Source organism: Lycorma delicatula, chromosome 2, assembly GCF_047948215.1.
Source record: "Lycorma delicatula isolate Av1 chromosome 2, ASM4794821v1, whole genome shotgun sequence".
NCBI classification, from domain to species: domain Eukaryota; kingdom Metazoa; phylum Arthropoda; class Insecta; order Hemiptera; family Fulgoridae; genus Lycorma; species Lycorma delicatula.
In genome coordinates, this window is record NC_134456.1 from 224527505 (window position 1) to 224661044 (window position 133540).

The 133540-nt window shown below is 30.9% G+C and overlaps 1 protein-coding gene across 4 annotated transcripts; it reads left to right on the forward strand.

The window, feature by feature from the left end:
* Positions 1-32706: 32706 nt before the first annotated feature.
* LOC142319699 (esterase FE4-like) lies at positions 32707-112329 on the forward strand. 4 transcript variants are annotated; one of them, XM_075357269.1, is made up of 11 exons: positions 32707-33066; positions 79607-79750; positions 81450-81594; positions 84824-85009; positions 87546-87742; positions 88695-88848; positions 93040-93227; positions 101271-101409; positions 104277-104412; positions 109366-109567; positions 112078-112329. In XM_075357269.1, exons 2-10 carry the CDS (start codon positions 79670-79672, stop codon positions 109559-109561), a joined length of 1422 nt encoding a protein of 473 aa, XP_075213384.1. In that variant the 5' UTR covers positions 32707-33066; positions 79607-79669; the 3' UTR covers positions 109562-109567; positions 112078-112329. The 4 variants fall into 4 exon arrangements, with proteins under 4 accessions (XP_075213384.1, XP_075213383.1, XP_075213387.1 ...); XM_075357268.1 differs by lacking the exon at positions 32707-33066 and adding an exon at positions 49306-49578; XM_075357272.1 differs by lacking the exons at positions 32707-33066; positions 93040-93227; positions 101271-101409 and adding an exon at positions 49306-49578.
* Positions 112330-133540: the final 21211 nt, after the last annotated feature.

The following is a 133540-nucleotide window of genomic DNA, read 5'->3' on the forward strand; positions in this document are numbered from 1 at the left end:
GAACTAGTTAAAGGAAATAAAATTTGAATCAATTTTGTTTATAAAATTTTTCGTGATGTTTTTCTTCTATGCAATAAGATTCTGTAATGTTAAAACTTGATTTATTCATCTCGTTAAGAATATGTCATAGCTTGATTGCAAATTTCATTTTTAAAACGAATAAATTTTGCTTTCAGCAATTGAACTGATTTTTATATTATTTCGTTTCCGTTTTTTTTTTCTTATTTCATTTCCTTCTTGATAATTTTACTTCCAGTAAATCTTCTTTTTAATGAATATAAGAAATATAATCGTATTTATATATATGTATATTTAACAGAACAAGTGTTGCAATTTAAATTTAAAATTGCGTAACTAAGACGCCTTCATATTTATATATCATTTTAAATAAATTTTTATCTCTCATTTATATATGTTTTATATTTTTTATTTTGACGAATTAACAATTATTTACGATATTTTAAAATAATATTTCTTGTCATAATTAAATTAAAAATATCAACTATTACGAAGGTTGTTTAATGTTATAATTAAATGATTTCTTGTTATAAATATTGTTTTCATTTGGCTTTATTAAAATTTATATAAATTATAACCGAATTGAAACGCTTAAAAATATTTTATAATAGTAGTGATATAATACACTTAATTCATTCCATGTTTTAAAAATCTTCCGATGAAATTCAGAATTAACTGAAATATTTAGCATAAATTTTAATTAATTAACCAGTGATGTTAACTTCAGTAAATATATCTTTTTTAATATTTCTTATACATACACGTAAAATTCTTGAAAGAAAATTTCCTTTACATAAAATTTATGTATTAACTAGCAGCCCGGCAATGTTTCGCTGTTGCTAAATTTAATTAGATAGATAGATAGATTATACAAACCGGTGTGTAATATTTACGAAAAAGGGGAATTTCCGTCAGACTTCAAAACAAGTGTTATAGTAATGATACCAAAGAAAGCAGGGGCAGATAAATGTGAAGAATACAGAACAATTAGTTTAACAAGTCATAAATCAAAAATCTTAACTAGAATTCTATACAGAAGAATTGAGAGGAGAGTGGAGGAAGTGTTAGGAGAAGACCAATTTGGTTTCAGGAAAAGTATAGGGACAAGGGAAGCAATTTTAGGCCTCAGATTAATAGTAGAAGGAAGATTAAAGAAAAACAAACCGACATACTTGGTGTTTATAGACCTAGAAAAGGCATTCGATAACGTAGACTGGAATAAAATGTTCAGCATTTTAAAAAACATTAGGGTTCAAATACAGAGATAGAAGAACAACTGCTAACATGTACAGGAACCAAACAGCAACAGTAATAATTGAAGAACATAAGAAAGAAGCCGTAATAAGAAAGGGAGTTCTACAAGGATGTTCCCTATCTCCGTTACTTTTTAATCTTTACATGGATCTAGCAGTTAATGATGTTAAAGAACAATTTAGATTCAGAGTAACAGTACAAGGTGAAAAGTTAAAGACGCTACGATTTGCTGATGATATAGTAATTCTAGCCGAGAATAAAAAGGATTTAGAAGAAACAATGAACGGCATAGATGAAGTCCTACGCAAGAACTATCGCGTGAAAATAAACAAGAACAAAACAAAAGTAATGAAATGTAGTAGAAATAAGAAAGATGGACCGCTGAATGTGAAAATAGGAGGAGAAAAGATTATGGAGGTAGAAGAATTTTGTTATTTGGGAAGTAGAATTACTAAAGATGGACGAAGCAGGAGCTATATAAAATGCCGAATAGCACAAGCGAAACGAGCCTTCTGTAAGCAATATAATTTGTTTACATCAAAAATTAATTTAAATGTCAGGAAAAGATTTTTGAAAGTATATGTTTGGAGTGTCGCTTTATATGGAAGTGAAACGTGGACGATCGGAGTATCTGAGAAGAAAAGACAACAAGTTTTGACGTTTTCCGAAAAATGAATAAAATTGAAGTTCAAACTTTTCCTCTTGTTTTAAAATGTTTAATTCCGAGAGACGTATAGAGTTAGATTCCAATTTGAAGGATTTTCCTTCGTTTTCTAGGGTAAAAAAGCGGGATTCTGAATTAAAACGTAGTCTTACATCCGTACCAGATGACTAACGAAGGTAATAATTTAAAACAAAATATAATTATTTAAACGTAATGTTTTTAAATGCGGTACAAAATGGGATTTTATTTTTTCTTCATCGCCTCAATTCAATAATATAATCTTTCGTAAAAAATATTATATAAATAAGATTTGATTTAATTTTAAATTTATAAATGACTAAGAATTATTGGTTTGAGAATTTATTCCTTTTACAATTAAATAATATAAAAACCATCTTGTATGAACTCGGAATGGAATGCAAAGTTGGCAGGAGTCTATTACTCCCTACTTTATCGCAGAACCTGGACAGAGTCCCTTGCTGCTGGATCTTTCTAATCGGGCTTGTTTTTAAAAGGGTTATTTTTTTTTAATCTCGGATCTAATTTTTCAAGTTTTGTCTATTATTATTTTAGTGAATTTAAGACGGATTTAATTGCATTCCAATCCGTTGTTAAACCAGCGTTATCGAACCCATTTCATGGGCCGACCGCGGAAGGCTAGGCTTATAAAGCCTGTCCTCCCGACGTAATTCCCCTTCAGACCGTCCACTGAAGTCCTTTCGGTGCTAACTCTTTAATAGGCTAGCAGGAATACGCCACAACGGGGCACTACCTGTAAGGAGGGAGCAATGCGTCCCCTTTTCCGGAGGAGTCGCAATTGCTGGGTTATTTTGTCTTATTGTAAGTTTTGAAAGTATGAACTCCGAGATGCTCTTTCAGTCTGTATAAAAAAAAAAAATGCTTAAAAATTAAAATACGCGTATCGATTTATTACAAATTGTATTTTTATTTTTAGCAATAATTCTAATATAATAATCCGGTATACGTTTTTACACTTAGTATTTAATAAGTAAATAAAAAAAAAAAGGTATATTGCTACTGTTGCATCAGTCATGTCCTTAACGATACTGAATTGTAAATTGTGAACGACTTACTTTCAGAATCAACGTAACGAAATATCATTTATAATTAACGTTCAGACTATTTAAGTATATTTATAGATGTTATTACGTGGATTATTGAATTAAATATTCATTATTAATCCATAAAATCGCCTGTAAGTTGTTTTTACATGCACCTGTTAATTTATCTTTTTTTTCATTTTTCTGTTTAGCCTCTGGAACCACCGTAAGGTATTACTTCATAGAATGAATGGACGAATGAATGTAATGAAATATAGTCTTGTACAATCTCAGGGCGACCTTTCCTAATCCACCGGAACGGTCTAGAGGTGAACGCGTCTTCCCAAATCGGCTGATTTGGAAGTCGGGAGTTCCAGCGTTGAAGTCCTAGTAAATACAGTTACTTTTATACGGATTACAATACTATATCGTGGATACCGGTGTTCTTTGGCGGTCGGGTTTCAAATAACCACACATCTCAGGAACGGTCGAACTGAGACTGTACAAGTGTGCACTACATTTACACTCGTACATATCATCCTCTGAAGTAATATCTGAACGGTAATTCCCGTTCAAGTAAAGCCTTGCGAGATTGAAACCTGAAGAACCTAGTCCACACGATACTCACCAGATTTGGTGTCCTTTGTTTTTTTTTTTTACTTCATCCGACGATGAACTGAGGGACACGGTGAGATTCTGGATGAAGAAAAGACTGCCGTATTCTTAAATAACGAAATGAAAAAAAAACAGTATCACCGTCGGGAGAAATGTATAGCTGTTAATCGGTAACTACTTGGATAAATAAATGTAAGTTTTTGTAGCGAGTAAAATGTATTTTTATGCCGTATTTATTTCGTTTGACTATCTCTTTTCATTTGCAAATTATGAGCCGCTATGGGTTACATTTCATCCACGCTTCTTATTTCTGATGCCCGTACGGTAAAGGTTTGGGCGTCTATAGTTTTAGACGATAAAATTTATTTATTTTCGAACAAGACCGCATCATTTTTTTCGCTTTGATATTTTAATAAAATACAAATCTTGTTGCGATAATCGTTATTTATTTTGCGAGCGAATTACTTTTTGAAGAAATAACTTGGAGCTTTATCAAAAAGTCAGAATTAATTTTCAGGATACAAATGCGGAGACTATTAGATTTATGAATTGTAAAATTGACTATTATAAACGGATTATTTTTTGTAAAATAAAAACGTTAACTTTTCCCGACTCAATAAATATGAATTTATCTTCGTTAAAAAAAATAAAGATTTTAATTCCTATCAAAATAGACAACACAACTATTTTCGTGTTCATAATAGTTCGGTCAACGAGAAAAGATCTTTTTCTCGTAGTTATAAAAAGAAGGATTATCTAACGATCTAAAAGATCTTCCTACCTAATTATATATTTAAAATAAACATAAAGGTTATTTTCGAAGCAATATTATTCTACTGACGAGATTTTAAATAATATTCACAATAAATAAACCTGTGCGAATTAAATTTAAATAAATTTTTTAAATATTTAAGAATAAATAAATATTTCTAAAAAAAATTGTCCTTGTAGACCGATTTTATTTATCTTTCTCACAAAATTACTTCCTTATTGCGGTAAATTATCGCTATTTTTATGTATTAATATATACGTTTAATAAATTGTCTATAATTACTATAGACAATACATCAATGTAGATTTACTTTTAAAAAATAATTGTTAGTCGCTAATTACTCGCTTTGATTAATTAATCGATAATAATCCCTATTAGCCATTATAAGTGGCTGAACATTTAATATCTGTAAATAAAAAAATAATTTATGATTACATATTCCGCGACAATGCGTATGATGTACAACAAAAACGCTTCTAAAAATCCGATTAGATGATGTATTGTGTAGATTTAAAACAGCAGATTTGTATAACAAACAGATATCTTCAAATATAAATTATTACATAATCTTTAACAGACATTTTCCATCTCCAAAGAAGTTGTTTTAAGAATAAATAAATAGATACGAGTACGTGTATATATATATATATATAATATACAGAATTAATATAAATTATTCAACGAATTTCAGGAGTTAATAAAAAATGAACAAAATATATCGCGCGTTGTTTTTTCCAAACATTGTACGTAGGTATTGCCCACCGGATTGGTCTACTTGTTATTGTTAACTCGTCATCGCAAATTAGCTGATTTCGAAGTCGAGAAATCTAAGGTACAACTCCTAGTAGTTACTTATATACGGATTTGAATACTAGATCGCCGGTACCAGTGTGTTCATTGGCGGTTGGGTTTCGATTAACCACACATCTCAGAAACGGTCGACCTTAGACTGTACAGTCTACACTTCACTTACTTTCATACACATTCATTCTCTGAAGTACCTGACGGTGACTCCCGGAGACTAAACAGGAAAAAGGAAGAATTACCGATGACCTTGAATGAAAACGCCAGCGCAATGTAACGACAGGGAGATCGTCGGTTGAGCAATGGCTACCATGCAGGAGAAAACGTCGTGCGTATCGCAGTTTCAAGAAAGCGGATCTGTTATTACTGTTGGTAGACGTTTAGGTACGGTCGTGATCCTCCCGATAGACTATTTAAACATCGGTATCGATAGTTTAAGGATATAAAAATTTTATTATACAAAATATCGATAATTAAATGTAATTTGCAAAATATTCCTGATTTTTTGCTAATTTTAAAACTTTATTACCCAGACGCTTACCAAATAATAATTTGATTCCTCTACCCGAACTTGAGATATCAATTTTTATATAAAAATAACAAAATGACGGACATGGGGAGACGAAGGAGAAAATGCCATTTTTCCGAAGAATATTTTTGTTTAGTTTGACTTGAGTAGAATCCGAAAAACTATAGTCAGCCCACCATTTTAGAAACACTCTATGTATATAAGTATCTGTGAATATACGAGGTGTGATAAAAAAATACGGTGAATGAATTTTTATAGCGGCAACTGCCGACGCTACATCCATATGCTGTAATTTGTCCAATAGCGTGATCAACTGAGACAGGCAGGGACACGTTCGAGCTTGCCATCAGCAGCCAGAGCCGCTAGAATGAGGTTGTGTTTATCGTGTCTGTCGCGCAACATGGATTTTGAACAACGCATTAACATTAAGTTTTGTTTTAAGTCGCAAAAGAGTGCCAAAGAAGCTCACGAAATGTTAGAATCGGTGTACGGCGATAATGTGGTAACTTTGAAAACTGTGTACAAGTGGTATGACCGATTTAAAAACGGAAATGAATCTGTTGAAGACGAGCAGCGTGCGGGACGTCCAATAACCTCAAAGACAATTGAAAATGTGCGAAAAGTGGAAACAGTGGTTCGTTCAAACAGGCGAATGACTATTCGAGAGCTATCGGAAGACCTTAACATCTCGTACGCAAGCATCTCGTAAGCATTTTAACTAATGAATTGCAAATGAGACGAGCGAGTGCAAAATTTGTTTCCAGAATTTTGATTGATGAACAGAAGGAAAATCGTGTGTCAATTTGCACGGAGTTGAAGGGAAAACCCACACGCAATTGTCGAGAAACAATGCGATTCGCTTAAAGTTAATGTTTGATGTGGTGTGATGAAAAATCACAAAAAAAAGGCGAATCGCGTTGTTTGTCAATAATTGCGTGTGGGTTTTCAAAGCCCCATATTCGTGAATTGTGTCTGTTAACGCATCCATTCACAAGGAATAGGAATGTAGCTTTGTCTGTAAAAATTATATCGTCTAAAAATGATTCGTTTTCACTTATTCTGTCCGACATTTCAACAGCGAAATTTTAACGTTTTACACCATCATCGGGTTTCAATTCCTGCAGTATCTGGATTTTATAAGCGTGTAATTTCAGTTTTTTATTTAAAACTTTGTGAACTCTTGATTTTGGAATACCTAAATCAACGCTTCGACGGGGGATGGACTTCCCAGGACTTCTAATTGGCGATCGTCTAATTAGTGCAGCCGTTTCGTCTGGTACACTTGGTCTGCCGGTTGATTTCTGTTTCTTAACCGATCCGGTTTCTTCGAATCGTTTGAAACGACGTGTTATGTTATTTTTGTGTGGTGGATCTCTTCCGAATTCACGTCGAAACGTACGTTGAACAAAAATTACGGATTTTAATTCAGCCATCAATAAAATAAACTTTGCTTTGTCTTTATCCGAGAACATGACTTCAAAAACGGTAAGCATTTGTCGACAAAATTGTAATCGCTGCGTGAAATCTTGCTCGTTTAACTGCTGCACGACGGCTATCTTGTAAGGATGGAAATGCAGGTCTGTATGCAGAATTCGTCTTACCGTACTTGTGCTCATTTGAAGCGCTGCTGAATGCCTCTGAATAGAATGGCGCGGGCTTCTGACAATGGCTTCCCTTACTCGTTCGATGTTCTCCGGAGTGCTAGCAGTTCGTCGGGGACCCGGTGGTTTTTTCTTCAATATTGAACCGCTTGTTCGTAGGTTGTTTACCCGTCGCGATATTGTGTTACGAGAAGGGACACTTGCATTACGATGGATATTAAACTGACGGCGGAAATCTCGCTGAACAGCAGTTACGGATTTGTCATTTCGCACAAAACTATCATACGCGTACAGGCGTTGTTCTAGCGTCCACGGCCCATCTCAACGACTAAAATGTAAATGCTATGAACAAAGGAAACATCAGATACCAGCCACGTGCCCCTCCCACCAGACGCCCGAGTACAACCCACTTCAAAAACTGGGTTGTACTAAAACTTTCATTTAATGAAACTGTGTTCATTAGTGTAATTAGATCATGATAAACTGAATGCAATATTTGATTTTTTTTATTCATCATTCTGGCAAATCTTCTTAAACCGTACAACATACTACTACATTACTGTATAAGTTGTCAACATATTTATCCTATGATACATATCTCATACCTTCTGTATGGAAAGATATCATTAACCATATGCACCGCTCTGGCACATTATTTAATTCTAATCCACTTTTACTTAGGCATGCATGGGCTGCTTATAAATCTCTCTGATAGTATTTAGTGAGCAAATGTAAACTTTTATCTGAAAATTTACTTGCTAATTTTGTCAATAAGTTAGTTTGAGTTCTTTATATAATGAGTTTCTTGAACTGTTAAGTTATAATTTAACTAGTAGTTCTATTATATCGAATAACAATGTTCTTTTTAATTAAGTATTTTTGATAAATGGTCTTGTTTTCTTAGATCAATAAATAAATAAATAGATACACAAGCTCTTTTAAGTCACTCTTTTAAATCATAAAATTGAATCATAACACTGTTATAGAACAGCTATGAATTAGATAGTATGTTTTTTCTTAATGCTAGTAAATAAATAAATATATAATACTAACATTGTTCTTTTTATCTTTTGTTGCAGGTACAACAACGATTACTTACATAGGTTAAGAGTGAACAGCGTAAATGTGGCTTAACTAATTAGTTTTATAATAACAATTAAAGGGAGGACTACTTTGTAACTGGTGCTCATTTTCCAGTAGGATTAAGTTTTTTTTTTTCAGGTAATTATATACACTTGTTTTGTTTTGTAAACATGTGCATATTAGAGTAAATTTGCATGTTAGAATTAAGGAAAAATCGCGTTTCCCCAGTAGGCCCCTCACTAGGTTATAATTGTTTTTTAATTATGTTATATGTGTTGTGTTTTTTTACAGGTTTATTGTATTTTAAGTTAGAATTAATTATGTTCGCGTTCCATACCCCCATCCACAGTAGGCCCAATTATGAAGTGAGATATTATTTTAAAAATGCTTTGTTACATTTATTTAAGATCAGATTAAGTGCATGCTGTTAAGCCATGTTAACCTGAAGGGAATTTTCCCAAAGTACTGTTTTATTTATTATGTATATATATTTCAAGTACATCAAACTGTATTTCTATCAATCGTCTTGATATTTTTACTAATTTTGTTTCAGAAAATTTAAGTTTGTTTCAGGAATAGATGATGGTAATATTTTAACTAATCAATGATGAAAAAAATGGTGCGATAAAGAATAAAAAAGGAAAAATGGATTCCAAGAGAATTGAAATATTAATAATTTGTATTAATTTATTTTACTATTTTTATACTAATTTTTCTCCAGAGAGTTTAAAGTTTGTTTCAGGTAAAGAAAATTGTGGTATTTTAACTAAATAATGCTGGAACAACACACTAAAGTGATGCTTAGAAAATTGTAAATGTGACGATGAATGTATAACAAAAAATAAGATGAAAAGGCCAATTTGAAAAGAGTCAAATGATGATCAGATTAAGAATAAGACAGTCAACATCTAGATGACATGAGCAAGTATAATTTTAAATTTAATTAGATTATAGTAAAACAATGTACGATCAGATTTCTTTTACAAAATAAGTGAAGAGTTTTTTTTTTTAAAAGAAAGTTAATTTTTTACTTCATACACGGTAAAACATTTCATGGAATGCTGCATTTGAGTTTAAATAGTTTTAAGATGTTGCTGATACCCTATTTTTAGCAGTAAAAGAGTTGCTGTATTCAGTATAGATACATTATGTTAATCATGTAAGCATTATAAATCTGCATTTGCAGTTTTATTTTACGTCACATTAAAGATGGGCACTCTCTTTTTCTGTTTAGCTTTTGGAACCACTTTGAGGTATTACTTCAGAGGATGAATGAGGATGATATGTATGAATGTAAATCAAGTGTTGTAGTCTGGTACAGTTTCATGTCAACCATTCCTAAGATGTATGGTTAATTAAGACCCAACCAACCACCAAACACCAGTATCCACAATCTAGTATTTAAATCCGTATAAAACTAACTCCTTTTGTTAGGATTTGAATCTTAGAATTCTCAACTTTGAAATCAGCTGATTTGCAATGAGTTAACCACTAGACCAGCTCGGGGGGCTATTAAAGAAGGGCTGCTTTCTACCAACAGCACTGCTAACCTGGTAAGTTAACTGTTATTTAGCAAACTCACTGGACCTCCTCTTATAAGTAATCGGTCTCTGTTTGCATTATGTTGCACGAGTTTTGTTCGTATGACATTAAAAATTGCTAATCTGAACAGAAGGCTGAACAAATACTTTGGACAGTGCAATATCAGATAGGTACAAGACAGTACAGTATACCAGGCAGTACAAGTAGTTTAATGAGGTAAAGCAAAAAGAAAAATAACATTGTCCCTCTTGTTTTGAATTTTTTATTGGCATATTTTGAAATTAAATTAGGAAATAAAAAAAAACATGGGATTTGCATGTCTTCTGTATATCTTGAGCTGAAAATTTAATACAGTAATACAAAGGGTATACGGTAATACAGTAATTCATTCATCTATGCTGTTTGGTATGAATGGTATAGTGTGTAAAACAAAATCATTTCAATTTTTTGTTTGCAAAATATGTGTAGTTAAAAAAAAGTTGCTATTCATTTCATTAATCTACCATTGACATTAAGACCTGTACTTCATGGACAGGATACTTCTATTTAAGACTTCAATCTGTGTTACCAGGCAATAAAATTTCATCCACCTGGCATATAGAAAAAGTTGATACAATTTCTTCACTGGCCTTTGAAGATTAGAATCTATAGCCATCCAAAGATGGAGGAGTTTGTTCACAATTTGCGTCTTACTAAAAAAATTAATAAACTTTTAGATTCAATATTGAATGGAAAAATATTCTAGTTTCTGGATAAAATTTTACTGATACAGATATAACAGGAAAAATTCTAATTGTTCAGCAGATCCTTGTCTTAATCTGTCGGTCATTTAGAAATACGTAACTTATGATCAACACACAATGATCAACATTGTTTATTGACTCAAAGTAGTCTAAAAGATATTCTCTCGATGGAAACAAACTTACTTTAGTATCAACTGTGCATTCAATATCCATTAAAGAAATTTTCCTTACCTGCCTTGCCCCACATTGACTTGAAAATCTACCAGGTTGTAGGATTCTCCTGGCAACATCAAAAATTAATTTTGTATTTTCCTCTCTTCCAAAATACTATGAAGCATTTTTTTTTTTACTAAATTAGTTTAAATCTTCTGAAACAGAATAATAATAATAACAATAATAAATAACAAACTTTGAATTCTATATAGAATATTTATTACTGTAATTTATTAAAAAAAAAAATCATAATACATACTAAGAAATTCTTCTTTTTTTTCAGAATTTTAATTAACTGGATTATAATATTTTATATAATCAATTCAGTATTTCTCTATGAAAATTATTTAAACTTAATGAAGAATTCTTTTGTAATTTGAACAAAATATACTACTGATGGTAAAATGCAATATATGTATCAAAGAACAAAGATCGCATGAGAAAAAAAAAGAATAGTGTAGATAAACAAAACTTAGGAAGAAGTAGCCAAACATTAATAATTTTTTCATTATTGACATTACACTTTATATAAATATTATAAATTAAGAGTAAGAAATATAGTGAATTATAATAAAGAATCGTTCAATATATAGAGACAAACATCTTTAGTTAAAAATATATCTAAATAGATGTGTGTTCTTAGTTGAGGTCAGGTGGGATATACTGGCCAGTTCTTCAATGAGGTTGTGGTCAGCGGATGGTTCACGTGTGACCGCTGGGTATTTTGCAGTGAAATATCGCAGTACGATGGCTTTAGGCTACATGCAAGCCTGTCTAGGTCCCCTGTTTGTGGTCAGGTTGCAGAGGCACCTGCTGAAGAGGATGGTCTAATTGAATTCAGGAGTCAGCGCCTGGGGAAGAAGATGGTGGATCCTATGGGACATGGATCTGACACTGAGGTGTTGAAGGCAGACAGGGTGGTTGATGTGTGGGGGCTACAAGATATTGATGAAGACGTTTGTTCGTTCCATCCCCATTCTGCAGAGAGAGTGCCTGGTGGATTGTTTCGAAAAGCTATTCCCAAAGGCTGATTGGGTGCCTTGGCAGGAAATTGCTGTGGAAGGTACAGTGTACAGTATTTTAATTGAAATCATGCACCTATATACAACTCTAAAATAATAGTTATGAATTTGTAATTTTCAGAATTCCTAAAGATTCTCTTCAAACTCTAACAACAATAAATACACACAAAAGAAAAAGTATAATGTATTGTATCGCAGATTTACTATTATTTATTCCTGGTTTGTGAAATATAACTTTTCAAATAGAAGAGTCTTTGTTATAATGATACTATAATTTATTTTCACCTGTCTGATGGCATGGCTTAGACCCGGTCTAAATTAATGAAGTTTCTTTTGCATTACTACTTTAATAGAATAAAAAAATCATATATTAAAATGATTTTTCATAATTCTGACAAAAAAATCAAAGAAATACAGTATTTATATTTTTAGTTACAAGTCATTATAAGTTGTAAGAAACGAATAAACTCACTCGCACGTATTATATTTAACGCTCAGGGTAATAATCACTTAGAAAGCAAGGCAGAAATTTTTTCTGAATTCTTTCAAATTTTAGTTCATTTGTTCCATATTTTATACTACCTCTCTCTTTCTTTCTTTGCAACATTAGAATTTCATTTCTAGTTTTATAAACTAGAACTCAGAAACCTAAAAATTCTATAGTTTTTTTTTTTTTACTAATGGATCACTTCTGAATAATAATTACATATTTTTTATGTTGGTAAACAGATTTTATGATTTTTAAATTCAGGAATTAACATTATCTTTTATTACAGCATTCATTATTTTCAATAATTTTATTCATAGTTTTTATTTTTATAGAAACCCTTTTGTTATGAATTCAACTGTAATTTGGTAATAAATGTAATCGATTCAACCAAACGGAAAAATTAAAAAAATAATAATAAATAACGCTTTAAAAAAATGGAAAAAACATTCACGTTTAATTAAAAACAAAAAATTATATATAATTAAACATTAAAAATTGAAACTAATCGGGACATAGATAATTTGAATTCTCAATACATTCAAATTTTTGAACATACAGTATATTGTTATAAAATAACATTATATAAGAGAAAACTAAAATTAATTATGGAAAAACAATAAATACACAAGTCATTTATACATTTTTATTGTGGGTAGGAGAAAGTTGAACCTTGAACAATATAAATTGATAAGTTGAATAAATTGCACAGAAATACCTTACAGCAGGCAACAGTAGAGTATTTTTTTGATGGACATTATCATAATTAATAGACTGACTATTTACAAAATATTTATTTTTAACAAATGAATAGTTATTTGAAATATCCGCAAATTTTTTGATGCATCATTAACTTACATTTTATTACAGCTAGATTTTTAACTTTTAAATCAAGAGTAGCCGCACAAGATCTTTAACAAGACTTGTAATGAGTTTTTAAGGCTCAATGTTGATGTCATCTTTGTCAGAATCATTTTGACTAGTGTAAATTTATTTTACGAATTTTCCAATCGCATAATTTTTTTTTTTTTCATTTTAATCATACTTATATCTCAACCCAAGAATTGAATGATTGAGGATTCATTCATCTCTTTAACTCTTTATAGAGCATAACTCTGGGCCTAAAAAAAATTTTTTTTTTACTTTGCTAGTAGACTTAGGCATTAAATAATGCATTTCCATCAAAATTAGACATCCATTACCAAATTAGGCCCTGGAACACACATTTGTACCAAGGACCATCCGCAGTCAGTGCATTTAACATGTGGGCAGTAGTACATATGTATACCATATAAGTTTTTAGTCATTTTTTGTGACATTCTTTTTTTTATTTTAAAAATAAAATAAGAAGAAAATTGGTAATACAAAATGTCTTACCCGTAAAAATATTATTAATTATGTAGGTTAAACTTTTTATATTCCATTTTTAATTTCTCTGTACATAAATATCTTATCTATATACACACACAAATAATATTCTTTCAGTCTCCGCAAAGCACAGAATTAGAGAAACATTCTTACCTTTAATCTTTTGTTCCAACAAAGCGCTTTCAAGCCTAAGCCCATCCTCAGTGATTTTTTTATAATTTTTAAAACTGTTTACATTCATACAATAAAATTTTTAGCGTTTTACATTTTGTAAAAATTGTTTGTTTAAAAATAAAAGATTTTAAAAACATTTAAAATTTAGAACAAAAATTTTTCAGTCAAGAATGAAAAGGAATTACAATAAGAAAAAGTATTATAATAATTATTAATTTATCATATCTTATCTTGTATACAAACTTAAATAATTTCAATAAGAATGTCCACATCAAATTCTGTTTACAGATTTATAAGGCTGAATTCATGTTTACATACAATTTTTATATTGTTATGTGAACATGAATTCTGTTATATTATATGTACACAATTTTTCTAAAATTTCCAATTTTTTATTACTATTTTCATTTTCAATATATTTTTTTGACTATTTACAAATTATCTTCTAAAGTAGTTATATCATGATTACTATTTATCAAATGGTCAGCAACATTTAAGAAACACAGATCATTTCAGAATAGAAAGATGGGTTTCTCAAATGTTGCTGACCATTTGACAAATAATAATGATATAACTAGTTTAGAAGATCATTTGGAAATAGTTGAAAAAGTAAATATTTTAGATGAAAATAGTAATAAAAAATTGGAAATCTAAAAAAAATTGTATAATATAAATGTGAATTCAGACTTATAAATCTGCAAATAGAATTTGATGGGGACATTCTTATTAAAATTATTTAAGTTTGTGTACAAGATAAGATACGATATGATAAATGAATAATTATCGTAATACTTTTTCATTCCTTTTCATTCTTGATTGAAAGATTTGTGTTCTATATTTTAAATGATTTTAAAATCGTTTACTTTTATTTTATTTTTAAACAAACAATTTTTACAAAATGTAAAACGGTAAAAATTTTATTGTATGAATATAAACAGTTTTAAAAATTATAAAAAATATCACTGTGGATGGGCTTTGGCCTGAAACCTTGGATGGAACAAAAGATTAAATGTTAAGAGTGTTTCTCTAATTCTGTGCTTTGCAGAGGCTGAAAGAATATTACATTGTATATATAAAAATATTATATATTTCAAAAACATTACATAAAATATAAAAACCACTCAAGAGAATTGCTAATTCAAAATTTTTCTTACCAATAAAAATAGTAATAAAAGACATAAAATTAAAATAAATAATAAATATATAACAAGATATGAAATGAAACATTCTATTTGTAACCCTACTTCACAGCTGACACATTATACTTGAACACTTCTGTTCCTTTGTTGTGCTGCAATATGCGAATATTCTTCTTGTTCCAGTCGCTGGTAAGTGTTTACATTTGGAAGTGTGGCCCAACCATCAGGAACATTTCTCTTTCTCCCTCTTCCACTTTGAGTTCTTGGTCCTGGTTTCTTCTGCACAGAAGTCTCCGATCAACTCATCTACCATACATGACCGAAATTTCAAATGTGTAAGGTGCTTGCTGTTCGGTTGAGCCGCTTATGCTATATTCTTATACAATAAAAATGAATTTACAATTGATGTATCAATAAGCTAATAAAATAACTTCATCCACCATAGTCAAGATTTCCAACTTATATTATAAGCACAGTGAAGCTGATCAAACTGATCAACTCCACCCATATATCTGTTGACAGTTTCTTGTACTCCCTGTTTGTTTGTACGTAATACTTGCCTTTGCTCTTCAGCATTGTCCGAACAACACAGACACACATTTTCTTCCTCTGCCTTTCCATTTTGAAACCACAATGTCCCTGCTTCTAGCAGAGTCCATTTCACCCATTTTCATTTTTTCATCATCTTTTAGAAGATTTTTAGGGAATAGCTTTCTAGTCTGTCAAATTGTAGCGCAGAGAAATAAATTTTTTTGTAATAATTGTTCAATCATTTCAATATTTGAAAAGAAATTGTCAAAGAAGAGGCAGTAACCCATCTTCTCAAATATGTTTGCAATCGACTTCATAATCATCGCTCACAGAGTGAGGTTTCAGCAGAATTGGTTCCTTTACCTTCATACATGTACATTCCCAGGTAACAAACAGTTGTGGCACAGGTTATAACCCACACCTTGAATCCCCCCTTTTTCACCTTCATTGGCAAGTATTGTTACAAGAAGCTTCTCCCCTTAAATTTCACCATCGATTCATCAGCTGACAGGTATCTAGAGGGATGAAAAATATTTTTCAAAATGGTATTGAGATGGTCCTGAAACAGCTTAAATTTATATGTTCTGTAATCCGGGTGATTTAATTGCAATTATAATTTAGATGGATGAAATGTAATATTTAAAAAATCTTTTTAGTGGCATAATTTTTGCAATTCTGGGCTTGTAAAAGGTCATGACTGTACTCCAGTCATGTACTGGGTAATGTGTTGAAACCCATTGTAATCAGCATGCCAATAAAAGCCTTAAGTTCAATTGACAAGTTAAGTTGTATGTTATTTTAATTTGCATATAAATTAGACTGATTGACAGTGTAAGTCAAAAATGGTAATTGAATAGAGGTCTATGAAGTCTACTTCAACACTATCCTTGACTCATACTTAAAGGTAGGTTCATCACACTTAAAGTTAGAAAACTGTTAAGGTACTTGCCCAATTTTAGTCTAATGAAGGTCTTCATTACCAGAATAATCTTCAGGTGAAGATGCTCGTTGTCATTATCATGGCCACGTTCAACCAACGGATCAATCACATCACCTTCAGCAATACTCGTCAACAAATGACTGTTGCACTATGTCCACCTCATTAGAAGAACCATCGATAGATATGTTGATAGACAAGTTATCCTCTGCATCGAAATCTCCATCTACATCAGAATTTTCAGCCATTTCTTCTGTTATGTATAACAGTATGTCATCATCGTTAAGACTTTTAGGGAAGATTGTCGCCAAATCTAAAATTCAAATAAAGAAACCCCATTTAGTTGAAAGTAATGAATGCTACAAATAAAAGCAATTTATGTCCAATAACTTAAAATAATAAATAAATATATTCACTTTCAAAATAATAAATAGGCCGCTTAGAATAGAGGCGAGCTTCAAAAATTAATTAAAAAATAAGTAGAATTATTTGTAATAAATTTGCATATTAGTTAGTTATTAGATGCATATTAGTTATTTATTTCATATTTTACAAAATTATATTTGGAATTTTTGTATATTAAAATAAAATAAAATAGCTTTTTATTAGCATATATAGCTGCTAGTAATATTTTATTTACAATAAGAGCAAAACAGAGTGTAATTTTTTGAAGCCCTATATGCATCATGTAATGATTTAATTTATGCATATAATTAAATATGATAAATTTTTACACCTAAAATCAGATCAAATTAATAAAGAATATTACATTATAGGTTCCAGTTTATTAAGTTTCGATAAATCCCTTCAGTATTCGCAAAAAGCAGCACGATTTTGTTGGCGGTCAAAAAGGAATTGACGTAACCTAAGTTTTGTGCAGGTTCATGACTTCAGTTTTATAAGATCTTGTAAAGATCACAAAAACTCCACATATTTTTTTTTATATCACTTCAAACTAGAATATTCAAGGAGTCTTTTGAATTAATTTTACAACATTCAAATTGTTAGTACCTTCTGTAAATTGCATTTCAAAAACATGTAAACAACACCTCATTTATAGGTTATATGATAATGCTGTATATATTCATCCGTAATTACAATAATTTCTTAAAATCCTTTAAAAGTAATACATAATAGTTAAAATATATTATCTTTCTATCAGCTATTAAGTTACCTTGTTAAAATAGAAGATACTGCAGACGTACACGCAAAAATAACGCACTACCACAAAACGCACGTATGGTTCTTCCTCAACAGACCGTTGGTATAATAGTGCACCGCTTTTAAGTAAAGCAATCTATTATCCATAGAAGCGGGAAAATTAAAATGCCGTGTGCGACTGTACGAAAGAGCGTTTATACAATCTAAATGGGGTTAAATAAACATAATTAATATATTTAATCTTGTAACTCAATGATGTTTTGGTTTATGAGGAGGACTTTATTGAGTTTCCTTTGGTATTTTTAATAGATTACCTAACATTTAAAAAATCCTTTTTAACAATTTATTTAAAATACAATTAAAAAATGTAGTTTTTAAAAAACAATATAACCTTATCGATTTCTAAATAATACTAATAAAAAAATTAAAAAGCCCTGAGGTTTTTTATCTCAATTATATAAATGTGATCAAATAACGCCTTTAAAATTGTGATTTATTTTGTAATTATTTTTTACGTTTAGTATTTTCATATAATTTCATACCTTAATATTATTTCACCAGTTTATATTATAAATAGTTAATATATATATATAAAATACGACCCCCCCCCCCCCCAACCTTACCAGTAAAGAATGAAAATGGTAAACTGGCCCATTACAATAAAGACTATGTGTTAATCTTAGCTTAATATTTCAACAAACTCCTAAATTGCGAAGGACCGACAGAACTCATAAAATTCAACAACACCACCAAAAAACATCAACCCTTCCACAATAAAAGAAGTTTACCAAGAACCGGGTGAGATGAAGAATTACAAAGAAGTGGGAGAAGATCAGCAAAAATTGCCCTTCAACAGCTTGTCAACATCTGGATCAAAGAAGTACTACGAACACTGGACGATAGCCCTCGTCCTTCCGCTACACAAAAAGGGGAAAACAGACCCTAATCATTACAGGGGAAACCCACTGATACATACAACATACAAAATTCTTTCAAGAATCATCCTCAACAGGATCGGTTCACAACTCTAGAAAGAACTAGGAGAATACCAGGGAAGTTTCAGACCATGGAGGAACTGTGTTTCAGACCAGATCATGAATTTGAAGCCGATAATAGATTACAACAGGAAAACAAACAGAAATGTGGTGATAACATTTGTAGAGTTCAAGGAAGCTTATGACTGCATCCACAGAGATCCCAAATAAAAATTCTAAGACGCCTAGGACTACATACCAAATTAATAAACATCATAAAACTGACCCTCACAAACACAAAGTTGAAAGTAAAATTCCGAGGCGAGCTCTCGGAACCGTTTGAGATCAAAACAGGATTGCGTCACGGGAACGGGTTCTCACCGCTATTATTCAACTGCGCTCTAGAAACGGTAAAAATGAGCGAATGGTTCAAAACATTCCCTCCAAAAATAAAAATAGGCCGATAAATCAAAACAAACTGTCTCTGTTTCCCCGACGACTTGTTACTACTAGCAAACGACACTGACAAAGCTGAATCACAGATATTAGAACTTCAAAACATTGAAAATAAAATTGGCTTCAAAAATCATTTGAAAAGACAGAAATTGCGCCCATTAAACCAAGATGATCAAATTAAATAAGCATAAAATGTAATAAAATCAAAATATTAACCCGTCTAAATACCTCAGAGAAATAATAACAAACAACCTAAACGGAAAAACCTCGATGCAAATAAGAAGAAACAAATTAGCTAATATTGTTTACATTTTTATCTCGAACCGATCACACTAGATTACGTAATTGTAAATTTCTGTGTTTGAGTTTATTTCAGAACTTTCATTCCGTTAATCCATATATCGATTACAATCAATGTTAATTTTCCACAAATTACATAAGCCTTTTTTTAATATTTTATCAAAAATGTATTTATAATCGATCGTAAGTACTGAATTAATATACTCGTGCTTGTAATGAACCACCGTGACACATAATGTGTTTTTTTTACTCTATTCTTTTTATATTCTCTTAAAGGCGGGTGTAACAAGTGAAAACCTTTCGATATATTTTATTGATAAGAGGTTATACATCATTATTATAATAATTTTTGTTTTGTTTTTTCTTCAGGGAAAAACGATGGATATCAGATGTGGAAGAAATTTATAAATCATAAAGATTTATTATAACAAAAATTTTAATATTATCACAACATATATAAGTTGTTTTTACTATGTTATAAGCCTGTAATCTGATAATTTATCGTAGACATAAATATTGTTAGGTTGTTCTTATCAAACCCACCGGCTTGGTCTAGTGGTGAACGCGTCTTCCAAAATCAACTGATTTGGAAGCCGAGAGTTCCAGCGTTCAAGTCCTAGTAAAAGTAAAGCCTATCTTTACACGGATTTGAATACTAGATCGCGGATACCGGTATTCTTTGGTGGTTGGGTTTCAATTAACCACACATCTCAGGAACGGTCGAACTGAGAATGTACAAGACTACACTTCATTTACACTCGTACATATCATCCTCATTCATACTCTGAAGAATTATCTAAACGGTAGTTACCGGAGGCTAAACAGGAAAAAGAAAGAAAAGGCTGTTCTTATCAAGGTTTTACCACGGTTTCCCTTGATACGATAGGGCGAATGCCGGAACAGTTCATTTAGTTTTCCGTAGAATTTAATGTTTGATATCCTTAGTCGCACTTAAAATAATAAAAATAAATATTATTTATTTATTTATTTGTTGTAATTTTTTTTATAACCTGCTTAAGCCGAATTAATGTGACCCCCGTTAACGATTAAAAATTGAAATTTAGCTCAAATGTTGCGGTATATCTACAAATAAATATAAGAAATTTGATAACGTAAATTTTTGAACTTATTTAAAGGAGCGGGGTACGTATCGCCGTTTAAAAATTTTAAATTTTTGTCGAGGCGTCATAGGATCTAAAAATTTGGTACAGCGCTGTACGAGTTGTTTACAGTAATGTCGGTCGATCGTACTTAGGGGTGGAAATATTTCCATCCCTAAGTACGGTATTCTTTGGTGGTTGGGTTTCAATTAACCACACATCTCAGGAACGGTCAGACTGAGACTGTACAAGACTACACTTCATTTACATTCATACATATCGTCCTCGTTCATCCTCTGAAATACCTGAACGGGAAATTCCCGGAGGTTAAACAGAAAAAGAAATGTACTACTGTATGTTCTATCGCGAAAGTTATCGATTATGTTTTTACACGTTGTTGTATTAATGTTTAGTTTTGTTCTGCGGTATGAAGTTCAACGCGGGACAATACCTAGAAGAGTAGCGATTGTTAGGTACTAAATGTTTTTTTGTAATAGCGTTCGTTTTTATTTCACTTTTTTATTTTAATTTAGTTAAAATCATCGAATTGGTAAACGGAAAAATATTACACTTGACTAAAATAATAAATAATTTAAACTACGTTGTGTGTGTAAGCCGTGCATCAGAATTACAAATATCCGTTAATTGAAGCCTACGGATTATAAAATTCACAGTCCGCTTATCTTATTCTATTCCTATAAAAAATTATATTTTATTTATAGATTTTATATTTTTTTTTTTTTTTTAGTAAAAACAAAACTAGTAAACTGTTTAATAACTTCCCCTGATTTCCTCTTGACTGATTTTTTTTTCAAGTACGCCATATGATTTTTAAATATTAATGACTTAATATGTAGAGTACAAATGCTAAATATTTTTAAATATCGAGTAATAAAATTTGAGTCCCATTTGAACCCCTTTTCCAAATTACGTTTTTACCGTAAAAATTATGCAGTATTGAAAGTAGAATCGAGGAAAAACTCAAATCTCTTAGTAAAACATTTTGTTTCCTAGTCGACCTCTTTCATCAAATGCTTTCTTTATCGTCAAATTAAACTGTGTTTTAGAATATTTATAATTAAAATATATATATATATATATATATATATTTTACAACAAAAAAAAAGCTGTAATGAAGATTACTTGAAATTACAAAAATAACAATCATTAACTCCTCAAAAAAAAATTATGTTTCTTCAATTAAAAATTTAGATACGCTAACATTCAAATAGTTTTAAAAATTACATTTTCTTGGTTAGCGAGTCTTATCTGGCGAAAACTTTTACCTTCATTTTTGCCAGTTTGGTAAAATTCATCCAGACTGTAGATCCATTTTTATTAAAGAGTAAATGCGATAGTTTTTTTCTTTTCTTTATGAAATTTGAAGTGAAAAATCGAAAGAAATTGGTATCAGAACTGTATTTTTAGTAGTTTTATGAGAAATCACGGGTTAAAAGACAAAAGAACGGGTCGTAATACACAACTATTTTAGGTTTGGTGTAAAATAACTTTGATTAAAGGGTAATAAAACACATGAAGGTTTTTATATGTTTATGGCTGGAATTACGATTCCGTTACTGAACTATTTTAAAAAAAAGTAAATTATTTATTTAAAAAACAATTAAATGATTTTATTTAACGGAAACAATATTACTGCGTCGATAAATTTTTAAACGATACCGATTTAAAATTAAAAAATACCTCAATTTTCTGTATCCTGTTGATCGTGTAAACAAATACATATGCTCAAATAATTTTCATTAACGCCTTCTGAATTGTGAATTATTTTATACTTTTACTTTTATATTTACTTCCTTCATTTATTTATGTCAATATTATTTTTTCTATTTTTATATTTTAAATAATTAATACGGACATTAATCACATCTAATTTTATTTTGTAATCGGTAGTAAAATTTATCATGCCGTTCTGATTAAGGTTTCACTACGGTTTCCCTTGATCCAGCCAAGAAAATGCTGGGACAATTCGTTTTTTTATATTTACGCATTCCTGAGTATTATATACTCATTTATAATATATTATTCTACACTGATCAAAATAAAAAAATTATTTAATTAAACCCCATAAGAAACATTATATTAAAAGTACACGATTAACTTTAGGTGACAGAACAATCAGATAATGTAGTGTGGTTGTTATTGCCGTGGTGTGTAGCTTTTATTTTACTCGATTTGATTCATGGTAAGGGTGTGACATTTTTTATCGTATCATCTACATAGATTCTTTATAAATGTTGAATCTATCTCTAGATAAACTGAATTTCCACATTTCTGTTATATCAAACAGACGTAATAACAACTTCCTGATTACCACGCATGGTGGCTGAATCCGTCACTTTTACCATATATACGATGTTTATTGATCATTTATTTATTTATTTCGATCGATGAACTAATTCACTGCAGAAGCTTACAAAGAAGCTTGTAACGTAAGAAGCTTGTAAGTGGGAACGTGAAAATGGATATTGTAGCGTATGAAAAATGCTATATCTGGCCGGGATTAGAACCCGGTACTCTGAATGAAAGGCCGAGACGTTGCCGCTCCGTACGGAAATCGAGTAATTAATTTTATTTTTCGCTTTTAAGTCGGTTCAACTATTAACTCTGTTTTTATTGTCTTGTTATACATTTCCCATAACTAAGCCGGAATCCAACCCACGACTTTCAGTGTAAAAGGGGGAGCAGTTCTTTTCCCGTTGTTGCTATCTTCATTCGTTTTACTTATTTAATAAAAAATTTTTAATATTTAGCGATATGTGGTATCAAATTTCTATGCGCGCGCGTGCTATTGTTTTAATGTGCACTTTTATATTGATAATAAAGATTTAGTCAGAAACCGAACATTAAATAAACTGCAAATGTCAGTTACCGATCCGTTCTGTTTATTTATCGTAAATACAGACTGATTTAGGAGGAAAGGTAAATAATTTTGGAACCGATTCTAGATCTTGAAATAAAGAAAAAAGTTCATATAAAACATATGTCCGAAAACGCTTCTTTGTCGAGTTACGGCTAGCGTAGAGTTCGCTCGGATTTCAGTTCCCCGGTGAAATGAGCTCATAGTGAAATTTTTAAGACGTTATATAAGGGGTAAACTTGATGATTTCTCATGTTTTTTTGACCAGAAAGATCGAATAAAACAAACCCCAGAACTATCATCCCTTGTTTTCACGATATCCAGCGTAGAATAGAAAAGTTCAGTAACGAAAAACACGTTTTTTAGGTTTGAAGTAGAATAACTTTGTTAAACAAACTTGTAGAGAGTTTAATTCTTAGAAAATCATTGGAAAAAATTAACAGAAAAGTTTTAAGGATTTATAAAAATTACAAACAACCGTTTTTTTTTCTTTTTTTAGTAAAATATGTTTAAACCGAAATTAAATAAATAAATATATATATATATATATATAGTAATAAATAAATGCGTTAATAAAACAACAGTATTTCGATAGCCAATGATAAAATAAAACAATAATTTATAAAATTGTATCTGTCATACACTGACAGAGGACTTTTGCTAAGAATATTAGAGGTAATTATTTTTTATTTAATTTTTTTGGGATGACGCATCAGTAAAAACATTTGTCTGTCTGTGTCTAATGTGGTGATGGTGTGAGGTAGTGAGGGGGGAAGAAACAACAACAGGTGGCTTCCTTCGCTCTGATTGGCTACCGTCGGACAGTACTGATCACACTATGGTACAATTCAAACACAACCTTAAACTGCGTACATGTGTACATGTGTGTATTGCTGTCTAGTACAAAGTTAATATTTCTTATGTAGACGTTCCATATAATTAAATTAAATCAAGATTTGTCGATTATATTATATTTATTACATTTTATTTAAAATAATAATTAATCTCCCTTAATTTTAATAAATTTATTAAAAATATTACTACAAAGTTTATCCGTTTTGTAAAGTAAATTACAAAAAAAAAAAAGTCTAATATTACATAATAACAGTTAAAATTTTTCCAGTTTTATTTACAATTCCACTTCGTAATACCCTACACGTGTATTTTAACGAGCGAAGAATATGCCGTATTAATGAGATATTAAAAAAAACAAATTTTTGCCTACAATCAAACTCGGTAGATTTAGAAGCTACCATGCTAACAACTATATCGACTGATGGACCGGTTTTTTATACGATAAACTGTTATAAACTTATTTATAAAATGAAATAGAGCATTGGAGGGTAAAAAAATGAATATGCAAAACTTGTAACTAACTCGATTATATTTAAGGTTCTAGTAATAAAAGTAAGAGACGTCCAGATAAATACAACAGTATTGCGTTAGACGCTATAAGCAACCTACATTTATGTAATCCTTTTATGTTTATAAGAACAGAAAATATAATGTTATTTAATACTTCAACAAGCATCAACTAAACCGTTTGCCGACCATTCTCCTAGATGGAATCTTGCGTCGTCCGGAAGGTCCCGGGTTCGAATTTCAGTCGCTGTTGGAATTTTTAATTTAATTTAATATAATGTACGTTATAGATTTGTTTAATTATTTATTAAAATATGATTTATGTTGTAGCGTGTAAGACCTGTGTTTAGAGAAGCGTTTAACGTTCACGATTAGACTGTCGGAATGGAAGGACGGTGTTATCTCCACAGCATCGCGGCTACCGAAGGTTGATAGTCGCTTCACATTATCTTTATTAATGCTATTCCTAACACATATTAATACCTAATACATTTTTCTATTTATTTATTTGTATAGGCAATAGATTGACATCCAGTTCGTCATTTACTTTTATTTTAAATTTTAATAAAGACTATTAAAAAGATAATTCTGACCGGAATTTGAATCCAGAACTTTCTGTCTACCAGTATTACCTACAATTCTGGTATATTTTGCCATAAAGTTTTATATTACTATTTTTGTTTTTGCTCTTTATTCTCGTACATACAAGTTTAAGATTATAATTTATCACCGGTAATTTCAAACATTTTTAAATACGAAATTTATTATTTCACAAGCGAATAAAAATGAATACAAAATACCGTAAGAATTTGGTATGAAAACATATACTTATTTAGAGAATACGATTATCAAAATAAGAGTCGCTCTTGGAAAGTAATCTAACATCACAATCACTATCATTACCCCCTCCCTCTCTTAAACCTCACTCTGTCCCAGAGAGCGCGAAAATTCTCTAACACACACTCTCTCTTTCATTCTCTCTGTGGGTGCGTGTGCGCGCGCAAATTTTAACGGATCTAACTTCTCAAGGGCGCTTTCAATTTCCACCCTCCACGATATTTATGCCTATTCGCAGTTCTGTTAAATATTACAAGGAATAAATATAGCCAAATCAAATATAATTCTAATCTCTGACATATTTTTTTACGTATTTATAACAATTCTATGAAATTATTTCATAAGTACAAAAATTACATTTCTCACTGTGAGAGAGAGTAATCCCGTCTAAATTTTTTAAACGTTCAAGTTCATCGTCACATCGAATTTATAAATTTTATTAACACTTTTCGTGAAGAAATTATTTTATCATAAATGATGTTTTTAAAAGATAATTTTATTAAATGTAAATTATACATTTTATATTTGCGTATTTTTATTTTACATTTTAATTTGTGTAATTAAATATATATATACACACACACACAAGATGATTTAGAAGGAAAGAGAAATAATTTGGGAACCGATTTTAGAGCTTGAAATTAAGAAGAAGGGTTCGTGCAAACATATGTCCGAAAAGTTTGTAATCGAGTTACAGCTAGCAAATTCTTTAAGAAGAATTAGGAAGAAGCCGTTTCCCGTTAGATTCTTTACTTAGCTAACATATGATGTCGTTTAATAAGTTAATTTTTAGTAAAATGCATAAAAATGTTGTGACTTCCAAATTACTTTCCTATAATCTTTATTTTTACGAAGGAGCATCCTGAGTGTGGAAATGCAGAAAAAACCTTTTGTGAATTGAATAGCCGAGGAATCGATTACTATTTAAATTAACGGGTCGGCTAATTAGCTTTATTTTTGTTACGATTTAATAATTAGTTGATGAATAAAAAATGATGAAAAAATGTGGACCTATACCTAGCGCAAATATAAAACAGAATAATAATATTTCCTGAATGAAGCTGAGGAAATTCGCACAACGGAAAGAGTGGTAGCGTCAATGGAAAGTTCTGGGTTTAATCCCAGCAAGAATGATACTTTTCATACCCTACAAATCTACGATTGAGGAAGATAAAAGTAATAAAGTGAAATGCTAGCACATTACGTCACTGTTTACCATTGGCTGTGAAATTAAATAACAAATACTTTCGTTATAAATACACTCTTGGTTCAAGAAATTTTTTTTTTTCAGTATTTAAAAAAATTATTTTTCTCTTAGATTTGTCATCGCTTTTAAGTCGCTAAATGTTTGACGTATGGAGGTCCGAATAATCGACGTTTTAATAAACATACATCTCAGATTATAACTAATTTGAATCAGAATTAATTTCTAAATTTTATTCCAAAAAAATCTCTCTGATAATTCGAGTACTTAAAACAAGCAATAATTTATGTAAATTTTACGGATAAATAAAATATGTAAGTCCGGTTAACTAAGAGGTCGGATGTATAAGATCAGTGATTATTTTACTAACTGAAATTACAACATAAAAATTAAAATAAACAAAAAAGTTATTCAGTATGATTTTTTAAGTTTTTAATACTACTTCATAAACGACAAATACTTCATTAATAGTACAACCATCAAATGGAGAATTTAACACGATTTTAAATATTTTAGGAAAATTGTTTTTTTTTTTTTTATATAAATAATAGTAAAATTATAATATATTGATTCGTTATTAGATTTAAGAAAATAAATAATAAAAATGATTTTTTTTTATTCATCTTCCTTAACTGGTTTGGAAGCTTGGAAGATTTATATGTATTGAATAAGGCAAACGCAACGCAGCGATTTATCTAATACCGAACTTGGCGGATACGTTGGGAAGGGTGAAGAAAAAAATCAGTTTAAATGGCAACATAGCAAATTTAGCCAATCGCTAAATGTTAGAACTGTGTTATATGAACACAACCTCCCTATTAAGAATAGTATTCTTTGTACATTAACCGAAGCGAACGGGTGACTTACATAATTATGAAATTTTCAGTTTCAGTAAACCTTATTACCTCTTAAATAATATATTAAATTATTTATTTATTTGTATACTCACACACACGCGCGCGCACAATTTTAATTATATATAAATACTGAAATATACTGTTCTACATAAATATACTTTTTTTTTCTCACTCAAAATCTGTTTTAGTTAAACCTGTGTAATTACAAAAATAAAAATCGATAAAATTCTGTAATTTTTTTATAAACTTCGTTAAAATTGGTAAGTACTGTTTACGAATAATTTCTTCTTTAAATATTATGTATGCATAATTATTAAGATGATATATGATGATACCGAACCCTTACCGGGATTCGAACTCTGAACCTTACGTGAATTATAAAGTATTGGTTGCTCTTTTACAAACTCACTACCGATCCTTTTCCTCTCTTACAATTATTTTTATTAAATATAAATGTTATATAAAAACTACATCCAGTAAATTTATAGAAATATTTTTACAAATTTATTAAAATGTTTATTTGTTGCTTTCTTTCCTAGTAAAAGTAAGGTTTTTTCAATTTTTTTTTTGTGTGTTATTCCTGAATATAAATTCATTCATTTATGAATATTTAACGACACGAATGAGATCGGTGAACAAATAGTACGCTATTTGGGAATCGAACCCAGGATTCCGATTAAATCGGTATATTTTTGATAACGATACGAATTTTTGTCTTGCTTAGCACGCTTCATTCTCGTTACCCGACTTAAAACTTGTTAATATATCTAAAATTAAATGTTAAATTCCATATTTAAAAACTCTTTTTACTAATGAAATACACTTTACTTATAACAATATTAAATTTGATATACAATATATTTTACTTCCCTTGTTAATTAATGGTCAAATAACCAAACATATAACTTGCTATTTAGGTACATTGTTAAGATAAATAATTATTAATTTATTTTGTAAAAATAAACGAGTGTAAACTGGGTTCTAACATTTTTAATCTAATAAATATTTTAAAAATGGAATATTTGAGTACGCTAATTTAGTAAATACGATGACAGGTAGTTTATTTATTGCGTGTAAATAAAGGCGGTTTTCTGGTGTAATATCGCACTTAATAAAAACTTGTGTGTGTGAGATTTTATTTAAATTAGCTTGAAGTACATTTACATTATACTGAAGTATGTTTTAGTAATTCTAATCTTTCTACGAAAGAATTTCTGTTAAAAAGATTGTTTAATTTACACGTATTTTATTTGAACAATACAAACAAGAATAAAACAACAGCAAATTTTGTTTCAAAAATTGTAATAATATTAAAAAAAAAAAATAAATAATAAAACTTACCTTAATCAGTAATAAGGAATTATGTCAATAAAAAGATGTACATTGGATTCGTTACAAGGAGATTAGGTTACGTTAAACAACAACGCTGTTCGCTCGAGGCTTTAAAGGTACTACGAACTCAGAAATCTATGGCCGACAATTTCCCGCCAATAACTACAAGACAAAACAATTGCCTGGTTTCTTAAGTTTACACGCATAACGTTTGTCTGTCTTCCCCCCTCCGCTCCTACTCAAGGACATTCACAGATAGACTCAACAACCACACTTTTAAACAACAAAATTATTCCATCTAAGATTTGTTTCTCAAACTGTTTCTTTCACCATCAATTTTTTTCGACAATTGACCATCCATTATACGTTGTCTAATATTAAATTACTTTTGTTGTTTTTAATATTTATTATCAATCTTGCGAACTATTAATGAGAATAAATTTTCACTTTTACTATAAATGTACGTATTATTATAACAGCCAACCACACACAAAGGGGTTATAACGAGATTTTCACTTATTATTTAATTACACCTAATAATCAGTTTATATAAGTAATAAAGCTCATGTAAATACAGACCCGCACCCGCGCGCACATAAATTTTGTTATTAACTATTACTGTATTTATCTAAATATGAAATCTGGGATTAAAAAAAAAAATAGTAGTATTAATTTTTTTTAGATGTAACGTGACCTCTACGCTATTAGAGAGGTAGTTGTTTACCTGCTAGACTAAAAGTTCCGGATTCGATACCCGGTTAGCGCACTCTCTAATTACTTTAATAGTTATCGGCTCAAAAAGAAAAATAACAGAGCCGCATCTTTTATGATATAGATTATAGAAACTATAAATTGTACGTAAGGAGGTAATGATTAGTATTATATCTAAATTTCTAAGTTATCATATCTAGCCGACTTCCTTACTTTACGGTGAAGCCCGTCTACAATATCCAAATCAAATTGATATTGTACGCGCGTATATACACCCACACATCTATTTATTAATATATTTTATTACACGTGTAAATCCTAATTTAATTTTATTTAAATCTTTTAAAATATATTTCGTCGTTCTTAAACAATACTTGGCTCTCGAAGAATGAAACAATTTAATCCAAAAATTATATTGAAAGTTCATTAAATAACGTGGAATTAAATTTTGTCGGATCTCGGATTTTGTTGAATTTTTTTCATCTATTTTGTCACCTCCGTAACAGAAAAACCGAATGATATACTGAGGGTTTTGGGTTCGATTCTTGGCTTGGACGCTAGCTGGCATGTTTAATGCTTTTCTGGGTATTGCCAATTAAAAAAAACGTTACCCTTAGACTGAAGATCTAAGAGTTTTTCTCAGCTTGGAGAAAGTTCGCAGCGTAATGTGCTTATCCGGGTATCAGTTTTATTTATATCATTAAGACCGTGTATTTAACTATTACTTTCCGCTCAGAATCGGGTGCGTAATGTTTCTCTCTCAGATCGCTTATATTCATATAAATACTAGATACGGAATCGATTTATTTTTCAAGCAATTCAATTTTACTTACGTAAGAATTATCTCTAAATAAGTTCACGATAAAAATTTTAAAAAAGAACCGATTGGATACGCTGGAAGTCTCTGGTTCGATTTTCAATTTAGATGTATAAACTTGCAAATTTACAGGTTAACCGAATTAAAAAAAAAAAACAACTGAAGATACTGGGTTTCGCTCTTTGAATTAGCGTTTTTTTTTTTAATATGTCATTCTTATTTTGCACATAAAAATAATTCTTAAGGCGACAACAAATTCAAAAATAAATAAATAAAAACCATCAGAGTGAAAGCGAACGTAAAGGGTAGAGTTGCATGTTTTATTTAACGTTTTTGAATTTGTTAATGTATTTTATATGAAACCATATTCGATCCTACTTTCGCGAAAAAACTGGATTAAAGCGGTAATTTGTTAGCCTTGAAGTTCGTAGTCATAACAACTGTGTTTAAAAACGGAAGCTAGCCAGACAGCCCGGCAAGGAACTTTTATCATCACGCATTAGTAAAACAAATATTCATAATCTATTTTATCTTAAATAATTTATTAATTTTAATCGACAACAAATTATTATCCGGTTATTTTTTTTGTCTTAATTATGAAATGAATTTTTAGGGTTATAGTACAGGCAATTTGTCATCAAAATAGGAGGATGTATTTGAAAATCCTTACCTACCGATTGATCTTTTGTCCATGCGTTACGGGTGATGAGGGAAGCTTAACTCCAATTGTAGAGGAGAATGTCCTCTACATTTTTTGTTTGAAAAACCTTTCTCTAAAATGCATAGATTCAGAGAAAAACGTATTTCAAAAACCTTTTGAGTATTTCGAGTTTTTCAAAAATCTATGGGAGGGGATGTTAAAAATTTGGAGTTAAGCTTCCCTCATCATCCCTAATATATGAAAAAAATTATCAATCGGTAGGTAAAGATTTTCAAATAAAAATACAAATTGACTGTACTATTAAAAATATCGAACCTGACTGGGATTCGAAACCAAAACCCTTTGCAACATATCTTTATTTTCAAACTGTTTTTTAAACACAAGAATCAGCACTATAATTTATTCATTAATCTATCTTATCGTACGCTGTTTAAAATTTAACAATTGTATTAGTTAAAATGAAATATTTGAGTAGACACTAATTTAGTAAATACAATTAACAGGTAGTTTATTTTGAAAAAAATTATTAATTACACTTAAAAAATACATTTTTAAATATATTATATTGAAAATAGTTTAAAAGTATTTTACTATAAAAACTATTAACTCGAAAATTAAAACTAATTAATGCAAATTAATAAGGAAGTAATAGTAAAAAATCTGACGTGAACACCACATGACTTTCTTATACGCCTGTATAAGATTTTCTTATACCCATTTTTAAAAGTACATAAAATTTTATTTCGCTAATAACTTTTCTTTTTTTTTAATGTTAATATTGAATTATTATTTACTGTAAAACTTTTTTTACGACTTTTTTAAAGGTTAATAATTATTAATAAATCAATATATTAAAATTAAAAAAAAGGTTAAAAAAAGGAGATGAAGTCTGATTTGAACCGATGTGCCTTCCCCTTGTAAGATGCAAATATTTCATTAAGTAAAATTTTATTTGGCTAATTCTGGAACCGATGAAAATAAGTATCACTTATGATATATCGTTGAAATTCTCTCATTGAGGGCTTATTACTGCAGTTAAGAAAAAGTTCAAATTTCAAATTTTTTGGACGTTATCGGTCAAATCGATCGCGATCAAATGGTGAGGTGCACAACTAGATGTTACAACAGTTCTAAATCCAAAATTTCAACATCCTACCGGTAATCGTTTTTGATTTATGCGAGATACATAAGTACGTACATACGCACGCCGAACTAGTCAGAATGGATATTTCCGTTGAAATTTGAAAACAGGAATTTTTCGTGATCAAAATACTTCCTTTATTTAGAAGTAAAAAAGCCTAACAGTATAAAATAAAGAGGTGGGTGGCTTCCGAACAAAGACAATTTTTTTTCTTTCACTCTAACTAATAAGTTTGTTCATAGTTTTGATTGTGAGAGGGAGTGTGTATAGAGAATGGCACAAGATAGCGTTAGTTGCTATGAGTGCATCCGACTCTCTCGTCCTTACCCCTAATTCGTGCCGCAATTCGTCAAAACAACTGCGTGTGTCGAACTACGTGCTACGTTGATGAAAAATTATATTTGTTTGTAATATTATTAGAGCTCCTTCCATTATATACAGCGGTATGGTGAAAATTAACAAAACTTACGTAGTATATTATGTGATATTTTCTTTCTGGTAACTTATTAATCTAATGTAAGTGTTATTAACGACCAAAATAAACGTTGTGATTATCGTTGTCAAATACAGTAATAATATTTATTTTTTTACGATATGTAGTAGCGTGTTTAAAACCGTATTCAATTTTGTTTATTTGTATTTAAGAATTCAGTATTTATAGGAATATTTTATATGAATCTAAACGACGGTTCAGAAAAGAATTCTACACGTAAACCAGGTAAGTTCTTGGAATAACAATATTTTTTATTAAGAAAAATAGTACACGATTAAATATTGCGATTAATTATAAGGTTAACGTATTAGCAGGAATTATAGGAATTTAATGAACTAAACGATTTATAATTTGCACACTTTGTAAGGCTTTAAAATATATTTTTTTAACCAAATATATTTTTATTCTTGTTATTTTAATTTAAATTAAATTAAATTTATTATAGATTAGTTACTCGATAAGTGTTCGATTCCCGACAAGTTCTCAGATTTTTTCATTTGTCATTTTATTTATTTCATCTTCATCGTTTTTATAGTATAATAAAAGTAATTTAAACGTATTATTCACTCGTATTCCAGTCCGTGCGCTCAACGCGCTGTGTGCTACTATTTTGACCTTGCCCCAAAATGCCAACGATGTTTTAAGATTTTAGTACGTAAGTTCAAGCAACCTTTCAATCTCATTCCCTCTCCCTCTATTTTTCTCTCTCTCTCTCTGTCTGTATATCTGTCAACGGGTGTATGTGAAATATTTTTAATAAATTACATCCCAGAAGCAACATAATTATTTATAAAAAATTAAATTTTCCGCTTACCGGTTTATGTATTCCTCAACGTTGTTTACATTCGCAGAATGCAAATATTTTTATTTGCAAAATTTGGAATAAAAAGCACTACTAGTTAAACTATTAATATTTTAGCGAGGTATGTTTATCACCTAGTAACTTGATGAACGTAAAATGAAATTATCTGCATCTCTTTGATGTTAATTTCAAGTATTTTTTAAACTTAATTTCAACAAAAACCTTCTAATATATATTAAAATTTCAGTTTCAAAATATTAAACATTTTTACAGCGCGCACGCGCGCACACATACACACTTTTTTTTTAATAGTATTATTTTCATATGTATTATAGAAAATAATTTTTAATCAAAAAAGCATTATTCTTTTTTAATGTATTTCTGTGAGGGCCGTGGAACTAAGTTTTAAAAAAAGGGAAAAAATGTAAGGTGGACAACACATGACTTCCTTGTACGCTTAAACTTCTAAATTTCACTAAAAACTTCTGATTTTTTTTCATCTGTTTTTGTTATTGAATTATTATTCTTTGTAAAAGTTTATTTACAGCAAGACGTTAAAATATTAATAAATCGATATATTTAAATTAAAAAAAAAAGAAAGTAGATGAAGTCTGATTCGAACCGATGTGCCTTCCCCTAAGATCGAAATATTTCATTAATTAAAACTTTATTTGGCTATAAGTCTGGAACCGATGAAAATAATACCATTTATGATATAGTTAAAAAGCTCTCGGTGAGGGCTTATTACTGCAGTTAAGAAAAAGTCCAAACTCCAATTTTTTGGGGATTTTGCCTTTTTTTTTTTGGTTCAGTCGATTGTATTCAAAGGGGGGTGTGCACAATTGGATGTTACAACAGTCCTAAATGTAAAATTTGAATATCCTACGTCTAATCGTTTTTGAGTTATGCGAGGTACATACGTACGTACAGACGTCACGCAGAAACTAGTCAAAACGGAATCAGGGTTGGGCAAACTGGATATTTCCGTTGTGATATGGTACTGAAAAATAAATTAAAAACGTTTTGTTTGATGTGACTTGTTTGATGGTGTCGTCATGTCAAGAGCACATTACAAATAACGACTGCGTCAGTAGTTTGTACGTAATACACAATACTGTATTTATTATTTTGTTATGATTATGAAAAAAAGTTCTGATGTAACCAATAATATTTTCTTTCCGTTATCGGTTTGTTATTAAAACATTGGTTTCATTAAAACAGTTTCTCAACCTTTTAGTATTTGCGACCCAATTTTCAATCACGATTTTCATCGCACCTCTTCTCATACAATAATAATGTATTTTGAGTATTTTGATGTTAAAGCTACACACAACCTTAATTATTAACACTAAAAATTGCCAAGAATAAGTAAATTTACTGAATAATACGAGAACTCAAACTAAATAATACTATTAATAAATGTCTTACTATTTTTAATAAAAATTAGTAAGCAAAGGAAAGAGTTTTACTCTTTCCTTTGCGCGCGAGTGTGCGTGAGTGAACTCATGTACTACTGGTGAACACATGCACGCATACAGTTTTTTCAAGCCGGAAGAACATTAGATATGATTTAATAAGAAAAAATGATACGTAATTAATATGAACGAGCAACAATCGCATATTTACTTCTATATGCTCAGGCCATTTTCCGATATTATCTAAGTATCGGTATTATCTATATTATCTAATTATCTCGGTATCGGGCAGCAGACGATATCGGTCTCTGTCTCTTAAGCTATCGAGATCCATGTTTATAGATGCAGATACAGACTCTGATTGAGTTGACGTTGGAATCTTCAGGAACGACGTCAACATTCGTAACAGGTACCAGATCAACAGTGTCAAGTTGTATTTTTTCAGCGTGTTCTGGGTTTGAAGCAGCAGTATCCTTTGACGAATTTAAGCCCAACGTGGAATCTGACGTCTCAGGAACAGGACCTTTCACATATTTTAGTGTACTTCCCTCATTTCTTTTAATATTTTCTTCTTTAGTTCTTCTTTTATTACAGTAAGCAGCCCCGCTTTCTTTTACTCTTTTCATTTTTGATGCTAAAACAAAACTATATAATATTGACACATTGTAACTGACTAAATATCAAAGTTTTCGTATCGTAAAAAATTTCAAAATAAGTAATATATTTAACAAAAATAAAAGAATAGTACTTAATAAAATTTATCTCTTTTGATTTCTTTACTTTAATTAAGTAAAGCTTGGGCGACGTAGTATGTAGTAGAAGCTGCAAACAAACGAATTATGTTGATTGTCCATCGGTAATTGTATTTACACTAAAATTTGGGTTTCCAAAATTACGGATATGTAAATTACGTAATTATTAAGAAATTTATGGGTTTAAATTACGTAACTGACCCGTTATTTTTATAAAAAAATGGATATTAATTGTTAATAAAAGTCAGATTATATTTATATTCAGGTTTTTTTTTTGTCTTCAGTCATTTGACTGGTTTGATGCAGCTCTCCAAGATTCCCTATCTAGTGCTAGTCGTTTCATTTCAGTATACCCTCTGCATCCTACATCCCTAACAATTTGTTTTACATATTCCAAACGTGGCCTGCCTATACAATTTTTTCCTTCTACCTGTCCTTCCAATATTAAAGCGACTATTCCAGGATGCCTTAGTATGTGGCCTATAAGTCTGTCTCTTCTTTTAACTATGTTTTTCCAAACGCTTCTTTCTTCATCTATTTGCCGCAATACCTCTTCATTTGTCACTTTATCCACCCGTCTGATTTTTAACATTCTCCTATAGCACCGCATTTCAAAAGCTTCTAATCTTTTCTTCTCAGATACTCCGATCGTCCAAGTTTCACTTCCATATAAAGCGACGCTCCAAACATACACTTTCAAAAATCTTTTCCTGACATTTAAATTAATTTTTGATGTAAACAAATTATATTTCTTACTGAAGGCTCGTTTCGCTTGTGCTGTTCGACATTTTATATCGCTCCTGCTTCGTCCATCTTTAGTAATTCTACTTCCCAAATAACAAAATTCTTCTACCTCCATAATCTTTTCTCCTCCTATTTTCACATTCAGCGGTCCATCTTTGTTATTTCTACTACATTTCATTACTTTTGTTTTGTTCTTGTTTATTTTCACGCGATAGTTCTTGCGTAGGACTTCATCTATGCCGTTCATTGTTTCTTCTAAATCCTTTTTACTCTCGGCTATATTCAGGTATACTTTACATTGAATTATCACTATATCCTAATCTAATTAATGTAGGTACATAGATATTGGTTATTGCCTATAAAATTGACCGTATAGTATAAAGTAAATATTTCTAACTAGAAGATAAACAAAAATAAAAATTGTAATACTCACGGTTGTATGTATACCAAAAGACGACAATATAGACCGTCGATTTATAGTTTACATACAATTTTTCGACAAAGTTCAATAATTTAACAATTACAAATCACAACACGCACTTAAAGAAAATCATGAATTGAGATTAATCGAGTCGATGTGAATTGGACGACCGATGTTGCAGGTTTTATTAGACAATATTGAACTCTATTATTTATATAAAAGAATTAATTCTCGCTGAATATTCGTCGTGAACAATCCGACTGCAAAATAAAACGCCTGGAATTACCGCAAGGCAACCGATTAATACAGACGGTGTTGACAGTCGCTAGACCGAGCGAGATGACTACACTCACTTAAACAAAAGGGATTCCCCGATTCCGTCACAGATTAAATAATAAAAGGTTCCGTGCTCATTTTAATCGGTCCGATTTGTAGATGTGACAAAAATACGAAAAGAAATGTTGAAATTTTTAGTTCAGATTTCAAGATATTATTATTACTTATTGTAAAATTTTGCTTCCCCCAATAAGTACCGTCCGGGGCGAGCCGCCTCTACCGCCCCCGCTACGTGATACCACTGGTTGGTGGTTAGGGTTCAATTAATCATAGAAATCAGAATGTAGACTACACTCATTTACATATCGTACATATTATCCTCATCTCATTCGTTCGTAAGCTTATCGTTGCTTATTGTTCAGTTTCTTTTTTTCTGTATAATCTTCGGAACCACAGTAAGGTATTACTTCGGAGGATGAATGACGATGATGCGTATGAATGTAAATGAAGCGTAGTGTTATACAGCCTCAGATCGACCGTTCCTGAGATGTTTGGTTAATTGAAACCCGACCACCAAAGAACACCGGTATTTATAAATTTATAAATTCGTATAAAAGTAACACTCCCTTTACTAGCGTTTGAACTTCAGAACTCTCGATTTCAAAATCAGCTGATCTGCGATTACGACTTCACTGCTAGACCAACCTCGTGGGTTGCTTATTGTTCGCTAGTTGAATAGAATGCAACGTACACATTAGAAAAATAAACTTATATCTAGCAATTTTGTTTAAATTTATTTTTTTAACTCCTGACCGTAGCGAAATGTAAATAAAGGTGTTTTGAGTTTCACCTGTGCGGTGTATGATCACGTTTTCGGTATTTATTCTTCGTTCTTGGCCTGCATAGATTGGAAAGTCATTCGATTATTTGTCAGCCTTTTTTTATACTATATAATGGCATTAATGTAATTAATACTTTGAAAATATATTAATAAATGAAATGAGAAAGCTATTTAGCGAAATTAAAATTACTTAGGCTTATTTATCAAAATTAAGAAATGCTAAAACTATATTGAATTTTTTTTTGAATGTGTAAAAATTGAATGAACAAAATGCAGCTCTGATTAAAATTGTCCAAATATAATTTTAAAATCGTAGTACAGTCAACCTCTCTATTTCGAATCTCAAGGGACCAATTTTTTTTTTTCATTTAGTGAGGTTTCTATTTAGCGAGGTAAAATAATGAAAATCTAAAATTGTACAGAAAAATTTCATAATTTAATGAAAATTTACGTTATCTCTATAATAATGTACCACAGTACTAAATTACGTTAGGAAAGACAAAATGCGTGTAGTATTATGTAAAAATAAAAAATAAAAACAGCAAAATACTTTTAATTATTTCTTGAAAAAAGTGTCTGTAATTTTTTTTGAGCTTTCTCTGGAAAATTTCATTCTTCCACGCTTTGTCAGTGAAACGTACAGTCTGTAACATAGTTATACACGTTTTCCTGCCGCCTTAAATATCTGCTATAATTTCACGCACAACTTCTTTTCTGTAGATAGTTTCCACTACTACGGTGACAGAAATAAACAAGTCGGATGTTCATTAATATTAGGCATATAGTACCGGATAAAATTCACAGTTTACACTAACGATCGCTACACACTATTTTTTTTTGTAGTGGTGAGGAACCCCATTTACGGGCGCTTAAGTAGTGTCGGGCTCGCAGGATGTTATTAAGTGTGTATGTATACCGGGGGGGGGGGGGGTTAACGCCCTCACATACATCTTTGGTCACACCACAAGGAAAACATCAAAGCCATATTATCACAAAAGGATATCAAACACTGTTCCAATCAAGCACAAACACTCCTACAGGCACATGAGACCTCCTCAAACACACACATATACACAGACACCCACACACATGGGTACAGACCCCGCCAACACACAGACACAGATATCGCAAACACTCAAGTGGAGAGAAACACCGAGATATATATACTATTCTAGAAATACCAAGCTATACACTATTAAAGTGAATTTACTGCTATCTACGCTTCTTTGGAAATCGTGTAAATTCTTTATTGAAAACATTTAAAAAAACGTTCTCATCAAAGAAAAAATAAGTATATCAAGTCCTTGAAATTTTCGAATAAAGGAGATTATTTAATTCGATTTAAATAGCATTTTTTAAGGGATTAAACTAGATATTCGATTTTGGGAATTATTCGAATTAAGGAAGTTCAATTTAGGGAGGTTTAACTATATAGTGCTCAAGATTGACCATTTCCCTTCACGTACTGCCTTCCCTTCATTATCTGCGATGGGTAACTGGTAAATCATCACTTCCTAAGAAACCGCACAATTACATTCATAAATATTATTTTTGAAAAAAAATAATACTTTGTAATTAATAATTATTTTATTTTATTTGAAAAGAAATCGATATGATTATCTCTTTAAAGAGAAATACAGAGTGTCCCATAGAAAACGCAACCCAACCTTATATTGGTAGGTATTGAAATAATAAAAATACATGTATAAATGTAAATGTAATTTTTATTATTACCATCCATTACCTTACATTTAGAGTAAATGTTGGAAGTGGCCGCCATTTTCTTGAATACAAGCTTCAATTCTTTTTACAGCGTTTCTTGCAACTTTTTTTATAGTTTGTGGCTGGATATTTAATACAGCTTGTTCAATAGACTTTCAATTATTCAAGTGTTCGTGGTTTGTTGCTGTGGGCTTTTACTTTGAGGTAACCCGGTAGAAAATAATTCACCGCAGTCAAATCTGGAGATCTTGGTGGCCACAAGCCTCGACTGATAACACGATTACCAAACAATTCCTCGACGAAATCAGAAGTTGAACCTGCGTAGTGCGATGTCGCATCGTCATGTTGTAGCCGGCAGCGTCTGTCTTCCTCTTCCAAGAGTGCGATGAACCGAAATAAAATATCCTGATATCGTTCTGCATTAACGGTGTACTCGAAAAAAATAGGACCGATTATTTTCTTCCGCGATATCGCGCACCACACGCCCGACTTCTGCGGGTGTAATTGTTTTTCGTGATAAACGTGGGGATTTTCAGCGCTCCAAATTCTACTGTGTTGGCTGTTTACGTAGCCGTCCGAATGAAACCGTGCTTCATCTGTGAAAAATAACGAATCCATAACGTTAATTCCCTCGCGCAGAAATCGACGGAACCGTTGACAATATTGTAGCAGTTTTTCTTTGTCGGGCTCAAGAAGTCGATGAACCGTTTGAATGCGATAAGGTCGTAATTGTAATTCTTTGGTCGCCCGATGAACAGTCGATTTAGACAAATTAATTTCAGCTGACTAACGTCTGATCGATTTACTTGGCGAAGCGAGTAATCGGTCTTTCATCTCAGTGACTGTATCTGTATTCAACACTGACGCAGATCTTTTGTGTTCCTTGTTATTAACAGAACCGGTCTCTCTAAATTTTGCAACTAACCTTAATACTGATGTTTTGTTAGGAGCCGGTTTATCTGGGTACTTATGGCAAAAACAAATCTTGCACTGCAACCGCTGATTTCGTACTGAAGTACGACTCAACGATAAAAACACGTTCATCTAGCGAAAACACCATCTTGTCTTTACCGATACACTGAACGTTATGATTGCATTGTTGTTACTATCGGTAGTGTTCCACTGCGTCGCCGCGATGTTCAGATGTTGGACGAGTCCATTTCAGTAACGAGTAGGGAAGTAAGCTTGACTTTTGAAATTTCATGGATGAGTGATTGATGGGTTGCGTTTTATATGGGACACTCTGTAGTTAAAATCGTGGAAATATTGCCATACTTCATCTAATTTAACGTCATACTTTGGAATCTACTATTGTTATTTTGAGCCGAATTAAAGTAATTCTGAATTCCATTAAGCGAGTTTAATTTTAATATAATTAATTAATAATGATTTTAAAGTTTTATGTTATTCTAATTGTATTCTTTAGGAAATATCCTTAAAGGCAATAGTAGTTTATAAAAGATCAAAAACCATTTAAATGTGATGCTTTATTTAGAAAAATAACAGTAAATTTTATATGATGCTAATGAATATTGGTATTACCTCTAAAAACTATTCATTCCATTAATTTACTCGTTTATTACAGCCTTTCGATTCATTTAAATATACATTCTCTTTTTTAATAATGCAAGACATCTAAATAAGTTTTGATCTTCTTACATACGTAAGAATTTTTCAAGCGTAATAAAAATTGAGCCACACGTAATATAGATGATTACATCTCTTTATTATCACAAATTTTATAAAAGTTAGTACAAGCCGTATTTTCCTTTTTTAATAAAATTTTATTTCATTATACTTGTAACTTAATTCTTTTCTTATAATTACAAAATTTCTTTGTAAGGGTAATTTCATTATTTCATAATTTAAGTTTTATTAATATAATAGCGCATTGTTGTCTTATTCATCCGTCGGTCAATTTCCTAATCTATTACATAGTTTCACCGCATTATTCTTATAGTTTATATGGATTTTTATATTAAGATAAATATTCAAACGGCAACGTTTTCAGTTAAACGACTGAAATGTATATCGACTGAGAATATTTATCTTCCAGGCACAAATGTATATCGTCCAGGCACTGTAGTCTGTAGGGGTATAACCCGGTCTTAGATACATCTGTGTTCCATTTTTTTCATTTGACGTTAAATAAAAATTTTAAGTAGAAATGCATTGTACAGAATATGTAGATGTGCGATGTCAAATCAAATTACAACGTTATGATTTACAGGGTTTACGAAAAAGTAGGATTTACGGTTTTCTTACTATATTTTTATGAACCGTGCGTCTTAATCTGACTTTACACGATACATTTGTTCTGTTCTGACGATCCTCTAAAATAGGTTAATGTTTAGAGCGAGGGAATATACCACATGACGTCTGATGACGTACGGTAATCAGATTAAGATTAACCGTTCATAAAGGTACAGGATGTACATCATCGTACTTTATTGTTCATAAAGATGTCATAGATCATAAAAAAATTATATTACAAGTTAAAATCTGTTACAACTTTCTGGAAGCTCTCTCTCTCTCTCTCTCTCTCTCTCTCTCTCTCTCTCTCTCTCTCTCTCTCTCTCCCTCCCTCTCTCTAATAATTTGTTCAGTTAATAGTTTTATCTTCAGTCGAAAGAATAATTTCCTTTACATCCAAAATTTTTGATTTATTTCAAACCACGAATTAACATCAGCTTTTGTTGAGTAACCGCTGAGGGCGCTCCGTCCCCAAAACGGGCTTCTTTACACTTCTACCGTATAAACAATACAATAGCAAACAAGTAGTGACGCAGAAAACGGACGTTCTGCCGCCGTCTTACTTATATGCAATCAATAGACTATCTATGTTTTTACTGTTAAAATATGATACTTTATTTAAATATAAGAAAACTGTTCCCAATATCTCGTGTTTCAAGCGAATTAAACTTGTATCTGTCATCCAAAAATTAAAAATTAATTTCATATTTATTACGTGTAGTTTCACTGAGCTTGTGGGAACCTGAAAAAAAGGATATTATTCCATAAATTTCAAATGCCTGTGTCAAGTATGAGCGGCGGAAAAACAGAAGAGAGTTGTATTTAACTAAATGAATCATACGTAAATGAAAGTTTTAACATTTGTAAGAAGGAAGGTGGTACTAGCGGCTGTCAGAAAAGATAAAAAAGATAAAGTATTCAAATATTTGTGGATTAGAGAAAGTTTATATTGTTACGAAAATTTGAGATGAGAAGGTCAAAAAATAATTAAAAAAACATTATAAGTAAATGTAATTAAGTATTTTTTATGAACGAAACTTCTTTTGGTGTACAACTTTCTTTATCAATCAATGAATGCTGTTTGAGACGCCGTATTGAAGCTGTACTTTAGTTTTCGATCTAGAGTAATGAGATTTTGTAGTAATCATTGGTAACAACTGACATCGAATTACTATGACAACTGCTCTCCCAGTAATAGTCAGACGTGTTGCTATGACGATAACTCCTACCTATCTTTTTGTGGACGCCTTTCTTTAAAAATATTTCAGTATCAATAAATTTAGGACATTACCTATAGAATGTTCCCAACTGAACTAAACTATGTTAATCGAGAACTTGTTCCTTTAATGGCGAAGGCAAGTTTTACACATTACTACAATGTAAAATTTGTATTAACCGTATTCAAAGCGATGCTATTCTCTTGAGAAAGACTAATTACCCGATCAAACCAAATTAGAGCACTGCTGTATTAAATTTATTTTTTTTTGTAAAAATCTGGTTTGAATTCAGCGTTCACAAAATAAACGATTCGTTCGTACGTTTACTACTTCTAAGAAAACCTGTTTGGAATAAGAATATAAAATTACGACTTGCAGAAATATATGTATATTTATAGTTCTTTTTATTTTGCTCACTTTTATGTTACAACAACACTTTTCAAATATATTCAAAATTAAAAATGAATACTAATCCATTTGTAAATCTTGTTGCGTGTGAAAATATCAAGCCTGACCGGTATTCGAACCCCGGACTCCGACAATAAAACCGAGACGCTACCACTCGCGCCACAGAGACCGGCAACACCATTTGACTAAAACAAAGTCAGTTAAGCGGAGTTCTACTCTACGTAAATATAACAGGTTTTACTGGGAGAGTAATAAAATAAATTACGGAAGAGCGTAAAATAAAAACTTGTTTCCGTTAATATCGTGTATTTTCAATTTGTTTAATTTCATCACAACTCTAGTTCATTTCATAATTTTGAACCTTTCTTGAAAATTGCGCACAGCGTAATTGTATAATAGGCAAACCATCAATCTTCAACAGGCTTACACGACATTCACAGATTTTTTCTAAATTACTTTATCATAATTATATTGTATTTAGACTTGGATTTTAGAAGTTAAATCTCTCCTATTTGTGCGACTACAACTTGAAGGTATGAAAGTTGTCACAAATATAAAAATAAGCGGAATTTTAGTTTTTTTTATTACATTTAGGACTGTAAAAAATAAACGTTAGTGTTATTATTATTTCCAAAAAAAAGAGGAATTCAAATTGGACAATTCTATTTTGTTCTAAAATGTAGTTAAATACATATGAATTATGTATCGTTACTTTTTAGTAATAGTATTAATTTCATATATATATAATTCAGTGATTCTCAATCATTTCAGCTCCACGACCCGCAAAAAGTAAAGAAAAATTTAATGAATATTTCACGATCCCCGAACCCCAACATAATAAAATCTTTAAAAAATATTTAGCTGCGTTGATAGCGAAGGGTGTGGAACATGCACGTATGAAATGTACAAATATGAGCAATTTACAGGTTCCATCTTTGAAGTGTACGTGTTCCTTGTAATTTGGCCTGCTTATATAATATTCGCTGTGAGAGCGTCATGCTCGAACATGCTTATGACAAGTTTGAAGACGTCGTGCTCTTAGCAAAATAAAAGAGGTGTAACGGATTCGTTTTTAAAAGAGTAGTTTAGTTGAAAATATTACAAATTGTTACGATTTTTTTAGTGTGCGGTCAAACGATGTAACTGTTTATTTTTTTCAATTAATTTCTTAAGAAAAATGGATAAATTTGTAAAAAACAAAACGAAGAAAGCCACTACATTCAGTGAATCGATCGGTAAAAAGACGAGATTGTACAATGACAGTTATTTAAATTATAGTTTTACCTCATCGGATGGAAAGCCACAGTGCGTTATTTGCTTTCAAGTCCTCTCTGATGAAAGCATGAAGCCATCAAAATTAATTCGACACATTGGAACTAAACATTCGGATTATAAAAGCAAATCTTTCGAATTTCTCGAAAGAAAACTACATACTGTGTGTATTCAACAAGCTTCTGTTTGTAAATCAAGCCGTACTGATATAAGTGCACTTGAAGCATCTTATTTCGTAGTATTAAGGGCAGCTAAGATATCCAAACCCCATACAATCGCAGAAAACCTCATATTACCTGCTGCAATTGATACGGTTAGTGTTTTATCAGGCGGGGAAGAAGCAAAAAATTTCTAACGACGCATTATCAAGTCGAATCGAGACATGGCTGCCGATGTTCGCGATCAGATAATTCAGCAAGTGATTTCAAACGCATTATTTAATATTCAACTTGATGAATCAACAGGTGTGCTAAACATTTTTCACTTCTTATGTTTTGAGATATGAATGCGGTAGGGACAACAAATCAATCGAAGAAAATATATTGTTTTGCAAATCAATACCTGGTCGTGCATCAGAACAATGTATTTTTGATGTTTTTTTTATGAAGTTATTAAAAACTGTAATACAGATTGGACAAAATGTATTGCAGTGTATAGTGATGGTGCAAAGGCTATAACGTGGATTTCTGAAAAAAATAAAAGATCGTCTTATATCAAGGAAAAAATGGACGCACTGCTTCCTTCACAGACATGCTCTTCCCAAAAAAAATATGCTGGAAAACCTCAAACAAACTCTTTGTAAAGCTGTAAAAATGATTAATTTTATTAAAAGTTAATCGTAACAGAATAGGCTGTTTGCTGAACTGTGCGATCAAATGGCCGAAAAGAAAAAAATCTCTTCAAGAGATAATAAAAATAAAAGTTCATGCTTTTATTATTATTTGCCTTCAAAACAAAAATTTTTATATGTTTCCGCTCACTTCCGATTATATTGAGAAACATTTGGCTAAAGAAGACGCTTTTATTCATCACAGTCTAGATAGCAAGAAGATGCATTTGTGTGAGCTAAAAATTTAATCGGCAAAGTATTTCCCGGAAGGTAAAAATGATTTCTCGAAGAGTCGGGTACTGAATACATTTAAATGAAAATGTTGTTGCAGCTGCTAAGTTGCAGTTGAGATTCACGACCGGTTCGTCGAAATGTCTGCCGATGAAACTTTACAACTACCACTCGCTTCTGAAGATTTAGATACGTTTTCTGGGTTTGCTCCTCGAAGTGAATATGGAAATTTAGTCACAGAAGCGTTGAAAATATTAATCCCTTTCGCCAGGTCTTACTTCTGTGAAAAGGTTTTTCGTCTGTGGTTGCGCTAAAAACCAACTACTTTTGTATGTTTCTAACGTAGATCCACGCACGGAAAAACTTTTAAATGAAAAACAAACGCAACCACTCATTAATTTATTTTCTTACATGCGTTCTTATAAATAAATGTAAGTAAAATGTTTATAATAGATTATCTTTTTTTCATAAAATGATTTCATTATTATTTACGTTTAAATTTTTAGGCTAATTTCGTGACTTCGCTTTCACATCACCGCGACCCCCAGGTTGAGAAACGCTGCTATAATGAATGATTCCAAAGAAAATCTAGGAAAATACTTTCTTGTTATTGTTGCGCTAGTAGACATATCGGGCCTATCCAAGTTAAAATTGAAGTGGTTCAGACTTTTTTTAATGCAGTCGAATCTCCCTAAATTGAACCTCCTTAATTCGAATAACTCGAATATTTACTTTGTCCCCTTGAAAAATCCTCTTTAAATCGATTTAATCACATCCTTTATTCGAAAATTTCGAGGACTTAATATATATATATTATTTCTTTGATAAAAACGTTTTAAAAAAAGGATTTACATACTGTACACGATTTCCAAAGAAGCATAAATAGCAGTAAATTAAGTTTATTAGTGCATAGCGATCATTAGCGTGGAATGTGAATTTTATCCGGTACTGTATGCCTAATGTTAATCAACTTCCGATTTCTTTATTTCTTCGCCAGTCGCCGGAGTAGTCGATAAGAAAACTACGTGCACGGTGTCACTGTATGATGAATAATATCCGGTCTTCGCTGACAAAGCGCGGAGGAATTTCTGCCCGAAACAATTGTTAATTGCTTCAAAAGTTGTGGATTTTCATACGGAAAAATCAAGATGAATTTGTAGACCCTTTGCCAATTTCAGAAGAAGAATGGAGTGTAATTTGTAAAAACTTATCATTAGCATGGACGACGCCCACACTTTGATGATGACATTGCAATTAGTACCATTCCAACCGATGATGATATCATCGCGTGTGTGTCATATTCAACCATTCATAAGGAAGACGAAACGGAACAAGTAGAAATTAAAATTACAACAAAAGACGCGAAATCGGCAATAAATAACCTTCGAACATTCTTCGAAAGTTTAAACGAAGTAGATGGTGTATTTAGTGCATTAGTGAAAATTGAAAATTCCCTTGATTTTCAAATCTGCAAATAGAAACTTAAAAAAAATTACAAACTTTTTCAAGAAATAATTTAAGGTATCTTAATATTTTTTATTTTTATACAATTATATACACATTTTGTCTTTTCTATCGTAATTTAGTGCTGTAGTACATTATTATAGATTAACGTAAATTTTTATTAAATAATGAAATTTTTTTGAGTTTCATTATTTTATCTCTTTAAATAGAAAACTACCCAAATCGAAAAAATAATTGGTCTATTACTATTCGAATTAGAGAAGTTTGACTGAATAATTTTTTGCTTTCTTTTCGAATTGTCTAAATCGGTACTATATAGTTTTTGTTTTATAAAAAAGAAATCATAAGTTTACTACCTGATTGGAATTACTTAAGAATTGTTTAAATTATATTTTTATTTAAAATACATATTCGAAAATTACTTAAATAAATATTCCTTATTTTACTGAACGAAACTGAAAAGAATTTATCTATAATTGAGATAGGGTAGGGGTGATGAAACTGAGTCGATGGTCTTCTTAGAAGAATGGAAACCGATCTTGTTGTGGATCACATTATTTCATTAAACAAATATAAAAATCAAAACTTTCATTCCTGAAAGCGTCGTAATTATTCCTAAAAATAAGAGTAAAAAAAAGAGAGGAGAATATGAAATGAAACTGTTTCCTTTCGTCTTTTTCGTTGAGCTGATACATTGCTGCTTATGACAGGCCCTTAGATATGTAGTGTTATTCAGCAGTACAAGCGAGATAATTTTTTCTGTTCACCACAGGGACTAGTTGTACAATAAACTGTTCAATTGGTCTTACAGAAAGCAGCTCTGATCAGTTACAATTTTTCACAGCCATAAGAAAGAAGGGTTCATCTACTGATTAATCAGATTTGTTTTATTTTACCGTAGAACAAATTATTTTATCAGTTCATCGACAGACTTGTAAATTATGTGCAAGTGTATCTACTGGGTCAATGCGCGATTAGACGAAGTGAAGAGAGCCGTCGCTTGAGAAATTTAGATGTTGCACCTAACTAAATTTACTCTAAAATTTTTTCTTCTAAGATTTTCTGCCCGGGGAGCCGGGTAAAATAATTAAGAGGAAAAATATTTTTTCTTTTAACTGTTGAATGTTTTAAAATACCATCGGTTGATTTTCACTATCGCTCATTAGAGAATGTGTCACGAGCTTCTCTTGGCTTCGCCTCATTTCAGTGGTCGAAGAGTCGTGATGTTTCTCTCTTTTCTTTCTTCGTCTTACCACTGCGGGCGAGCACTTCATAGTTTTCCTATATTTCTTATTATTAGTATAGTAAAAACTAGACGTTAAGAGAGAAAATTTTAAAGGCCATTGACTTTTTTCGCTGGAAAATATACTTTTACTTATCAATATTCTGGAGACTTCTGTCTCTATTATGGAGGTCGGTAAAAATGAGATTTTTACAAATATAAAAAAAGGCTTTGAGCTTTCTTAAAGTTCTCTTTTTCAAAATTTCCTTCAATTTTGTTTTTTCGAATTCGCACGTTAAAAAATCGCCGCGGTAACGACGTTCATAAACTCTAAATAGCATTTATTACTAATATTTTATTGGATGTTACTTTTCTGATTTTGTATGGATACTTAGATCGAATTTCCGAGTTGTGAGGGCCGAAATAAAGCCAAATCTGATATATAAAACTAAGTTTGTTATATTTTTTTTAATATAAATAATCGATGAAAAAGAATTAGTTTTGTTCATAGCAGTGATTTCGTTTAGGGAGGGAGTAAATGATAAAAACACAGTTACGTTGAATTGTGGGAAGGAGCAGGTAAGCCAGTTTAGTTGCTTGCTAGTAAGTCAGTCGGATGTCAAGGCTGAACGGGTTTAGAGTTCTTAAGTCAGTGCAGTAAAGGAAGTTGTTTTTTCGAGTGTTGAATATGAATTTGTTTTTAAATTTCTTTATCTGTCTAATTATTCGTTTTATTAATGCGCATACAATTTCAACGCCACAGGGTGATATTAAAGGCACCATAATAAAAACAATAAACGGCCGTGAAATTCAAGCATTTACTGGAATACCTTACGGTAAACCTCCAGTTGGAGATTTAAGATTTAAGGTCAGTTAAATTTCAGATTTATTAAGCTTTCATTGCAGATAGGGGTTACTGCTTCCATGAATTTCAGATCAGTATTTATAATATATAATATTTCTTAATGGGGTTTTTCAGTCGCTATATATAAAAGAATTGTGTTTAATTGCGCTCTTGTTATCTGTGATCCTTTTTTATTCCTGTGACCCAGGAATAATTTATCATCGAAGGTTTTCGTAATACGAAACTTGTTACTAGAATAAAAAATTAATTTTAATTATTTTCTTAATATTCATAATCACTTGCCGGTAATACAATTTAACTCAAATTAAATCAAACACTGTTACACATGAACAAACGTACGCAAATCGTGAAAAAAAAAAAATTAAAATCTACTTACTAAAAATAAATTGAGTATTAAAAAATAAAAATAAATTCGAATTAAATATTGAAAGAAAAAAATTACTCGGTTCTTTAAATTTCGATCTTTTGAAATCGGCGCCGAATTAAAACAACCAGCAATCCTTAAATTGGCGCTGAATTCAAAACATCGAAATTTATAGAATTGAATTACATTTTATTTTTGAAATTAGTTTTTATTACTTTTTTTAAGTTTATTCAGTTTAAATGTTTTTAGCATTAATTCTATTCAAATATAGTTTATAAAAGAACTCTGTTCTTTTGAAAAAAAGAACCGGTGGTAAGAAACGTAAAAGGTATGCACGACCTATTCGGAATGCAGGAATATTTATTAATATTTTTATCTCAAGTTTTCCTATTAATTTCCGTGAAATTTCGTAAAAATTCTTTGAATATCCGAAAAAAATTATGTAATGTATATATATATAAATTTTTTTAAAAGTATTTTTTATTGATCATATCTGGAAGAAACGATCTGAATTACCAGAGGAACTTCCTCAACGCAATAAAAATAGAATCATCATAAACGGTGCAATTGGTACTAAGACTAGAGGATAGATAAAAAAACAAAAAAAAAAAAGTTTGAGAAGTTTTGAGACTAGGTATCTGAAAGTATTTCATAGAAAATGAATAAATTTTCAGTCAAATGTTAAACCAGAAAAAACCGGATACAATTGGGGCAAAAGTTGTTTGTATTGTTTATTGCAGCGGTAATACTTTTTTTTGGGGAAAAAGCTAATATTTGACTTTACCGTGGTCTCGTTGAGAGAGCAGATCTTAATTGTTCGGAAACGCTAAATAAAACATCAAACTCCGTTACGGAGGTGGGTGTTTGTAATATATTACTGGTTTTGAAAGGGTAGTAAAGTTATATTTGATGTAATATACGCAAAACGAACTAAACGAGAAATAAAGGCTAAAGAAATATAGTATGACCCAGCTACAAGAAGACCATCCAGAGACAATTATTACATCTACGTTATTGGCTAACCGCGTTATTTTGGAGATTAATTAATAACAGAAAAAAAAAACAGTGCCTACTGAATTAATATTAACAATTAAAATATTACCGGATGTTATAGTTAAAAATTAAATTATTATGAGAGAAAATAAAATGTACAAATATGAGTATACAGTATTGAGTTTTGTCAATACTTAACGTTTTGTAAGCGCTGTACTGTACTGTACTTTCGTGCTTACCTTATGTCTAATGTTTTTGTCGCTAGCGATTTATAATAAAAAGTAGTTTCATCTCAACTGTAAATCTGTTCGTCACTATAGTTATTTTCAGCTATAACCTTTGCAATACTTAGAAAAATTCATCTGCTGCTGGGGCATCGGCTGATCGAATTTTCCTTCGATGTTTATTCGGTTTATGACATTTAGGATTTTCCATCGCGATAACCATCTGCTATGTGTATTAATATTCATCGCCGCTGTTGATATGCGAATGAAACTTAGGGCTTGAGCTTGAATAACGACCTGATAAGCCTGACTACACTTCTGCAAAAACCAAACATAAAAATATTCATTAACGGCGTTAATATTACGAATATGAACTTTTTTCCTATAAGTTTATCCACAGTATCGATGTTTTTATCCACAGTATCGATAAACGAACGAAGTTTATCTCCTCTTTGATCCATTCACGAATACCGCTTTCAGATACATCTAATTAATGCTAGCTTTAGGCCGGTCCGTTTATCTTTGTCGATGATTTTCAGTTTGTCATTAACCGAGTAGGTTTATCGTTTAGCATATATATTTCAGAATTACAAAGCGATGTAAAAAAAGAAAATTAAATTTAAGTAAGAATAGTAAAATAATCGTTAGAAAAACCGTACTGTATTAACACTGCATTAACTGTATTAAAATACGGTATTGTCGCTTACACCCCTGACTAAATTAATTAAATGTAATCAAAAACTCAAAAATCGAGCATTTAAAAGAAAAACGCAAAAAGATCGGCTGTAAACGAATCACAAATTTTACAAAACCGTAATTATGGTAGATTAACTACGATTGTCGAATACGACACGGTTTTTAAATACGTAAGTGCTTGGCATTCTGTATTTTTTACCGGACATGAATCACGCGTGAAACATTTCTAATAGATTATTATAATCTGATTATAAAATACGTACTGTAATGATTGCTATCGTGCGGTAAAGTAATTTTAAAAATAAGCGTAGAAGAAAAAAAAGGAAGTTAACATAAATTTTTGATATCGTTATTTTATATTATTGACTTCCTGTTTATATAGTACAGTTAAGTAATTTTACAGAGCTAAATGTATTACCGTATTTATTTATTCTGTTCAATTTACGACTAAATCGTATACGTAGTTAAAATGCCTCTCTATATACCTAATAAAACGTAGAAACTTCTTTTTTGTATTTAATAACAGATTATTTTGGAGGACATCATTCTATCCGGGTTATTTTGGGCTGCGTTAAAGGGCATTATACTGTAATAAGTGCAGAAGACGATATTCTTCATGAGAAAATGACATAACGCCGAATTTTGGAAAACGAGTAAATAATAATGTAATTTTTTTTTTTGCTTTTACGACCTTATAGGATCGCTTTAGTTCAATTTCGGGCCAGCCCATTGTGAGTTGTTTTAATTTTGTTTCTTTCCTTTTTGCCCACATCTTTTTAGGCGTTCTGATCTTTGACGCCTGTCCTCGTCTGAATACACCCTGTTGGATTTCTTTTTGATTTTAGGTTCAAATGTTATCACATAATACTATAACTATAGGAAATAATACGTAAGTAAAGTTTAATAAAATGAATCTAACTAAAACTTACTTGATAGAAACATATTATAATCTGATAATTTTGTTCTCACAAACATAAATGTGAATACAATTAGGTAATAAAATAAAATATGTAAATAAAAAAAAAGACCATTTTTTTCTGAGCGGATTAGTCTTCAAGGACAACGCAAATATCATTTCGTGTATTTTAGTTCTTCATTCTTTCAAACTGTTTAGCTCTTTCTTTATTCAGTTCATTCTCCTATGCTCGGTTTTTCTTTTCATCTGTAGGAACCTTTCTTTAATTCAAACATTTTTTTTCTTTTCTTTTCGTTCAAGATTTTTTGTACTGTTGAACTTTTCCAGTTCTTCTTTCACTTGTTTGCTACCCTGAACTTTATAACTCCAGAGTTAATTGAAAATCTGTTTGTTTTGCCTTTATTGTTTCATTCGGATCATGTGTCCGTAGAATTTTAGTCGTATTTTTGTTACTGTTAATTCTTGGCCTTTAATTTCTCAAGCTGTAGCCTTCTTGTGTTCTTGGACCATAAATTCTTCTTTTTGTCTTGAGTAGATTTTCTACTCCATGATGATGATTGGTCTTACAATGCCTTAATTTTGCATTTACAGAAAGGTTCTTTTTATTGTAAACTTTTCTTTGTAAAAGTTTAGTTGTTCTAATTTGTTTTTTTTTTTTTGTTTCAATCACTAGTTTATCTGTTCGTTTCTATTAATTATTTCTCCAAGATATTTAAAATGTCTTAATTTTTCCATACTTTGTTTCTATTGTCTTTTTGAGATATTTACTGGCACTTATCATAATTTCTGTCCTTGAAACGGAGATCTGCAAGCCTGCTTTTCCAGCTACTTCTTTTAATTGGTTAATTTCATCGATTGTTTCTTGATTTAACTTTTTTATTTAAAAAATTATTTTATCTATTAAACTCTATTAATTTGAATCTATTAATTTTAAATGTCCAGAAATAATCTGTAATGTGTTTGAGTAATAATATTCTTAACCGGTTATCAATGAAAAGTCTACTAAGACTTTGCCGAACGAATAATCTTATTATGATTACTTTACACTCAATTATTAATTCGTTTCTAACAAAGTTATTATCTCTAACTTCTACTTACGCTATATATACTAATTTAATATAAATTATTTACCTCATGTTTTGGCGGTTTTATGACACATATTTTTCAAATTATTAAAAAATTACGTTATTCTCCATTTTGGGGTCTTACACTCGATTAAAAAAATTCATATTTATATATTTTATGCGTTTTAGTAAATCTTACATTAGCGAGTTTGAACCAACTCGATAGCTTACACGTAATCGTTATTACAAAATTTAAGTTTGGCGGCTATTTTGAGGTAAACCGATGGCCGATCGCTAGCAGTCCTGTATTTTTGTAATCCTCTAATAACACTTAATCTGAATCCGTAATCAGAATCAAAATCCGAGACAATAAGTGTTCACAGACATTGTATTGAATTCAACAACGAACTCTTCGTTCGTTGAAAATTAAATTTTTTTATTTATTTGTAGTCGCTTCAACAATTAGTCATTAGCGATTGGAATGCGACTGTAAATGGTAAACGTGTAGTCTTGAACAGACTTAGGCTGATCATTCCTAAGACGTGTGGTTAATTGAACCCCATCACCAAAAAATACCGGTATCCACGATCTATTATTAAAATCCGAATAAAAGACTTTACAAGGATTCGAACTTAAGAGAACACTTCGAAATCAGCTGATTTACAATGACTAGTTTTACCGCTAGACCAACCCGGTGCGAGATGGAATAAAAAAATGTAAAGATTAAAAATGTAAAAGTCAGAAAATTCAAACGTACAAATTTGCAGAACTAAATATTTTTAACCAAAGCAATGAAATTGAAACTAAACGATGTTAAAATATTTTTTATAACAAATATCATGGTTGAAAAATAATGATTACGTTAAATAAAATATAGATATTAAAAACGTGGTATCATTTTATCCTCTAAAAACTACTTATAAAAGCCAAACGTATTTTGTAAAATATTATAAAGAAGATAATATCAATTTTTACTAGTAGACGGAAAAATTTCACTCTTTTTTTTTTTAGAATTTTTTTAACACGAATAATACATTTCATTCAATTTATTGCTTAGCTTCTTTTTTAATTTCGCTAACTATACTGTTATTGTACCGTTAAATTAGTCTTCGACGGTTCGTAAGGTGCTTCTCGGCTGCTCTTGCCCCTTCGGGGCTCGGGCCAACTTTGCCCGAATTCATTTAAGCGTTTGTTCATGAAACACTCTCTCAAAAAAAAAAAAAAAAAATAGCCATCCAGCCAAAAATCACACCAAACAGCTACTACATGCTCGTGCCTCCCTCATACAAATTTGATCTAAATAAAACCAAACTCAGTAACTTTTTCTCAATATTAAACTATATCCCCATAGCGGTAAACAACCTTGCCCTGAATGATACCTTCAGATATAAATATTACAAAAAATCAATCCCAAAAACCGACTACATCTCTTACATCTCAACTCTGACGACGAACTTAGGAATTTTACTGTAATGATAATACGGTCAAGCAGATTATTCAATTTGGAAAACAATATCTAAGAGGTTTTTAAAACCAAACGGTTGATAGCCGAGCAGCTCCTTTTTTTATTACATTAATGCTGTAAAAAATATATATAATAATTTGTACTTATTAAAATCATTATTTCGAAACGTTCAGAATTCTAGATAAAACTGATTTAATCTGAAATTTTCATCTTTTGTACGTTATCTAAACGCCCTATAATATATTAACTACCGCATTACTAAATACAAGTAATATGTAACACTATACTAATTAAAAAAATTGTGTCAATAATTTGTCCTTGACGGAAATAATAACAATTTAGGCTTTTAATATGAATCTTTTTACGTATTAATTAAATATTTGATTATTGTGAATAAAAAGGAGTGGAGATTTTATAGTGGAAAAATTGCTTTGTTCTCTGTAATAAAGTTAAAAGTTATAAAGTTATCTAGTGCTAGTCGTTTCATTTCGGTATACCCTCTACATTCTACATCCCTAACAATTTGTTTTACATATTTCAAATGTTGCCTGCCTGCACAATTTTTTCCTTTTACCTGTCCATTCAGTATTAAAGCAACTATTCCAGGATGCCTTAATATGTGGCCTATAAGTCTGTCTCTTCTTTTAACTATATTTTTTCAAATTTTTCTTTCTTCATCAATTTGCCGCAACACCTCTTCATTTGTCACTTTATCCACCCACCTGATTTTTAACATTGTCCTGTAGCATCGCATTTCAAAAGCTTCTAATATTTTCTTCTCAGGTACTCTGATCGTCCAAGTTTTCCTTCCATATAAAGCTACGCTCGAAACATATACTTTCAAAAATGTTTTCCTGACGTTTAAATTAATTTTTGATGTAAACAAATTATATTTCTGATTGAAGGCTCGTTTCGCCTGTGCTATTCGGCATTTTTTGTAGCTCCTGCTTCGTCTATCTTTAGTAATTCCACTTCCCAAATAAAAAAATTCTTCTACCACCATAATCTTTTCTTTTCCTATTTTTACATTCAGTGGTCCATCTTTGTTATTTCTACTACATTTCATTACTTTTGTTTTGTTCTTGTTTATTTTCATGCGATAGTTCTTGCGTAGGACTTCATCTATGCCGTTCATTGTTTCTTCTAAATATTTTTTACTCTCAACTAGAATTATTATATCATCAGCAAATCGTAGGCATCTTTGTCTTTTCATCTTGTACTGTTATTGTTACTGATAACAGTATCTTGTACTGTTATCTTTGACTGTTTGTCTTTTTCATCTTGTACTGTTATCTAAGTGGTTCTTTAACATCATTGACTTTTTATTCCAGTCTACGTTATCGAATGCCTTTTCCAGGACTATAAATGCCAAGTATGTTGGTTTTTTTCTTTATTCTTCCTTCTACTATTAATTTGACTGCTAAAATTGCTTCTCTTGTCCCTATACTTTTCCTCAAACCAAATTGGTCTTCTCCTAACACCTCTTCCACTTCCTCTCAATTCTTCTGCACAGAATTCTAGTTAAGATTTTTGATGGCTGACTACTTAAGCTAATTGTTCTGTATTCTTCAAATTTAAGTGCTCCTGCTTTATTTGGTATCATGACTATTACACTCTTTTTGAAGTCTGGCAGAACTTCCCCTTTTTCGTAAATATTACACACCAATTTGTATATCTATCAATCGCTTCCTCACCTGCACTACACAGTAATTCTACAGGTATTCCGTCTATTCCAGGAGCCTTTCTGCCATTCAAATCTTTTAATGTTCTCTTAAATTCAGATCTCAGTATTGTTTCTTCCCTTTCATCCTCTTTGACTTTCTCTTCTTCCTCTATAATACCATTTTCTAATTCATTTCCTTTGTATAACTTTTCAATATATTCCACCCACCCATCAACTTTTCCTTTTGTACTATAAATCGGTGTACCATCTTTGTTTAAACACATGTTAGATTTTAATTTGTGTACCCAAAAATTTTCCTTAACTTTCCTGTACGCTCCAACATTCATTTTTCTTTCCACTTCTGAACACTTTTCTTTAATCCACTCTTCTTTCGCTAGTTCGCATTTCCTGATTATAGTATTTTTTAATTGTCGATAGTTCCTTTTACTTTCTTCATCACTAGCATTCTTATATTTTCTATTTTCATCCATCAGCTGCAATATATCCTCTGAAATTCAAGGTTTTCTACCAGTTCTCTTTGTTACGCCTAAGTTCCCTTCTGCTGATTTAAGAATTTCCTTTTTAATATTCTCCCATTCTCCTTCTACATTTTCTACCTTATCTTTATTATTCAGACCTCTTGCGATATCCTCCTCAAAAAACTTCTTTACCTCCTTTTACTCAAGCTTTTCTAAATTTCACAGATTCATCTGACATTTTTTCTTCAGGATTTTAAACCCCAATCCTCATTTCATTATCACTAAATTGTGTTTGCTATCAATGTCTGCTCCAGGGTAAGCTTTGCAGTCGAGGATTTGATTTCTAAATTTTTGCTTAACCATGACATAATCTCTCTGATACCTTGCAGTATCTCCTGAATTTTTCCATGGGTATATTCTTCTATTATGATTTTTAAACTGGGTGTTAGCAATTACTAAATTATACTTTGTGAAAAACTCTATAAGTCGGTCCCTCTTTCATTCCTTTTGCCCAGAACGTATTCACCCACTATATTTTCTACCTTGCCTTTTCCAATGTTTGCATTCCAATCTCCAACTATTATTAAATTTTCATCCCCTTTTATGGGTTTAATTGCTCTGTCAATTTCTTCGTATACACACTTTATCTCATCATCATCATGATGGGTGCTTGTAGGGATATAGACGTTTACAATCGTTGTTGGTTTTGGTTTTGATTTTATCCTTATTACAATGATTCTATCGCTATGCATTTTCAAATATTCTACTCTCTTCCCTATCTTCTTGTTCATTACGAAACCTACTCCTGCCTGCCCATTATTTGAAGCTGAATTTATTATTCTAAAATCACCTGACCAAAAGTTGTTTTCCTCTTCCCACCAAACCTCGCTATATCACCAATTCCTGCTATATCTACAATTATCCTATCCATTTCCTTCTTTAAATTTTCTAACCTATAAACCTTTTTTAGACTTCTAACATTCCATGCTCCAACTGATAGAATGTTATTTTTTAATTTTCTTGTGACCCGTTCCTTAGAAGTCCCCGCCCGCAGATCCGAACGGGGGAACTAGTTTACCTCCGGAATATTTTACCAAGGAAGGCCATCTTTGTTATATGAAAATGCAGAGAGTTACATTTTCTTGGAAAAAAAAGGAGCTGTAGTTTTCCATTGCTTTCAACTGCGCAGTACTCAGAAGATTGAGTGATGTTGATATGGCCGTTAAGTCATCCTGACCTATGTCCTTAACAACTACTGAAAGAGCTGCTGCCCTCCTTCAGGAATCATTCCTTAATCTGGCTCTTAAGAGATACTTCTCTGATATGGTTGCACCTTTGGTCCAGCTACTCTGTGTCAGTGAGCACTCAAGCCTCCTCACCATCGGCAAGGTCTCATGATTCATAGAGGGAGGAAATGCCTGCAACGGAACTAAATGACTTTGTCAAGTGTGTGGCGAGATGGACTCAAAAATTTTATTTTGACAAAAATTGAAAGTGTATTGCGATAAAATTAGGTAAACAGAAGCTGAATATATGCAGAAATGATGATTCGGATGGTGATTCTGATGACAGTAACCTCAGAAATTCTAATATTTCTTGCGATGTGGCTGGCGTTCACAATCTTTAATTAAAATATTTTTATTTTGTTGTAACATTTAACAATGTATTTGCTGTAATTTCCGACTCTATTGTTAAGTGTAATTAATCGTTTTCTTTTGAATATCTGTTTCAAAATAAAATTAAACACCAGCAGTCAATGAAGGTAATACTTTTGAATGGCATGTTATATCATTTTATGCATAAGCCTACTATTGAAAAATTCCCAACTTAACATTAGAGGGATATTAAGATTTTTTCAGTGAGCCAATTAAATTTTACATAAATTATATATATATATATATATATATGTAAATAAATCAAATTAAATTTTAAAATGTTGTAATGTTCAAAATATTAGCTATACATTGAGGTGATTAAAATTTCAAAAAATGTGTTATGCGTTCTGACATACATCTTACCAAGGCCCATTCGCTGTTAGGTAATGAAGCAAATGTTATGCTAAAAGGATAGTAGAATGATTTGAATTGCATGCAGTTGTTGCTGTTGAAGCACCAAGTGTCAAGATTGGTTGCACTGTTTGTACTTACAATATTTTTTATTTATTTTTATAACTGCATTCGATTTTTATTTTTGAAATGTTGCAATACCATCTACTCTAGATAATATTATAAACAACTTACAATTGCATTGGATAACTACTTAAGATATAGATAAAATAAAAAGATATATTGATTTCATAGAATTTAATTTTTCAAAATAACTATTTGTATTCTAAAAAACTTACTTGTATTGATGTAAAAAATAAAAATTTGTTCTTAAAAAGAAACTTTTCTGGTTAAAGAATAAGTTTAGGGAAAATAATCTATTTTTAACATGGAATTTAATTTTTGGAGATTGCAATTCCAGACCAGGACTACAGTAATACTAATTTAGTGAATTATGATCTACTGTATACATCTTTGCTTGAAGAAAATAGGAATTTATTTGACATTGATCAATAGGAAATCATTAATTCGTTCAAACCCAATAGGAAAGTTTTTATAAAAAAAAAAAATATTGATAATCTTGGCCTAATTGTTGCACTGAATGGTAGAACTAAATCTGACAAACCAATTAATTTTACTTTTTTGATGACATGGGAACAAAGTGTCATTTATTTTGTTTATTTACTATACTGTAGGGATGCGTGTTTCAGATTTAGAAATTTGTGTAATCATTTTATTAAGTTTTAAAATGCCTATATAGTGTAATATCAATTTACATTTGAAGAAAGTAGCCGAAATAAATATGCAGGTTTGGAAGAACTTTTCACAGGTAGTGAAAAGTTAAATAAATCTATTAAAGAATAAAATTTATATCACGTTAATTTCATAAGAATGATGATAACTCTTTTAGTGATAGTTTAATTATTTATTTAAAATTAGCAGCGAAAAAGTGTGAAATGATGGTGAGGTTGATGATATTTTTTTCTTGTTACTACAACGGTCTTTTTTTAACTGTTTAAGAAAAGTCTATTTATAAAGATTTGTTGTGAGTATTGATAAAACTGAAGTTTTGAGTGAACCGTTAGATGTACGTAGTTTAGAGAGAGTGAAGCATATTTACTTGTATCTAGAAGATGCTTTAGATGTAGTAATTTAAATTTTAACTACTGAAATTTAGATACAAAGAACTTAACATATATTTGAGTATTGAGTGACAGTATATCATAATACTTGTAAAATTAGTTATAATTTATGTAAAATAGTTACAAGGATTGTTTTACAATAATTTTTTGTTTTACTTTATTTTTAAAATTGATGTCGTCTAATGTAATTAATAATTTTTGTTTTCTTTTTATTTGTGTGCTGTATATCATATACTTTGTATGGACAAATGTCTAAAACAAATAAAATAATAATTATTATTATTAGTTTTTTAATATTGTGTAGATGTACCTGTGGATGATAATACTATGGAATAAAGTATTTTAATAATTTCTTTGTGTTGGAATTAGGTATGTAAAATAAATATATACAAGTACCTACAATGAGTATTTTAAATATAGGATAGAATAGAAGAATGCTTTTATTGATTTACCATAATGCAGTGTAAATACAAATACATTAAAATGACCAAGGCTATTTTCAGTCTGTATAAAATCCTACAATGTTTACCGTAGAATGCTAATAATAAATTAAATAAATTCTGTGATGATAAACTCTAATTAAACTCAAGATAATTTTCAAAATAAATAAACATTGTACAAGAGAAATTAAAAAACAAATAATGATACTCAAACACTTGTGAATAAATTTTACACGCCTCTTTAATAGGTCTCACCCATTTGCATATCATTTTATCTAAATTTGAAGATAATTATTTAATGGGATTACAAGATTATACGTTAATAACAGTTCAGAAACAACATTTATTGGATGGATTGCAATTACCTACTTTAAACACAGACAGATTGGTCGATATAAGCTTTTTTTAGGTAAACAATAACATTAAAAGAGATGTGGTAATACTTTCATAAGTGATAACTGATAACACTTGTATTTTTTTATTGTGTGAAATTTTTTACTCTTTTGAAGTGAAATCTCTATTGTGTGAGATGATAAACTCTTTTGAAACAATCAGGTTCATTTTTTTCTGAAACAATCAAACAATGTTGTTTCACCTTGAAGAGTCTTAGTAAAATGATAAGTGTTATCATCATATTATCCCTATGTATACTACCCTCTGAAGTTTTATATATCTTGACACTTTTTCAAAAAGTTATAACGAGTTTTTAGGTTAGAAAATCTGGCTGTTAGGTCATTGTTTTTAATTTAAATTTAAAATAAAATTTTATTTTCATTACTAAAACCACTTAGTTATTTATTACTGAAAGAAAAAATATATTATTTTTATCAAGCAACAGGAGTATTTTCTCGTGACACAATATGTTACTTCAGCAGCTAATGAAAAGCCTTATAATGGTTCTGTTGCCATTCCTAATGAGCCAAATATTTAAAAGATCTTAATTTAAGACATATTTTACCTATTTAAAAGATCACTCACTATAATTTAATTTAAATTAAAAAAAGTTCTGCATTCCTTTTGTTTAACATATATGTATAATATTAACGTAACATTATTGGTGTAATTTACGAATAAAATTTGTTATGTGTGGATAATATGTTCAGAGTCAAATATTTTTGAATAACGCCTTTTTATGTAATGATATTATTTACTTATTACCTTGTCTTCCCATTTTTAAGAACTTTTTTAATATAAATATAAAATTCTGCACTTATAAGTGTAATATACATATATATATAATGTACACACACATGTGGGCATACACACACACACACACACACACATACACACAAAGAGAGATAGATAAATAGATAGATAGATAGATAGAGAGAGAGAGAGAGAGAGAGAGAGAGAGAGAGAGAGAGAGAGAGAGAGAGAGAGATTTTTTATCTATTACTTTTAGTGAGAAATCATAAATACTTTAAGCACAATTTAATACTTCCTGTAGAGTTAACCTGTTACCTGTAACAACTGTTTTCTGTAATGACTGGAAAATACAGTAAAAATATGAATATATATATATATATATATATATATATATATATATATATATATATATATATATATATAGATATATTAATATAATATAAAATAGTTCAAAAATTCTTACAAAACTAAATTTTAGTACTCTAAAACTTATGAACTATTCATGTAGAAAAAATAATTCATACAGCAAATTTTTACAGTTTTAATCCATTTCTTAAATTTACATTCACTAGTATTTTTTTTATTATCTAAAGTATTTAGGTTATTTGGGAATTTATTATACATTTTGATAGAATTAATTTAATATTTTTTCAATAAACTGCTTTGTTTACTTTTGGAAGAACAGTATTATTATTTCTTCTCTCATTGGTCATAATGATTTTTGATTCATTACAGTGAAATTTAAGTGACTCCATTGGAAAGATTTGCATAGTATATATTGGTAGTGGAAAATCATTCTTTTTTTTCTTAATGCTCAATAATCTGTACTGAAGACATTTATGTTATTATAAACCTTGATATTTTAGTTTATATTTTATGTTATTAAAAGCCTCACCCTATGCAACAATAACATACATCATTTTGCTGTGAAAAAAATCTGATGTAGACACCACTTGACTTCCTTGTATGCATATTAAATTACACACACACATTTTTTGCTGCACTTCATTTAAATTTACTTCATTTGAAAGTTAGATACGATCCTGCAATTCTTTAATAAAATGGGTTGCACAATTGCTGAAATATTAGTTTTTATTAACATCAAATATTTATACAATTATTAATTCAACAATCTTACATGAAATTTTAGAATAGAGTGAAAGTCCCTTTATTACTCATATTACTAGATCAGTATTATTCGTATCTTTGTGAGTTGCTGATTAACAAAAGTTTCAGATTTCGTGTGTCGTATAAATAAAAGTTAATAATAATTAAACTATTCCGTTTAGTGAACTCTTGAATACTGGTTACAAATGTCAATTTCGACCTTACGGTGTAAAATATTCAGTTTTTATTATTGGATTATTTGGTGAATAATCAAAAATGAAAATGAAACAATCATACAAGAAAAAGAAAGATAACATGAAGAAATATATCTGAAAAAAATGACAAGTAGATGAATATGAAGACAAAGAAAATGTTAAGAAGAAGGAAAGAATAAAAAAATTAAGAGAAGATGATAAATATAGAGGAAGAAAATGTTAGAACCAAAGAAAGAATAGAAACATTAAGAGAAGATGATAAATATGAAGAGGAAGAAAACTTTAAAACCAAGGAAAGAAAAAAAAGATTAAGAGAGAGAGGATGATGAATATAAAGAGAGAGAAAATTTGAAAACTGGAGAATGTGTACACAAATTAAAATCAGAAGAATTATATCAAACCAAAGAACAATTAAATTATTGGCAACAAAAAACAAACAAACGAAATGATGATCAATTCCGACTTAGGGAGAATATTGTCCAACAATATCAGAGAAGTAATGAACTAAAAGATACAAATTTTTTGCAATCTATTCTGTTCTTGTGAGGGTCTATTTTTCAGTTACTCTGTAGTTATATGTAGATAAAATTAAACAGAAATATCAGAATAATTAAATAAAATTATAAAAAATTAAACCGGAAAACCCAAAAATAATATGATTCTAAATTATAATTTTCTATTAATATTAAATAATCAGATGTTTCACCAAATCTATTCTCTCTCTCTCTCTCTATATATATATATATGTATGTAATAATGCCTATTAAATTAAGTATACACATTTTTAAAAGAACAAAGACTTTATTTCACTGATAACTTCTGATCTTTTTTTCATATTTTTTTTTATTGTTATTATATAATGTAAATTTTTTTACAATCATTTGTTAATAAGTATTAATAAAACAATATATTTCAATTAAAAAATGAGATGAAGTCTGATTCAAACCAATCTGCCTTCCCTTGTAAATCCAAATATTTCATTAATTAAAATTTTGTTTGGCTATAACTCTGGAACCAATGAAAATAAGTACCACTTATGATATATTGATAAAAATCTCTCGGTAAGGACTTTAGTGCAGTTAAGAAAAAGTAAAAAATCCAAATTTTTGGGGATTTTGGGGTTTTTTGGACACCTTTGGTTCAGTTGATTGCAATTAAAAGGGGAGGTGCACAACTAGATGTTACAACAGTCCTAAATCTAAAATTTCAACATCCTATGGCTAATTGTTTTTGATTTATGTGAGATATGTACATATACGTACGTATGCAGTATGTACTGATGTCACACTGAAACTGGTCAAAATGGATTCAGGGATGGTCAAAATGGATATTTCCATTGAAATCTGAAAACTGAAATTTTTTGTGATCACAATACTTTCATTACTTCATACAAGGAAGTAAAAAGAAATAGTAAGTTGTTAATATCGCTTATCAAGACAATATTCTCAGAACTTTACAAGTATGTAAAGTAAATATTTTGTTTTCGTAATTATTCATTCAATATGAGTGTCCCATTTCATATTAAAATCTATACTTACTCTAAGGTATTTATATTTATATTTATATTTCTTTGTACTACCTGCAGCTTCTGTAATGATAGAACGGTTATTGTCTAAGTTTTGCTTCTTTAGGTAAGGACTGGCAGGATCCATCGATCGAAAACTTTCTTTTTAAGGCAAAAGAGGAATTTGTTCTTGAAAATGATGTAAAGTCTCCTGAACACCTGCCACCCAAGCTTAACTCATTCAGTTTCTTTGATTGTGTCATCCTCAGTTGGTACCTGTCGGTCAAGATATGTCTAATGCGTTTGAATTCTTCTTCAGAGACAAAAATCTTTCTTTCCTCGGCAAACTTGTTGAACATGACGTGACTCTTTTAAGGTTCATCCTTAGACAATATGGTTCACCAGCCGTGTGCAGTTCCTGTATATGCCTTAGTGCTTCTGGTTCTTGTGAGAAGAGAACTTTATAATCTGCAAATCTCAGCTGGTTTAGATATGCACAATCTAATTGTATGCCCTATTCTTCTCTTTGCAGCTTTCTAAATACATCTAAAAGCCATGCTGAGAAGAGCCAGGTTGATATATTGTTACCTTGTTCTAATCTTTTTTGAATATTTTATCTCTACTTTATGTTTGTTAACGCAGGTCATAGCTTTTGTTTCTTTGTATATCAATTGTTTTGCACGTTTATGAAGACTGTGTTTACACCCTGGTTATGTAATACAGGTATTATGGCTGCATTGTTACCAAATCAAATTCTTTTTCATAGTCAATAAAAGACAGACGTAGGGGCATGGTATATTCATATTTCTCTATGACTTGTCGAACAGCCTTGATGTGATCCATTCTGCTAAACCTGCTTCTGATGCCTGCTTGTTCCTTTAGTTGTGATTCATTCAGTTTTGTTAGCATTATTTTTGTTATTATTTTGGTGAAAATCTTGTAAATAACTGGGAGGAGGCTTACCGGGCAATAATTCTTCAGGTTTTCCAGTTACTTTCTTGTGTAGAAGAATCACTTCAACAGTTTTCCATGCGTTCAGAATCTTTTGGTTTTTGAGGCACCTTGAGTATAGTTTTGCGAGTGCTGAGTGAATGTTTTGCCACCAACTTTCAGCATATCAGCAGTAATATTATTATCTGTTCCTGAAGCGTTCCCATTTTCATTGACTTTACAGCCTGTGTTACTTCTTCTGATAAAATGTTTTACGCTTCTTCTTCTACACGGAACTCCAATTTTTACTGATTTTGGTCCTTGTATAAATTAGAATCAAATTTTTCAGTTATTTCTAATATTTCCTGATATGTTCTGCAAATGGAATCACCTTCTCATTTTAAGCCAAAAATTTGCTTCCCTTTATTCACAGTTTATGTTTTGCTCTATAATTCTTTTGTCTTCTTCCAGCATCTTCTGCACTTTTCATGTTAAACCGGTACATTTCTTACAGAGTCTTACAGGGTTCAACATATTCCAATTTATTAATACAATTTCCTTAATTATTCATTGTTTACCATTTTTTCATTAAACTAATAGTTTCAATTGTGATTTTTGAATCTCGACAATGTTTGTCTGAAATTGCTGTAAACTGTGCTCTCTCCACACACACACATGCGCGCGCGCACACACACACACACACACACACACACACACACACACACACACACACACACACACACACACACACACACACACACACACACACACACACACACACACACACACACCATCTTAATTACAGCCTATTATATATTATATTATTATTAAAGATTATCAAAACAATTCAGAGGGCTGAAGAAAACAATAAAAAGAAGCAGGCTTTTCAGTGTTGTACGACAATTACCACTGCTAACTGAAGTATTTATTTCTTGAAAAATAGGCGGTAACAGGAAGAACATAAATCTTAAAAGCGATAATATTTTTAGAAAATATTATTAATTTTATTTAGAATATACAGTTAATAAAGTACACATATATTTAAGATTTTTGGTAATTTTAAAAGTAAAGAAAATTCCAGTTAAGTTAAAAAGTAGTAAGGTTCTAAGATTGACATCGTAGTAAAAGCAGTTTTATACGGATTTGAATACCAGATTGTGGATATGGTGGTTTTTGGTGGTTGGGTTTCAATTAACTACACATCTCAGTAACGGTCGACCTGAGACTGTACAAGACTACACTTCATCTACATTCATACGTATCATCCTCTAAAGTAATACCTTACGGTGGTTCCGGAGGCTAAACAGAAAAAGAAAAAAAAGAAAAAGGTTAAAAAGTAGAAAAAAATGTTATTTTGTACAGTTTTCATTTAGGTCTTTATTGGAAAATACGGGTCGATTATCAGAAAAACGATTTGGGATAATTAAGAATAAACCATTAATAATAAAAATAATAGTAAAGAGAAATAAATTATTTACGTAGTAAGAGTGTAGGGAACATTTTGGGATTGATATACATCGTTGATCATAAGTTCTAAGGTACAAAAATTAAGTATCGTCTAAAATTTGTTGGTTTGAATTACGTTTTTTCGAGGTAAAACCTGAGATTTTTTCATAAGCAGGGATTTTAAAAAAGGGTTTCAAAAAATTACCCTTTTCCCCTTCTTAAAGGGGGAAAAAATTACCCGTCTTTTATTGAAGAACATAGATTATATTATGTTTAAACGGTTGATTATGCATACGTACAATTGTGTAAATGCTATGGTTCCAACCATTTATGTTACGATTACTCGTAATTGTGTTGTGCTATTAATAGTCTAATTTAACAATCGAAAAGTGGATTGAAATTCGAGTTAGCAAATTTCCATTATGTGTAAATAGAATAAAGATATAGAATCCCAATTATCAGGATATTTTATTTAACAAGGTTCAGGTTATAAAGGTTGCACTGTAATGAAAACTATTGCCTGATAACGATCCGATCTCACAATAAATTTATCCCTCAAAAACTTTTAATAATTGCGAATTGTCTTTTTTAGCAATTTAATTACGTAATATTAATGTAGTAAAATATAATTCTACACAATGCGAAATTACGCTATTATTAACATATGATAGCGTAATTAATTCTTACTATCTGTTAATCTATTTATGAGGACATAAAATGTTAAAAGGTTTTCGTGCGACCGAATGAATAATAGGAAGGTTACTGAAATATTTATTTATTTATTCAATTTAAAGTGATTTTTTTAAATCGTTAATTTTTTTTTTATTTACACGATTTGAAGTCCCTTTTTTATATTCTATCTTTTCCTTTGTAATTTTGAAATTAAAAATTAATCATCAATAAAAATGATGATTTGTTTAATTAATATATTACAATGATATTTGTCAAAATTCTAAACTTTTTCTGTCTTCCAGTCGTTCTGTGCATTTCATAATCTACTTTGTTCTTACCGGATTAAACAAGCAAGGTAGAAAAATCTGACAAATTATTCAAATAAAAACTATAAAATAAAATATTAAAACATAATAAAACGTAATTAAAAATAATAATTAACTGTTCAATTACCCGGAGTAACAAATTTATTTAGCATTTAGTAAATTACCGCTTTAAATAAGAAATATTGACATTTTTCCCTATTTTCAGCTTTTTATTGTTTTTTTAAACGGTGTTCTTTTTCCCCTTCTAATTTTCATCATCCTCTGTTGATTTCTAACCGATTTCTTGGAAGAACTAAAGCTCTTCCAACATTCCATGCACGTCCTTCCCCATAATATCAATCCAAGTCTTCCTTTTTTATTTCTTGTTAGTCCATTTGCTTCACCCTTCCACCTACGTACTTCTCATAAAAAAAAAAATTGTTACAATCTATTGTCATTTGAACCGACTCGTTCTAGTTGAAAGGCAAGGTAGTCATATAGGACCGTAGATTGTACACCCAACTTTCATACGTTTGTGTTGTAGGTAGGAAGTAAACTCCTTGAATGGATCGGTGTAAAACGAAAGCGACCTTCGCGTAAATATACGAGGTCCGCCTACTTATATATGACCTTAAAATTCATCCTAAATGCTTTTTTTTTTATAATAAATATGAGGCAGACCAGTCACAATAAAATTAAAGAGAAAACATGTGCAGACCCTCTATACGATAATTATAAAAGGAATATTAAACGTGAAATGCGAAAAGAAATCGGTCAGTTTATAAGTAAATGAACCGGTTTATTTTTTCATTATGGGATTTAAAAAAAATTAAAATAAAAGCTTTTTATAGCGGGCTATGTCTAAACGATAAAGAAATTCTAAGTCCCGATCACTTCGCATTATATAAGAGAACATCTCTTACTACTCCCTTAATAAAGTGAAAAACCTTTTTTATTTATTTTAGAATGTAATGTAGAAATAAAAGAAAGTCTTTAATTCAAAATTGCATTTTGAAATAACGAGATATACGACTATGTTATGTGGATGGGAGAAATCTGTTCTCCAGGCTTGCTGAACATAATTTTACAACAATTTACGTTTGTAAATAATTATGAAAAATTATAACAAAGAAAAAAATTGAGTTTATTATGGTTTTGAATTAGTAAAATATACGAGTATGTTATGTCGATGGGAAATATTGTTTCCTAGCCTTACTGAACATAATTTTAAAACAATTTACTTCCTATATAATTATGATAAATTACAATAAAGGAAAAAAATTGGATTTATTATGTTAAACACGTAACTTAAAGGATTTTTTGTTTGTTCCTTTTTCCTTGTTACTGTGTTTTACGTATGGTTTTTCAGAATTTTCCCCGTTGTCAGTTTACTTACTGTTCAACTCCTAAATGTAGGTATATACATAGGAATGTTTAATTTATAAAAAAAATTAGCGTACACATTACAGTAAATTATCTCATCTCATTACAAATCAGGCCTTCGGATCGATATTATATCACGGTACGATGCTGTAAATTTTATTAAGTGGAAGTGCCAATAACTGAAAAAAAAAATTATTCATGCAATGCAACATACATTGGATAAGCGGGTAGAAAATTAAAAGTAAGATATAACGAACGCTTAGGACAATCCCAATGGAAATGGAAGAATCAACGAAATTAATTCACAGATGTGTTAAAGGAAGAATGAACATTTTAATAAAACAAAATATCTTTAAATTAAAAAGTAACAATAAAACGATCATAAATGAACAGACCAATAATCAAGCAGATGTCCTTTTCAAGAACTCAATTTATTGAAATTAGGAAATAGATAAACAGGATAAAAAGATAAGTATAACCATTAATAACAAATAAACAAGAAGAATGCCAGATAAGGTATGACGTCAAATATAGGACCAGTCAACATAGCGTTGAATAAACGCTATATAAAGATTACCAGAAATATAATATATGAGTACAATAAGTTCTGACAGTGGAATGGTTCCGAAACGCGTCAAGTGATAAAAGAATAAATCTAAGAAATGTAAGCAGTACTAAACAATGTCACTATCATTTTCAATTAATAAAAATGATAAAATTTCGAGTGCCTCAGGGGCAGCGCAGGACATCAAACTCAGTAAAAATTTCTATTAATAATTCATTTAAAATAATTTAAATATAAATTTAATATATATATATATATGTATATATATATATATATATATATAGGAAAAAAGTAAGTAATAAATATATATATATATAGAGGAAAAAAGTAAAGAATCTGATAAGATAAAGAAAGATGCTGATAGAATCAGTAAAGAATTAAAGAAAAGTTTATTTGGCTATAGCGTACCTAAGCCAAGATTTTTAATTATTACAAAGGAGAATGGAAACTTTCAAAAAGTTAGTCCATTCTTAATCGCAAAAGAAATTACTAATTGTGCTGGTGGTCCTGTCAAAGAAATTCGTAAAACTTTTAATGGATTGCATGTCGAAACCATCAACGACATGCAAAGCCAGAAAGTTCAGGCGTTGAAGAAGATAGGTGAATTTGCGGTTTCTGTCCAACCGCATAGCACACTGAACTCATCCAGAGGAGTTGTTGTTTGTTGCGATCTTCTTAATTGTACAGAAGAAGAAATTATACAAGAAATGTCGAGTCAGGGAGTGACTCAATGTCACAGACTTACTATGAGAAGAAATGGTGAGATTCTTCCTTCGGCCTCGCATGTTTTGACATTTAATAGGCCGAATCTTCCTGAAAAGGTACGAGCTGGCATCCATCGGCTTGATGTACGGGCATTCATTCCGCAGCCGATGAGATGTTTTAAGTGTCAACGATTCAGACACACAGCAGCTAGATGTGAAGCGCAGGAAATATGTATATGTGGAGAGAAAACACACGAGGGTGACCCATGTAAAAACCCTCCAATCTGCGTTAACTGTAAAGGGCATCACAACTGTCGTTCAAGGAACTGTCCTACATATAAATTAGAAACAGCCATTCAGGAAGTTAAAACGCTTCAGAAGGTCAGTTATCCTGAAGCGAAGAAAATTGTCAATCAGCGCACACCACGACCATCGACTTCTTATGCAGAAGCAGCGGCTGCCTCTTCCACATCTAAAATTAATGTGGAGCAGTTGCTTAACACGATGACACCAAGTCTTGCGACAATGATTGAAAGAATCATTGATTCAAAGATTGAGTCGACTCATCAGAGAAAACAAAGTAAAGATGAGACGGCTCATCCCCGGACTGACGCCGTTGACATGAGACACGCACCAGCGCCGTTTAAAAAACCAGCCAAATCTGCGATCGTAAAGCCACCAACTAGCGTAAAAATTAAAAAACTTGACTTATCTGACAAAGAGAAACAAATCACTCCGTCGACTAGTCACAAACCTAAAGAAATTGTGACAAGAAAATCCGAGTCTACCGAAATGGAGGTGCAAGTTATTATTGAAAAAGCACCAGACGCAGGTGATATAAAAACTGCAACAATGGAGCCTCCAAAAGCTCAAAGAACAGCTTCGGCGGGAACATCTACTTCAGCTGGACCCAGCACTGCAGTAGAGATCGAATCCAGTTCATCAGTCGCGGAAAGTGCATCGCTTGCTAGTTTAGATTCTATAGAAAGGATGCTAACAGCACCGATGAAGCTTTCATCACCTGATGTAAGCCGGCGAACGTCATTGGCATCAGAAAGAGATGACGATGCCATGTCCGAGGCCTCAGACACACTGTCATCGGAAGTTGAGGCCGTCCGCAGAATGGAAAAACGGTGCAAGAAAGGATGGCCGAAAGGAAAGCCTAGGAAGTAATTTTCTGGATTCGAAGTTATAGGAAATTGTAAATTTTTGAACATTTTTTTTTTAGATTCATGAGAATCTAAAGTGGGATGGGGCTAATGACCAAAGTAGTCGATGCCCCAAAAAACCTCAACAAAAAAAGTAATAATTTGTATATATTAGATTTCATTTTTAAAAGGCTAAAGTAATTAATAATAATATAGTAAAACTCGTAAACTGATGTCTTAAAGTTACTAGAGTGTGAAAAATGAGAGATGGAATTTTATATAAAACTAAAATTGCAAATGTGTTTGACTTACTTATATCTTTAGTGAGATATCACAAAGACTAATTATTACTACGTTTTTAGTTGACCACATAAGCTCGAAGCTTATACGCTGAGAGTATGAAATGGAAATTTTGTCGCATATGAAAATTACCATGCTGACCTGGATTTGAACCCGGACCTCCGGATGAAAGACCAAAATGTTATCGCTCACCTACGTAGATCGGTTTGTGTAACATTTTCTTTTTCTCAATTAATTAATATCTTATAAAAATAATCAGGCTATTTTCGAATTTCTAATAAGAAAAAGTACTTGATTTTTATTAAATTCTCACGTAAGTTGACTTAGCTCATTTAACTCGTGCAGATTTTAATAAAAAATAAATTCCACTGAATTATGTGCAAATCTTCGTGGCGGAGTGGTTGCATCACTTTCTTTCATCTACAGGTTTTGGGTTCGAAATTCAGTCAGGTGTGGCATTTTTTTACACGCTACAAAATATTTATTGTATTATCATCCATCGCCAATTGTTACAGGATGTCTCTCTGTTTTCTGTTCGAATTGCAGTCTCAGGTCGAACATTTCTGAGATGTTTGGTTAATTGAAACCCAACCGCCAAATAACATCAGTATCCACAATCTATTATTCAAATCCGTATAAAAGTAACAGATCGTGATTACAGAATGTCAGCTACAATAAACCGAATATAGAGAAAGGTAATTACTGTAGAGCTTTTTCTTAACAGGTTAAAGAAATTTAATCGTGTTAAAAAACACTGTATATTATTCTTTCATACATTTTTTCTATTCACTAAAATTTTGTTCAGATTTATTTATTCATTTATTTTTCAATGAAAAAACCGTTTTATTAAGTACCTTGGAAATAGTAACAATAGATTTATTTACAACTTCTTAACTCCTTAATACGTTAACAGCAGGGCAGAAATTTTTATAACAAACTAAAAAAAAATATATAATAATTACGAAAATTATCTCTTCACGGGATTTTGTTTGTTTTGAACTTCATTTGGGCTACATTGCCACTAAATCAACGGTTTAAGCGAAAAAATTTAGTAAAATCAAGTATTTTGATTCTTTATCGACTGCTGAAAAGTGTGATCAGATAATTATTTTGGATTACTTGATATGGACTAATAAAAGATTAACAAGTTTTAAAACGAGCCATGAATCCACTTTTTGCAGTTTGTCTTATGTGACGTAGTGGTTTCAAAGACAGATTTCATCTTTTATTTTATGACCTATAACAATTGAAAACAATGTGATGTTACAGTAAAAACCACATCTAAAGACTTATTGTAGAATTTTCCTGAATATCTAAAGACGTATTGCTGAATTGTATGATAATATATAATTAAAAAAGACAAAAATCTGACTTATTTTATAGAAATTAGAATATAAAATTCGAATCTTATCTATTTTTATAAACGGAATAAACAAAAAGCCGAAAAAATTCATTTTTATCACTCGTAAACGTTATAGTACGCACCAATTTTTATTAATAGTTTATCATGAAAATTCCTTTTTAAAATTGAAGTCTCAATTTTTTGATGGAGATTACTGACAAAAAAAAGTACATATATATAAAGGCGACAAGACAAATCCAGACAATTATCGTGGAATTTCGTTATTAGATTATACGTATAACATTTTTTCTAGAATTATTTACAATAGAATTAAGGACCAACTAGAAAGCGAGCTAGGCGATTACCAAGGTGGTTTTCGGCCTTGGCGCAGTTGTCCAGATCAAATTATTACTTTGAAATCACTTATAGATATTTATAATAGAAAGCAAAAACAGATGATTATTTCTTTTATCTATTTGAAAAAAACGTACGATTGCATACATAGGCCTTCGATGTTAAAAATTCTGAGAAATCTCGGATCGGATCCTAAATTGGTAAATATGATCGGTTTAACATTAACAAATACAAAATCTAAAGTGAAGTTTCGTGGCGAATTTTCCGAACCTTTTTACATAAAATCCGACTGAGACAAGGCGACGGACTTTCGCCTTTATTATTTAATTGTGCGCTAGAATTTCTGATGCGCGAACGGTTTAAAATTAATCCAAAAAATATTCACATAGGATACAAAAGAGATAACTTAAATTTAAATCGCCTAGGATTTGCCGACGACTTAGCTTTATTAGCTAATAGTATCGCAGAAGCCAGAATACAAATAACATGTATAGAAGAACTTGCAAATAAAATTGGACTAAAATTTCTTACGAAAAGACTAAAATGATGGTTATAGATCCTTAAGTTATTAATTCTGTGAATATTAACGGAAACAAAGTAGAACTTGTAGAAAAATTGAAATATCTTGGAGAGATCATTACTTGTAATCGTAACGAAAAACAAAATCGAACCGAAAGACTTAATAAATTATTTAAAGTGCTACAAGTAACCAAAAATACTTATAAAAAAAAAATCGCTCTCGATTAACACTAAAATTAGGCATTACAAAACTGTGGTTAAACCGGTAATTACTTACGCGAGCGAGACTTTATTTAGATTAAATCTGAAAAATAGGATTGAACCTTTGCTTAAAGTTGAACGCAGGATTCTTAGAACCTGCATAAACAAAAAATATAAACACGAAAATCAGTACAGATTATCGCCTATACGAAAACTTAGAATCCCCTTAATCGATATTATGAAAAAGAAGCGAATTTCTTTCTGCGCACACTTGTTAAGATTACCGCAGGATAGGATTACTAAGAGAATTATCGATCGATTTTGGTCTTTAAAAAATCCGCCATTGTGGATCAAAGAAATTAAAGAAGACGTGCAAGAATTAAATTTGACTTACGAAGATTTACTTAATAAATCCGAAAAATTAAAATTTGTTATTAAAGATCCGAATACCGACTTTAAAGCAAGAACTTTTAATTATACAAAAAGGGTTTATTCAGAAGAGGATCGTAAAGCAAGATCATTAAGAATGACTAAATATTGGGAGAAAGTAAAATCTAAGAACTTAAAGGCCAAAAGATCGGCAAAAAAGACTTGAATTATTCTGACTAAAGTGGTTCTTTGCGGCTTTAAAAAAAAAAAAAATATATATATATATATTGATAGAGAGAGAAAGAGAGTGTGTTGTGTGTGTGAGAGAGTATAGTAGTATATAGTATATACGTTACTAAATGATTATGTAGTTAGTTACTCCTACATACGATACTGTGTACATGTAGTAACGCGTTAACTGTAAAAGGTTGCGCAATAGTCATAGGCATTCGGTTAATAATAAGGATTGTGGTTGCTACTTGAGAGCTGTTGAGATGTATTACTATATACATGTAAATACACTATCGTGTTACGATATTGAAAAAACAAACCATTAAATGTTACTAAATTTAATAACAAAATCCTTATCTAGGAAGTGTTTTTAAAATAAACAGTTATTTAAAGTAATAAATATGTATATATATATATATATATATATATATAAACAAAACTCACATACATACACACAGATGTATAAACAAAAATAGATTATAATGAAATTAAAAAAAAAAAAAAATTATCAATGATAAAGATAAATCACTTTTGTTAACGTTAGTTATATAAAAAACTACATAAAAATTAATTTTTTACAATTAGCAAAATATACAGGAATTGAATTAGTAAAATTAAGTCCTACTTCCTTCGGCCTTAGATTTGACACTGAATATAAATAAATTTACGTATATTTTGATAATTTCAGAATCAGTATTCCCGTGTCTTTTTTTAACTGAATAAAAAACTATTGTTTTTTAAGTTACGTGGAGTTGTTGTTTTTTTTTTTTTTTTTAATTACTTGCAGTTACAGAGCTCGTTTTCTTCAGTGTAGTTGAAGTTGCACTTCGGTTACAAGATTGGAAGAGCCTCACTTGCAAAATATACCTGTTTCGATTGTTAATTAATACCTATAATAATTTTTTCATGAGAAGACAAAATTGGTTTGTCCAAGGTGATCTCAAGTCCACTAAACCGATATTATACGTTCCAACACTATTATAAAGCTTATTCCTAGAGTGTCATTCGCCATATAATAATAATTTAAACCTCCTTCGGTATTCTTTCATAATAGTGTAATTAATAATAAAAAAAAACTATCCACTAAATGAATTGAAACCATTTAACTTTACAGAAAACCATTTAACTTTACGGAAAAAAACCGTGACATTACGCTTCTCAGGGAAAGACGTGGATAGAAATCCCAATAATTATAACAATATTATTTCTGTTGTCCACAAGGCGAAACTTATGGTTGTTTTCACGGGATGATAAAATTGATTTCGTCAACAAAATCAAATCATACGTTTTTCTTTGATTTAATAATAAAACGCTGAGCTTGTTATCATTATTAAATATGTATTATTTTTATATTCTCGAATAAAATATAATATCATCTCGTGGTGCTTATTCAAAAAGTCCGAACGAGTTTTCAAGATACAAAATCGGGCTGTAAGTATTAATCGTGTAGAATGATATTTAAAATATAAATAATGTTAATTTATCCCTGTTTATATTTATGAATAGGCCAAATTTGCTTAAAAATAAAAAATTCTAAAAATATATCAATATTCACCTCTGGGAAACCAGATAATAATCTGGTCTAACTTAACATAATACTGCGGTTTAACAGAAAGGACAATATTATCGAACTATTCAAAAAACTTCCCACTAACTTATTTAAAATATAAAAAAATTTTTTTTTTCAGAAACAATATTACAATGTTTTAACCGTGGTTTTCCTTGGTTCATTCGGGTAAATGCTGGAGCGGTTCCTTTTTTTATCTGTGGAATAGCACAGTACTCATTCCTGACGTGATTTATGCAATTTATTATTATCGTAGGTACCGATCATAATAAAAGATTTATCTATTTATACAGATAAAGAATAAAATCTAATTTTCAGGTAGTTTGTTAACACATCAACTGCTCTTTGGAATTTGATTTTTGTTTAACTTCCCGGACCACCGTTAGGTACTGCTTCAGAGGATCAGATGAATGATTTGTAGAGTGTGTGAAAATGCCATGCCTGACCGGGATTCGAACCCGGGACCTCCGGATGAAAAGCCAAGACACTACCACTTGTGCCACGGAGGCCAACAATTGGAATCTGATTCTGCGTGCCGCAAACATATCACCCCTTGGTTTGATAGTTTCATATTTCTTGGGGTTGCCCATTCACATACCCTTAAGTTCCTTAAGCCCTTTCATAAGCAAAACAACAAAATTTTTTTGTTATCTCTTTATTTTCAACCCGCACAGAATTTCAAGGACTCAAAATCCTCTTTGATATTAACTGATCACACAATAATTGCCGATCCAAAGTTTCGTTTAATTAATTTTAAAATTAATCATTTCCCACCATTAAATTAGTAAAATTGATGTTCTTAATGTCCTTTTTCAAATTTATTTTTCTAAGTAAAAACTTAATTATTGTGTTTCAGTCCAATGCAATACTAATGAAACACAGCAATACTTTTAATACAACAAAATAAGTATTTCTACCAGTGTTTACAGAACAAAATTAAAAAATAAAAACAACTTTTGATCATCAAGTACTGTTCTGGGGAATCATAATTAAAGATATAAAGTCGGTTTAAAAACAGTCAAATCACTGGAACTTCAACTTAGATTTCTAATCACAACCTAATGCAAATCCCTGTAAAAATAAATTTAACCACATTCTTGAGATAAAAATTTATTTTAACGTGAACTGAAAATCAGCCAAAGATCTCCCCCACCGAAAATAATTTAATAGACGATTAATAATTTAATGTTTTATGATGGAAAAGTAGCAGAAAAGATTTTAGAATAAATTTAACTATAAGATATCGGTTGCCTAGAGTTATTCAACGATGAAATTTCTATTTCTATTGGTATAAATTAGTTTCCCAAAAATTCATATTTATTATGAACATTTTTTTAAACTTTTGTTTTTAATAAACTAATTTAGTGACCGGTTTGCATGCAATCTTGGGCTACTGCTAATTTCTCTTTGGTCTTCTATATTTCTAATAAATCAATGGTTCTTTAGTCTACATTAAATCTTTCTACTATTTTACTCTAATTAGTCTATATCAACTCTTTCATGCGGTTTAATTTTATTCTCTAGTTTTTGAGTGGACAAGGCTAATTCCTGTATATGGACACAATAATATTAGTTGTGATTTTAAAAAAAAATATTTTTTACCACAGAGGGATGTACATTTTGGTTCAAATTTTTTTTAGTAAAAGCCTCTTTAGTAAATTTTCATACTCTGGTTAAGTGATTGAATTCAACTGTATTTTTAATAGAATTAATTTCTCTATGTTAAGTTTCAGATTAAATGATTACTGTGTGCTCTGTAAATCATTGCATTAAAAACTATTAAATACGTTACACGTAGAAATCAGTGGTGAACATTCAGTGAAATGAGTGTACATTTTTACAATTTGAACCTCAAAGTTATGTTATTAGCTTTATTACTTAATTTTAAAGCAAAAAAATGTTAAAAGTTATTTACTTTCTGTCTCATAGGTAAATTTTATGTGTTTGTTATTTGTTGTAATCTTAAAACATAATTTTCAGAAAAATAGAATGTAGCTGATATTTAATCTCACTGACAACATTGTTGAAAAATACATCAACAAAAATATAATTTTGTCAACAAGAATATCATTTATGTATCTCAATTAAAATTGTCTGTACCTTTAATTATTCTAGGTTATTTATGTTAAGATCAGATGAAATCCAGGCAGGAGGTTGTTCCATTGTTGTTCCACTGATTTGCTTATAATAATCATTATTACTTCACTCACAATCCCGTCAAACATTTATTTTTAAAATCATTAATTTGATCCTAGCAGTTTTTTTGGTTGTTCCTATAATTTAAAAATATATTTTAATAATCATTTTACTAAATGATAAATTTAAGTTTTTTCTCTGGAAATGACAGTATTTAATATCTTTGCTTATGTATTTTTGGGGACCAACTTACCGGTTCAGACATAATTAGCTTGCATCCTCTTCTTGGAAATATAATTTACACATTCATGTCTAATTTAAACATTTTAAAATATCTAACGCCGATAATTTATCATTGCATTTTAAACCCCTTCTAACTATTTTTCATGTTTGCAGAATCCTGTACCGTTTGGTTCATGGAAAGGAGTGCGAGATGGTTCTAAGGACTGTCCATTGTGTATGCAGAATGGTGAAAACATAGGAATAAAAGGGATATTTGGATCAGAAGACTGCCTCTATCTTAATGTATTTACTCCAAATGTGAGTAATTTTAATGTCGTTAAAAGTGTAATGTCAGAAATTATAATTATTTTAGAACATTTGCAGGTTTTAGCAAAATTATAAAAATAATTTTGCTTATAATTTTTTTTTTATCTTGCTCTTTTATATGTATCAAAAATAGGAGTCTCAAATTAGTTCTATAAATTGGTCTGTGTTTTTGCATGTTGTTAATTTCTGAATGAATTCTAATTCATTCAGAATACAAAATCAAAGTTGATGGAAAACAGCTTTATTAATGACTGAAATAGAGCCAAAGAATAATTGGTGATTCAGGTAAGAAAATTAAAAAGTTGGTTTAAATCTTGTTCAAACATTCAGTGAATTCTCAGAAAACATAACTTTTAGATTACTGACGTAACTTATAAAATTGACTTATAAGTTTAAAATTGTTTATGCTATAGTCATAAATTTTTGAAATTGAAGATTGAACTAGACTTTTTTCAAATTAATATCAAAACCTATATTTTGTATCATATTTATGAGTGTTTGTATATTGATTATTTTGTGTTATAACATTTTTAGATTAGAGTGAAGAGAAACTACATTTAAATCAAACAAAGCTCTCAAGTCTTTTTCCATACTCAAAGTTAATTACAATGTAGGTAAAATAATTAATTTTTGTGATATAAATTAACAAGTTTACAACGGAACTTATGTGTTTTAAAAAGACATTTTGAGTATTTTTTTAAAATTATGTTTTTATTAAAATAAAAAATACTTATTACATTTTTATTATTTTGACATTACATAATATAAGCATAGGACCTCTTTTGTAGAGGAGACATTGACAAAGTAAAATCTCTGCTCCAACCAACAAGTCCTCAGCATATTACTGTATTTTTTTCACCTTCCAGCAATCTAAATAATATTTTCTCTAACACTGGTTGTTTTAGAAAAAGGTTTTTATTAAAACTTAAAAAAATGTTTAATGTTCTTAAGTTTCTACTGTTTTTATAATATGAATTGACACAAAAGAACCAACTTATGAAAATTAAGATAAATTACTAATGGGAGAGAGAGAGAGAGTGAGTGAGAGAGATAATATGGTTTTCTGATTAATTAAAATTAACACATTGCTTGTATTTTTGTGATGTTTACAAAATAAGATAGTTCAGACATTGATCAGTAAGCTACTATTCAAGATAAGCACTTCCTTTTTTCTAAGATAGGCAGGTCAACAATGATTACTGTATTCTCTGAACTCAGAAAGTAACTGAGAGAGCAATTGATGCTAGTTTTCCAGTTTTTGTAGGTAAAGTGGGCAGCACTATCTGAAATTTATCATAAATTCAGCTCCTTCAAATAAAGTCTACTAATAAAGTTGGTGAACTAATAAGTAAGTATATTTCCACATCAACAGATTTCTTTTTTTCAGTTTAATTTATGTAGTAACTACTATAAAACACTCAAACATTTGGAAAAAATATTCCATATTTTACAGTATAACATAAATAATGTGGTTCATGATCAAGACACTCATATGCAGTACAAGTGTCCCTCTACAGCTGACAGATTCCACAAGAAAAACTTTATGATTACATGTGTTATTTATCACTCCTTTAATGAAGATCATAGTTTACTGCAGCGAATAATTATGGGATGAAATATGGGCTCTCGATTAGTGACGAGACAAAATTTAAAATTGCTACTTTGATTTCTGTAATATGTTTTATTTCAGTTCACAATACCAAAGAAATATCCTGTCCTTTTTTACATACATGGTGGAGGTTTCACAAATGGAGGAGCAACATTCTTTGGACCAGAATTTCTTCTTGATAAAGATGTTATTTTAGTGAGCATCAACTATAGGCTTGACGCTTTTGGTAAATAATTAATTACTTTTTATGTCTACAATTATAGCAATCTGATGTTTTTGTTTAAAACATTTCAGATACTTGTATTTGCAATATTTTCTTTTATAGATCCTGCATTTGCTATTTTCTTATAACAATTTAAAAAAATATATATATATATACATACTGGATTATCAGTCATCATTAAAGCACATCGAGCTTGTTGAAAATTATTGACTATATATTATTTCATAATTTTCTGTTTTGTTTTTGAGTATTTTTTATTTCTCCCATCTTTCTTTGACAACATCTTGATCTGATTATTTTCTGTTGTCAAAATACTTTTTTGTCACACTTTATCTTATATACAAAAAAATTTTATAATAAATTATTCCATTTCAGAGTTATTTCTCTCAATAAATAGTGCATGGGCTGGGATATTTTGTAATGCTTTCTATACATGTTAAAGTTATATATTTACAGTAATTTTAAAGTTATCCCTAAATCAAGACACTACCTTGTGAAGAAACCAGGAGTAAAGTTTAGGCTAGCTCGTTTCACAATGATACACATGGGACTTATGTTGCTAGATTCATGTCCTAAAATGCTTTTACTTAGCGATGATCAGCTACCCAATTCAGCTTGATTGGCTGTGGAATCACTCAAAGGATTATAAAATCCAATAATTAAAATTTTAATAGATTTTGTAATTTTAAAAACCTATAATACATCTCGAACTTTAAACTGAAAATAAATATTATATTGTACTTAATAAACACATTGTTTTATGTTTAATAAAATAACTGATAAGTTTTGATAGATTATAATTTAATTAGCAGTATGAAAACCAAGTTATATACAAAACTTGTATATAACTTCTATACAAAACTTGTATATAACTTCTGTTACATTGAGATTTAAGAGCATATTGCACATGATATGCAATGCTTTGACCAACATAAATGGTATTATGAAAATAAAGTATAACTTTTTTTATTCAAACTGATTTGACATCATAATATTTTAAAAACATAGATTATTTATTTATTTATTACAAATTTTCAGAACCTCATTTTGTAATTTTGGTTTGGTTTCTAATTGTTTAGTGTCATGAAATATACAGCCAATAATTTTACAAAATTTAGATTTTTATATTTACTTCTCAGTAAATTAAATACTGTAGATTGATTATACATCCAACAGGTATGTGTGTGTGTATGTATATGCACATGCGCTTATGAGTGTTTTACATGTAAGTGTAAGATGCAGTTGTAACCACACTAGTACACTCAGCTTGCTCATACATTTAAAAATAATGTCATTGTCACAGTAATTTTATTGTAGGGCATTTCTTACTTTGTAAATTTATTTTTTCAAAATTATTTTTTAACGAGTAAAATTTCAATTTATTTATATATGTACATATAAAATAATTTTAAACATATTTCTGTATTTTACACTTTATGTGATGTGAGTAGTTTTTATATAGCTTTGCTGGATTATCTAAATTTCATCCATTTTTGGTACCATCTAGTTCGGGTAAAAATAATTATATTACATTCAAATTTAACAATAATTTCCATAACAGAATTTTTATGTTGGAGAATCCTACCAACCAAGAAAAATAAAAATTGTTAAAGACTGAACTGTAGAATAACGTATTGAATATAATGTGTTATTGTTCTGGAGGAAATATTGTATTATTTAATAACATTCAGTTATACTCTGTTAAATAGAAAAATAAATGATATTTTATTATATCATTATTAACCATTATATGACTGCTCATTTTACTGTGTTCAAGTTATGATTTTTTGTTTGCTGTCAGGCAACAGCAGACATCAGTTTGTTTACTTACTTTTCATGTCTCCAATTTTGATTAAAATGTGAAAAAAATAGAGTTAAGAATATATATATATATAATAATAATATTATATATATATATATATATATATATATATAATCATGATTGAAAAAAATTAGGTAATTTCTTTAGGCTGAAAATTGATACGAGAAAGTTTCTGTTTATGTTTGCAATATTTGTAAGAATATGAATATCCATTTCAAATTAACATTTAATTGAGATAGACATTTTGTTAACTGTATAAAAACAATGAAAATAATTGTAACGAAATGAAAAATACCAACTTGGGCTGTTATAATGATGAAGAGTTTATTTACTGCTAACAAATTATAAATTAAACTTTATCTATAAATAAATGCTGGCTATTCTGGCCTATATTTTAAAGAGTATTATAAAAACTTTACCTAATAGACAAATTCTTTCCACAAGATTTAAAGAAATACTAAAACAAAATATATTCACTTATATGTATAACATTCATATAAGTGAATACATTTTGTTTTAATAGTTTTTTAGGCTACCAACAATAATACTAATATTATTAATAAGTTTCAAATAATATACAGAAAAATACAAAAAATAATAAAACTAAACTTAAAGAAAAGAAAAATTATGTTGTTACATAATATTTAGCCTAATATCCTATACATTTTGTATTTTAAAAAACGCTATGCTGAAACTGAACTTCTCTGCCTGAGTCAGTCAAGCAGAAAAGGTATGTCTTGACTTTTATTTTTATAAATTTTATTATCCAGTCAAGAAAATCTGAGCTGTAATAATATAAACAGTGTATCTATTTAATGATGAATAATTAACTATAAAAGCCTAAATTATTTACATAGGAATATGAATGTACAAGAATTTTATGAAAAATGTCATGCTATACCAAAATTTAAACCTAAAGCCTTTCAAATGAAAAGCTGAGATGCTGTTAATATGCTACAGAGACTAGGAGTGTACTGTATTTGTATTGTATACACTGATCAACCTGTATATAGAAAAAGCTTGTTCTTTTTCAAACAAAATTCAGTTTTATATAAAAAATATATAATATATTATGATATTTAGTATTGCAAACAAATAACATTTTTAAATTATCAGACATGCAGAGAATCACATATGGAATTCTGGAATGCAAGAAATTGCAGTGGCACTGCTATATGTGACACTCTAAGAGGGTATAGTGATGAAACATTCATCATACAACAATTTGTGCGTTATTATAAAATATTTTTACACAAAATCCACATGCAGCCCACACACACAAATATAAATATATATATATATATATATTATAATTTATAAATTTCTTTTGTTTATGAAGTTATAAATGACAGTTTAATTATAATCATGTGCTAAGAAAAGAAAAAAAAGTTTTTTTTAAATAATTTACAGGTTTTGCTAGTACTGAAGATGCTGAAATGCCTGGAAATTATGGTTTAAAAGATCAAGTTTTAGCACTTCAGTGGGTTCATAATAACATTGCATCATATGGTGGTAATCCTAATAGTGTAACAATAGCTGGGCATAGCGCAGGAGGTGGTAGTGTTCACTATCAAATGATATCACCCCTTAGTAAAGGTAAAAAAAAAAAAAATTGTACTTATTTACAATACAATTATTAGATTAATATTATTTTTTAAAGTGTAAATAAAAAATTATATGGTTGGATGGATATAAGAGGTAACATGCTTTCAATGGATTAGTAATGCAACAAATTTTATTACTACCGGTAAATTTCAGATATTGACCATAAGGGATTATATTTCATTGTAATAATACCCATAAATACTATTATTATTGATGTAAATTCCAATTTGAGATGAATTACAGTAAAAATTAAGGCATGATGAAAAGGGTAAGCATAATAAATGATTACGAGATTTGGATTGCAGTAATTCACATATGCTTTGACATTGAATATACTGCGTAATAAGCATATAAAATATGTGTTGCAGATTGTTCAGCTTCTCAAGAAACCTCCAGCACTGTATAACTTCCTTGTTCAAACACATAGTTGGCCAGAATCATAAAACTTGCTGTTTTATCATGTTCAGTTATCATTCAAAATAGAATACATTGCATTTAGAATATTTATAGTGTCTTGTATAAGGTACTATGTGAACAAAAAGTCTACATCTTAAATTTCTTGCCCTCTCTCTAGTCTGCCTTGAGTCCCATTTTTAATCTTCTAGGCTGTTCTTAATACCTTCCATTATATTCTATCACGGTTCCATGTAACTAATCTCACAAGCAATTCTTTTTTCCTCATTTCTTTTTTCACTTATCCTCATCTTTCCTTGCTTTATTCATCTTTGAGTTGATGTGTCCTGATTCTTGTATTCATTAATATGTTCTCAGCATTTCTGAGTACTTGTATATTTGCAATTGATATGTAGCAGATTTGAGAAAAATTTTATGTTTCAGACCCAGCTTAACATTCCTTCATGAGTGACGTAAAATGTAATTTTGTGAAGTAAAATGGGGTTCCCTAAAAATTAATCATTGTTAGTGTTCAACATTTTATGACCCTCATTAAATACTACTGCTCCACATCCTTCTTTAATTTGATTTAGAAATGTATTATCATTTCTTGTCAATTTAGCATTCCATTCCTTCATTGTATTTTATTTTTATAGTAATATCATTTATGTTCTCTTGCAAAACCGTTTAAAATTCCATTTTTTCCAGGTTCTTCAGTATTTTTTTGAGTTGGTGAATATATTATTATAGAATACATTTTTCCATCTACTACGCTCAGTATTATTCCAGTATTAGTCTGCTCTCAGTATTATTCCTATTCTTCCTTTACTCTGCATAATTTTCCAATATCGCTTTCCGTTTTAATAAAATAGGCTAAATTTCTTTACCTTAAAATTAACATTCCTTTATTCACTTCAGTTCTAATCAATTTGTTAAATTGGCTCAAAGTAGCTTATTTGCTATAATACTTAAAACGGTTAATTAATCTTTTATGTATTGATTACTGGCCTTGCAGCAGATTATTTTGATAATGATTGATCTCTTCAGTCTTTCTGACCAATCTAGTTAGAGTCTATTCCCAAACCGCACTTCCATTGAATTTTATTGGGTTGATATCCCTGTGATATACATTCTTGAAAATGACAAATGTGAAGGTAGCCTAAATCTGCTTCTGAAGTCGTTCTCAATTATGCCATTTGCTCACTGATCTAATTTCCTATTGAAATTGATAACTGTCCTTCTATTCGATTTATCAGAACATAAAACCAAAGGGATATCAAAGGGTTGCATTTGGATCAGAGAGAATAGGAGGTTTTGGCCAAATCTTTATTTTTATAGATTCATGTGTTCTGTATCATTGCTTCATACTTCCATATCTCCAAAGACAAAGCTCTCCTCAGGTAAGCTACCGGGTTCCTTGGTGTAGGTAATATTGAAAATTATTGTGCATAAAATAGTGAACAAATTTATATGAATAATAAATTAAATTTTACTAAGGAATATAATAAATTGCTTGAATTTTAAGCCTCAAAAGAATTCCTTAAATAGGAATAAAACTGAAGGCTTTAGATATTATATAAAACTAACTTTTTAAAATCTCAAATTGTTCAGACTTCAAGAAGGATTCAAATATAATATATGTTGCATTTTACTTAAATACTATAACTCATATTTTGGAAGGAAAGGAGTTTCATTTATAGTAACACTTATCTAATTTCTCAAGAATAATTCTTTGGAAGATTTGTAACTTTAATTAATGTGCTTTTTAATTATAATGTTTGATGTAAATGTTCTTAGTTGTGGTATCATAATTTTTTAGTCAAGAATTTGACATTGATATAATTTTTTCTTTGTTTTTATATGTTTTTTCTTTTTTTTTGGATGTCAGTAGCAAGTATCTTAAATTTCTTTTAAATTTATAAACAAAAAAATTTACATTTAAAATTGAATACATTAAAATATTTACAAAATTATTCTTATTCATACATGTTAAAATTTCAACATATTTGTTACAGATGTCACAGGAAAGCAGGTAAAATTTATACAATATAGCAGGATTATTTTATATTTTTATTTTCACATGTTTTATTCTTAAGTATGTATAAATAACAGTATTAATTTGTTTTTCTCACAGGATTGTTCCATCGTGCTGTACCAATGAGTGGTTCATCACACTGCCCGTGGGCATTAAGAGCTCCAGGTGTAGTGGCAAAAAGAACAAAACGGTTAGCTTCTCTTGTTGGTTGTACAGCTGAGCCATCAAAATATATGCTTGATTGTTTGCAACAGATATCACCAAAACTGATAATTGAAATGAGTGAAAAATTTAAGGTAAGCTTTATTTTATTTACTTTTTAATAATTAATGTAGTCTGCAATTAAACTATAATGTAAAATATAAATATTATATGGCGAACTCATCTCTCACTCCTTGTCTGGAGTTTGACATCACATCTGTTGGTACTAAAACATATTTAAAGTAATTTTAATATAAATAAAATTTGTAATATAGTAGTTTATAAAATCTATGTTGTAGAGTGAAATTAAATAATTCACTTGTGACCGTATCTTTTTTAACAACAGGTGTTTTATTATTACATTTCAGTTTCAAATGTTTCATTCCACTCTTTTGTTTTAAATGAAAAAAGTACAAGTTTACTTTAAACTAAAAAAGAAGAAAACTAAATCTTTTAACAAACAAAGTAAAACACAATAATGAGAAAAAATGTTAACTGAGATACATATTATTTACCTGAACTTCATAATAGGCTTATAGTTGTACTATGGCAAATTGATGATGTAGCAGAACGGTAATATCCTTGTCATCTACAAGATTTTGGATTATCCTGGAATTTTTTCAGCTGCTACAAAATTACATGTTTCATCATCTCTAGTAAGCAGAGCTCAGAAGTGCAACTAGATGAAAAATTCCTACTAAATCTCAGAAAACGAAAAAAATAGAATATAAGTATAAAAAGAAAAAAAACATAGTCTTATAATCGATGAAGGTTTAGCTTGTGGTTATTTAAGAAAGACATCTGATTACAATTTTTGAACTGGTTAATTGACTATTAATAATTCTAATAACAAAATGTTATTGTTAATCTAATTAATGTTAAATATCTTTGACTAGATTTGAACCTGGATCTTAAAACATTACTAAGTGAATTTTATTGTCAATTTTTTAACCAAATTAATTACTCGTACTTTATATTAAATAAACATTAGATTTTGATTCATAATTTTGTGTATAATTAATCCTATATTTCCTTTTGCAAAATTAGGAGTGGGAAGTGGATCCAATAATTGTTTTTACCCCAGTAGTAGAACCAAAAGGCATTGAAGGTGCATTTTTAACTGTGGATCCTCATACTGTTAAAACAACTATTCCAATGATGACTGGCATAACAAAAGATGAAGGGGCACTGAGAGCAGCACGTAAGTTTAAGAATTTATGTAATTCAGTAGACATGTTTTGCACTTGGTTAGCAATTTTATAAGAAGTGCTTTTTTTTTGGATGATGTTTTAGACCATTTAAGCATAAATAACTACTATATGTAAAGTAATTATAAATGACTAAAGGTTGATTTGATGTTTAGAACTAGCATAAACATTATACAAAGCCTAGATAATATTTTGCTGAGGTGCATTAAAACAAAGGTTATTAGTAGCGACTAATTTTTTCCATCTCAGAAAGCATATTTGAAGGTTTAGAAAATATTATTACACAATTCAGTCAATATCTTACAATCATTGAAAAAATATGAGGCGATTATGCATACAAACTCACAGTCTTTCACATCCAAAATTAATGTAAGCTGGGATTGTTCCAGATATGGAAAACTGTAACTTGTTTCTGGCATTCTAGTCAGAACAGACATGGGAAATTGTTATAAATTCAAATTTATTATTATCATACAATCCAAGATTATGAGGGCTCACTATGTGCATAAGTTATATGTTACCGTACAATGTAATTTGTTGCTTTAGCCAGTCTCTCTTAAGACTGTGATGTATGTAAAGTACCTGAGACACAAAAATCAGAATTGTGATCTTTGAGTATAACAATATTCACTGTTAGCCAGTAGTTACAATGAAAAGAGTCCTCACAATCTTAGCTTATGATACTTGCTTTTGAGCATAGCTGTGCCGTTTTCACAAATCAATTGCATGGATTAACCATACCCATTTATTTTGGTTATAACATCTAATGTACATTGAAAATAGTGTTAAGAAAGAAATCAATTAGTTCTGATTCTGAGAATGACATTTTTCATTTAAGTGATACCATTAGGGGATTATCTTTTAAACTAGTTTTTTACTTTTTTAAACATTGAAATGCTCTGATTATAGGATTGCTGGGTATTGATATTTTCTTTTAATTGTTAATCTATTTTGTTAATAACTTTTAATATTTATTTATTTTTTAAGGATGTTTTTTAAATTTTAAATCTATTTTTTACTTTTGGTAATTTCCCTTTATCTGCTGATGATGATTGTTTAATGATTGAAAGGCTATTTATTTTTAAAATTTTATTTTTGTAAATGGTTTTAAACCATTTTCTGTTCCTGAAAAAATTCAAGACTTATATAAGAACATAAATACCCTTACTGTGGAATAACAAAAAGTTCTGGATAAAGCATGGAAAAAACAGCTTATTTGTGACAACAAAATAAAAAATATCTTTACTTAAACGTTATTGTGGCTAAAAAGATTTTATTGTATACAAAATTATCTGTATTAATAAAGATAACATTTTTAAGAAGTAGCCACCTATTCAGGCATTTATTGTATTGTAGCAGTAGGTTTTGAAGATGTGAATTAGATTACACTGGTGTCTAAGTATCCAGCAAGTTATTAATCCCATCATAAGTTTGAAGAAATGTTGGATAGCCATCCAAACCTTTATCATGGTAATGTACGTTCAGTGGGTTTTTTGAGAGTTCCACTTGAACTGCTCAAGAAGAGACTTTATGAGAACTGCCGAGTAGGACTATTCACCGTCATGCAGAGGGACATTTAGAATTTTTTTTCTTCAGTCATTTTACTGGTTTGATTCAGTTCTCCAAGATTCCTTGTCTAGTGTCCGTCATTTCATTTTGGTATACCCTCTACATCCTAAATCCCTAACAATTTGTTTTACATATTCCAAATGTTGCTTGCCTGCACAATTTTTTCCATCTCCCTGTCCTTCCAGTATCAAAGCGACTATTCCAGGATGCCTTAATATGTAGCCTACAAGTCTGCCTTCTTTTAACAATATTTTTTCTAATGCTACTGTCTTCATCAATTTGCCACAACACCTCTTCATTTGTCACTTTATCCACCCATCTGATTTTTAACATTCTCCTATAGCACCACATTTCAAAAGCTTCTAGTCTTTTCTTCTCAGGTACTCCAATCATCCAAGCTTCACTTCCGTATACATAAAATTACACTCCAAACATATACGTTCAAAAATGTTTTCCTGACATTTAAATTAATTTTTGATGTAAGTAAATTATGTTTCTGACTGAAAGCTCATCTCGCCTGTGCTATTTGGCATTTTATATTGCTCATTCTTCGTCTATCTTTAATAATTCTACTTGCCAAATAACAAAATTCTTCTACCTCCATAATCTTTTCTCTTCCTTTTAATATTCAGTGGTCCATCTATATTATTTCTACTACATTTTATTACTTTCGGTTTGTTCTTGTTTATTTTCATGCGGTAGTTCTTCATCCATAGCATTCATTGTTTCTTCTTTTTTACTCTCAGTTAGAATTATTATATCATCAGCAAATTGTAGCATCTTTATCTTTTCACCTTGCAATGTTACTATGAATCTAAATTGTTCTTTAACATTATTAACTACTAGTTCTATGTAAAGATTAAAAAGTAAGAGGGATAGGGAACATCCTTGTTGAACTTCCTTTTTTATATGGCTTCTTTCTTTTGTTCGTCAATTATTGCATTGCAGTTTGATTCCTGTAAATGTAAGAAATTGTTCTTCTAGCTATATACTTGAAGCCTAAATTTTTTGAAATGCTGAACATTTTATTCCAATGTATGTTATCAAATGCCTTTTCTAAGTCTGTAAATGTCATGTACGTTGGTTTGTTTTTCTTCAATCTAACTTCCACTATTAATCGGAGTGCTAAAATTGCTTTCCTCATCCCTATACTTTTCCTGAAACCAAATTAGTCTTCTCCTAGTTCTTCCACTCTCCTCTCAGTTCTGTACAGAATTCTAGTTAAGATTTTTGATGCATGACTAGTTAAACTAAATGTTCTGCATTCTTCATACTTATCTGCTGCTGTTTTCTTTGGTATCAAGACAATAACACTTTTTTTGAAGTCTGATGGAACTTCCCCTATTTTGTAAATATTACACACCAGTTTGTATAATGTATCTATCGCTTCCTCACTTGCACTGTGCGGTAATTCTGCAGGTACCCCATCTATCCCAGAAGCCTTTCTGCCATTCAAATCTTTTAATGCTCTGTTAAATTCAGATCTCATATTGTTTCTTCCTTTCATCCTCTTTGACTTCCTTTTCTTCCTCTATAATACCATTTTCTAATTCATTTACTCCGTATAACTCTTCAATATATTCCACCCACCAATCAACTTTTCCTTTCGTACTATAAATCGGTGTACCATCTTTGTTTAAACACATATTAGATTTTAATTTGTGTACCCAAAAATTTTCCTTAACTTTCCTGTACGCTCCAACATTCATTTCTCTTTTCACTTCTGAACTCTTTTCTTTAATCCAATCTTCTTTTGCTAATTTTCACTTTCTGTTTATAGTATTTCTTAATTGTCAATAGTTCCTTTTACCTTCTTATCACTAGCATTTTTATACTTTACGTTCATCCATCAGCTGCAATATATTCTCTGACATCCAGAGTTTTCTACTAGTTCTCTTTGTTCCACCTAAGTTTGCTTCTACTGATTTAAGAATTTCCTTTTTAACATTCTCCCATTCTTCTTCTATATTTTCTATCGTATCTCTTACTCAGACCTCTTGCAATGTCCTCCTCAAAAATCTTCTTTAACTCCTCTTCCTCAAGCTTCTCTAACTTCTACCGATTTATCTGATAACTTTTCTTCAGGTTTTTAAATCCCATTCTACATTTCATTGTCACTAAATTATGGTCACTATCAGTGTCTGCTCCTGGATATGCTTTGCAGTCAACCAGTTGATTTCTAAATCTTTGTTTAACCATGATATAACCTATCTTAAACCTTGCAGTATCACCTGACTTTATCCATGTATGTATTCTTCTATTATGACTTTTAAATTGGGTGTTGGCAATTACTAAATTATACTTAATGCAAAATTCAATAAGTTGGTCCCCTCTTTCTTTCCTTTTGCCCAGCCTATATTCACCCACAATATTTCCTTCCTTGCCTTTTCTGATGCTTGCATTCCAATCTCCAACTATTATTAAATTTTCATCTTCTTTTATGTGTTCAATTTCTTCATATACACACTCTATCTCATCATCATCATGGGAAAAAAGATTATTATAGATAAGACAATTTACTTTATTTAATTTTAATTTTAGTTTACTTTTACTTTTAATAAATTTTTCTACTACTGTTGATGGAGTATGTAGCATGCAATTTGTATTTTTTGCAGTATTTCACACGACAGGGGGAGAAGAATTACGTTTATCACAATTAGATGAAAATTTTGATAAAATTGGTCCAATAACATTAATGATTGATGACACTGCCAAAAATCCTGTTGAAATTGCCAGAAATGTAAGAAAATTCTATTTTGGAGAAAACAAAATAAATAAGGATGTTCTCAAGAATTTAATTGATGTAAGAAAATTCTTTTTAAAACTAAAAAAATATAATATTTTATTAGTTCATAAATTTTTGGGGGAGAGAGATGGAAATGCAATTTACGCACAGATGGCTCCCACAGGTGGTCTTATCAAACTGCCATCAGCAGACTACCGGCTAAAACCACCCCCTTTTCAATCAGGACTCGGCCTGGAACCGTTTTACACATTACTTTGTGCTGAATCCCCCTATCTTAGTCTGAGATGGGCTCCATCTAGTTTGCATTTGGCTCAGAATGATACAAATTGCACTTCTTGGCCCTGAAGTTGCCCTCGGTGAATTGGGCCACACTCTCCCAAGCTGAAACTGAAATTCCAAAAGTTCAGGACACAGTCAAGAAATTCTCATCTGAATCATTAACCATCAGCTAGTAATAGTATAAAAGAGAATAAAGGAAAAATACAAAAGTCTCAATCTAATTTGAGACAAGTTGAAGTTCAGATAGAGAAAGTCCCCATTCAGGGAATCGAAAAGACAATGTTACAGTAACTGGTGAAATAAAAAAGTAATAGTAGTTGTGAAGCCTTCAAAAGAATAGAGGCCTCTAGAAGAGAGGGAAGAGAGGGCAAGCATTTTATCCACTCCTAAAATCTCCTTGGGGAGGTCATTAAACATGGACTATAATGCAATACTCTCTGCTCTATCTGGGTCGGTATAATTCGATGCTGGCTGCAAAACCTCCTCCCCACCACCATCAGTGGCATCAGAAGGGATGATCAAATGTGGAAGAAGATAACATCTCTGAGGCTTCGGACACCCTTTCTTCAGAGGTAAGGAGAATGGAGAAGTTAGGAAATAAAGGATGTTTGTTGAATGTGAGTCAGTTGCAGCTATTAATGAAAGAGTTAAATCTTTTATGCATTTTCTTATAAGAGACACATTTAAGGAATAATGACACTTTGAAATTGAAAGAGTACAACATATTCAGGCTTAATCAAGTGCCTAATCAGAGATAAAGAGGACGGGTTGCCATCTTTTCAGCAATTTGTTGTAGTTTCAAAGAATTTCATTTATGTACTGACTTACACATACAGGTCGCTATACACATACACCACCCAGTCTACATAACTTTATGCAATGCATATCTTCGTAAGTTCAATTGGAGAAAAGAGAATTTACATAAACTAGTAGAACAATTGCCTCCCCTGTCATCTTTGTGGGGGATTTCAATGCTCACATTCCTCTTTGGGGATCCAATTGCTTGGAACCCACAGGTAGATCAGTTGAAGGTTTCCTATTAAATTCAGATATTGCATTATTAAATACTGGCTTAGGAAACTTCTTTAATGCCAAGGATGGTTCTTCATCCTGCATTGATCTAGGTTTTGCCAGCACTGCCATAGCGCCTAAATTACATTAGAAAGTAGTTGAGGATTTACATGGAAGTGATCACTTTAAAATCGTGGTATCATTAAATAAATACATATATATATATGTTAAATTACATGTATTCCACACTTAAGAGATGGGTTCTTGGCAAAGCTGACTGGATTAGCTTCACTATGGATGTCCATATTCAAAATCTAACCGGAAACATCAATAGTGATGTTGAACATGTGACAAATGTCATCACTACTGCAACATCAATGTACATCCTTCAAACCTCAGGGATGAAGCAACGACCACCTGTTCCTTGGTGGTTGGATGCTATGTGTGGAGTTATTAAGAAGAAAAAAATGGCTTTTAAAATTTTTAAGAAAGCCCAATGCACGAAAGTTTAATAAAATTTAAAAAATGAAGGGCTTTAAAAAAAGAACCGTCTATTCATTTTAATTGAAAAAAGTAATAGAAATATGTCTCCTCGATAACAGAACAAATCACTTCAGCAGAGGTATGAAGCTAAATAAAAGGGGTGTCTGGTGGATCATCTGTCCTCCAGGTTTCCTGAATTAAGGATGTAGAAAAGCTCCTTGATTCTCCTTCAGAGAAATTTACAAGTCGCTATGAAGCTGTCAGTGCAACGGAAAATTATGATGATAATTTTTAAAAGCACAAAGCTGTAAGTGAAAACGATATATCATTTCATACTCAGAACAATCTGTATTATAATGAAGATTTTACTGAGGAAGAATTCAATTATGCTCTGAATAAAATAGCTAGCACTACTGCTGGTCCAGACAACATCCGATATAAAATGATCAGAATGCTAGATTTCATTGCAAGGAAGAAAATACTAGAATTCTTTAATCAAATTTGGATTTCTGGTATACGTTCATGATCTGTGAAATGTAATTTAATTGAAAAGGTAGATAGTTTAATGATTTAAATATTTAACAGCATTTTCTCAAAACATTTCTTCATACAATAGATTCTGGTGAATAAACAAGATATAATTGTTTCAGTCGTATAAAAATAATAGTACACGATACTGAATTAAAAATACAAAAAGGTAATTTGTATCAGCAGCTGGCAACATCTTACATTTCACATTTAAGTCTGTATAATGTGTTTTATTTTGGTTTACTCTAAAGTCCTAAGCACACTACTAACTGTTTAATTAGGCTATCTCTCCCTGGATGGTTGGCATAATCCTGTCTATATTCTAATGTAAAACAATAATTCAAATTCTGTTGGCAAACATGATTAGTTTTATTATGATTTAAGGTAGGTTTTTGATTTATATGTGGAAAACGTCTCAAAAATATTGACTTATACCAATTAGTAAAAATTATTACTATTATTTGAACAAATAAGTTATTTATTTTTAAGTCTATAGAATTTCTACACTAGAAAAAATGAAACTATGACATTCAGAATTTCTTCTTTTGATTTTTATTTAGTATTTTTTTAGCACTCCCTCAGAAAATACAGCTCTTTATTCTTTTAATAAAAGGACATGCCTCCTCTATGAATCATGAGACCTTGCCGTTGGTGAGGGGGCTTGAGTGCTCAGGGATACAGAGTAGCTGGACCGAAGGTGCAACCATATCGGAGAGGTATCTGTTGAGAGCCAGACTAAGGAATGATTCCTGAAAGAGGGCAGCAGCTCTTTCAGTAGTTGTTAGGGGCGTGAGTCAGGACGACTTAAACGGCCGTATCAACATCACTCAGTCCTCTGAGTACTGCGCAGCTGAAAGCAATGGAAAACTACAGCTGCTTTTTTTTTTCCAAGAAAATGTGGCTCTGCATTTTCACATAACAATAATGGAGGCGCCTTCCTTGGTAAAATATTCCGGAGGTAAAATAGTCCCCCGTTCGGATCTCCGGGTGGGGACTACTAAGGAAGGGGTCACCAGAAAATTAAAAAATAACATTCTACGAGTCGGAGCGTGGAATGTTAGAAGCTTAAAAAAGGTTGGTAGGCTAGAAAATTTAAAAAGGGAAATGGATAGGGTGAATGTGGATATAGTAGGAATTAGTGAGGTTCGGTGGGAAGAGGAAGGCGACTTTTGGTCAGGTGATTTTAGAGTAATTAACTCAGCGTCAAATAATGGGCAGGCAGGAGTAGGTTTCGTGATGAACAAGAAGATAGGGAGGAGAGTGGAGTATTTCAAAACGCATAGCGATAGAATCATTGTAATAAGGATAAAATCAAAACCTAAACCGACAACGATTGTTAACGTTTATATGCCTACAAGCGCCCATGATGATGATGAGGTAGAGTGTGTATACGAAGAGATTGATGAAGCAATTAAACACGTAAAAGGAGATGAAAATTTAATAATAGTTGGAGATTGGAATGCAAGCATTGGAAAAGGCAAGGAAGGAAATATAGTGGGTGAATACGGGCTGGGCAAAAGGAATGAAAGAGGGGACCGACTTATAGAATTTTGCACGAAGTATAATTTAGTAATTGCCAACACCCGATTTAAAAATCATAATAGAAGAATATACACTTGGAAAAAGCCAGGCGATACTGGAAGGTATCAGATAGATTATATCATGGTTAAGCAAAGATTTAGAAATCAACTCGTTGACTGCAAAACTTACCCTGGAGCAGACATTGATAGCGACCATAATTTGGTGATAATGAAATGTAGATTGGGGTTTAAAAACCTGAAGAAAAGGTGTCAGATGAATCGGTGGAATTTAGAGAAGCTTGAGGAAGAGGAGGTAAAGAAGATTTTTGAGGAGGACATCGCAAGAGGTCTGAGTAAAAAAGATAAGGTAGAAAATGTAGAAGAAGAATGGGAGAATGTTAAAAAGGAAATTCTTAAATCAGCAGAAGCAAACTTAGGCGGAATAAAGAGAACCGGTAGAAAACCTTGGGTTTCAGACGATATATTGCAGCTGATGGATGAACGTAGAAAATATAAGAATGCTAGTGATGAAGAAAGTAAAAGGAACTATCGGCAATTAAGAAATGCTATAAACAGGAAGTGCAAACTGGTGAAAGAAGAGTGGATTAAAGAAAAGTGTTCAGAAGTGGAAAGAGAAATGAACATTGGTAAAATAGACGGAGCATACAGGAAAGTTAAGGAAAATTTTGGGGTACATAAATTAAAATCTAATAATGTGTTAAACAAAGATGGTACACCAATATATAATACAAAAGGTAAAGTCGATAGATGGGTGGAATATATTGAAGAGTTATACGGAGGAAATGAATTAGAAAATGGTGTTATAGAGGAAGAAGAGGAAGTTGAGGAGGATGAAATGGGAGAAACAATACTGAGATCTGAATTTAAGAGAGCATTAAAAGATTTAAATGGCAGAAAGGCTCCTGGAATAGACGGAATACCTGTAGAATTACTGCGCAGTGCAGGTGAGGAAGCGATTGATAGATTATACAAACTGGTGTGTAATATTTATGAAAATGGGGAATTTCCATCAGACTTCAAAAAAAGTGTTATAGTTATGATACCAAAGAAAGCAGGGGCAGATAAATGTGAAGAATACAGAACAATTAGTTTAACTAGTCATGCATCAAAAATCTTAACTAGAATTTTATACAGAAGAATTGAGAGGAGAGTGGAAGAAGTGTTAGGAGAAGACCAATTTGGTTTCAGGAAAAGTATAGGGACAAGGGAAGCAATTTTAGGCCTCAGATTAATAGTAGAAGGAAGATTAAAGAAAAACAAACCAACATACTTGGCGTTTATAGACCTAGAAAAGGCTTTCGATAACGTAGACTGGAATAAAATGTTCAGCATTTTAAAAAAATTAGGGTTCAAATACAGAGATAGAAGAACAATTGCTAACATGTACAGGAACCAAACAGCAACAATAACAATTGAAGAACATAAGAAAGAAGCCCTAATAAGAAAGGGAGTCCGACAAGGATGTTCCCTATCTCCGTTACTTTTTAATCTTTACATGGAACTAGCAGTTAATGATGTTAAAGAACAATTTAGATTCGGAGTAACAGTACAAGGTGAAAAGATAAAGATGCTACGATTTGCTGATGATATAGTAATTCTAGCCGAGAGTAAAAAGGATTTAGAAGAAACAATGAACGGCATAGATGAAGTCCTACGCAAAAACTATCGCATGAAAATAAACAAGAACAAAACAAAAGTAATGAAATGTAGTAGAAATAACAAAGATGGACCACTGAATGTGAAAATAGGAGGAGAAAAGATTATGGAGGTAGAAGAATTTTGTTATTTGGGAAGTAAAATTACTAAAGATGGACGAAGCAGGAGCGATATAAAATGCCGAATAGCACAAGCTAAACGAGCCTTCAGTAAGAAATATAATTTGTTTACATCAAAAATGAATTTAAATGTCAGGAAAAGATTTTTGAAAGTGTATGTTTGGAGTGTCGCTTTATATGGAAGTGAAACTTGGACGATCGGAGTATCTGAGAAGAAAAGATTAGAAGCTTTTGAAATGTGGTGCTATAGGAGAATGTTAAAAATCAGATGGGTGGATAAAGTGACAAATGAAGAGGTATTGCGGCAAATAGATGAAGAAAGTAGCATTTGGAAAAATATAGTTAAAAGAAGAAACAGACTTATAGGCCACATACTAAGGCATCCTGGAATAGTCTCTTTAATATTGGAAGGACAGGTAGAAGGGAAAAATTGTGTAGGCAGGCCACGTTTGGAGTATGTAAAACAAATTGTTGGGGATGTAGGATGTAGAGGGTATACTGAAATGAAACGACTAGCACTAGATAGGGAATCTTGGAGAGCTGCATCAAACCAGTCAAATGACTGAAGACAAAAAAAAAAAAAAAAGGACATGGTTTAAAATAAATATCTGATTCTATTTAAAACAAAATTTGAAATTCTTAGTTCCTTTATTCTTTTAGCCAGACTGTTAAAATATAAGTATGTTTCTAAAAAAGAAGTGTGGTGGATTGGTTTGTTTGCTGTATGTGCTCCCATTTTTATTTTGAAAACCAACGCATGTAACCTATACAGTAAATAGGAGAGGCATGAGGCTGTTTGCAGGATATTACTTATATATATTTTTTTAACAATTAATCTTGGCTTTAATTAGTTTTGGCTTAACGAAAGGATTGTGTTGAATAAATTCTCTGGAATAATTGTATCAACTTTGTTTCCTTAATTATTATTTTTAAAATTTATTAATATATTTAAATAAGAGCTATAATATGCCTATAAATTTATTGATCTTTGAGGATAAAAAAGGAAAACATTGGGGTTACAGCTGTGTTAAAAAATTACAATTCAAGAAACAGTTAAAAATGTTCAGGATTTTGAAGTTTTTCATTGTAAAGGTTTTTATTGTTGTTAGTACGCTAAATTAATGATTATTATTTAGTTACAATTAGAAAAAAAAAATTTAAAAAATAATGTGTAATGAAACATAAACCATGTAACATTTAGACAGTGAGCTGTAGACCTGTCTTTTTTCTAGTATTACCTGAAAAGTAGTATGTACAGTTACTATTTAAAGCAGTTCTGTGAGGAAAAACATCTGTGAAGCAAAACATTTACCGGCTGATTCCAAATTGTAATTAGTTGTAATTATTGTAGTGTCAAGAGTGTTTTACTTAAATTGTCTTTGTAGCGGTAGCTACTACTGACCAACTGAAAAGCACTACTGTGTATAAATCATTAATCTAAATTTAACCCATTTTTGTTAAATGAAAACCATTAATATTGGTAGTACGTCATGTACTTTTATATCTTGAATGCCCGCTTTATGCCATAACTACTCAAGAGATTGGACTAAGGCGGTATCTTATTTTTTCTCATTTGGAATAAAAATCTGATATATTTGAATTAATTAATTTTTTCTAGAAAAATTACAGGAACATAAATTGAGGTTGAAGAGAGCTATAATATTAAGTTCTTTAAATATATCAGGATCCAAAGATTGTAATCCCAAAATGATTTCTATTACTTACTTTTTTTGTATAAATATTAATTAGTTACCCCAAAGGACCCAGCCATATGATATTTTATTGAAGCATTTAAGAGAATAATTAAAAATTTGAGTGACTTTTTTTGTATTACATTTTAGCCTAGCTATTAGAGTTTTTAAATTACAGTATTACGTGAAAGAAGTTTTTATTTTGCTTTTACTGTGCTGGGTAGAAGTAACAATTTAAGAATTTAAGAATTCTATTAATGTAGAAGGGATAAATTAATTTGCTGCTTTGTATAATCTGTCCAGTCCTAAGGCTTGTGATACATGCAAAACACTGAAGCATAACAGATATTAAATATACCTTTGAGAGTAATTTTATCATATAGTCACTTAATACTTAATACCAAATTAAGCATTAATAAAATCCCTGGAACTCAGTGTGCTTGGTATACAGATGTTAAAAATGTATTTAGATCGACTGGAAACCAATCCACTCTCTTTCCCTTGTAAGTTTGGCATCCCATGCCTAAGCATCTGCTTGTTATTTTCAAAATAGTTATGGAGATCTAGAGAAATATTTGTGTCTCACATCAAGTACCCCTTTCAGTTACAATAGCTAATATATACACAGCTTGCCAAATGTAGAAATCCAACACTTAATACCAAAAATTTAATTTACACATTTGTATGGATTTTTAAAAATTTATTTTTTTTTGGTGGAAAAGAAATACTTAGTGTAAACATTACAAAGTAATTTCAATTCTAAACATTTTTTTTTTTACATGATTTTTCTAGATGTACACAGATAGTTGGTTTACACAATGTACTACATCTATAATAAGAACTCATGAAGGTCCAGCGTATTTGTATTTGTTTGATTATAGAGGTCTTCATTCTGTTACTGATAAGTTTTCTGGAGGAAACAAAGATTACGGTAATATTTTCAAAAGCGTATACTTAGAAATAATAAAATACTTAGTGGGGACTGGAATGATATGCTGTAGGGTAGTAAGAGAGTATGGCCAGATTCAAAGATACAGAAGAGTGGGAACTAGATGGAACTTCCAGCATTTTGCATGAAAGAAGTAGAAGTAATTATTTGTGTACAATTGTAAACACTTTCTTTTAAAAATCATACAAGAAGGTACACAAAGGTAAGGATCCAAAGATTGTAATCCCAAAATGATTTCTATTACTTACTTTTTTTTTGTATAAATATTAATTAGTTACCATATGATATTTAAAGGGCCCAGCCATATGATATTTTATTTACAAGAAGAGATCAGGTAGACTATGTGTAGCTATTACAGTTGAAATTTCAAAAAACAAACATTTCAGGCTACAATTTAGCTGTTGTGAAATGTATATTTACAAAACTTTAGAAATCTGAGGAAACGAGATAGCTTACAGACAAATTTAAAAAAAGAATTATTAAAAATTTAAGTTGAAGTTGTTAGTCCTCAATCCCAGTCCTAAAAATTATTGTGAAGCAGATAATGTAGGCAGGGTAGGAGAAAAGTACATAAATAAGCAAATTTTAGTAGAAAACTAGGGGTAAAATCTTATTAATTGTAAAGTTAATGTATAAGTGGAAGAAAATATAAAAATAGAAGAGGTGGTAGAAAACTGGTAGGCTCTTAAAAAAATAAAATTTACTTTTTAATAATAGGGAAAAATGTTGGATTCAGATGATATGTTGGTATTAAAAAATTAACTCAAAACAGAATGAATTAGAAAAGTATTTACTAAAAAAAGAGGCCCTATTAGTGAATGTGTTAGATGTAAGTGGCAGATAGTATGCTTTACCACTTACTACTATTGGATGTGTAAGTTGAAATGTGTATTTGCATTCTCATTATGAATCAGTAGCCCCTGCAAACTCCGGTGTAGTTTCTGCTGTGCTCTATAATCTCTAGCCTAGCTGAAATTGAAATCATAAGTGATATTTCTTACAGATATCACATTTTTTTTTTTTTTTAATAAACAATTATTGTTTCAGTATATCAATAAAACTCTCTATGCCTCTTCTCAAGAATCTTTGAAATTTAATAAGTTTATATATTTTTTTTAATCATTTTTAAATGACACTGATTGCTGTGGTAAATATCAACAAGATTACTGAAATGGCACTTAGTGAAGTTTAATTTAGTTGATATATAGGAACCAGTTTATTGAATATAGCTTAGGTCTTCAGAATTTTAATTTTTTACCTGACTTTACACCCTTCTATTCTCTGGTTAGCAATTTCAGAGATGTTACAAGTATTGCAGAACTGTGATATAATAACTGGGACATATTTTGCTATAGTATGGTTGTTAAATAATGGTTAATTTGCTGTACGTTTTGATCTATTTATAATTTTGAGCTTATAATATAATTATAATAGACTGAAAACTTATTATTTTGTGTTACAAATATTTATATTACAACTAGAAACAGAAATAGTGCTCATTGTTTAACAAAATTTTCATTATTATGTTACTGAATTTTTAACATTATTATAAAATAATGAAGTCTTTTTTAGAGTTGAGAGTAGCTTGATGCGATACTTTTTTATTTATATGTTGGATATTATTCATACGTTATTTATCTTAATATTTATTTTACTTAAGAAACATTATTATTTAAAAAAAAAACGTTTTTAAAACCTGGCTATTTTAAAGTAAATGTATTCATTTATGAAACAATTAATTCTCAATTCAGCCTTAGTTAGGAATGTACAGAAGATTGATCTTTTATTTAAATCTAAAAGAAAAATTATTAATAATTTCAAACTTAAAAACTTGAAAAAATTATAATGTAGTACTGACTGTATTATTAAGATCAAGGAAGTATCACATTTATATTTTATATTTCATTTTAGCACAGATCTGGGGAATATGGTAAATTACCCAAGTCTTTTGAGAAGCTTGTAATTTCTCTGTAGCTAATCTTTTCTTCCTTTTAATTTCTGTCATTCCTTTTCCTTAATAACTTTTCACCTGGATATGTAAAAAAACCTAGGTAGTTTAGACCAAATATCCTGCCACAATATCTTAGTTTATGAGACTATCAATATTTACCGCATCTGATAGCCAATGTTTGCTTTGCGGCTAGCAAACTGCTAGGAATGTTTGGGACTAGCAAGTGTAAGAACTATACCTATGGAGTAGAATGAGGACTTTACATTCTAAAAAACAGTTAGAAATTATTGTTTTAGGTGCCTGTGGGAGTAAATCCAGGCATCCATTTTTACAATCAGTTCTCTTTAGTAATCAAATCTTTTATTCCTGCCATTATGTCATATAGTGTGATTGTAATTCTTGTGAAGAATATATTTGAGTACAGAAAAAAAAAATTTCATAACATTAGAAAAAGAGCTAATATTGCAGCCTTTTAAAATTGTTCAGAAAAATAGTGTTACAGCTGCATAAAAGAAGTTGAGGAAGATTGTTTAAAATATGATTTTTATTACAGACGGTTTGATTGTTAAGTATAATAAATTAAAATTTCAAACTATAGATCCATACTTGTAGTAAATTGATGATATTAGCTGTTTTAGTAAGGAATATTAAAGCAAATTTATTAAGGAATATTTAACTGTTTGCAAAGAGAAGGTCAAGTGAAAGAAAAATGGCTATTTTTATTTCTTTCCTGAATATAAAAACTTTTACTAAATATTTTTGTTTTACAAACCAAAGTGATAACAAATAAATGTGTACTGAGAAAAAATGTATAATATTTAGCGTCTTAAGTAGAAAATGTATATCTATAAATAAATGCAACTTAACATGTTACCAAAGTTTTTGATTTATTCTGCAGGTGTTTGTCATGGGGATGAAGTGCAATATCTCTTTCCTGCAAAATTATATATACCTAATAGAGGAAGTTTTACTGGTAAAGAAAAGAAAATGTTGGATGAAATGGTCACTTTGTGGACAAATTTTGTCATTCATGGGTAATTATTATAAATTTTCTATTAAACTTTGAGCATGCATAGCTGTCAAACAGAATTTATCTGCAAAATAAATTTATGATTTTATTTATAATCCAATAAGTGAATGTAATAATCTGGATGAATGTATTGTAGTATTCTATTTTCCTCTGTAAAAGAAAGTATTAGTGATATTTTGTGGTTTGTTTGATAACTGATAAAAATACATATTTGCTCTAATTACTGCAGCTCAGTGATGTGATAAATTTGAAACAAAGTTTGATTAAGGTTGAAGAATAATTCATTTAAGATACAATAATGCAATGCAGTTAATACATATATTTAAATGAATGTGGTTTTCTAAACAAGTTAACTGGTAGATTAAGTTTACTAGTGTGATTGCTTCTCAGTCAATTGGTCCTGGAGATGATTTTTCATTACGGGTCTAGCATTATTTTACCTTTATCTTTATGAAAAAGTAATTATGCCTGCTATTAATAAGTAAAAAAATTATAAACAAATTTGAGTGCTTTTAAAGAAGCATTTTGTTGTGTTGAGAGTCTGTGATTGAAGACCTTTAGCACACATCTTTGAACTATTACTTTGTATTGACATATAAATCTTTGAAATATGTTCAGTATCGCTGATGTGACGATGTGGCAGGAGTGATTTTGATATTTTGCTACTGAATAAGCAATGACATTAGTAATAATATTTTGTATGCCTGTAGTTTCACATAAGATTGTAGATTTTAAAAGTATGTGTATAATGCATTGGAGTACTCATTGAATATAATTAAAGATTAAACATTTAATTATTAATATTATTAAATTTTGTGTTAAAGAACAGGTTTAATCTGCTTTTTTAACCAAGTCTATAAGAAATTTTTAATAAAAAAGTTTGTATTTTCTAAGAGAAGTTGATAAAAAATATGATATAGATATTTATAAATTTTAATATTTTTATGTCTTACTAGAAAAAAGGCAGGCCTATTGCCCACCACAAAAATGTTACATGGTATATGTTTCATTACACATGATTTTGTTAAATGTTTTTGCCAACTGTAACTAAATAACGTTCATAAATTTACTAACGATAACAAAAACATTTTCAATGAAAAGCTTCAAAATCCTGAACATTTCAAGTTGTTTCTTGAGTTGTGATTTTTTAACACAGCTCTAACCCAAATGTTTTCCTTTTTTATCACTAAACACAAATATAATTTTAGATAAATCTTTTGTATAAATCGTTTGAACTAATGAATTGTTCGTATGCTGCGCTCAACTGCCCAGCAAACCATGTGGTCCACTCTGCACCAATAGCAGCCAAAATAAAAATGTAAGCACATACATTAAACAAGCAAATCCACACACTATCCTTTTTTTTTGGAAAGATAGCATTCTGTCATGTTATAAATTCTATCATAAATTAGAATTGAGATTCTCTCTAATTTTTCTGCTATATTTTATTTCAAAATGTAATTATTTTATTTATCTTTGTCTGTTCTTTATTTATTATTACTATTATTATTATTATTTGGTAATATTATCTACTATGGTTAACACACTAAACTAATGTTGAGTTTGTGATACATTAATTTCCCAAATATGGTATGTTATTATTTTTTTTAATGTTTCTTTATTTTAATTAGATACTAGATTTGTTCATTATTAATATTATATACAATGTTATTCATTCATTATGATTTATTATAATAATTTTAATTTTTTTTGTTGTATTTTTATATAAATTCGTGGCATGATTTAAAGTAAGGGCTGTTTCAACTATCCCACTGTTCTATATTTTGAAAACAGCGCTTGCACAACATATTGTAATCATCTGTTGGTAGTAATAGTCTAATCATATTCATGATAGTGTTATGTATAACCTAATTGAAATAAGTAATAAAATAAATAGTTCTGTAAAGTGTGATGTTCAAGCAATAATTAATTTCTTAACAGTAAAAAACAAATCTGCTGCTTAAATGCACAAAAACATTTGTGATATTTATGGACCAAACCCCCCTCTATGAATCATGAGACCTTGCTGTTTGTGAGGGGGCTTGAGTGCTCAGGGATACAGAGTAGCTGGACCGAAGGTGCAACCATATTGGAGAGGTATCTGTTGAGAGCCAGACTAAGGAATGATTCCTGAAAGAGGGCAGCAGCTCTTTCAGTAGTTGTTTAGTGGCGTGAGTCACAATGACTTAAACGGCCATATCAACATCACTCAGTCCTCTGAGTACTGCGCAGCTGAAAGCAATTGAAAACTACAGCTGTTTTTTTTTCCAAGAAAATGTGGCTCTCTGCATTTTCACACAACAATAATGGAGGCGCCTTCCTTATACTGAAATGAAACGACTAGCACTAGATAGGGAATCTTGGAGAGCTGCATCAAACCAGTCAAATGACTGAAGACAAAAAAAAAAAAATGGACCAAATGTTATGTGTAAAGGCAAAGTTAAAAAATGGTGTCATTTGTTTCAATAAGATGGGTTCATAACAAAGAAGTAGTTGTCATTTAACACACTATAATAAAAGAAATTCAAGAATTATACAGATTTCACTGAGAAATGTTTGCATCCTCTACTATCCCAACCTTATACCTTTTCTTTCTTTCTTTTTCCCAACCTTATACCTAGAGACTATCATCTTTTTCTCCCTTTAAAAAAATTGCTTGTAGCAGAAGTTTGAAAATGATGAGTAACTGAAAGACAAATAAATTAATTGGTTTAAATGAAATTAAATGGTGGAATAACAATGCTAGCTGAATGATATGAAAACTGTGTTGCAGGGAAACGTGATTATGTGGAGAAATTATAATGCATATTTTCCTGAAATCAGTTTTCTAGCTACTGCTAGGTCTGTCTGTCTGTGTGTGGTGCGCATCTGTGTAGTCAAATGCAATTACTGCTACCAGCTTCATAGACCTTATGTAGTTGCAGTGTGTGTGTAAATGTACTGGTAAACATGTAATCTTTAACAGACAGAGGTGACCAATCATGAGACGTGTGGTTAATTGAAAGCCAACTACCAAAGAACACCGATATCCATAGTCTAGTATTCAAATTCATATAAAAGCAACTGCCTTTTCAAGGACTTGAACCTTAGAAATCTCAATTTCGAAAATCAGCTGATTTTGCGATGACGAGTTTAACCATTAGACTAAGCTGACGGTTATAATAAAGTATACTATAATGTTTTTTCTATCTTATTCAGTTTTAACTTTATATCAAAACAGTACATTTATCTTAAAAAAGTGTCTTTTTTTGGTTTTGTTGTTGTAGGTTTTAAGACTTAGTAACTAAAAAAAAAATTGTATTTGAGCATATCCGGTTTTAATTGGATCTTGAAGTTTTGACACCTAAGGAACCCAAAAAACTGGATGGAAATTTTCCAGATGTTCATATAAGTAAGTGTGTGTTCAGTGTCGCCCTCTAAATCACCTTATATATCCAGAACTACTGGACTGATTTTGACCAAACTTTGTCAGATTATTTCTATATATGACATATAAATGACATTGATGCCATTAAATTTTCACCTTAAAAGACCAAGAGGAGAGGCGTAGGGCAACGTCACCCTCAGTATCTCGAGATTTCACCTAATTAAGGTCATATTTTTTTTAGGCACATTTGTTAACAGTCCTACAACTGTGTTGTCAGAAAAAAACCACTACTTTTCTCTTCCATCTGTAGCTAGTTGCATCCTCTTCTTTCCATAATATATTTAACTCTATTTTTCCATTTTCTATCTATCACCTATTCTCTGGGTCTTCTATTTATCTCTAGTTCCTTCATCAGTTTCTGTAATCTCTTCCCTCATTCTCTCAGTATGGTCATATCACCATAACTTGCTTTAGGGTCTCTCTAATGTCTAAATTCATTAAATTGTTTCTTCTTTTTTTTTTCTTTTATTGCTCTGTGGAATTAAATTTTTCCTGCCTAAATTATTTGGTGTCTTCCATGTTTCTGCTGTAGGCGTTCAGTGGAATTTGTTCTTTGTAACCTTAGTTTTTTGAGTTCCTTCTTTTTAGTTCATTCCCCTATTGTATACCAAATGATGAATAACTTGATACTGCTTTTCTACTTTTTTTACAGTTGTTTTAAAATTTCATTTGTAATTATTCAATCCTCTAGTCTAACTTTCCAGATATTTGAAGGTTTTAACCACATTCAGATGCTCTCCATAAAAAACAATATATTCATGCTCTACAATACTTTTCACAAAATATCACTTTTCTATATTCTTGACTTTTTTTCAGTCTATAATTTTTCAGTCACTCATCCCAAGTAACTCTGTGATTATGCATGTCTTACATTCTTTTTCTTCCACATCATGTCTTTCAAAAAATCTACTTATTAACCTTTTTCCATTACCATCAATTAAATTTACTTGTTCATTTCCTTGCTAAAACATTAAACAGAAATAGAGAAAAAAATATTCTTCTTTCAATCCACTTCTTTTGTTGAACTAGCTGATACTGTCAAATGATGAGTACATGTGAGATACCTATTATTACTATTTATGTTGCGCAAAAGATAAAGGATTGCAGAATTTTGTTTAATAATTACACGCTTTATGATTGTAAGAAATGAAAAACAAATAAATTAATTCACTATTATAGATAAATAATAGTACTCATTAAATCATTCGATTATGGTTTTCTATACAACAAAAAACCTACTGAAAGTAAAAATATTTATTTCTAAAATGAAACTACAACCTCTAAAATCTTATATGAAAGAGATTTAAATTTAAATTTGATTAATAATTAAATAATTTTTATAAATAACTAAAATAATTTAAGCAATTCATAAATTTTAATAGCATGACTGATTGTTTCTTTGAATATATTTTTATTACTGTATATTTAATTTGGTTTTTTATAATAATTGATTCAACAACTGTTTGCATGCTAATGTATAATTGTTTTAAAAGACTACTTAAAATGTTTTTGTATATGTTTTGATTACAGAAATCCAACACCAAAAGGATATAAAGTAGTGTGGGATAAAGTAATTCCACAAAACATGAATTATTTACACATTGAAAGTGAAAAATCAAAAATGGAGACTAAACTTTTCTCAGAAAGAGATGCTTTTTGGCAAAAACTACAGTGGAGATCTGAAATTATTTCTTCTCCTTCTGCTATAAATAAGGATGAACTGTAATAAAATGTAAGTCTGATTTATTTATTTCATAATTTATCTTACACTTTTTTTCATAAGCACGTAACACCTTTGAGCTGGAATATAAGGACATTTTAATTTTTAAAGTTCATTTTAATGAACTTAGGTAGCAGTAAAATTAAATTGATTTTTCTCGTTACTTAATGATTAATCATTTGCATTAAAAAACCCTAAAAGTGTCTGAGAGTACATCAGCCGAAAGCAATATCTAACACTAGATATGATTACGTATTATGATATTATTACTTGTTAAGTTATGTTGATTACACTTGTTATGATTACTTAATCATGTTAATGTCTCAAATTTAGAGATATTGTTATGTGTACATCCGATGTTATAACATAACATGTTTGTGAAGGCGGCTTAGTAAAATAAACATAAAACTAATTTTATTTGTTTCTTAATTAAGGGTTTTTAGTGTCGGATAAATAATTCTACATAGCTTTTTAGGTGCACCCATTTTTACTATACTTAAATTAGTATTAAAGATGAAATCAGTATGTTATTTGTGTAAATAATGCAGAATTACTTTGTCAATATTGTTTGAATATATTATTCATTAAAAAAGGAAATTGTAGTGGCGTGAAATATGAAGAAAAAAATATTTAAACACATTCAATGTCTAGTTTTATCTGAAAATATCTCTTTTAGAAACTAGCATAAGATAAATAGTTCCACATCCATCCCAATTTTGAGATTCCAGATCCCAAAAAATTAGCATGACTTTCTCAATCTTCAGGAAATAGGTTCACCATCTAGTATTCATACCTGCTACGAACGATCTGTCCAACATGACGCTGTTATTGATGAAATTATTATCGATTCAGTTCAGAAGAGATCAGGTGTCAGCACATGATGTCTTTCTAAGCAGATCGAAGTTTCGCATTTGATGGTTTGGAGGACACTTAAATAAAACAAGTTTTATCCTTATCATAAACAGCCAGTTCAACATCTACATCCAGGAGACAATCTGCTTCACTTGAAGTTCTGCAACCGGTTGAATACAAATCAGCAACTCTACAAATATGTTTTGTGTACTGTTGAGGCAAATTATGTTTGAGATGGCGTCAACAACTTATGCAATGAGCAAACATGGGCAGAAGTAAATCCTCATGAAACAGTGGAAGGCAATTTTCATCACCAATTTAATGTCAATGTATGGTGCGGCCTTCTTTATAATCAGCTGTTTGGATCGTTCGTATTACCTGGCCACTTAAATTCTGAAGTCTACTTGCGCTTTCAAGAAGAATTGCTCTCCTCTTAACAAATATTAAAGATTAACAAATAGTCGAGTTATGGGAGAAAATCAATGTAATTTTGTGTCATAATTATTAGTTCTATTATCGTGAGAAAATTATTACTTAATTTGATACTAATTTATAATACTAAAATTAAAAATAAATAAAAGCAATTAATACTTCATCAAATTGAATGAAAAGTGGAAAAAATGAAAACAGACATAATTATAACGTGAATTTTCTGCCATAACTATTTGTTAACCGATTTTCAAAAATAAAAATGTCATTTTGTTAAAAATAAAAGGATTAATATTTTACCAGACATAAATTTTGATAAAACTATTATTTATGGATATATAACGAATTGAAAAATAAGCATGGCTACCATTTTGTAATTTGCAAAGGTATTTAAGTTCTGATTTTTTGTTAATTTTAAAACCTTATTATTATGACTTACCAAATACTAATGTGATTTGTCTATCCGAACTTTTTATTTATTTATTTTTATATAAAAATAATAAAATGGCAGACAGGGAGAGAATGAATGAGAAATTACCATTTTTTTCTAAGGATATTTTTTGTTTAGTTTTACGAGTAGAATTGGAAAAAGTATAGCCAGCCCATCAATTTAGAAACACTCTGTATATTGTAATTAAACATTTTTTCAGGAAAGCAAACATGGTGTATCATCATGACACCTCATAGGTAGATTAGGATGAAACTATTTTCTTAAATTAAAGTACATGCACTATTAGAAAATATTCAAATAGACAATATAATAATGTGGAAGCATGAGTAAGACATTTATCTTACAAACATGATCAGCTTGTAAATTACAGTCTTAGCCAGCCCATCAATTTAGAAACACTCTGTATATTGTAATTAAACATTTTTTCAGGAAAGCAAACATGGTGTATCATCATGACACCTCATAGGTAGATTAGGATGAAACTATTTTCTTAAATTAAAGTACATGCACTATTAGAAAATATTCAAATAGGACAATATAATAATGTGGAAGCATGAGTAAGACATTTATCTTACAAACATGATCAGCTTGTAAATTACAGTCTTCAGGTAAGTTAAATATTGTTTGGAGTTCATTACTATTTCACTACTCATTTTTGCTGCAATGGATACGTTACTTCTAAATGTGATTATGAAAAAATGTCTACGGAAACCAAAAAAAGTTTGATTATTCTTACTTCTATTTATTATTTTTATTGTTAGAAAATAAATGTATTTTTTTCTTTTTTCAGGAAGTGGGAATTAAGAAAGTATTAACAAATACTTTCTAATGGTTTCTAATTAAGAAACCATTTTGTTGATTATATAACTTTGATTCTTAGTAATTAATCTCTTTTTAATATTTAGTGCATTATGTTTATATTATGCCGGTGAGGTAAATGTTTATACATGCTAAATGCAAAGATGACATGCAATTTAAAAAAAAATTATTGCGTAAGTATTTACGTAAACATATTTGAAGTAATAAAATTAAATAAATCCAATGCAGTTGTTTTTTTTTTTTGATTTCATTATTCCTTACTATCTGAATATATTATGTGATTATTTATGTGGTGTGTGCATAACTAAATTTATTTTTTCAGTATACCTAATCCTCTCATAAAATGTTTTTGTAATGCAAATGTAAGATTTAGTTGTTATTCAACTGTCATCTTTTTTGATTCTAATATACATGTACATTCACATACATTCATGCAGTGTGCATAAAAAGGGCTGTAATGTGTTGGACAAATATATTGCGACATTAATGTTCATAGATAATTATAAATATCATACATTTTCCAGTTGTTAATAGTTTTTTGTGTAGTGGAAATCAGTACTAGTCGTAATGTAAGGAAGTAATCTAAAAGAATATCTATTGATATATACCAAACAACACTGAATAACATATTCAACCCATTAATAATTGGGTGTTTGAATATTTAATGTTTTTTTTGTCAAAATTAGTATGCTTGTACATTTCATAATGTTCACTTGTGTCGATATCATGGTTTTGCTTTCCTGCAATCATAGTTCTAGAACTAAGCTGCGAGAAAGAAAGTATGGTTATTAAAAACATTGGGTATGGGCATTTCTCGATGTTTCATGACCCAAAAAAAAAGTGGGGGGGTAATACTTGTACGGATGTATGTGTGTTGGCATGTTGAAGCTTAATAACTTTGCAGAATAAGGAATTGGTTTCTATGAAGGCACCTGCACACAAGAAATGATATGAAAAATGGAAGAAAGAAAATATAAAAATAAAGAAGGAGAATACAGCAGAGGAATCTATTGAAGATTGAATAATGAATTAAAGAGAGAAACACATAAAGCTACGGAAAGGTTGTTAAAAGAAAAATGTAACGACATAGAAAATTTAGAAAAATATAAGTACCTGTTGCATAAGGAAGTAAAAAACACACACATGGGATAGAAGAAATCCTACTTATAAAATGAAAGAACTGAGAAGAAAAATGGAAAACCATCATAAAGAAGATGAGATAAAGAAACAATGGGAAGAGTATAGAGGACTTGTATGAAGGGAAAAGGAAACATGAAACAAGGAAACCTGAGGTGGAAGAAGAAATTATGTAAGAGGAGATAAGCCAAAATTTGAGATATGAAATTATACAAGATATTAAAGACATGAAAAGCAGGAAAACAACTGGAGCAGATTAACTTCTAATAAAACTCTTTAAATATTTAGAAGATGAAGGAGTAGATGAAATACTCTCAATTTACAATACAATCTATGATACTGGAGTATGACTAGAATCTTTTATTAAAACAGTAATGATACTTGAGGGTTTTATGAGGAAAATCTTTCACTAGCTGTAACTCGCTAATGGTGCTATTCTGGATCCATATTTACGTGAACTTTTTTCATTATTTTCGCTAGTAGAATGAGCTCAGAAAATGCCAGTAACACTATGTGAATCATCCTTTGTATCTGTACATATAATACAAAGATTGATTAATGAAGCCTTCATAATCAACTCCCAGCAAAAACTACTGAAGATAAATTGATAAAAATTTGTACACATCTGACAGTGTAAGTGCACTTTTTATTTTAGAAATTAATAAAATTATTAACATATGATAAGATTGATTATTCAAAGATCAATTCACAATTTTCTGATTGCACCAAAACATACAAAATACATCTACTTATATATATATATGTATAGTTTGTACATCACACTCACTCGCCAGCTTGATGATTCCTGCAGTGGACAGTTGTAGTATCTCTGAATATCATTCTTTTGTATTGAAAAATTTTGGGTTTAAATACCATATGTACTAAGAACATATTGAGATCACACACTATACTAATTTTCACATGCCGGAGTCATCATCTGACAGTTTTCAAGACAACTACTATAATAACTAGGGCAGTACATTGCCTGAGGTGGTATTTGTGTAATTGATGATGTAATGGAATTCAAGAATACTTTTTATGACTTACAAAAAAAAATGAATTTGCTATTAATTTAACGTGTTTCTGTGTTTTTTTTTTTATAGATAATTATTAATTGCAATATATTAAGACAACAGATTTAATATATATGTATATATATGTATATATATATATATATATATATATATATATATGTACCAGGGTCATTCAAAAGTACCAGACAAACACATGTGCTGATATAAAATTACTAGTTATGTCATGAGACTGTATTTTTGGAAATATTTTTAAAAAATTTTGAAATTAATATAATAAAATCATAACTGTTATACTATGTTATCAATGTGAATATCAGGAATATATAAAGGGTTGGCGAATACAATACTTTTGTATTCTGATGCAAAAGTAAAACAAGGTTTTTTTCTATTATTAATGAAGTTTGTTAAACCAAATATATGCTGTTTTGATCAATCACCTTTTGACATTTTTGCATAAAATCATAACCCCATCACTGCGGAGCTTGTTTTTCTGAAGAAAAAACTGTGATTTGCAAAGGCATCTTATGAAACCAACTTTATACTATTAAGAGAGTTCTGTAAAGACCAAAACAAATAGTAGTCTTGACGGCACATGGTCAGGACAATGTAGTTATTGCATCTTTACGGCCAAACTCTCTTAATTTTCAATAGCTCACCAAAGATGTATGGGCTCTAGCATTGTCAAGATTGAAGATGACTTACCCCTTTTTTCCTGTTGACTGAATAGTAGCAGCTCATAATGAACAATTCCTTTATCATCCGACTACACACAAAGCATTAATTTTCTTGGCGCCAATCCTGGCTTTTCCACCTTTTGTGGAGCTTCACCTCCCTTTGACCATGATTTTTTCCATACAGTATTGTGGTACGTGATCCATTTTTCTTAGCCTGAATGAGCCATTTCAAAAATGGTTTGATTTCATACTGTTTCATCAACAATTGGCAGTTGGAAATTTGAACCATTAAATTTTTCATTGTTAAATCACATGACAGCCAAACATTGAGTTTGGATGTCTTGCTCAATTGTTTTCATGATTTCATCAACTTTTTCAGTTTAGACTAGAGCAAGGTGCATCATTTACATTAACATTTTTAGATTGAAAATGCTTGAACCAACTTTTTGACCTGAGTCTTCCCTTTTTTGTAATAAAATTTCCAGAGTATTGAATTTCTTAATTTTCATTAATTTTCCAGATGCAATAACTTTTAAATAAATACATTTATCATACCCTTTCTAAAAATATTCAGTGATACAAAATCTTTCAAAAGATTTCATGCAAGTAAAAGATTTTTACGCAAGTGCTATCAGATTTGATTAATATTACCAATTATGTGTTCCTAAAGACATCTACCAGGTGATTACAAAGACACTTTTTTCCCAAACCCAGTATTAAAGAACAATGCCTTGAATTTACATAATTTGCTAAATTCAAAATAGACTTACATTTTACAGAAGAATTGCTAACTTTCAGTTAGATATAACCTCCATAAGATATGCAAAGAAGAAAGAATTCCATCAGAAATAATTATTTACATATCAGTAATATTACCGTCTTTAATTTTTCTACTAAAAAAAAAAATCTTATGAGGGCATAACTTCCTTGTAATCCTGTTAAATTACATATACAAATTTTTTAAAATGAAAAGTACATAACATTTAACTTCTGATATTTCACTTTTTTTTTATTGTTATTATTAAATTATTTATAATAAAATTCTTTTTTATAATCAGAAGTTAATAATTATTATTAAATCAATATATTTAAAATAAAATAAAAGTTAAAAAAAGGAGTTGAAGTCCGATTTGAACCGCTATGCCTTTCTCTTGTAAGATCCATATATTTCATTAATTAAAATTTTATTTGGCTATAACTCTGGAAACAATGAAAATACGAGTAAGTACGTCTTATGATATATCGTTGAAAAGCTCTCAATGAGGGCTTATTTTTGTAGTTAAGAAAAATTTCAAAAAACAATCTTTTTTTGCATTTTGGGCTTTTTTGGACACTTTTGGTTCAGTCAATTGAAATCAGAAGGGGAGGTGCACAACTAGATGTTACAACATTCCTAAATCCAAAATTTCTACATCGTACGGCTAGTTATTTTTTAGTTATGCGAGATACATACGTACAGGCATCATGCTGAAACTAGTCAAAATGGATTCAAGATGGATATTTCCGTTGAAATCTGAAAACCGAAATTTCTTGCATTCACTTTACTTCGTACAAGGAAGTAAAAAACAAATTATAAAATTAGATACATATTACAGGGCAGGAATTCATACTTGTCGTAACTTATTCAATGTGGACAGTGGATACAGGATGAATGAAAACCAGCAAGTAATATGTAACTAAAATGATATATCATTATTACACAGTGGAGTAATTTATTAAAATAAGTTCTGTAACTACTGAACTAATGGAGATGGATGATTTTTTATAAAAAAATTAATGATTTTTAATTATCAAACTTTAAAAATATTTTTTATTAAGATATGTGTAGTATACAGTACATTTTATCAAATCCTTTAATAAGCTGTATGTGTGTAGAGTAGCTTACTAGAGTGCATGTAACTTTTTATGTAATATTTTTGCTAATTTCCTCCACAGTAATTGTTTTTGATTCAAATTTTCCAATGATTTTCCTCCTTATTAATGCTTTTAGAAAAATGTCCAAGGAGATTATATTTTTCTTTAAATGTTGTGAAAATGAATGAGATTTTCCACTATTTGGCAGTTATTAGTTTTGGTCTTTTCATAATATTTATTAATTCATAGTTTTTTTTATAGTTTATTTATCTAGGGATATTTGATAAGTTTGTGCTTAAGTAAGGAAGACACAATTTTTAGGAAAAAGTATTTTTTTTTATTTCAAGTTTATATACACCCTAGCCCAACAATGCTTAAGATTTTTTATCCCATTCTTATTGTATTATTTATCAAAGACTTCAAAGTAGACAGCAGATGTTTTGGCAATAACTTTTTCATTTTGTGTAGATATAATTACATCAAGTCACTTCACATTTAGAAGTAGATAGTAGTACAAAGAGGCTAAATCAGACAATTAGGTGATAAGAATGCAGAAAAATATTTTATTTTAATTAAAACAATTTTACTGTCACAATCGCAGATGTGCGAGTTAATACATTTTGTGGTTGGAAAAGAACTTTTTTGTCAGATATTGACTATTTTATTTTCTCATTTAAATGATCCAGCAAAGATGCATTATTGTCCAGTTATCCGTTTACCCTTCTCCAGAAAGTTAATGAACATTATGCCACGCCACAGACGTGGCCATCACAATGGAGAGAGATCCTTGACTGCAATAAAGTGTTTTGACTGTTCCTTGGTTTCAGGAAAGCGTTCCAATACCATATATGCAGTAGTCTTCGAGAAATATGGGATGAAAATCAATAAATTGAGGTAAAATCCCTGTTTTTTAAGTTTGATGTACTGTAACTTTGTTACATGGGTAATAAAAATATAAAACTTTTCTGAACAAAATGGCTAAGATAAGGCGAATAAAACAAAGAAAAAGTTAGAAAAATTCAATTTTATTTAGGTTCATTACTACATTAGTCAGAAAAGTATTTGTTGAATGTAAGCAAAAAAAAATTCTTGAACAAAATTTACTGTAAAAAGTTTTGTTAAAAAATGAAAAAACTGGAAATTACACAACTGTAAAATAAAAATAAATAAACAAAGATTACTTAAATAATATTTTTTTTATTAATGACAGAAATACAATAAATTATTAGAAAAATTATTTAAAAGTTGGCAATAAAATGACAACTGATACAGTGCATTAAGTATATCGGTTACTATGAACTGTGAACTGTGCTGTCGTTACCAAAGTTTTTCTATGAATTTTAGTTTGAACCTGATCGGTTAGCTGATTAATAGGTTACCTGATCAGTTAGTTAGAATGTGATTGGTTAGATTAAACTCTGCTTTAATTTCTAATGTAACTAAAAATGTTAAAATTAAGTATTTAATTTATTGAACTGTATTTAACGTGATGCTGACGGGATTTATTATCCCAGAAGTAGAGGAGCACAAGAAAAGTGATTAATCTATTTTAAAATCTTTACCCTAATAGAGAAAGCATGAGTTCATAAAAATTTATAAATTGTGTTGAATAATCAATGTAGTGGATGGTAACCACTACACTGATCATTTAAAGATCTTGCTTCTAAAGCAGCCGGTCCTAAGTTTAAACCTTGGTGATATTTTTTCACATATCATTTTATCTATTCTTCAAAAAATATATCTATTACTTTTCATGTTGTTATTGTCTTAAATCATGGTATTAAAATTAAAAATGGCCTTTGGTGATTATTATTTTAATAGGTAAGGGTGTTATGTCTATTTAACTACTTTCCTTTTATGGTTTAGAAAAAAATATTAATACGTATTCTGTAAAATATATGTTTGTTGGATAATAATCCTATTAGCTAGTTTTAGCCTTTGTTCCTTTTCAAAGTCATTAAGTGTTTATGTAATAATGCTGTTTTTGGATTTAATAACTATCATACCTGACGGAGCATTACAGCTTAATTTTTGCTAATGGGGAGGGTTTAATGTAAAATAAACATTTATTCCACTTCCAATAAATGGTGGTTTATTTCATTCATTCAAATGAACAGTTGTCAGGAAATATGCATCCAAAATCTTCTATGGCACATATTTGGAATAGCTCCATCAAAATTTAAATTTTGAACTTAGATAACCACATCATGAAATTTTAAAAATGACATTAAATCAGAATGTCAATTTTAAAATTGACATTCTGTGTTAGGGTTATAGCTGTAATTTTAATCATAAAGAATAAATCTGTGACACATTTGAAATTTCCCTTCTGCTGACACAGTTTAGCAAAACTTGTACATTGACATTATTACTTATAGTCAAAACAACTTTTGTAAAAAGAAAATGCAGAGAACGGTTAAAACATGAAATCCATTTAAAGTATAAGGGTTTGGTAATCAAATATTTAAACTTTTTAAATATTTGTATATTTTGAAGAGTATGCATATAAAGTAGCTGCACAACCTGAGAGAAAATGGATTTCTTACACTCATTCAAACAAGCACACTTCAACATTTCATCGTGCGTCCATAAACATTACATCATTTATAAATGTACTCTTATATAAATCATTTATATACTTCATTTAGTAAAACAATTAGAGCAATCGCATAGCTCCTAAAAAAGAATACTAAATCAGTGTTAGTGAGTAACATTAATTCTATGTATAAAAAAGGAAAATTTTTAACAATACTTATTTTGTTCGAAATGCTACTACAATGTTCATCAGAAAAATGATAAAACTTACAAGGAAATGTGATTTTATTATAAAATATAAATAATTTTCTGATACAAAAGTAGAAAAATGAAATGAACGGTTCCAATTAATTTCTTTTTTTTTAGAAGTAAATAAAATCAAAGGTAACTAAATTGATTTGAACTGATAGAAGTTAACGTCTAACTTCTCCAACATAAAGGACTGAATTCAAAAGATTTGTACAAATTGCCCCCAAAGGCTTAGATTTAAATTGTAATTTAAATCTTAGCATTCTAAGATTCAGATCTTTCTTCTTCCTTAGACTCACCAAAAAGAACTCTCGTTTAAAGTCTCAGTGAAAATAGGTAGTGCTATCTGATTCAGACATCATTTATAATACTATATTATGTATCATAATTATATAAAATTATTGTATATTATATTACTATATATTATTGTTGATCATTCACACATTCATCTGAAATATGTTTAAAACAATCTTACTGCAAACTTTGAGTAAGTCCTCATACCAGCAGTTCATGCTAAGGAATGAAGGAATGATAGATAGTATGTCGTTAATTTTGAAATATGACTAGAACGGTAAACATTTATTTGATCTGTGCTCACTTACTTGTATCTTAATATATGTAAAACAAGATGTCCTGACTGACTGATAACCAATGACCAGCAAAATCTACTGACGATAAATTGATGAATATTAGTATACAAATTCTTCTTATGGTGCAAGTACGCACTAAGAAAAAGAGTTTCTGAAATTTCGAGTTTAAAAGGCTGAAATGGGATGACATTAATATTTAATTTTTTTTTTGAAATTCTGGGTTGAAACTTGATTTTTGGTGTGTTATCTTCATGTTAATATGTAAAAACCAGTTTCTAGATTTTTCGAAATTCTACCTTGAAAGGGTTAAAGAAAGGTAAAAAGATCTTGAAAAATGATTACAAATTTTTCGACTTGCTAAACGAGAATTAAATAAATGGTATGGATGATGATGATTATTTTCAAGCTCTCGATTTGAGCTTGAAAATGCTCTTCTAAAATAACTAAATAATTTGAAATCTAAATCATCTAAATATCTAAAAACCATTTTCAGGATTTTTTCAATTGTATTATTATTTTTTATATTTTAATTAGTGTAATGCACAAAGAGTAAAATGTTATTGCACAGATAATATTTTTGTGTCTGCTGGTATAGAGCTCAAGACGAAAAATTTTATTGCTAAAAATAGTAATTTTATAACAATTATTATAAGTATAATACGCAAAACGTAAATTATTACTGCACACAATAATGCTTGAAGTTAGTAAAATAATGCAACGCTTGAAATATAATATCCTTTTATTATTATTAAATTGTTTACAAATTTGTCACGAACTAGTATTCTTTAGTTGAAATTGAATGTGTTGTGGTTTATTTTTTCACAAAGAAAATTCACATCATTTATTCATTTGAAAACAATTTTTTAAAAACTTAAAAACAGTTTTATTACTCAGTTTAGTGGTTTTTAAATCACATGTGAACAATTGAAAACTTCTTCAAGTCTGTTAATAAAATGATTGCCGATCTCGGTGGGGAAATGGTAGGCGCCTCGGCTTTTCATCCAGAGATCCTGGGTTCGAATTGCGGTCATGCATGGCATTTTTCTTACCCATCCCATGACTCTGATTTTGACGAAAAACACAATAAACCTCACAGACTGAGTCAAGCAGAGTAGTGATCTCATTCGAGACCTTCATTTGTCGAAGGAGAAGGCAGAACTTCTAGGTTCAAGACTACAGCAATGGAATCTTCTCCAACATGATGTCAGGGTCTCACAGTACAAACGTTGTCATAAGGATCTGCTTTCTTTTTTTGAGAATAAAAACAATCTTGTTTGCTGGCTTGATGAAATGTTTGAATTTGAATCCTAATCCAACCGATTGGAGGATATTCATATACTTCTCCAAGCTTAGTTTGAAAGCTATATTACTTCACAATGGCAACCGTCTTCCTTCTAATACTATTAGTCATACAGTTCACATGAAGGTTTGCATGTCAGGATGGCCGAGCAGTCTAAGGCGCCTGTTCACATGAAGGAGACTTATGCAAACATGACAATCCTCCTAGACTCAATCAAATATGGTGAACACAAGTGGAAAATCTGTGCAATCTAAACGTCGTTGCTGTACTCTTAGGAATGCAACTGGGGTACACTTAATACTGCTGCTTTTTATGTATGTGAGACAGTAGGGATAGGAAATCACATTATATTCAAGCAGACTGGCTTGCAAGAAATCTTAACTCTAGCGATAAAAATATCATTGCTGAGCCTCTCGTGGACCCAAAAGTGTTCTTCCATCACATCATATAAAGCTGGATTTGATGAAACAGTTTGCAAAAATATGAACCGAGAAGGACAGGCCTTTAAGTATTTAAGAGACAAATTTCCTACATTAATTAATAATTTTTTAAGTTATTTAAATACTAAATCAAATAATCAGTTAAATTAAAATTTCTGTTCCTAAAAAAAGTTTTTAATTATTCCTATGCTTTATGTTAACAATCCACACAGATATAAAACAATTTTTTAATTGATTAACTGTGCCAGATGGGTAATGGTCAGCTCTTTGCCTTGTTATAGTTGTAAACTATAATGTTCTTGAACTTAAATTTAGGACCTTAAATTAAATTAAATTAAATCCTTTAGGATTTAGTTTGACCTATTATAAAGAATCCTTATTATGATACAGTTTCTATTTCACTGATCAACAATATTTAATTTTTTGTTTGTTAAATGAGAGTGAATGGCTGATTTCATATATGTTAACACGTTTTTTCTATTGTGCTCAGTTTTTTGTAATTGAAATTTCTTTTGAAACAAAAAATGTGTGGTGCACATATGACAATATATTATATGCATTTTGTACTCACCTAAAATCTATTTTGTTTGGGTTTTCTACTGTAATTTGCTGTAGATAGATCCCACTCTAGATTCCAGCAGTAGTCTGCTAACATTTTTGGGTTCAATTTTCCCTGGTATTGTGTTTCCATTGTAGATATCTCCTGGTGAAAGCGTTTTCCATGTTCATCACTGATAGTGCTGAGATTGTTAGTGAAAAAGCCCAAATGTGAATGTAAGATATGGATTTTGAGTAACATGTTACACCCAAGTTCTTTGTAGTTTTGAAGGAGTTCACTCACAAATTCTCTGTAGTTACTAACCTTATGGTTTCCAAGGAAGCTGTTTACCACATTTTGAAATGATTTCCATGCAGCAACCTCCCAAGTCATTCAAATATTTTTCAATTGCCAAATCACTCATTAGTTTTCTTATTTGTGGTCCAGCAAATATACCTTTCTTTATTTTAGCAACATTTGTATTAGGGATTTTTTTTTTTAGAAACTGAAATCTTCTACCACTACAATCCATTGCCTTAACAACATTTTTGAATAAACCTAGCTTAATGTGTAGCGGCGAAAGATAAACTTCCTGAGAAGCTGTCCTTGAAGACAACATTCTTCTCTCCTACAGTTAGTACCTCTCTCTTTGGCCAGTGCTCTTTTATGTAATGGGTTTTCCTATTCCTGTTATCCCACTCGCACAATAAGCAACAGAGTGTATCCAAGTAAAAGCATTATTACTTTCAGATCTTTACAAATATGGCATAAATATTTCTCATACTGAATCCTGCTCAATACAAATTTCTTCAAAAGATATTTTCATGTGAACAGCATATCCTAATGGTATTGATTTCCAGTGTGAAGTAGAACAGCTTTCAAACTAAGCTTTGACAAGTCAATAAAAAGTCGCCATTCATCAGAATGATGCATATGTCCCAAAGCATTTAGTAAAGATTCCACATCATTACAGTATACTAAGTTTCGTACTGAGAGAAAAAGTGTTCAAATTCTGACTGTCTGTCACAGAAAGCCCTTATTTTAGTGTTTGGTTGTAAAAGTTGTCATCCTTTCAATCTTGATGCCAGTATTTGTACTTGATTTTTGTAAATTTAGATCACGAACCAGATCATTTAATGCTGATTAATTAAATGGGGTTCAGTATATCTATTTTGTAAAAATTTGAATCTCTTTCTTCATTGCCTGATAAATCAGCACAAAATTCAATATTTTCATCTTCATCTAATTTCCATGATTCTGGTGGTACTGAAATTGGAAGCTCTTGGCTAACTGGCACTAGCTGCATGGCAGAGGGAATATCAGGGTATTTAACAATGTGTAGTTTTAGCTATTATCCCATATATCTTTATTATACAAAAATAACAGTCTGTGGTGTGATCCTTCAATTCTCTCCAAACCATTGAAATTGCAAATGGCATGCGGCAAGATCCATTTAGCCAACCTGTCAAAAATGTTACATAAGAAGCACAATATATAATACAAGGAGCGCAAGATTTGTCTGGATCACCAAATTTACATCCAAAATATGACTTTTTTTAAGAGTGAAGTTATATTTTTTTTCTGAGATTTCAACATTACATCACAGATGTAGCCCATTTAGCCAACCTGTCAAAAATGTTACATAAGAAGCACAATAAATACAAGGAGTCCAAGATTTGTCCTGATCACCAAATTTACATCCAAAATATGACTTTTTTTAAGAGTGAAGTTATATTTATTTTCTGAGATTTCAACATTACATCACAGATGTAGCAGAAATTATTTGGATGATTAATGCAACTGTAAGAGATTGCTAATACATTCCAATAACTAACATTGTTTCAAAAGAAACACTTTATAAACACACTAATTTAATAAACATACACCCACTTTACTGACCAACATATACCTGCAAATACAAAACTGAATGTTACACACAACAGAACTCACACTTGAATGAGACTTAAAAATATTTCTTTAGTCTACACGACAGTTTATAGGTAAATATAGTAATGATAGAAGTAATTAATAAGTGGATGATATGTTTATAGTAAGATGAAAATAGGAAGAATGAGTCACATTCTTGTTCATTTTAATTAGTGCGTAAATAATAAACATGATGACTAATGTCTAACAAATCAATGTGACAACAATTAAAGCACTGTAATAAATAAGTAAAAGCTATTTAGTCGATAAATAATATAATGAAATACATTTACAAAATGCTATCCTTATAGAGTTCATACACAATACTACCTGAAAATAAGAATGGCAGTTACAAAAAACTAAGCCTGATAGAAGAATTCTGATTTTGTATTTTAAATCAGCATGAAAAATACTATAAGAATTAGTTATTCACTCTCATTTAACAAAATTATTGTTCATCAGTGTTTTTAGTAAATTAAATAATGATCTGAAAGATTTTCTGATCAAATTGAAATAATATTTAAAATATTACTTTTACAGAGAAATTTTACTATACAAATGAGTTTTTCAACACCATTCATGATAAAGCCGTAATTTGCTTCAGTTTTCATTTTTAATAATTTGCATATTAATATAAAAGATGTTCTGACCATTTCATTTAAAATTACATTAAAAGAATTTTGCGTTTAAAAGCAACATTAATTTTTTTTTTTATTTCGGTTTAACCTCTGGAACCACCGTTAGGTATCGCTTCAGAGGATCAGATGAATAATGAATAATTTGTAGCATGTGTTAAAATGCTGTGCCTGACGAGGATTTGAACTCAGGACCTCTGAATGAAAGGCTGAGACGCTACCACTCACACCACGGAGGCCGGCATAAATGAAATTAAAGATTTATCTCTTTAGAATTATTTTATTCTTATTATTTTCTTCTTATACTTACATCGATATTATTAAATGTAATTATCATTTTTGTGTATCGGTATGGAATGTAAACTTTTGTCTTTTTTATATTTTACTTAAAAAAAAATCCTGCACTGATGAAAATTTTCTCATGGTTTCTCTTGATACGTCCTGTCAAATTCTGAAGCAGTTTCTTTTTTTATCCGTGGAATGGTACACCTGCAATTCTTAATGTGGTCAATGTAATGTATTACATACTTCATATAAAATAAAATACGTATTATATTTATATGTAATATTTTTACTTTATTTATATTTTAAGCGATTAAAGTATCTATTTAATCATTATTTCCCTTTCATTCTTAATATGAAAGATGGTTTCACAGCCTATCGGAAGAACTACTGTGTTATAATGATGAATTTTGGATTTTATTGAGAGACATTTTTTATTGTATGTCTGCCAAGTTAAACTTTGTGCTCTTTTAATTTTTGTTATTTTGTTTTGCCATGTTTGTTTTTCCTTCAATCTACAGCGAATGATTTCACCTAAGTATTTAAATTGTTCAACTATTTTTATTTCTTTATCATTAACTTTGATTTTGTTTATACAGAGGGAATCCATGGCCATATTTCTGTCTTTTCATAAGAAATTTTCAGGCCAATCCTTTGGGAATTTTTTCTAAGCTGGTGATTTGTTTTTTAACCTCTTCCATATTTAGTGCTAGTAAGGTAAGTAATCATTTTAAGTGTTTCCTGTACTTTTTTATCATGCCTGAATTTAATAAAGCAGTAATTTAAAAGTAATCTACTTCTTTATTTTAAACTATGTAATCTATTTTTAACTACTGATATTTTTTTAATGCTTATTAAAAGTTATTATATTTCAAAATGAATGAAATTCAGTTTTTCCCAGGATGGCATACGTTTCTTGCTAACAGAAATATAATATTAAATTAACTGATATATTCTGATAGATAGATATAAACTTTGTATTAAATGTTATTTTCTGTCCATAGAAACATCGGTAAAGATGTGCATGATATTAAACATAATGTTATATGACCTAACCGTCATAAATAATTCTAATTTCAATGGATGAAAACCCTTAAATTTATTCAATCACAATTCCCAACCCTCCAGCGAATTTTTTTTTTTGTTTTACGTCGGAAGTGGGAAAATTTGCCTCAACCAAACGCCCAGTAGCCCGTACATACTAGGTATGTGGGGTTCACCGCCTACTACAGTGGGACCCACTAAAAAACCACTCCCTCACGCATCTTGATGCTGAAATTGCCGCTGTTATTGGCATAACCTCACGCACGTCACGAGCACGTGGTATTATATTTGTATGAATGTGAGGTAATTCACATTAATACACTCTAGAGTGTGAATGAGAGGTGTATATATATATATATCGCACCACCTCTCCTGCCGGTCAGCCAGCAAGCGGCCTGCGCCTCCTCTCTACCATCTGTGGCTCTATCTCATCTTTCTTTGGTCAGCAGGTTCTACGGCGGCATAGCCACCACCACGTATATTAAATATAAAATTGTAATTCTTTTGTTTAACAGTAATAATAATAATGAATAAAATTTCTAACGAAACCGATCTCAAATTAAAATAATAAAATGCTCATAACGAACAAGACATTTTTTTGTGGCATTCTTACAGATTTTTATGAATAGATACGTAAATTTCGATATCAACCATGAATTAAAAAGAAATCAAAAATTACTGAAAAGTATATCATAGTATTTAGCCCATTTATAACATCAAAGTAGTTGGGCCATACTGTGAAAAAATAAAATTAATAATAATAATCATGTATGCGTTAGGTATAATAAAATACAGTGAAGCAGAGTTAGACGAGTTGAACACACTCAGTAGAAAAATATTCTACCAAGGAAAGTGCCACACATCCACTCATCAAAAGAAAGATTCACGTTCCCGAGAAAGGAAGGAGGAAGAGAAGCACTCAATATTTAAAATCTATGCTACGGCCAGAACGAAAACTTAAGGGATTACTTCCATAGCAGGCATGACCCCTTCTATCAAGCCACCGTAGCGACAGACCAAAACTATACGCCATTGAACCTAGCCAACAGGACTTCCAACGTAGAACACAAGAAAGAGAGCGATGCAGATAAAATTCTAGATCGGGGAAGAAAAGAGCTACATGGAAGATACAGGCACCGTCTAGAGCAGGAAGGAGTCGACAAAGCGGCTTCAAATAATTGGCTTATGCAGGGAAAGTTACATTTGAGACGGAGGGGTTTATATGTAGCATACAGGATCAAGTGGTAGCAACGAGAAATTTTAAGAGATTTATTCTGTTGTTGAAAATATCAACAACAAATGTAGGCTATGTATGTAACACAATGAAACAATAGACCATATAATCACTGGTTGTCCGATTCTGGCTCCGTCAGAGTATACCAGGAGGTACAACAACTTGGCAAAAATTGTACACGTAGAATTCTGCGATAGATACGAGTTAGAGTTTCAAAAAGGGCCCTACTATACTTATGAGCCAGCCTCCTTTTTGGAGAACGACAATGCAAAAATTTTCTGGAACCAGGGAATTGTAACAGCAAAACCCATCGACTGTAATAAGCCTGATAGTAGCAGTTGATAAAATGGTAAAAGTAACTTACCTGCTAGACGTAGCCGTCCCCTCAAGTAACAACATCAACATTAAACACAATGAGAAGGTGCGGAAATTACAGATCTTGCTCTTGAAATTAAAGAAATGTGGAATCAAAAAGAACTTTATATAATCCCGATAATTATATCTGCGGAGGGAATAGTACCATCTACTTTGCACAACAGTCTTGAAAAACTGATGATCCAATGGAAGACTCACGCGCTAATGCCAAGGAGAGTGATAGTTGACACCTGCCATGTTGCCTGGAAGGCACTCAGTCAACAATAGCAAGCCTAATCTCGTTGGTATAAATTATACCGAGTTTAAGGAATGTCACCGGCAAAAGTAAAAACTGTGAAAGTGTGGGAAAATAATAATAATAATAATAATACAACATTAAGCGTAAAAAATCACCATGTTTTTGTAGTAAACCAAAAAAATGGTAACTTTTCAAATAAAACTTCAGTTTTCAGTAATCTAGTACATTTATTTTAATTTAAAACGATTATATACAAAATGCTAAAATTATAATTAATATTTATTAGCTAACATGTTTTTCTACACTTCCGAAAAACTAATGGTAACGGGAGACTAAAACTGGAGTTTTTATACACGTTTAGAATTATACAAAAAAATTAAAAATTAAAAATTACGCGTAAAGAAATTACCGTGTCTTGTGAAGATAATTTCATGTAAGGTAAAGTTAAAGTAACGGGTGTAAAATTGCGAGCCGGATGACTATGTTTTAGTAGTTGATTCGGCAGTTAGAGACTGCGAGGTGGCCTCGTTCATTTGCAGGTCCGTACGGCAAGTGATGCAAGATAGGCAGGGTCGAATAGTCTGCTTTTGTGGGCCCTCGGGTCGGCTTGGGCAGATTCTACGGCGTTCCGTGGAGTACATGTGTGGGCCGGTGGAGAAGAAATATTACGTGTGTCTTTCACCAGTACCATCGGCATCGTCGTTAAAGAGCAAGAAACCACCCGCGGGTCCGCCGACAACAACGGTGGTGGTTAGGGCAGAAGGTAAGACCTATGCTGACCTCTTGTCCCCCTTGTCTAGTGTCTTGTCTCAGTGCTGACCTCTGTCTACACTGCCCCCTTGTCGGTCCGACAAGGGGGCAGTGTCACCGGGTGAGGTCGGGGTCCTCTCCGCACGAAATGGTTTAACGGAGCTCTCATCTGTAGGTGAGAGCTGATAGTGGTGTGGCTGGACAATTGAGCAAAGACATCGCCGGAAAGGTAGAGGGTACCACTACGGCTCTGACGGGAAGAGACGGCCGGAGGGTCCACGTTGTTGTTAAGGACGGACAGTCAAGATGTCCGAAAGAAGCCTACAGCGAAGGCGAATAATCTACTGATGTAAATGTCTATCGAGGCATTTAAATCGGTGGTATTGCCTTTGTTATTAGGTCTAACACCATTAATTATTAATTAAGTACATTTTAGATTTTTTATGAAATTTTATATAAAAAAATCAATTAATTAAATTTAAATGATTTTTTTAAAAAGTTATTATTTATAATAATAATTACTAAAATATTAAAACCACTGTATATGTATTTTTTTAATAAGTTTTTCAAAAAATTGCAAAAATGAATTAAGTAATTTTTGAACTATTTTTTATTATTATTATTAATTAATATATTTATCTTGGAATTTCTTGTAAATCTAAAACTTTTATTTATCTCTCAGTAAATATTTGTAATTATATTTTTCTTAGAAGTTACATGTAATCTTATTACTATTAATTGAATAAAATATATGTTTGATAACAAAAAATTTAAGGTCATTTTTTCTTTTTTTATAACAAAAATTATGAAAATAAAGACACGTAAAATTATAAATGTTAAAAACAATAAACGTGAAAAATGTATTTTATTTTGCCGCAAATGTGTGCTTGTGTTTATCTCGTACACAATACGGGGTTGTACAGTTTATCTTTGTAATATAACCTATCGTTTTTTTTTTTTGTTTTTTTTTTTTTTTGTAAAAGGAGTAGAAACAAAATAAATGTATTGAGCAAACATGTTTGTTTTTTTTTGTGTTTATAAATAGATTCATTAAGTGAATCAAAGATAATGTAGAATAAATAAACTCTACAGAGGTCGTTCTTCTTTTCCTCTCTCTCTCTCTCTCATTCCTATACATGAAACGTTTTTCTTTTTTTTTCGAACGAAGTGGAGGAAATACTTCCGACTTAAACAAGTCAACAAAGCACCGTGCCACTGCTGAGAACCGGTAGGTAAAACTGATGCGGATAATGTTCCACATCGCTGGCCGGTGTGTGGAGATTGAACCCACCAAAAAATCTCTCACTCGGTTAATCACGTCCGGGAGCCGGATTCATATAAGAAGGGGATGCACGTACTCCCGAACGGGTCTCCTCTTTAGGCGTCTTCGTGTTCGTCATGCACCGAGAAACCCGGTGTAAAAGAATATATTAGTTAAGTGTACTAAAAATAGAAGGGCATCGGTACTCACGGTGGTTCTCTTGACTCGCACGGGAGTTCTGGTGTCCCAGAGCGTCATTACCACCGACCACCCGCACTTGTGCAGACAGAGGACGGTTCCGCTGTCACGCTGATCTCAGCCCTGGGTCATCGGTCCCGCGACGCCGTTCTTCATTATCCGGATCCTCACAAGTCTTCACAAATTCTTTATGATAATCCAGGATCTTCTACGAAAGATTCAGCTTTCTGGTCTTCTCATCCTTATTCCTGACGATGTCAGTAACATAAGCTAAGGTCGTGTTATAACCTCGTTCTGAATATAACATTTTACTAATGATATTATCAACACCAAGCTGTCCGACCAAAAGGGTAACTGTTCTACACTCGGTTACCCACCTTGAGCACTCAAAGGTACCTATGTTCTCGCAATATACACAGATGATATCAATTGCTCTGTGTCTACGATGAAGGTGATCTATAAATGGTCTGTGGCCGGGCAGGAATCCGAAAAAGCAAAGATTGAGCTCCTCCCCCTCCCGTACCACCCAACCGTACCACGGTCAAAGATAAATAAGCTGAAATAAGCTGAACGTCCAGCAACCAATATCTGGTTTGCCACTCGCTTAACATTTCTTGAGTAGCCTCATTCTTTTCCATACCATTATAGATGAAAACCCTCATTGTTGCCAACTGCTGAACCGGGTGTATCCGCACGATGAACAATGCCGCTTCTGTGGAGGCAGACTTAAAGCCACATACGATATCTAAGGCTATTCTTCTTTGTAGTCTTTGCATGAACCTCAAATTTCGCGCCACATCCAATGCGCAGTGCCAAACCTGCACACCGTACATTAAGACTGAATTGACGACGTGTGCTTTGAGCCGCGCTTTGATGTTCTCGGTATCCGTACGTTGGCCAGCAGTCTTCTGAGGTTATTTATGGTATTTTCTGCCTCGATGCATCGCTTCTCGGCCTCTGGCCCCGTTCTGTAAAACTTGTGTTTTTTGCAACCGGTGCATAATTTGATTCTGCAAGTACAGCGTTCTACGTTCTCGTCGTCGGGGTTGACAACGATCAGCAGCGGTCAGTCAACCTGCGTTGCTGTGGAGTTTTGACAAAGCGGCGACGTAGTGTGTTGCAGTAGTGCTGCTGTCGGCCAAATAAGGGCGTTTCCTTTGTAACATCGTGTCCCCATACGTAGTTGGTGAGGCCTAAATATATTTAGATCCTCTGGCAGGTTCGAGAAGCGGTTTCCGCTCCGACCTAGCCGGTGGAAGGGGCTTTTAGCTTTTTGACTCCTCGGGTGGACTGCGGAACAGACGGTCCGTTCGGGGTGTGAGAGGTTAGACGCTCACCTGGTATTGTGGTAGGTGTTAGATTCGTTCAAGCTGTGAATTGTAGTGCCTGGCTTCACAGCTGGTGTATTGCTAAATTGTTCAGCGATGGAGCAACCCGGGGGAGGTTGTTTGGAGGACTTGGTCGGTTTGGTCAAGGACCTGGTTTCCGGTGACCCCTTCATGCCGAGGAGGTCAATCGGTAGGTCGCCGCCGCGGCCCCGGTCTTCCGATAAGGAAGACACGGAAGCCCCTCGGGTAGTGGAGCGCCCGAGTGTTGCGGCTTGCACACAAATCCTGCGGGATACCTCTGTCTCGAGCGGTGCGGAAGAGGCGAAAGCTGGATCCGTACAGCGAGGACACGGCATAGGAGGGGGCGCCAAGTCCGAAGGAAGCCTCGCTGCGAAGTCGGGAAGGACTGAAAGCAGCAAAGCCGATTCTGTCCCTGAGCGGGATGTTTCTGGGGGGAAACCTGCGTCAAAGCAGGTGACCTCCGGAGCGGATAGCTTGGGGCGGATTGAGGAGATGAGGGCCGAATGGGCCAAAATTTCCTCAAAGAAGGAATCTAGAGTGGCTCTAGAGTTGCGCCAATTGGTGGACTCATATCTGAGCCAATGTAGTTTGATGGTTTCCGGGCTGGCTTTAAAATGTGAAGGCCTCCAGGGTGCAAACCTTGCGCTTGACTCGGTCGTAACTCGACTATCAGGCAAGGTAGACCAGGTAGTGGAGGGAGTTCGGGGCTTCAAACCCGTAACGGGTGAAGCTTTGGGCGAGCTCCACAAATCAATTAAGAGAGTGGAGGAGAAGGTTAAGAATCCTGTCTCCTTTGCCTCTATAACTGCCGCGCCTGCGCCTAAGCGGGTAGGTCCGCCGCCGCCAGCACAGGCGCCGGCCAAAAGTAAGCGGGCCACTGTAAACGTGGTCCCTGTTAAGCCTGGTCAGGAGGCTTCGTCTGCTATGACGGAGCTAACCCTAAAGAAGATCCTGGACCCGCGGAAAGAAAGGTTCCAAGTTTCCCGGGTCACTAAAACCAGGGATCATGGCATTGTACTGGAGGTCGTTAACGAGCAGCAGGCAAGACACCTGCTGGAGGCCGATGTTCTGGCTAAGAACGGGCTGAAGGCTCAGATGATAGCCGAGCGTAAGCCTCAGATATTGGTTTATGATATGCCGATGGCAACGCGGGTAGAGGAGCCCGAAATCCTCAAAGCGATCCACGGCCAAAGTCCTGTGTTGGATATGGCCGTCGAGGACTTCCTTAGGGAAACTAAGGTGATTCGACAGTTGGGGAGGAAGGAATCCCTAAAGAGTCACTGGGTTCTCGAGACCTCACCAAAGATCCGGCAGGTCTTAGTGGCTGGGCGAAGATTGTTCTTTGGGTGGACGGCCTGTAGGGTTGTCGACCATATTCAGGTAGCCCGGTGCTTTAAATGTCAGGGCTTTGGGCACACCGCTCTCCGATGCAGAGCGCAGAAGGAGATGTGTGGCCACTGTGCCGCTCCGGGGCACAGGACAACCAACTGCCCTGCCAAGTCTCGCCACCAAAGTGTGCCGCCTGCTGCCAGGTGAAAGGTAGCAATACTGGACACAGGGTAGGGGGTAGGCAATGTAAGGCGTACGATATAGCCCGGGCGAGAGCTGTTAACAATACAGCTTATGGCGACGCCTGAACGGTCAGAAGCACTTGGGGACATCTTTCTCCAGTTCGAACGCCTGCGCCTGGGGCAGATTAATCTGCACCATTCCCGGGCGGCCACGAGTGAGGCCATGAGGCTCCTTGAGGAGTACAACCTCGAGGTCCTCTTGGTCCAGGAGCCGTACGCG

Excerpts from the sequence above, each read along its gene's own strand:
- LOC142319699 (XM_075357268.1), top strand. The coding sequence starts at position 49,399 with ATGAATTTGTTTTTAAATTTCTTTATCTGTCTAATTATTCGTTTTATT. Across the intron at positions 88,849-93,039 it reads AGGGGCACTGAGAGCAGCAC|TATTTCACACGACAGGGGGA; the intron begins GTAAGTTTAAGA and ends TATTTTTTGCAG. Across the intron at positions 104,413-109,365 it reads ACAAATTTTGTCATTCATGG|AAATCCAACACCAAAAGGAT; the intron begins GTAATTATTATA and ends TTTTGATTACAG.